Here is a 143381-nt window from a genome sequence, read left to right as displayed (position 1 = left end):
ATCGCGATTGAGAAGTTGCACCGGTTGCACTCACGTACGCCAGATGGCACCAAAAAGGTATTTCGGGGCGAAGTAGTCAGAGGAATGTGGAAGGGCGTAATGGTTCCGGGTCTCACATTTGCGAATGTAGTACTCTGCTTAAAATTAGACGCTCTAGCAGGTCTAGAAGTGAACCAGAAAACGGTAGACCGTTTGGCCTTAGGAGCACAATGAAAAACAAATAACGAAGCAGTGCAGGGAGATATGGGCTGGGTATCGTTTGAAGTGCCAGAAGTGCAGAGTAAAAAATGTTTTGAGAGGAGGCTGAGAGCAATGAATCAACGTAGGTGGACAGCTAAAGTTTTTAGGTACCTATACATGAAAAGCGTGGACACGCAGTGGCTAAGGAAGGCTAGAAGGATAACGATGAAATACGAAAAGAAGAGTGGAGAATCCAAGACAGTCAAGGTAAGCAAAAAAAAAAAAAAAGGCAAGGCAGATAGAAACGAATAAATGGAGAGAAAAAATGGAAGCTAAAACTTCGTTAGAGATGTACAGGGCTGAGAAATTAGACATCAGAAAGCAAATTTTCTACGATAATTCCAGAGGCAGTGCTTTGCTTTTTGAGGCTAGAGAAGGTTGCTTCCGAAGTAAGAGCCTTGAGTGGGAGTATACAGAAAATGATGGGGTATGCGTGGTCTGCGGGAGAGAAACAGAAACTATGCGGCATATAGTGTTAGCACGGCCGCTCGATGGAAACCAGGTCTAGTTTCCATCGAGCGGCCGTGGTGTTAGAATGCGAGGGTATCCATCCAAATCTAGAAGGAAGTATTCGGCTTCCAGAAGCCCAATGATTTAACGGTAGCACAGAGGCAGTTAACTTCAAGGCTGTCGAGGCGACGAAAAGGAGATTAGAATGCTGGTGGACGAAAAGCAGAGAGGAGAATATTGCCTAGGACAGCTGCCAGAAAAAATAAGTGTTTTGCGCCTGCTCAAAGAGCAGCGCTAGAATTAAACGAAGAGTGTAAAGTGTAAAACATAGGTATATTAGTTTATTTTTAGATTTTTTGGTAAGATGACGCGTCATCACCCCACTACAAGGGGATACCACTATCAATCATCATCATCAACAACAATGGCTGGCGCCTGGTAACTTTGCGCGGTATTTGGTATACATAACTTTGTAAATGTTATCACACGTTTATTTGAGTCATACAATTTGTTGCGTTAGTTGAAGTTGTCAACTTCTGTGCCATTAGTCAGCGGGGACGAGAGTATCACCGCTTTCGTCCGATCGCGCTTGGAAACGTCAATTTGCCTCAATCGCGCTTGGAGAACCAGGATTGAGGTCGAGCCGGATCGGGCTCGATCGCGATTGAAACTGCCGTGTAGCTGCGTCCGATCCGGATTGAGCTCGATCCGGATCGACCCAATCGCAATTGAAAGTGCCCGTGTGGGGGAACGTAGGGGAGATAGAACTACTTCGCCCACGCGAGTCATTTGAGCATTGTAATTTGTAATTATAGAAATAGCGATTATGTGCGTAACAAAGCAAGTTTCGTAAATTGAATAGGCTTTGCTCCGCTGAAGCCTACGATCGTACAACGCTATCCCAACCGATGGTGCGCAAGCAGTGTAAACGCTGGAAAACTGAATCATCTTTATCCAGAAAGGAACCGCCAATGGCCAAAATGAGGAAATTAGAGTGGGAGATAAGTTGGTGCCTAAAATAGAGCAAAGAACAGGCGCAAAGGGAAAATGGCGACGACGATAATGGTAGTGAGAGGACAGGTTCGCTGTTCGACACTAATGCCTTCACATTCACTACATGGTAAGGAAGGCTTAGGTGTGATCATCATTTTTTTTCTGGTCACGTGGGTACTAACATTCTAATACTCGCACAAATATTTTAAAAGCGAAGCTGTGTAGAAAATCGTAATTTTTCGTGTCTGCAGTTAATAATACCAAGGAATAGTCAAGCCCGCGCACGTGATCGCGGGCCTCGCCGTGACAGCTCGGCAGTTGAAAAAACCAAGAAAACGCCGAGTGCTCGTGTATGGATGCCTCGTGGCGACCGCCTTGCGTCCCCGGTGTACGTTTGCAGGCAAAGAATTCCCACTTAAAGAGATTGGCCAAGATAGGCAAAAAAAAAAAAAAAGATTCAGCGTTCGCTGTAATCGTGACAACACTTGCTCGGAACGAGAAAGACACGTCATACCGTACGCCCCTCCAAGGTGATGTCCAATGATGATCCCTTCAAACAAAATGGAGGAACCTCACACTGATAGCAATAATGATGGAGTAAATGTCGTTGCGGCAGCGACGAAGGAGCAAATCGGCTGCAATCGTGGGCTTAAACCCTCGTGATGGTCGTGAAGGTTGCGTGCAGCTTCGCTGCCTTCAATTCTTATGCGTTAGTGTGAGGTGCCTTCATTTTTATCCTCCATGTGGAGCTCTGTTATGAACACAATCCGAAAAAGAAATGCGTCCTTCAAATCTACCCCACCCAGTATTATAGTACCTGCCGCTTTTGCCCTCAGCCAGGCACCCTGTACCATCTCGTCTGGGAGTGCCAACAATCCCCATCCCTCACACCCAACCCCCATCCCACGTACGAGCAGTGGGTGGACCGGCTGTCCAGCTCGGACCTTTCGACCCAGCACATGCTGATAGCGAGGGCTCGAGCAGCCAGCAAGGACCAGGGAATCCCGGACTAGCGGACGCCCCCCACCGGTGCTCTCCCCATCTTGAACAATTAAGCTCCAAATTAAAGATGTTTATTCTCTCTCTCTCTCTCTCTCTCTCTCTCTCTCTCTCTCTCTCTCTCTCTCTCTCTCTCTCTCTCTCTCTCTCTCTCTCTCTCTCTCTCTCTCTCTCTCTCTCTCTCTCTCTCTCTCTCTCTCTCTCTCCTTCAAATACTTAATGCAAAGTAAGACTGCGAATACTGGAGATGCTATTAAATCAACTGGCCGCGATATGCTGATGTATTTACAGGGTCACCTCGTAATTTTTGGAGCAATTTACGAAAAGGAATACAAAAAAACTACATCGTTCTTGCGGTAGGGAAATGGGGTCGACCTCCCCTGGTTATCGTGTGCCGTACCCGTTCATTGCTTTCGCCATCCGGGCGGTCCCGACGCTGCACAATGGACATTCCAATGTCCAAGGCATCAGTGGTAATGACAGTCGGCTACTGAAGCTTTGCGAGGTAGCGCACGGCGGCAATTGAGCAATGTTCGGCAGACCATCTACGCTATAGCTACGTGCGCATGAGCTCACTGGTGTCGGAAATTTCACTGAGACCCGAGCTGAGGCACGGCCGATGGATGGAAGGGCTTCATGGCTTAGGTATTACATCAATAAGGTCACACCTCGGGCAGGGAAGACCGCGCTCTTTTCAGAGAAGCCCTGGCCTCAGTTCTCGCCTCAATTCCTGCCCTCAGAGTGTAGGGCAACCAAGGAAACGGCAGTGAGCAGTATCAGTAGCAGCACCGCCAGTGACGGCGTGCCAAGATAAACTCGTACGCGTAAAGTGCCCTTGATCATGGATTAGTGACTTCGTCGGCGGGTGAACAGCTTTCGCTAAGTAAAGGACAGTCAGACATCGTGGATGTGGTCCTTGTTCGGCAAGATGAGTGGCTTTCACTGAGAGAGGAGAGACTGAAGAGGACAACGTCCTCGAGCTCCGTTTTCTGCTTTTCCAGCACAGTACCTACCCGTTCTGTTCCTCACAACGGAGGGATCCGCCGCTGTCCCTTGCGAGGCCCCACTTCTCTAAACATTAGGAACCAGAGCGGGACACCATCAGCACTGAAATGATTGTGGCCCGCTCTAAGCACGAATGAGTGTACGAATCACTCAGCACCTGGACTGAACCCGCCATCAGCTTCCGCGAAGAATGGATGAGGGAAATGTAGCGAGCCTGCTCGGAGGGAGGGGGAACACGGCGCGTATTTCACCGCACGCCAGCGAGAGGGCAACGCACCTTTTCCTTCAGGAGCAGCAGTTGTCGCTCGGCCTGCCACACCTCGTTCTCCAGCTGTTGGACACCGGACAAGTGCCTCTTGTTGCGCCGGAAACAGGTCGGCGCAGACGTGGAGCAGCAGCCCGGGACGGGCTTCCGAGGAGGAGCGCCGCCTGCAACGGCGTTCACGGTTCGACGAAGTGCTAATGAAGAAACGCGCACTCATAGGATGCGCCGGTGTGAAGCATGTCGCGGCCGCTCATTTTTTCGAGTACGAGCTGTTGCCAGTAATCGATACTGACTCATATTTGAAGACCACACGGTGGGATAATCTCCTATCAGGTAAAAGGCCGGGCGGCCTCTCCCATTCACGTGATAGAAACAATAGGTCAGAATAGTGGCGACACAGGCTATTGGCCTTCGTCCCTTTATGCTCGTGTCGTGCATAAATGAGTGAGTGCGCTGGCAATCTAATAATATGTAATGTCATTGAAAGAGAACACGTGCCAGCTGCCATCCAGTGATGGGCGCTGCAACACTCAAATAGACAAAAAGCAAGTGCCGCAAAGCAAGGCATCTTGCTTTCCTTGGCAAAATTTTTGCGCGGTCTTGGCCAATTCTCGCCTACGTTGGTTTGTGTCCTTTTGAGCTTTGTGCCCTGATTTAAGGCCTACAAAGAGGAAGAAAAATTCGTCATGGCATGTTGAGTTCACTGAAACGGGAAACAGCAGCATTAGAAATACACGTTGCTCTATTTCCGAACAGATCGGTACTTGTACAGACCCATTCTCGCACATACATGATACATGGCGCGTGCACATAGGGGTTTTAATCGAAAATGGCAAGTCTGTATCTGAAATTCCATCTGCTCCGATTCTCATATAGGAACACAAGGAAGATTCTTTCATAGGCACACTTAAGTACATATGGTTAACCGACCACATTTACGGGAAATCCCCAAGGTGGATTAAGTTTCTGTGAAGGAAAATTTACTGTTCGCTTTCCTTTCTAGCCGTACGGCTACATTGCAGGTGGTTGTCAAATTTTCCTTCGCATATGGGCATACGCCTAGCCTGTGGATTCTCTTGTCCCCGCTTTAAAGCGCCAAATTTAAGATGCGCCGTGTGAAATATTGGAGGTCATACTCGCATAGTTGCCCGCCAGCAGCTGTCGTTGGATGTTGTATCACCTTAGTACGACCGCCTGCGCATTTTTTTTTTTGTGCCTTTAAATTTTCAACGTACCCGCTCTGTTCATGCACAAAGTAATGGCGCGCACGTACCTGGCACGCCCGACGGCTTGTCGAGCACCTTCAGTTTTCTGGAGTGTGCGGTTCTCCTCTCCTGCTTGTCTGGCAGCTCCGACTCGAAAGAGGAGATGCTCTCGCTGCAGCTGGCACCATCCACCAGCCTGTCATCCAGAGCCTCGAGCACGTCCACGCTTTCCTCCGGCTGAGCGCTGTTCGCTGCTGCCGGAACACAGCCGTCTGCGACTTCTCGTTGATCCTGGCCTTGCGTGTTACCATTAGTCGCGGCAGGCAATCGCGCTACGAAAGCTGCCTCCCGGGATGTGCTGATATCGCCCACGAAAACCTCACACCGGGCGTCAGGGATTTCCGATTTAGTTTCGTAGTGACCGGGTGCGGCGTGTGAGCCCGATGAAGTTGAGGCGGCTGATGGTGCTTTGGCGGCGCTCAATAGAACTGTGGCGGGCATGGCTCTGTGAATGCCTGTGTGCTCCGAAAAGAGTTCTTGGTCCACGTCGAAGCAAGTCATCGGCGGTGAATGCCTTTGAATGGTAGGCGACGGTTGTAACACTTTCAATGCGCCCCGTGCTCTATCTTCATCTTTGGAATAACTAGCCGTATGAGAGTGGTCAGTGACGACCTCTTCCGTATGGTCGCTCTGTTGTTCTGGAGACACTTCTGTATCCAGATGATCTGGCTCCACATGACAAGAGGATTTCGCAAGCTCCTCGTCCTCGTGTTTTCTTTCTACTAACGAAGAGAGTGATGAGTCGCTTGTAAGGGATTCACCAATATTGTGAGACGTTACCAATGGTGACAATGGGGACGCCGGTTGGTCCTTGATGACTACCTTCAGTATTGCTTCACCTTGTTTCTTTTCGGTGCGGGCTTCAAACCCGTCCTGCATGTTAAGCCTGCGGAAATTGGTCTTGATGTACTTTCTTAAGGCCCTGGGAGGCATGACGTAAGGCCTCTCGGGGCTATCTGTTCCATTGTCAGAGCTCGAGTGGCTACTGGCGAGTGAGCAGAGTGCTTTGGTGTCGTTACTGTCTGTTGCGTTGCCTAACTGGTCCAAGCGACAGCTTTCAACTGGCTTCCGAGTCGCGACACGTTGGCACTGGTCGCTCGAAGCCTGGTTGAGGTCACCCTGACTGAAGCACGTTTTCGGGGGTGTCTCACAGGGCACGCCATGGAGTGACGTGAGGGAAGTGATCTTGAAGAGGTGCCCCTGGCCGCAACCGCTGTTCTCTGCCGACGCCTCGCTGTCATCAGCTGATTTCAACCTAGGGAGGGTAGAACTTCGCGATTCTTCGCTTGGAGTTGATTCAGTGTTCAGTTTCGGGGAAGAATGCGACCGCATGAAGCGAGGCAAACTGAAGCTCCAGATGCGCCTCTGGCAACGACTCTTCGACTTTCCCTTATCCCTCCCAGTTTTCGCGGCGGGTGCAGCCTCGTTAGGTTCTTCATTCGGAGCGCGTGGACACCCGGCTTCTTTACCTCTCTCTTTCGTCGAAATGTTACCCTCTTGTGACAGAACCTGCTTCTCCTCTTCTCGCGTTGTTGCGCTCACTTTAGAAGTGGTGAAGCTGGCTGCCGGCTTTAACAGAACCTGAGTCGCTGCACCAGTGGCCGGCGGCCTCGCATTAAGTCGCTCATTGGCCGGAGTGCTGGAAGAACCGCTCGCTTGTGAGATGTCGCTGGTACTACGGCGGAGCCGACAGGGCTTTTCTGTCTTTTGCATCCGAGATGGTATACTCGAGGCAGGAGCAGCACCGAACCGTGGTATCCTTGTAAGGCCCTCCACTTGGGGCAAACCATTGACGTTATGATCTCCCCTGCCCACTTGCTCGACCATGGGGCGTTCGGGTGTGGACATCTTCAACGTCCGTGTTCCCGGGGACGAGCTCTGGCTGGCACTGCAGCCATTTCGACGTTCGGGGCTCCCCGAATCAGTCGCTGGCTCGTCGAGGCGCCTTTTTGCAAGCGCTGCAGTTACTGTCGGCGGCGGAAGCAAGGAGCGACTCGCGGAGGTATCCCTTTGCGCCGACGGCACAGACGAGACGCGCAGAGTGAGCGGTGGACGCTTGGCGGCCTGCTTAGACGGCCGTTGGCTATCCGCAGCAGCGGCGCCGATGTTGCTGTTCGAGGTACATTTGGGGAGCGTTCTGAGACCACTGGAACGGGGAGGAGAGGTTGTGTTCCCGAATCGTGGTTTCGAGTGCTTGAGATCGTTGGCTCGAACGTTACAGATTACTGGAAAAGGTTTGCCGCTGGCGTTCGTGGCCATCTTGATGTCAGGAGCCCGCAGTGCAGGCCGGCAGCCATTCCTGGGGATGCAAAAAAAACTAGCTGCTGTCACGTGCCTCCGAAAATACAAGAATTTTCAGGGTTTGTGATCCACTTGTCACAGCTAAAGAATACATGAACTTGGCGGTGGCCGGGCGGGGGGGGGGGGGGGGGGGGTAGGGGGGGAGGCACTATTGGTACTTATAAATTAAGAAGTTTCCGTAGGTCGTCTCCACCACAGCGCTCCAGAATGACAAATTGAAGCGACCAAGTGTGCTGATATTCGGCGGATGACGAAGCCCAGCATACGATCTGACTAAAAAGGGCTTGTGCGCGTAGACAACACGCAAGGGGTGACTGGCATTCTGCATTGCGAGTGTACCTGTGCAGGTGCCCTTTTAAATGCAGGGCATTTCTTTAACTCACGATGTCACCCGTTCTAGTTGTCCATCGTAGTCCACACCCCTCCCCCTACACTATATATAAAAAAAATAATACTTACCGGCACCTGGTTTCGATCCCACGCCCCTGCGGGCGGAACGCAAGGTACATGGTGCTCTACACACTGCGCCACAAAGCCGACACAGAATGTAGGGCTACGAACGCGCCTTATATCCTTGCCTCATTCAAACTACGTCAAGAAGCTGCTGATACAACGCATTCACTACCTGTGGGCGGAACGCGAGGTACATGGTGCTCTTCCCACTGCGCCACAATAATCATACCCACCTGCTAATAAATGATGTCATACCCACCTGCTAATAAAGGATGTCACGTGACCACGTAATTACGTCTCCTCATTTAATTACAATATAACAATCAACAGCAACAAGTGCAATAACATTAACGTAACGCAAACTACTTAACGTCGTGCGCCCCCGGAAATGCTCTGCATTTGATCGTGCCCCTCGCGAGGGGGATGTTTAATTTCCTGCCGCAGCAAGAACCAGGCGGCCTCCTGCGCAGTTTGTGGCGCATACCCACTTGGGGGATTGGCCAGGATTTTTTTTCACTGTAACAGAATGCTCGGCCTCGTCATTCGTCGAATTTGCACACTAGGCCACTTCTATTGGTCATTCTGGAGTGTAGTACTGAAGACGCCCTGCGGGGACTTAGAGCGTAGTTCGCATAGAGTGCTTCTAAACTTGTCTTTCCTTTTTTTGTTCAACCAAGTAGCTAAACAGGCGGTTGGCGCTTGTATACAGCTAGGATTGTCATCATTTCACTAATTATCTTTGACATACTTGCAGGCCACTCAATGCAAAAATAAACACCACAATAGGTATCCATATACTTAGGATTTGTAATTCCGACTACGTGGCTTTCGTACATTGGCTACTAATTGGGTTAAGCTCCTATGTGCCAATTTTCTGCGTGCAAGAAAAATATTCCCTTGTATATCACTAGTCGTAGTCCTACGCTTTGAAACCTTTCAAGCACTATTCGATAAGATCGCCCCTCCCTGTGCCGCACCATTCGTGCTAGCGGTAATAAAAAAAGCTGACGGAAAAGCTCCACCAGAATACCAGCTGGCCTTATATCACGTGATAACTTGTTTGGACATGTCAGTTCACATATCGCTTAGAATTTTGCTAGTTCGTTCATGTTCAATAATAACTTCAGTGTGACCTGTTTGTAAGTAGTCACAGAGTCACGTGTGCATACACTTTCGTAAACCTACAAACCTAATTTCCCTTCTAAATAAATAAATAAATAAATAAATAAATAAATACCCCGACATAAATTCGCCTCCACAGGAATGCCTATACTACAGGAAAGATCCATAAGACACTTGTGCGCCAACGTAACTCAAGTCTTCAAAGCTTCTTGACCTTAGCTGCTAGAAGTTACTCACAGGGAATACTTAGTGGGATAAAGTTGCGCTGGAGGTACTAGGAAACGTACACGCGGACAAGTGTTTCTCTGGAAACGGGAACACACACACATCGCGCCCTCTGATAAAAAGCCACCAGCACAAACAAGCAAGGGAAGATTCCTTACGTAATGCAGAAGTCCTCCTTGGTGGACACCAAGATGTCCGGACGAGAGTCCATAGTCGCGCGCAGGTCATCCTCGCCAGCAATCTTGAGCTTTTCGGCGCCCCTGCCATTGGCTCCAAACGAGTGCAGGAACTGCTTGACAGACTTCATCTCGCCCAACCTGCGAATGCAAGACGCAGAACAGGAACTAAGTAAACAGACAACGCAGAAATCGCTCAAAGCCTGTAAAAAGATGAGATGTGTGGCTGCGCTGGTTCAGGTGTAGGGAAGGCCATATACTCGTTCTCTTAAACTGATATATATATATATATATATATATATATATATATATATATATATATATATATATATATATATATATATATATATATATATAGAGAGAGAGAGAGAGAGAGAGAGAGAGAGAGAGAGAGATATAATTTTATTCTTTTAACAGCCTATAGTCCGGGCCGTCGTGCCACAATCTCTTCATTAGGAGACAGCTGGTCCGTAGAACTCCGAGAGGTCCGCACTAACAAGAAGGCAGTGGGCCGTCAAAAGTTCTTGCGTCGAAATACCACGCCTTTATGAGCGTTTTCTGTTCTTGTTTAGAGATATAACTAAGGCGGCCATCTACCTCTCCCGGTTCCCTCCAATTATTTCGTAACGTAATGAAGCAAGTAACAAAATATGGTGTTTTCTTCTCTACGAAGCCCCTCGGGCAAAGTAAGGAACTCCGACTCAGAGCCAGCACCGAACGAGCGAACAGAGCCTGTGATACGCTGCCGTCTGGGAAGACGTGTAGAGAATACCTCAACTTACCAGTGGAAACCGTCAATCCGTACAACACGGCGCCTCTCATATCGCAGGGTAACTTCGGCGCTCACTCTTCTAACAGCGCAGGATGATAAAAGGAGATGCCAGGTCCAATAAAGAACCGTACTAAGTGGTGCGCGTGGGAACAGCTCCGCGCCACGGAGCAAGATGTTTCGTGCAGTTCATCCCGGGATCAGATTAGGGGGAAAGAGGGGGGGGGGGGGAGGGGGGGTCAATACAATGTTTAGGCAGCACAGCCTACTCTATTCATGTTTTATGAGTAAACGAACGTCACGCAGTTCTGTGCAAGCGTTTCTTCCGTGCCGCACCGGCAAGGTGTCATGAAATGTGCGGCAGCGAGGCCATTTCTCAAGTGTAAGTGACAAAATCACAAAAAGAAGCCCGTGCACCAAGGAAGATCTTCCCAAGCATTACGTCAACGTTGCTTTTCTGGAACAAAATAGGCGACCACATTTCATCCGAAAGGAAAGAGGAGACGATTCCAGCCTCGTCCCGACGTCGAAACTGAGGCTGTTCTTCCATACTGATGCAAACCGGAAACCTGCGTCGGACGGTCCCCTACTACTCAGCCGTGCACACAATAGGCAATACTTCACCGAATGGCACACCCTCCGACCCACCAAGGTAGATAGACAAGAGCGCGAACTGCACTTCTCCAACGGCACGTACATTCAAACGCCCAGTGACTTACCGGTCGCGGCTATCCGTTCGACTCCCAACAGCTCACTCGCTATCAGCACACATGTGCGGCCGCGCACAGCCAACTTCGAGCGGCGCTCTAGTTTGAACGACAGACTTTGTTCGGCACCTCCTTTCTGTTATCTTTTTTTTTTTTTCTGGCCGTGTGTGTGTAGCCCAGCTTCGTGGGTCCGCGTATTTACAGCAGCAGCAGCTGCGAGAAGCGGGCTGCACCTGACATGTGGGTTAACGTCCAGCGCGCCGTCCTCCGGAGTGACTGCGTGCGAGCTGTCAGGCCACTCGGAAGAAGGGAGAGAATAGATGAAAACGGGGGGCCCACTGACTCGGGGAATGGTCAGCAGCAGCGCCTGGAGAAAGGTGAAACAAAGGAAGCGCCCAGAGGCGCCTGCCGTAGCCGCGTCGGCGTGAGCTCTCCTCTTCCCACACTCGAGGGCCTGCAGTGGATTTTGCTCGCCAAAAAAAGAAGAACAGGCTCAAAAGGTGCGCTGTCCGCGTGCGTGCGAGCCCCGCGAGAGAGCGAGAATGAGGTTCATCAAGGAGGTTTCCCACGCGGACTGCAGCATGACCGACACTCCTCCCCCGCCACTGCCGCTTTTGCGCCCTTTTCTTGGCCGCGGCGAAGCCCTGGGAACGCGCGTGTTCTTTCTCCCTCTCCGCCTCCTATCGCAGCCCCGTATCGGTGTCCCTCCAAACGACTTCTTATGCAGGTCAGACAGTCTTGGCCGTTGCTGTCCCACCCATGGCCAGTTTCCAGGTTTCGGCTCGGCCCGCCCTGAGTTCACACCTGCATACCGAAACTATAGCCACTCGGCTCTGAGGTGCATCGTTGTAACTTGGCGCACAGACGACCATGCCTAAGCCACCTGTAGTCTTAGCGTTGCTTAACCCACAGTGCATAGACGGCCTTTCTTTCCTGATCCCTTTACCGTACTGCAAAGGCGCACTGAACGCATTAATTAGCTTTGGCTGGATTAAGGCTATGGATTAATTTTAACCAGTTGAAGATCTTTGACGTGCGCCGCGGTGTCGACTAACGGGAGTTTTCATTTTTAGTCTTCTTCAGGTAAGCGACCGCCACGGGCGGGATCGAACCCACGTCCTCGTGCTCAGCAGCAATACCCCACTGCTAGAAGCGCCCAGTGTTAAAAAATTCCAATTCTGAGTGTTTTACGCACGGAAGCTACACCTGGGCTATGAGGCGTTTCGTAGTGGAGGGATCGGGATAGATTCTGACCGCCTGGGGATCTTTGACGTATGACGAAATCTCGACACACAGGCGTTTTGTTTTTCGTCTCCATCCGAGAAGTGTCTACCAATGTTCGGAGTGAAGCAAAGTTGTATGTCGTTTTCATGGCCCCTTAAAATAATTGTCGCAGCTTGCACTACTGGTGCAAGGCTGGAGAAACAGCGGAGCTGGGGATCGACCTAGCTTCTTCCGGTTTTGATAAGTTTTGCTAAATATTGCTAAGCTTTGCTAAGTTTCGTTTGGTTTTGCGATGTTTTTGCTAGCCTAGGCTAAGTGCTAAGGGGTGAGGCCAAGTTTAGCCGGATTTTACAAGGCCGTTCCGGTCGGTCCCCCTACTGACAGCGGATCCCAGGGGGAAACAAGCTACATCGCCCCCAGCTCCGCTGTTTCTCCAGCCTGGCACTACTAGCACAACCTGCGCCATTTTTTTTTCTTTCTAAGAAAGAGTATCACCTTTAAAATGGTGTAGTAATGGGTGCGCGTACGCATATGCCCCTTGTGCTCAAACTCGAGCAGGCGCGAAAGCTGGCTTCACTGCTTTAATACCCTATCTGCGGGGGTGCACCCCCTACAGGCGGCGCAGTTTTTTTTTCTTGGTACTCTTTTTCTGCTAACGCCACCAGACCAAGCTCGTTCTGAAACAGCTCCGCTGTTACAACTTAGAAGCTACAACCTGGGTTACTTTGTGGGCAGGGTATCAGAAGACTAAAGCCCCAAAAAGCTCTGGCTTTCTCGTAAAGAAGTGCAGTGGGAAAAGATCGTACGATATTAACTGGAATTAAACTTCGAAAGCGCGCAAACCTAAATTTATGCCCCCGGTGTGAACGGACGGAGAATGCATAGTGAGTTCAAAGCGTGTAGTGGCATCACCAGCGCATTCGGAACAAATCTGTGCAGCACCGCATGCAATAAGTTCAAGATACATCCTCCCATGTTTGGTCGGTTAGGCGTTGTTTTCAGCCGTGTATGACCTTTTTTCTGTTTTCTGTATGATTGCTCATATTGAGGCCAGTTCTTCCTTTTTTTCCTCCACTTTGCTGTCATCAAATCGCGCCAAAGTGGCCAAAAACGCCTTTTAAAGTGTAAACTGTAGCGCTAATTTTCCTTTGACTTGTATAATGCCATGAACTAGTAATGAAGAAGATTATACGCCTAAATACAACATGAAATATTTTCTGGGCTTCTTACAGTGAAGTAGCCTATTGTGAGAAAAAGGTCAACCGCTCAATGATATTTTCATATTTTGCTGGCCTTTAGTCCGGTAATGCCATGTGCACAGGTGTAGCCGGTCGTTAATTTTCTCAGGCAGTTTGCTTGTCGTAAAGACAAGCAAGAACAAAAGTTGCGAAACAGGCTGCACAAATGGCAGGAGGAAGTGAGTGGCTCGGAGGATATCGAACGCGTTGAGCCCGAAACCTCGAGCGAGGTGTCGGGTAAGGTCGTTGTCGCTGCGGGTCGTGAGAACTTGGTCGGGAAGAGGGAGCTCCGCCAGCGCCGACTCGGCGTGCATACCGGTAAGGTGCGCTATCGGAGCCAGCGAAACGGCGCACGGCCATTAGCAAGCCCAGTTGTCCGCAATGCTGCACGCATATGAATCGATCACGCGTGGCTAATGTGGAGCAAGCACCGGGAGAAATTTATTGCCACTCATACCCAGCGAATGTCTAGTGCCTCAATTATCGATTTCAAGCCTGATCTCGTGGAGTAGAAGTGCTCCCCCCCCCTCCCCCCCCCCCTCCCGCCCCCCGCTCCCCTCTTCGGAAACGGCGGAGTGAGAGAACGAACGGTGTGAACGCCCTGAAGAACGGCCACTGACTAGCGTTCATGGACCGACAGCCACTCCTCCGGCCACCCCGAGTGTCCCATTGGAAAGGGCATGGGTAAATCTGGATGTCGTGCAGAAAATACAGTTACCCTCGCTAGAACGAAATCACTTCATTGGAAATCTCGCCATATATCCACAGTGTTCTCTTGTCTCCACTGCAGCACGTAAAAAAAAATCGGACCCGCTTTTAACGAATCATCGCTTATAACGAATCCGGTTTTCTGTCCCGAGGACTTTGTCTTATAACAATAGTTTACTGCACATTTATCTCAGTAGCGCTCTTACGGATCGCGATGAGTTTAAAGAGGCCATGAAGACGAAATACAAGTTTGGTTCATTGGAAACACTGCTTTGTCCCGATAGCAATGACGCCAATTTTGCCGCAAACCTCGCACAAATAATGGAGATATTAAAGAAGCCACGTGAATCCGTGGCGACTCAGCCACTCCGCTGCCACTTTCCGGCAACTTTGTATGACGTCACAGAATTTTGTTTGTGTGATTGGCGGACGCCTGCCTAAACCACCGCTAAGACAGATGACTGGACGATTGCAGTGGGAACTGTAGTTCCGTTTGATGCTGACGCGCAGTTAACACAGAGAAAATTCCTTTTAGTGCTAGCCTCTATGACGTCACTCCTGCCAATAACACATCACTGCAGCGCGAAATTTGAAACTTCTTCAATACTTCTTGAGTTTTTTTTTGTTTTTTTTTTTTTGGTTCGTGGCTGGAATGGAGTTGAGTGAGGTACTCAAGCATAGTTCTTCCGAATGAAACAAACTTGCATTTTGTCTTCATGGCCCCTTTAAAGCGCGAAGGTTCATTGGAATTTCTTTTCGCACACGTTGTTCGCTTCGTAGTCACTCGCCTCTAGACCAGATGGTAGCACCAGGGAATAGAAATGTTGCCCTGGAGTCTTTAGTATATACAGAGGCCATAACGACGGTATATACTCTTGACAGCCGATAATTAAATAGGCAGTGGGAGATATTCGGGAAGACACGAACAATTAAGACCTTCTGCATGAAATTTGCTAACAAGGCAAAGCGATTTATTGTGGCATTCGCTTGATTAGCCTCGCTTTCATTGTAACGTTACACAACATTTTGTCGTTATTGAGTTACAGTGTCAACCGGAAGCACGGCCGATGTCTAGATGTCCACTACGCTATTGCTGCAAAGCCATATTGCATTCTTGCCTTGTTCCTAGAGAACGATTGTCCCGCTCTTAACTTTTGAGGTATTTTCATTTCTTTTGGGTTCTCGCTTCGCTTTGACGTTGCATTTGTGCGAACTATTGCGCAAAATGATGTTGAAAATTCTGTCAAGTAGGCCTACCTGGGAAACCACGACAGAGGAATATTGATTGATTGTGGCGTATAACGCGCGGACGCAACGCAGGCGATGAGGCGCGCCGTAGTGGAGGGCTCCGGATTAATTTTGATCACCTGGGGAAATTTATCATGCGCCGAAATCTCGTACACACGGGCGTTTTTGCTGGCCGCTGCGGCCGGGAATCGAACCCGCATCGAATAAACTTTCTTATATGAAAGGAGTCAAGTGGTCAGTTTCCTCAGTTCCGGACCCCGTTGGAGCGCCCAGCCATCTCAGCCCGGTGGATCGGCCAAACCTGACCTTCGGCTCTCGAGCTGGCCAGTTCTCGGACCCACTACTAAACCGAGGGGCTTAACGGCCGCGCTTAAGTTAGGCTCACGCTATTTAATGCATCATGCTATGGAATGGAATGGTATGGAATGGAACGTTTCCCAAAGAGCATGTTTCGCTGCTGAAGACGCCGACACCAAGAACAATCTTTGAAGTGGGAACCAGTGTTAGGAGGCTACACAAGGGAGAATACAGACACCGACGGCACTGTATTATCTCGGGGAGTACGAACACGTAGAAAGAAGCCCAAAGTACAAGAATAATAGTTGACTAAGGTATAAATCTGGGCCAGTTGGTTCATAGTCTTTGAAGTGGGAGCCATTCTCCCCCTGTGTAGCGTCCTAACATTAGTTCCCTCTTCAAAGACTATGAACAAACTGGCCCAGCTTTCTAACTTAGTCAACCAAGAACAACGTCGGCGCCGATGTCGACACCGACTTTTTTGCCCACTGGGCTAAATTATTTAACGCGTTCGCGTGAAAAAAAAAAAAAAAAGCTCACTCCGCGGGAGTGAAACCGCCAGTAAAGTGACTCATTACTTAAAGAAGAGGGAAGGAGGGCGATAGTGCCGGGTCCATCCGAATCGAAGCAGGAATCGAGAGAGGGGGAGCGAGGAAGTGTTACTATGGCAGGCACGCAAATAGCCCTTCTTTAAGTGCCCCGCCGCCTTCACGCACGGGCGAATGTGTCGAGCGGCGTGTGGCGGGGGCCAACGACCACTCCGATATGCAACCACCGCACATATCGGGACAACACAGCGCGCTCGTTAAGTGGCCGCGTTCTCGTTAGCACGGCCCATATACACACGGCGCGCCAAGACCTTGCACGACGCAAGAACGAGTCAGATGGGAAGTGATTTCCGCAGCGCGCCCTGCGGTGGCGCATCGTGACCGAACCGCTGGCGGAAGGAAGGAAGGCGCGCGTATAATAGCGACGGAAGTCACTTTTTATAGACGCCGCGTGCGGAATTCCGCCAGCTACAGCTCTGGTCGCTGCTTCATGGAAGAACGAAACAAACCGGGCATCGCGTCGTGGACGAGTGAACCGGGGTTTATCGAGATCTGCGCGGCGTAGTTCGAAAATTAAAGAAAAGTGGGAACATCCCGACGCCTTAGTTAAAAATCTATCGGTGTACGCTGTTGGAGAGGACAGCGTTGTGTGCCCGAAAGCGTTGACTGAGACGATAGTGCATTAGCGCGGCGGCTGCTCCACCGGTCGCGTTTGACTAGTTTGAAGCGGCAAATTTAAGGTATCGTTTGTAGGTTAACGAGCACATTTCAAAGACGCGGGGTGGTAACGAATAGTGCATTAAGTTCTCAAGAGCCAGCAATCCTGGTTTATCAGCAATCGCTTTCCTCACGGGTGTTCCTTTCATTTAAAAGCGAAGCTCTAGACAGCGACGGCTTTATGCGCCGTGGGATTCTTCCTTCGGCGTGCCTTTCCTTTCGTGCCTAAGTGGCTTCGGCTAAAAAAATAACGTCACCACATTCAGACTGGTAAACTTCACTCTGAGGACTAGTTTTACGGCTACTCTAAAATCGGGCGTTGCGTTTAAAGTAGACTTCTGTATACGGTTGGCTTATAACTGCGCGAGGAAGAGATGCGTAAAACTTTTTTCGGTATTTCAAATTTTGAACATCGAAGTAAAACAAAGTATAATGAGTACTGCTTCACGAATTATAAGTTTTTGTTTTTACTTCCGTAACAGCTTGCTCTCTAGTACGTTCGACATCTTGCCACTGTTGCTCACCAGATTACAAAAATACTGATAGACCGTTTCATTGTAGATGTTAGATGCAGCTCTAAAGGACGACTTTCTCAAAGACACTCACTCATGGTTATTCTGTATTTCTCAACGCTGCATCGCAATAACAATGTAACAAACCACAAAATTAAAGATCCATCAAAACAGTTTGAACACCTCAAAACTTTGTTTCTGTTGTTTTATCGTATACTTAGCATACCTTCGCTTGTTTAAAAGGCTTAGAACGACAAGATGCGCAAGCAAAAATTCAAGGAACTCGCACACGGAGACCGGAAGCAACGACTGAGACGAGAAACAAATGGGGGATAAACAAACTACGGTGCTTCGGATCGGTTTGGCCCACGAGCTATTTTAGTCAAGTTCTTCTATCAAGACTTTGTCCATATGCACATATGCACACTTAGGCCGCATACGCCTTTCAGTGAATGATCATCGAACTAAAATGCCGTTGCACTAAAATTCATTGGTCCGAAAAGAAACCGCCTGCTTGGCGTATCTGTCGAATGTACTGTTCAAACAGAAACGCTTATCGGGTTATTATAAAAAACTTCACAGAGGCCTTTTTGTGAAGGTGCAAGATCACTGAATGGGTTGAATTTGAGTATTAACACGCGCACTGTCTCTCTTAATCATGATTTCACTGGTTGCCAGTCAATGAATAGCACGACGCTGGTGTGGAGGCGAACTATCCCGGTGATCGAGAGAGACGTCGGGCTGATCTTAGATCTCGCTCATACGAATCCGTCATTCTGATAATCATTGCGCGTCTTAACGTTAGGGAGGAGGACAGTCACCTTGATGGATATAACGGTACGCCGTGATGTGTTTCCACGCTAAAAAAAAAATAGAGGGAGGGTTTGGCTGCGCTAGCTGTGGAGTTTCGTGCTTTTTCGCAGGTTCTCTTTCGCATTTCGAGCTCGCCACTACTTTTTCACAAAAGGTCAACGGCTTTTTTTTTTTTCATTTTGCTTGTTCGAAAGCCCGACATAGCTTAATATTTGTCGGCACCCCATTATACCTAACTAGTGACAAATTATGCGTACGTTTACGTGGTTTGTTCCTGGGACTGCTCGAGTAGTGCTAAGGTCACGCGTTTTTCCCTGAGGCCGTAAACCCAACGAATTGCATTGATTCAAGCCCAGAAATTGATAACGAAATCCATCCACAAATATTCCAGGAAGTGAGCCATTTTAATAAACTACGTAGAGCTGCAACTTATTACAGGTAATTCCGTCAGTTGTGATGGGCGGCGCGTTCGTCTGGTCAGAAAGCTTCGAAGTGGATCGGGCAAGGCCCGCAATTTCCGATGCAATGGTGCAGAACCGCGTACTTCTAAAACAGCTTTCACCCGTGGTGATATTCGAAAGCAAAACCGCCTGGCAGAGTAATGAGCACCGCTCTACTCTTGCAGAATACTGCATGCCGCGTGTGAACCGGGGTCATTAGTGCGAGCGCTGGTGCAGCCCAGCAAGGCTCGACGCAGGGTTGCCAGAGCTCGCTCAGTAGTTGCTCCCATGCCACACTCGCCGCGAGGATCTCGCCTTTCTTCTTCTTAGTTCTCCCCGCCCGGACGGAAGTCACTTTTTTCCCGAGCACTGCTGGTGCGACATCGGCATGCAGCGGGCGCGCTGCCTGTCGGGGTGCTGTTTGCGGCGACCGCAGAGAGAGCGGGGAAGAGGGCGATAAAGTGGGCCGTGGAAGCGAGAAACAGCAGGTGTTTGCATAGCAAATGCCGAAAAGGTGCGATCGAGTTAGACGGGATCGACGCATTCCCGGTGAAACGGACCGGTTTGGAGTTGGAGCTTACTTGTCAAGCGAGCCCATTAAAGTGAGCTATGCTCTCACTTTGATGGTGTTGTGCTGCGGAGTGTAAGAGGTCGCGCGTTCGTTTCCAGCTGATAGAGGCGAGATTTCAGCGCCCGTTGATTACCTAATCTGTGAACACACTGCGGCTCTCCTTATAGTACCAGAGCACCTTTGCATGGTTAAACCTCCGAGTTATACATGAACGCTTCGAGACAATTGGCTGGGAAGCGTTACAATGAGTTCGTACTGCGGCTGACATTGTATACAACTACAGATCAGAGAAGTGTGCAACCATCGAAAAAGTTACGCGGTATTCTGTTCTCAAATAGAATTTAAAATAATTAGTAGTGCGACAAAATTACTTCTCTCGGCTGTGAAGTCATACTTTGAGCAGTTTCTTATAAACACGTAACTAATTGATTTTCTATTGCTTCCCGGACAAAGATCAAAGCGAATAAAATCAACACATTTTTGTTTTTTCTAGTACTACCTTATTGATAGCATTGAAGTGATAAAAGTTGGTGGGGAAAACATGGGCTATCTTAGTGAAACCTCAAGAAACCGAACTACGGCTGGAAAGCGAAACTTAGTGTTCCAGTTTTAGAACTTGAGCTGAGTGTACGAGCAGTAGTGGCTGATATAAGAGAGAGGAGGAGAGGATGCCGCGCCGCCTCCCCCTACATACATTTATGGCGAATTAAGGTTCACTTGAAACTTGAGTTAAAGTTCACTTAAATTACGCTTCTATTGAGTCATTGTTCACTTGAATCGCAAGCAGAGATTCACTTCGTTCGAATCTCACTGCTTCTGAGGCAACTTGAAGGATGCGGATGTCTTTAAAACTACAAAGCAATAATCCTACCCGCAAAATCATTTGAAATTGCTTCTTTCAGCCACGTTGTAGAAGTCGAAGGCAGATAGGTAATGGTGTTGAAAGACAGGTTTTGCGGTTCTCAGTCAGACACAGCCTTAATATCGGCCATCCATCTGCGAAGAATGCAAATATGTGACTAAAACTGCGTCGTGCCCTTGTGAGTCAGGTAACGTGCACGCAGCTTCAAACGAGAGTAAGCGTTCGAAGTGTGTCGCATTGATATTGACTTACCTGGTATCAACTTAATTACGCCTACTGCAGATCTGCGCAAGATTTGGCTAAATTATCGACCGAAAGACAGCAGAAGGTGCTTAAAGATTAACACGTTCAAAGCTACTCGTCATATTCGGAAAGAAGCTTCAATTATCCCTTAATTTAGTAAACAAAAAATGCCGTCGCTCTAAAGAAATTTGAGCGTCATGACGTTGAGCCGACCTGTGGTCATCAGCAATTGATTCGATTATATTTTACGAAGTATTTCACCCTGTGGTTTATCCAATGTCTAAATTACCCTGTGTAATTTATTTTGAATTTATTCGAATGATAGATATTTTATGTTTACGTCAAATACTGTCATGGCTCAAAGGGTATTGCAAAGTCGAGCGGAAATGAAAGTAAACATATTGGCAGCCGGTTGTTTCTTTGCGAGAACTACTTCCACTGAGCTGTTCATCTCTTCACAGTGCATGATTGGCGACGCCTGCTGTCCTTACTGTTTTTTGCACTTACGGGGGCAAGCAAAGGGGTTTGGGAAACGACGAGGCGGCCAACCCCAAATCTCCACCAGGCATTGCTAGAGTACAGTTCATTGGGGGAATAGAGAATCACCTGCCCACACAAAATGAAGGCCGCCGGGCCGGCACACCTACGCAACAAGTTTCGATCCCTGATCCCCTGGCCCCTTTACTGTTTTTCCCGTACCTACACGTGAGAGGGAAGAGCGGTTTTTCCTTGTAGGCTTTGTTCCGCTAGCTTGCGGCGCCAGCAATTACCCCTTACGCAGAATTGGCTCCTCGATCATAAACACTGAGCACCTCACCACACAGCGCAAACAGTCTGTGGTGGCTGTTGCGAGAATAAAGATCCCCGGCTGTCTTCTCCTTCACCGGTGTACAAGCAAGCGTCGCGCTTCGAAGGCGGGCGAGAGCGACGCGATCGTTACGCGTCCAGACGTTCGCCTTCACTTGGCGGCAGATGCGGCTGTCAGCTCGTCGCGGCAGATGTGGCTCAACAGAACGGCAGATGGAGGAATGTTGGCCCCCTCCGTCTGGCATGGCGCGCACCTGGCTAGCGGTGGAATCTTCGCCAAGACACTGGCCGCCGCTGCTCTCTGCCAGGCCGTACAAATATGGTCATCTGTAGATTTTGAACAGAAGCCGTGCTAAAATTTTAGTTCGAGATCCATGCACTGGTGCTCTATACGTGCGAACATGAAATAAAATGCCCCATGGTACGAAGAATCATGCTAACCCGGTAGCTTTTATGACATCATGCCCTTGGTCAGAACTAGAGCCACTATATAAGCTACGCTGATCTAGTGGCTCTAGTAAGAAGCATACAACTGATGGTTTTAACACACGCTGATGGTAGCATAAAAGATTTTCGCCTATTTTCGTGGTTCTGGATCCTGTAGACTGCAAAAAAAATCGAATGTAGGGAATACCGTAATTTAGCGCGTATAACCCGCACCAAAAATGCGAAAATTTCAGTGGAAAAGTAGGGGTGCGGATAATACGCGGGGTTTTTCCTTCAGTGCAGCTTCACGGCAATGCGAATTGTGCAGTGAAGCTCCTATGCAGTAACCGTGAGTAAGCCTTCCATGGCAGCGATTGCGCAAGACATACAAGATGACAATGTGTACAACGGGACTGCGGCTCAAGTGATCGCTCTAGCGAGAGCAGTGCCTCTGAGTGAATTGCTACTTTTGACTTGCAATCAGTGTATTCCAATTGCTACATATACGGTTTTTCTGTCTGCATAGTATGTGATGTGTTGCTTGAGCAGTAGCTTTGGTGCAGCCTTTTCTGTATCAAATGTGCGGGCAAATAATACGCGAGGATTTTTTTTTCTTTTCCGGTGGGCTGAAAGTGGGGGTGCGGACTATATGCAGGGGCTGGTCATACGCGCGAAAATGCGGTACTCGGATTGCAGGTCCTTCGCTAGTGAACACTTACGTCGGTTGGTTCAAAGCTTCACCGAAAGCCATGCACTTCTTGATTTTGCCAATGTCGTAACTGTTCGTGATATTATTCAGCAATCCCAAACGCCTTACTACCTTTGGCTAGAAAATTAGTTTTTTTTTATTCTTGTCATGACTTCTAGTTAAACAGCGGCGATCTGATGCGCAAGTTATTGTACTGGCTGGAAAACTGTGTCAGACCACCGCGCTTCAATGGTCATTGAAACCGGTGACCATCGAACTGAATCGTGATCGGTTTGCCTCGAAGGGGCCACTTTAAACGACGATGTTGGGCTTCAATGGTCCTAGATCCCGAAGGCGGTCGCGAAACGCTGTTTAAATAGTCGTCAGCACCGTCAGCCTCTTTCTCAGGGCGCAACAAAGTAAAAAGTCAAGGAAGGCTGAAATGCGTCCGAAACCTTCTCAGAAGCCGCTAACGCTTTCTGAGATCGCTTAAAGGCTGCGCGTTCTATCTGTTCTCGCTGCACTCCTTGCAGTTGCATCGTGATTTTTTGCTGCCGTTGCGATTTTTCTTCTGTCCTTGTATATTGTTAATGCATTTTTTGTGTTGATTTGTGTATGTACTACCAGAGTAAGTCCACTGCGATCGTATTTATTGTGTACAGTTACGCCACAAGGAGTAATTATCATGTGCTTTCCATTGTATCCTCCTCAATTTAATACTCACTTGAACCTTTAGGCATCAGATAAAAATTGTCACTTTAAAATAATGTTAGAGTGTATCATTTTGCGTCCTCACGATGTAAAAACGGTGCTGAGAAACGTAGTCATGATGTTACTTGACGCCATAAGTGGAATGTCGCACTGTTTCTAAACAAACGTTTGCGTCGCTGTGCTGCACAGAAACAATATAAAATTAAAGAAAATGGACTGTTGACGTGGTTTTCGTTCAGCCGTAATAACTTTCCTTTATTAATTCTAACACCTTATCGACAACCTGGTGTAGTGAGCAGCAAACTGTTGAATGACCTTCGTACATGGCCTGGCCGAGACTGAACTCTGCATGTCCGTTGGATTCAACGACCCTCGAAACTTTGAATGGTCATCGATTTCCGCCGGGCACAGGTGTAACGCACTGGTGATAATTCACGTAATACGCTCCAGAACCCTGTTAGCCTGCAGGCAAGTGCGTTGCAAAGGCCGCATAGTATTCGTCGGAAAGTTGTCAATGAGTCCTGTCGCTTTCTTACGCTTTTTCTCTTCAGATTTTTGATTCGGTAATTTTTAACATTCAAAGGGATAACTCGATTTTTTGTCGGGGCAGCGGTAAGGGAAGAAGGCAGTGGCGTCAATATTTCCTTGCCTGTGTCCGTGATACTTCTTGCAAAAGTATCGAGGACACGAACGAGCTTGCAAGGGAGTCGAAACAATGTACAGTCGGGATCAATTTGAAGGTGATCGCGGGAGCACCAACCGACCGCGACGACAGCGCCTTAGCGTGACACTTGTTAGCATCAGCCACAACGAGATTATGCTAGGTTTGCTTCTCCCATGGCTGTTCCAGGCAGTGCGCGCACTACCGTCAAAGACGATAAAGGTCACGCTCGTTTCTTTTTTTCTTTATCCTTTCATCGATATACTTCACAACGATACGCAACCTTCTCAAGGTAACTATGCCGGCATGCCGGGGCATTGTTGCGCAAAAAAATTGTAATTTGCTTCCGCAATGCCGAGGTATCTTTGGTGTTATCAGGTTGCCGAGGAACGAAACGCGGATACGTCACCCAAAAAGGAATGAAGAAAAAAAACTGCGGCAGTCGGCCTTTGCAGAATGGGGTGAGCGAATTGTATGCAACAGCCAAGAGGTGAGTGAAGGCAGCACAATCTCATCTTCGCGAATGAAAAATAGTGCCACGGAACGGCGCTCTGGTCTTGTTTGCTCGGTGCTCCCGCGATAACCTTCAAATTGAGCCTGGCGGTATGACAGCTGAAAAAACGGTCACGTGCTAACTGTTAGCAGTAAAAAACATGTGGACGTTAGCAGGGCGCAATTAAAGCAGTGCACCGAATTTAAACTTGCAGTTCTAGTGTCATATGCACATGCGCTTACATAAAGCAACAAGCTTACCTCCGTTGTTGAAGACTCAGGTGAAGTTGCGTGTTTACATCGTGACCGCAGGCATCAGTGATGGGATGATGCTTCTTTCACGCCCACTGTCCGCACCAATAAAGCACAAGCGTCACTTCTGGAGATAAGATGAAATGTCTAGTAGACACAGCAGCCAGGTTTCTAATAAGTCACTTTCCTCATAAAAAAAAAAAATACGTACCTAACACTGCTTTAAATGGCACATAAAAACAATCTGAATTAAGGCAGCTTTTCTCCGAGGCTTTGGGAGTTTCTCACTTTCGAGCTGGGAATTTGCACAAACAACAAACGGAGATAAAAAACGCATATCATCCCTGGCTTCTTTCAACGACTGCGTTCACTTGCTTCACTGCGGGAATCAGGCCTCAAGATCAGATGCATCCCCATCACATTGTGCCTGGACATCTTCCGTCGTTGGTTACTTGACCACGAGTGTCATAAAATGATGAACATTGGGGATCATTTCCCAGCATCAATACTAAACTCGGCTACAAGACGCCGGCACCCGCAGAGTTCCAACGGAAGCGCTGGATGAGTCGGTCCATCCCTCCACGCGGCACCGGCAGTTTTTTCCACTCACTGAAGATTCCACTACTGCTGTCAAACGGGGTGCGAGAAGTTGCGTTGGAGAGGCGCCGTTTGCGGCGGAGTCACTCGTCTGTGGCCAGCGGCGTCCACGCTGCCCGAGCGACGACGAGGTCCAAGCGCTGCCCCTGCAGGCGGCCGCCGTCCGGCCGGCGTTCTCACGATTTGCGCGTGATTCCCTCGGCACTTCCTTTGAGGAGCAGGCAGCCAACGAGCCATCCTCTGCAGCACCTGAGGAGGAGGGCAGCGCGGCCGGCGTGCGCGGGGCGAGGAGGAGGACGCTCTCTCGCCGCTCGGCTGGATGCCTCCTGGACGCGCGTACACCATTGCGCCACCCGCACGCACCGCTGCTGGTGGTTCTTTTCTCGCCCTCCTCCTCATGCTTTCCCCAGCCTTTGTATGGCCCACCTGTCGGTGCGGTCTAACAATGCTTTGCTGTCTCTTTATTTTATTTTTGTCGCCCTTCATCAGTGCCCTCTCCCGCACCATCTCTGTGCCCGTGAGCTCTTCTCTCTTTGCCGCACTCCGCAGTGCGAGGCCCACCTCCTCTTTGCTTCTTTGCAGACTATATCGTGAATGTTAACGTCTGTTGTCTTTATGAGCGGTACCTGAGAGAGGGAAAAAAGGAGAGTGCGTAGATTAAATGAAAAAACTGCCGAGAGAACCATGAATGCAAGGGGTCTGTGGAAATGATTAATGTGACGCAGCCATTTTCATTGCAGGAACAAACGAGCGATTTAGCATGCTAAGACGTGTCACCAATGGCTGCATGTGCTGACGTTTCGGGGCCTGAAAAAAATGTGGCATACTTTACTTAAATTCCGTTTAGGGACAAATGGTTTGCCGGTCACTCACCATTTGTGCATGTTTGCGCTTGTTAGTTGAAAATGAAGCAAGACAAAACAATTGTTATGACTTTGGACACGCCCACGGCCGTCGAGTTCAAGCCCTTTACCTGCAGGACAAATTTTTCGCCAAAAGCGGAGCCCATATAGGAACTTAAGCTGACTGTTTTTATATACACACATTACTGTGCTATGGTGGATGCGCCGTTCTTTTTTTTTTTTTTTTTTCCTGGTGATAATCATCGCCTAGCTGCCTTTTTTTTTAATTTTGGCTGACAATTTTCTTCACGGCTCAAAGTTGCTGGCTCTGCTCCCGTGCCACTCGAAGGGTAGCCTCCTCTTCACGGTCAGCTAGTTGTGAGAGTTACTGCCCTAAATAGCGCTGGCATGGAGCCATGGGTTAGGACCTTTTTTTTTTTTTTTTCTAGCTGAAAATTTCCAGTTTTGCAAGATGTTTTTTTCTTCTGTCAATATGACTTCCTCTTCTGTCAATATGACTGCATCAATATGACTGCATTTTTTTTTCCGAACAGAGACGTCTTCCACCAACTCCTCACCGCCAGCGAGGTGCCATCCTGCAGATAGATTTATATAGCCATGTTCAGATTATGTCAACGCTACTGGTTCCCCAGTCAAGGTTCCGCTGCAGGACGGAAGATGAAGTCGGAGGAGAAGAAGGCCCCTTTTTCGTCGTCCTGGAGAAAGACCACACGAGCTATCCAATTCCGCTGGCGAAACTGAAAAGGCAGAACGGCTACGCTTTCGTGATTTTGTTTCAACCGATTATTTGAAGAGCAGCCGCCTGTAATGTGGGCATAGTCTGCGTTTAGTACACTCAGGGGCCATAACGGTTTTGGGCGCGCATCCGCTGGCGATTTCAATGGCCTTCCACTGCGGTCTCACTCACCTCCCAGGTTCAGCTCGACACCCCGCACCATGCTACACCTGTCGCAAGTTCCTCTTCATGCGTCTGACAACAGTTACGCCGCGATGAGGCCGGCCGGTGCATGTTTTGCTGCATTCTTGCACACAGAGAATGAGCGACAAAACCAGCGTCTTTTTATGGAGAGTAAACAAAGCAAAGTCGCCATAATACATTCAGGCGAAGTTGAGACATGCACAAGTGGACAGGTGCAAGGAACCGGCTAAACACCGACGGAAGGCGAAAGCCAGCAAAATGGACAAAAGCGTAGCCATGGAGCCGAGAGCCGCGCCTTGGGCAGCGTGCCGAGGAGAGGCGGTGGGGCACGGTGGCGGGGCCATAATTAGGGCACCTGTCGCGCAACCCTCCAGCTGCCCCCCTGCGGCGGGGAGCAGCCCCGCGATGCCCCGATCAGCAGGAACACAGGTGCGCCGGGTCAAGCTCCCCATCCTCTTCCTCCTCCCGAAAGGGCATCCTCGTAACAGCCTAATTGCCGAGGAGCACGAAGCGCACACGGAGAGAGACTGCGCCTCGGGGGCGTACGCGCGCGTGTGCTAGCCGAAAAAGAAATCGCGGAGATGGCGCGCCTGGTCGGTGGGCTGCAGCGACTGGGCGTGTACCGGAGCTGCACTTGCAGACGTCGGTTTCGGGGTGCCCCGGCCCCCGTGCGCCTGTGCGAGCGCGAACCTTGTGCGCCCGCGTAGAAGCGCCTGGATCTCAGCTTTCACGCCGTTAAATCCTTTCGTTTCAGGAAGCCGTGCTACCTGTTACACCACTTTCCCGCGCTGCTGGCCACACACAGCGCGCGGCGAACGAGGTGGGGCACGCGCTGACGCCAGCTCACACGTGCTTCCCGAACACCGTGCGTTACATATGTTCCTAGTTGAACCGGGGGTTTCGCAATAGTGCATACGTTAACTTGCACATTACTGGGGCTTTATTGCTCAGCTAGGGGCAGGCCGAAGCGTTAAAAGTGGCTCTGTAAGTATTGTATCCGGGTGCGCAATATCTCGCGAATTAAAGGAAAACTGGGTCTTTGGAACATTTCGCTAGTATAAAATTTCACGAGAGGGCGAAGAATGCGCAAGATATTGTATACATCTCTATCGTGTTGCCCCCATTCAGTAATATTTGCTTATTCGTTTCCGAGAAACGGCCCAAGGATCTCCCCGCTGCGCAGTGAGGAATCGTATACTTTATTAACAAAGCTGCACGCGAGCACGAGAGATGATATTTTAGAGGACGACAAGCAAAATAGGATGCGCGCCCATAGCCCTGCCTAGAGCCTGGTGACCTTTAAAACCGCAATACTCAGTAGGTAATTTTTTGGAGGCGTGCTACGTTATAGCAGAGTCCTAGGGACTCTGCTATAGAGAGTGATTTGAGAGTGATGAGTGGTTTGAGAGTGATGAGTTTCGGGGCAGAACCTCTCTAGGCAATCAGAACCTCCCTAGGCCGAAAGCGCACAAAGATGATGATTAGAGACAGGTGAAAATGGCTATTAGGGCATGCATATGAGCGAACAGGAAGCGTGCCTCGTTGTGTTTAAATTGTGTATACAGTCGAGTCCACTTATAACGATACCGTTTATAACAATATATCTGATATAACGATGAACAGCTATGGCTCCGGGAACTTTTGTATTCTTTCTATGGTAAAATAAACCGCTTATTGCAATGCACCAGTGCCACGATATCGGATATAACGATTGAATCCGGGGATATTTTGCACCAACAGCGCAACAGTGACGACTCTAACGACGCGGTTGCGCAGCCTACACAGGTAGCGTCTTCGTAGGAGGCCCAATGCGTGACACAGACCCTCTGGGACTTTGTTTCGCCAAGAAAGTTTACCTCAGATAGATGAAGCACCTGTAGATGCTCTTGGAAAAGATTTGCGCTAGCTTCACACGCGGCAAACAAAGGTGACCGACTGTGGCTTCTTTACCGCAAATTAATAGTAGTGCCACTTTGCTGGCATGCGAATAAAATGTTTTGAGCTCTGTTCCGTCTTTTTATTTCGCGACCCGCTTATAACAATTGTCGGTTATAACGATGGGATTTCCTTGGCACTTGGATATTGTTATAAGTGGATTAGACTGTACGAGCTTGTTCTAAATGTTTCATTTCCTTGATGTTGCCGCGGATGTGCCTTTCAGTCAAAAACATGTGAAGTTTTATATATGCCGTAAGTGTGTAAAATGAATCGATATTATCCCCTGAAGTGTTCAAAAAAAAAAAAAAAAACGCCAAAGCCCCTTTCTTGAGAGAAAGAGGGTTAAAACGCGAAGCTTCGTCCCACACAACCTGAGCCATGGCGCAATCAGACAATCGTCGGCTTCATGACGGGAGGGACTCAGGTTGGATTCCGACCACGGGAGGCGTTTCCTTCTTTAGGCGCTTGGTGCGCCTTCGCTTATCATCACCATCGCTTTGTGAAACCCCGATGTGTAAAGTTGGCTTTTCTGCAGTGCATTTTGGCGCCACATCGAACGCCTTCAGTGAGGCATAGAAAGCTTCGCTTTAAAACAGATTTGTTGTGCCAGTCCCGAGAAACGCGAAATACATACGCACGCGAAATACATATACATAAGTGACCGGGAAGGGCATAGCCGATATCTGTAACGACATGTGCGCTTAGGCCCACACCCATGTATTATATGCAACACTAGCCCCTTAATGCTGTGGTGCCCGTGGTTTGAGCAGATGCAGGACTGGGCACGGGTTTTTCCTGCATTACTTCGCTCTCGAAAGGTGCTCCCAAGAGTATACACCGTGAGACGGCTGTTGGGTCTGTAGATCCATTCATTGGCTGTTTTACCACTGCCTTAAAGTCGTCCAGCGAAATAGCCGCAGTCCTGCACGTGCACGCAATTTCAAAGGCATAAGCTTTTCTTTCTTTCTTTCTTTCTTTCTTTATTTATTTATTTTTTTTTTGAGATATCAGCGAGGAAACCCGTCTGCCCGTGTGTAACGGTTGTTGAGTCACACTTTCGACGCATTCCAGAGTTGGGCGCTCGGGCCTTCACATTATCACACGAAACCACTTATACCGCTTCGGTAAAAATGTCTTCCAAGCAATGTTTTCGTGATAGTAATGAAGCCGACTTCAAAGAAGCTAAGTGTACAACGTTCCGTAGGTCAGCATGGGGTCTTCGGAGATAGTTACTACAAGGCACTAGGGCCGCCATGACTGTACATATGGCTCTTTATAATTTTTCTAGAAAAATAGCTTCCCAGAAATTCACTTTTGTATACCAGTGAAGCCTATTTTTAGGGGGCTAGGTGCACAGAGCTCCGTAGGGCTACATGAGGACTTCGATAGGGCCTGACTTCTTATAATGCCTCCGAAAAGAATGTCTTCCCAGCAAACCATCTTTGTATAATATAGCCAACTTTAAAGGGGTTGCTATAAGCGGCACATGAGGACCTTTAAAGGTATTAATTAATTCCTCCCTCGGTTGTAGACCGTTTACATGGCGCGTAAGAAATGTGTTGCCAGCAGTGCACTTGTTCGTATCAGTGAAACGACCATTAAAGAGCTTGTTGTATAACAGAGCGTATTGCGCCGTTATTGGACAATTCCAACATCGGAACTTCGGCAATTTTAATTATTTATTGTGGGTGAGCTAATGGTCACTGCCCCGAGCATAAGATTACAGCAGGAGGGGAGAAGGTGTAGTGTTAGTTTGAGGCGGCACCTATGCTAAACCGGGGTAAAGTCTGTGTCTACCGGGATCCATTCACGGGGATATCTTAAGGCCTGTAAGAAGCGTTAGCTCGAGTTCTGCTATCTCAAGTGTCTTGCCGGGAGGGAAGAATATTCTGTTAGATTTGCAGCCCACCACGAGCGTGGAGGGGGCGACTTCGATTGAGTTTACGCCCCCAAGACAAAGATCCCTGGGTCCTTGATCCTACCGGAGGGCTGGTCGTTTGCTTCGAACTCTCCTTGGAAGTGAATCTTCACACGGCACTATTTGACACATATTTCGCCTGTAAGCCTAATTGACTTGCAAGCATACTGCGCCACGTGTAGCAAACACGTCAGAGACTTTAAGCGGCCATAGTTGACACCGTATAGACATGACAGAGGCTGGTGTGCGGCCTCTAAAGAGTAACCCACGTGGTGCCACTGACGGCGGAAGTGGCTGTGTTCGCTTCGCTGGCCGCCCACAATGAGCTTTCTACGCGCGTCCCGCTTTGGAGGACTCTTGCGCCGCTTGTTCCGTTCCGTTCTGCCTTCGTATCTTCATCTCCAAAAGAGGAGGCCCCGTGGTGTGGGCACAGCAGACAAGTCGCTTGCTTAGGTGGCCCTTTTGCTTGGCTGACCTACGAGCACCCGCGGCGGTGGAGCAGTGGCTGAGGCGTTGTGATGGAGGCGGAAAGCGAAAGCGCCCGTCTGTCGATATTTCGGCACACGTCAAAGATCCCCCGGTTGTAAAAATTATTCCTTAGTCCTCCACTACGGCGCGCCTCATACATAGCCCAGGTGTAGCTTCGGCGTGTTTCAACTTTCATCCCCATAATTTCTGTTTTTTTTTGTTTTGTTAAAGGGGTGGAGGTTACAGGCCGCTTTGAAAAATAGCCAGGAGCGTAAAAGGGATGGCGTGCACTGTAGTTTTTTAGCGCAAATTTCGAAGCACCCCGCCCCTCTTGTCTTCTTTTTTTGATACTGCACTCAGTTCGCAGGCAGGGCGACTGCCGCCAAAGCGATACTCTTTTGTTTTTCCTCGTTTCCCAAACTCCAGCTTAAACGACAGCGACTTGGACGGCGACCCAGAAGACTGGCCGTGAGAAAATGGAGCCACCCTCACTTTCTGCTCTGCTCGGACGCTGGGCTTGTCACAGCGTTTACGCCTCTGAACGCGGACTTGACGAACATTAAGCGCGGGGTTCCGTGGTTGTCCCACGTAGCATGGATGGGAACAGGCATCCGCCAAGAACAGCAAGTGATCGCATGCGCGGTCCGGCCCAGCCGCGCACCATCGCCGCCTAGAGACGCACCTTATCCGTGTCAGCCGCCTTGAAAATTCCGTGCACCACTGATGAAGATGAGGCTGGGGAACAGAGCGACCGACCAATATGGCACGTGGGGTCTCAGATACATTCAAACAGTGACATCGGTTCATTTGATGTCAATCTTTTCAGTGGGGTTGCAATCGGAGAAGCCGCAGTAACGTTTCTCTAAGTTTCATAACGTTTCCGGAGAAGCCCTAAGGACGCCGATGAAACCGGTAGCACGTTGAAGTTCCTTCGCTCTCCCCGTCGGCGCATGCTTGCGGCCCCCACCGCGTTGCGCAGAACTAATGAAGCCGACAGCCAAAGCCGCCAAACTGGGTGTGTCGTCGCGCCGGCCGTTCTCCATGGTCGCCAGCGCTTACGTCGGCGGTCCGTAACAAAGGAAATACTACTGCGTTTGTACTGCGGTGGCGTCGCTCCCTCACGGCGGCCAGAGAGGGGCGGGGGCAGAGTTTTTTGTTTACAGTCAAGGTTTCATGACTCCAACGGCCGGCGCACATCAGAAGGCGGGGGGAAGCCGGGCATGCGAGGAAGAAAGACCATTCGGGGGCGAATCGTTCTTTCGGACACCGTCGCGGCAACGACTTCGGCGTGCCTCCCGTGCCTCTTCAGCAGCAGCAGAATTGCTCGCTCCCTGTGGAATATGGCCGCCGGGAGGGCGGCAACCGAGTCGCATTGGCGCTTTGTGTTCGCATCTCGGTCTCTTCTCGGGCCTTCCTTATCCTTTTTCTCCACGTAAGGCCGGCCACCAGGCGGCAGATTCGAGATTGCCTTCCTTGGTCCCCCTCAGTGCGCTGTTCCGGCGGCCTATTGTACGCCGCGCCTAAATGGCAGGGTATGTACGTGATACAGGCGGCCCTCGCGACGGTCGTCTACTGCGTTTGGAAGCCCCCAATCGAGGGCGAAATGCGAGGCGAGTCAGGCGAGTGTCCGGCGGAGTGGGTCCGGTGCCGTCCGTGTATGCGCCCCCGCTGCACCGCTAGCAGTTCGCGTCGTTTCATGCGTGTCCATTTGTTCACGCCTCATCTGGAAGCCGCGCGCGCTTTGTTTTACGACCAATCGTTTTGTACGCCCCGTCCGGAATAACGACGGGAGGGGAACCTCACGGAGTGCGCATCCGTAAAAGTGGCCCCCGCTGAGCGAGTGTTTTTTTAGTGGACTGATGTACTGGACGCTGTTCACAATGCCACCCAGCCATGCAAAAAAAAAAAAAAAACGGCGTTTAGCGTGAAAGAGCTGGGCTCCCCACCTCGTAAACTTGCGTCTGTCGTATGTGAAGCCTGTCGATCATGGCCACAGAGCGAAATAATGCCGTGCAACCAAAAAAAGTGTCACTAGGCGACGTCGCTCTGTCCGAGTGCGAAGCCTCTCAACCAGGTTCACAGAGAGAAAAAATGCCGCGCGAAAGGTGACAAGCGTTGCCAGGCAATGCGCAGGAGCATCGGTGGATGGTACTGCAGGTGTGCGTGTTCCAAGCGCGTCGTCTACTAGAGTGCACTACTTCGCCGCTGCCCTATACCCAGCACTGCAGCGACTACTTCCCACAACGGCTGGATCAGTGACCGCGTGCAAGGAATAGTGGCTGCTTTATGTGACATCGGAGAGTGCGGTCAATGCACAGGGTGCACAGAGGATGACAGTGAGGAGAGGAGGTTAGCGTAGATCTGGGTTCCGGCTTCCGTGGCCTAATCTCCATGTGCTTGTGAGCGTATCGCCTCTATCCTCTTCAATGTGTGGCAATAGTTTCGAGGAATTGAGTGGCTAAACTAACTGAAAAAGAAAAAAAAACATTTTAACCAAGAATAACCCAGTGTCTCTCCCCTGGTTCGAGGGCTAGCGCTCTCATTCACCTATAGGCAGACAACTTTCCTTTTTTTAGGCATTTTTATGAGCAATCTTTAGATGCGAAAGCCCAGTTGGCACCAGTGCTGCGTGCTGTCTCGGATTTCTGCATCCTATCTGCGCACTGTTTACAGTAAGCAATAAAAGTCGCAAGAGTATGGCCGCGCTCGCCTAAAACTAAGCGCGCTGATTTGAAACTCTCTTGAGATACGAAATACGAACCAGTACAGCACCACAGGAGAAGTGAGAGCAGCGGAAGGCAGCTATTGCAAATGCAGACTTGAAGCTTCAGAGGAAACTGGTCGTCTGCAGGCTCGACAGGTGACAAGATCCAATGGAGTCTCGACGTGAGGGAGGACCCCGACTACCGCTCTGCAGAGTATATTTATGACTTTTTCTCAATGAAGTTATTGGTGATGATGTACCTCATACCTCATAGCAAGTAAAGTGATGGAACACTTTCTTTTCAAACATATCAGCTCATTCTTGGAACAAAATAACTTCTTCTCTCCTAATCAACACGGAGTTCGGCGTGGGTTTTCAACCGTAACGCAGTTAATTCATACTACAAACGATCTCTTTAAATCGCTTGATGAAGGCGGGCAAATTGACGCAGTTTTTATAGATTTTGAAAAAGCCTTCGACCATGTCTCCCATTGTCACTTGCTGTTTAAAATAAGAAAATTATTAGCTAACCACAAAATTCTCCGGTGGCTTGATTCGTACTTGTCAGGCAGATGTCAGTACGTCCAGATTGCTAATAATACGTCAAACCTAGCCCCCGTATATTCTGGTGTTCCCCAAGGTTCGGTCCTGGGTCCACTCTTATTTTTGATTTATTTGAACGATCTGTCTTCTTCATCTTCAGTGCGCTGTCGGCTTTTTGCCGACGACTGCGTTGTGTACCTTCCTGTTCGCACGAGAGAGGACCAGACTGCCCTCAGCACGTATCTAAATGCTATCACTTACCGGTGCAATTCCTGGAAAATGAGCCTACCATAACGCGTAAAAGAGACCCCCTCGAATTTCCTTACAAACTGAACAATACTGCACTGCAAACTGTAAACCAGTTTAAATACCTAGGTGTAACAATAACTTCAAATCTAAGCTGGAACACACATATTCGAATCATATCATCAATTGCTATTCAACGTTTGTGGTTGCTAAGGCACCGATTAAAACATTGCACAAGCAAAACAAAACAATTGGCATACACATCTTTAGTACGACCTATATTGGAGTATGCAGATGTTGTGTGGGATCCCCATACGAAAGCAGACTTACACTCTCTCGAGCGCATTCAAAACAAACCCTTACGGTTTATTTACAACGCGTATGGCAGGCGTGTTTCAGTTACAGAGCTACGTACCCGATCAGGACTTCCAACACTACAGGAACGCCGGAAACTACACCGCCTAAAATTTCTTTTCAACATTGTTAACAATAACTTAGGAATAGCCTTTAACACCTACATGCAGTTTAATACATCGCGTCAAACACGTAACAAACATGCCAAGGCAATCGAAATGCCCCGCACCAAAACTAATGCTCACCGCTTTTCTTTTTTTCCACGAACAATATCGGATTGGAATGCGCTGCCACAAGCTGTCACTGAAATGGCGACCCCGGAATCATTCGTATCATCCATCAGTTCGTACTTTTAACAAACAGGGCCCGCAAGACGCCAACGAGCGTTATCGCCTCGCTTTTGGCAAACATTGTGTACATTTCAACTTGTGTGTATTTTCTTGGAAGCCGGGATGTACATACCTACCCAACAGTCTGTTTTCTGGTGTGTTACGCGCTCTTCTTTTTTTTTATTTTTGCTTCTTTCTGCTCTAGAAACATTGTGATGGATGTCCTTAACCGAGAGTGCTTTTGTCGGCTATGTTACGCGCTATTTTTTTTTTTCGGATTGTTGGTATCTACTCAGAAAACTTTGTCTCCCTTGTTCGGTTACGTGTTTCGCTGTACCACGCGAGTTCTCCGCTGCACCACAGTGCTGAATGTATCAATACGTAACCACTCCTGCCTTGGCTGCCAACAGGTGGCTGGCAGTATATTACAAATAAATAAAAAAAATATCTGATCTCAACCCCACTCCACTTCAAGCTCGTCGGGTGAGGCCGAGGTCGGCCCCATGAAGTCGAAACCTCATGAGCTTGCCCACAATAGCACATTGGTCCCGGTATAGTCAAACCCCGCAGCACCCGCTACAATCTCGACGGCCAATTAAAATTACTAGCTCATACGCGAGTGTATGTAGTATACATAATACAGATGGCCACGGCGGCCCCAGGCCATGTGCATGACACGCAACAGACGCCCGAGGATCCTTCTCCCTGACGACTCGACGCGATTGTCCCCTTGTGTTTCTTCGCTCCCTTTGGGATGCAAAACACGAGCGCTGGTCCGAGCCGCCCCTTCTCGGTCGCAATTAAACCCGCCGCGTTGACGAGTGTTTCGCATCGCGAAGAGACGAGGATGCACGCCGAAGCTGCAGCTAGCTGATGGGGTCCCTCGCTTGACCGCCAACACAGCCTTGCCCAGGGATGCCCGCTTTACTTGCAAGCATGGGGGCGTCCCGAAACACTCCCCCTCTCGAGGTACGAGGCGGCTGTTTTAGAGGACACGTTCGCTCCAGCGAAGCGAGCACAGTTTTGTCTGAGCCGTCGGCAGTTCCCGATGGCCGGAGGGACACAATTAGTTTGTAAACAATAGCGTGACCGCGGTGCGAGAAGACAACGTACTACTTGTCCGGTTGCTGAGACTGGCACACGTGGTGCAGAGTGAGAACACGCGAAGGAGAGAAAATCAGAAGTGGTTCGTTCCTTCAAGTTTTACTCTAATGTGAAGCAACTATGGCTCAATCGCTTGAGGAATATTGGTTATTTGTCTTGTCTGAAGTGGTCATGAAGGCAGTCCACAACTTTGCTCCAACCGAAAGATAGCCATGCCTGGATCTCAAATGTCTTAAGTTCACCGCGAAAGGCACTTAAGTTAGATAATGAGAACAGACGCAGATAGGATGGCGGCCCTTCAAGGCATTTGCTGCGATCGCGGATTGATGCCAACTAGCGACGCTTCCAGTTCATCGGCGGCAAAACGTGGGGAGCGCCTATGAAGCCAATGTTCCAGCTGTACGACGTACTATTCTTGGGCTCCTTACGGTACAGCCTGCCTGTACTTTCAGGTACGGGCCGTACCAATATTCAGCAACTGCAAGGCATACAAGCGCAGGCCCTCCGAACTAGCCTTGGCGTATACCACGGTGCACGTCAACAGCTGCAACAATTGCTGTGGCTCGTGATTACCCCTTACCAACTTACGTGACAATTGAAACACTCAGGGCGCATATTAGGCACCTAACCAGGCTGCTTGATCATCACCTTGCTAGTCTGCCATCTAAACGCCCCCATGCGTCTTTCGCAAAGGTTGTAGATTCCAACATAACCAGCATGTCGTCCAACTATACGCCTGCGATGAGGCCGCCGCTCCCACTTTGGTGTACGACGCAGCCTCGAGCATGCCTCCCTATCCCAGGCGCAAACAAAGAAGCAAGATTTTTCAACGCTGGCACTACAGCAGCTAACTCTCATTTATTTATACGAGAGATACAGTTACCGCACCCATATTTACACCGATGGCTCTGTAACAACATCTGGTTCTGCCGGCGCCGTTGTTATACCACGAATGTCCACGTCTACATAATTAAAAATAGCCCATCTTACCACTTCCACGGCTGCAGAACTTACCGCCATTCATTGTGCCCTTCACACCGTTGAACAAACTTCATGCCGAAGATGGGCGATCTTCTGCGACTCAAAGCCTGCGCTTCAATCGCTCCAGTCAGCCCAGTGCCGTGGACCTCATGAACAGCTGCTGGCCGAGATAGACTACTGTACGACGGTGCCACCCAAGCGGGTCATGACATTGCCTTTCAGTGGCTTCCCAGTAATTGCGGCATTGTCGGAAACGAAAGTGCGGAAGCTGCCGCCCTCTTGGCACACCAAAAAAACGGAGACCATATCTATTCCGTTATCCAGGACGGACGCCGCTAGGACTCTCCGAAAACTTGCTCGGGAGACCACGCTATCCGAATGGACCACCCAAGAGTTCCCGAGGGTTCGTATTCATGCCCTGGACCCGTATCTTCAGCGCCCCCTTCAGATACGCGCCCCCTGGACCCGTATCTTCAGCGCCCCCCTTGCATCAGATCCCACGATCTGATGCAACCATTCTTTGTCGTCTCTGGCTTGGAGTCGCATTCACAAATGCGTACTCCTATTTGAATGGAATGACAGCCAGTGAGGCGTGTGAAGTCTGTGACACACCAGAGACCGTACGACATGTCCTATGCGAGTGTCCACGGTTTTCATCGGAACGAAGCCAACTCTCTTCGACTCTACGAAAGTTAGACCCTCGGCGCCCGTTCTCTGAGGAGACAATCCTGGGCCACTGGCCTTCTCCGTCATCTACGGACAAGGCGACAAAAGCGCTCCTGTGTTTTATAAAAATGACGGAATTGCACAAAAGGCTGTAGCGCAAAAGACTACCCGCTATGAACTCACTGAACTTGTTTGTCTTTAGTGTCCTACCGCTAGGCACACCACTCTACGCTATGTCTGTACCTTCCCCCTTCTTTTTCGCTTTTCCTCTTTTTCCTCATTGTTATCCCTTTCCCCCGTGCAGGATAGCATACTAGGCCGTAGCCTGATTAACATTCCTGCCTTTCCTTTACCTTTTCTCTCTTAGTGGCCACCTTGTACTGACTGGGGGCTGCTGTTAAAAAAAAAAAAAAAAAAATTGGCGCACTTTAGTGGTGCAAGGATGGAGAAACAGCAGAGCTGGCCGCCCCTCTCCCTTCGTCCGAGACCCGGCTGTTGCAACTCACGCGGATTTCCGAACCGGCCGGTGAAAGTTGTCCATTACTGACAGGCTTTGATTGTTTTAAGAAGTCCGCAGGCATCTTTCCGCACATCTTTCCCAAAGTGGACCGTGTTAGCACGCGCTAGAACCAGCGGCCACCGGTACGGCATACTCGGCGTATGTAGCGCGAACACGGTGTCTGTGCTCCCCACTTCAGGCGCGAACGCACGTGAACTGGCGAGCACAGCACGCCAGAGACCACGCCACGAATTCTGGGAAGAGTGTTCTTGAAGGTCGAGCTGGCTGACGCCGGGCGCTCGTCACGAGACGCATGCTCACGTGCGGTCGGTACTTTTCACTTCGTATTTCTTTTGCGACCTCCTCGCGTGGCTCAAGCCCGCGCACAATCCTCGACACCAGCCTCTATACTGGCCTTTATAGCATGTGTTGCGCAGTGACTTCACGGCTTGAAGAGCACCGGTGAAGCACCGCGGAGCCATGTCTAGGCTAGCGAAGCAAGCACGCAGCTATACACAGCTGCGCGAGCGGTTACTAGGCAACGGCAGGTGACGTCCTCGCTCCGCGAGTTTTTTTGGTGCACAGCATTTTTTTCTGAGTACCCACAAAGCAGGGACCGTGTAACGCCCTGAATTTCCATAAAAATGCAGATTTGACGAAAGTTCCACCTTAAATCGTTGTAATAGCGTAAATGGAGATGATTGGTCGACCAGAATTTTCAAAAACAAAAAAACAAGAGAATTAGAAAAATAAAATTTTATTAAAAATGATATGACAACATCAAAAATATACCTCTTATACATCTCTCCCCAAAACCGAAGAATAAAGGAAGAAAGTGCGCAAAAGAATGCTCAATATTTATCTATATATTTTATTTATAAATACTTCAATCCGTGGTAGGGATTTTAGCAGGTGGGTTACAGGGCATAAGAAGGATATATCGTTTACAACAATTGTACAGTACAACCCAGGTGAAACGGCTCCGTTTCTTCTCGGGTACAAAAAGTTACAAATAATATCACACACAAATAAAAACAACAACAGAGGATTTGCTATACAATGCTAATTAAGGTGGGACAAAAACAAACTTAAAGAAGGCTGTAGAACTTGTGCATTCGAAAGTTTATTCCAATCGGAAATGGTTCTAGAAAAGAAGGAATACTTATAACAGTTAGTACGTGTGCGATGGGGGATGGCTGTGAGTTGGGGACTTTGTCTGGTCGCGTACGCAGCTGAAAATGAAATCACATCTGAAAAATCTACTTGGTAGTGCCCCTTGATTATGTGGTAGAAAACCTTCAGTCAAGATAAAATATTTCCGTGTGCTAACGACGGTAACTCGGATCGTCTTAGAAGCTCGGTAACTGAACTGCGCCCAAATTTGTTAAATATGTAGCGCACAGCCTTCTTTTGTACGTTTTCGAGTCTGCTGACGTGTGTCTTGGTGTAAGGATCCCAAATAACAACGCAATATTCTAATGCTGGTCGAACTACTGATTTGGACGCAAGTAAACAAACATTAGGAGTGGAAAGTTTGAGCGCTCGTCTAAGCGCTCGTCAATACATATACGAAATAAAAAAATAGCGAAATCGCGAACCATTTAACGTTCTCAATTTCCACAAAAGTGCAGATTCGGGGGAAATTCCACCTGTAATAGTTATAATAGCGTAAAATAAAGATAATTGGTCGACCAGAATATTGAAAGACAAAAAGAAAAAAAAATATAAAAAAATTAACAAAAATGATCTGACAAAATCAAAAATATGCACGTTATACACCTCCCCCCAAAACCGAGGAATAAACGAAGAAAGTCTGCAAAAGAATGCTCAATACATATACGAAATAAAAAAATAGCGAACTCGCGAACCGCTTAACGCCCTGCATTTTCACAAAAATGCAGATTTGATGAACGTTCCACTTTTAATCGTTATAATAGCGTAAATGGGGCTAAGTGAGCGGACAGAATTTTTAAAAACCACAAAGCAAGAAACATAGGAAAAAAATAAACTTTTACCAAAAATGATCTGACAAAATCAAAAGTATGCATCTTATACATCTCCCCCCAAAACCGAAGAATAAACTAAAAATGTCTGCAAAAGGAGGTTCAAAATACAAAATAAAAAAAAGCGAAAGAGGCGAAAAACCATGTAACGCCCTTCGGCGCACGTTAAATATCCCTAGGTGTTCAAAACTAATCCGGAGCCTTCCACTACGGCACACCTCATCGCCTGTGAAGTGTCGGCGCGTTAAACCTCACAATCCACCAGTCAATCAATCAATCAATCAATCAATCAATCAATCAATCAATCAATCAATCAATCAATCAATCAATCAATCAATCAATCAACAAAACTTAGCGACACTAAATTCAGCGACATAACTCGGTGACATAGACTTTTCATATATCTTTGTATGCACGAAATATCAGCAAACTCCCGCCATAGAGTCTAATACATAATAACTATGGCTCCCGCCATTCCTCGACTTTGGTGACATTCATGCATATTTTTGCACTTCTCAACGTGTCTGATAACGTTGGCGTTGTGTTGCGTTCGTAGGTAAACTCCATCCAGCTGTCAAGAAGTAGTGGCTACGCTGAGAAATTACAGGGATGGAATTGAACTTCCCGAACATTCCAGGAGTGGGAATGGGCAAAAGTTTGGCATTCCGAGGACTTGAAAGTAATGGTATTGCGGAAAGTTTTAATTCCTCGGAATGAAATTGGAAAGAAATAGGGCTGCCCATTCCGCAACGCTGGTGTTTGTGCGTGCGTGTGTGTGTGTGTGTGTGTGTGTGTGTGTGTGTGTGTGTGTGTGTGTGTGTGTGTGTGTGTGTGTGTGTGTGTGTGTGTGTGTGTGTGTGTGTGTGTGTGTGTGGATGTGTGTGTTTGCGTGCCTGCGTGTGCGCGTGTGCGTGTGTGCATACGTGCATGTGTGCACGTGTGTGTTGCGACATTTGATGGCATACCGAAAATGATGGCGGAAGGGCAGACTGTGTGCTGTCCAGAAAAGTTGTCTGCCCGCCAAAGAGGCTGCCCAAGGATGCGTTATTTGGAGACGACGTGCGGCCCGTCACTGGTCGGTGATGAGAGGAGAGCACAAGACGGCACAGCGGTGGCTGCGTAGTGTTATTGTTTTTGTTTTCCTCAAGAAAGCAACTGCGGTCACTAAAACTGCGAGTTTATGAGCCGAGAATAGAATTAAGCCTATTTGTAATAATGAACTAAAATAAATTAATAAACATAAACTTGCAGCTATAAAGAGTAGTGATTTCAAACTCACACACGTAAGCAGCCTTAAGTGTCGCTGCGAGACTTTTATCGTTGGCCTCCCATGAAAAACATTTTGCACTGGTTTTTGGAGTGAATTTTTTAAACATTTTGCAAAACCATTCAAGCTGGCCAAGTCAACATGTACAAAAAGAAAAGCTACATTGTATATATATATATATATATATATATATATATATATATATATATATATATATATATATATATATATATATATATCCTGACAGAGAAACGACGAAACGAAAACGCCGCACTAAAAAAGTAAGAAGAAACAACCCTGCTTCTTTCTCCGAACCCCTTTCGAACCCGTCTGAAGCGGTTCGAACCGGTTCGAACCGGAACGGAATGGTGTTCGGGAACCGAACCCGGAACTGAACCGTAAAGGCTTGAACCCAAATCCGAACCAAATCCGAAAAAAATCCGGTTCGACACTCTGCTTGTAGCTCTGTGCCCGTAGGAATGTAACATTGCGTGAATTTTGGGGCTTGCACGAACTTTCAAAACCCGGGTGATAGCGTTGGCCAATGCAGTTAAGCAAGTGTGATGCTAGGGCCTTGCGGAGCTCAAAGTTAGGAATCCCTAAACTTGAGATGACCGAAATGCGAAGCAACGCCAAACTCACCGTCTGTCAAGTTGCGGTTATACCTGCCAGCGTCGTTACACCTCAAAGTGTAATGTTAGAGTGATGACAGAAGAATTTCGGGGGAAAGCATTTTCCAATACCGACTTTCCTGCGAAGTACAGGACTTGATCAGACTATAAATAAGGCTTCATTAGCGAGCGCATCATCGTCATCATAGTCATCATCATCACTTCATCAATTTCATTTCTGAGCAAGCAAGCGAGGCGCCTTTGCCAGGCTAACCACTTCACCACTACCATGCCAACCGCCATCATCATCATCTCACCAGTACCATTAAGACCATATTCTCTCTTCCTCGTAGCGTTATTTTACACTCCAAACGTTACGTTAGTTCAGGTTAGGGTTGACCCGTGAGTTTTCAACTGAAACCTTTCAGATTGCCCAATCACAAGCATCTGGTCAAACATTACGAACAGCGTCGTCGCTATGTTTGGACGGAGTATAGAGAGGTCTCAATTTTTCCTTCAGGGTGGCCTACGTCGAATATTTCTCCGGGGTCCCCCCAAAAAGGTCCCCTTCGATGCCGTAACGACCAGGCTTGTAGCCGTACGAGAGAGTGGGGCCATCAAGCACCGAACCGGGCCACACCCCCTTAGTTGCCCAGCACGGCCGCCCATGACTAATGAAGCCCGCCTTCCACATTCTCCGCTGGGTGGCATACAGCTTCCCTCCCCCTTAGAGTTCCTCCCTTTCTTTCTCGCGGAACGCCGGCCTACCGTCGTGACTTTGGCGAACCGACGGCAAAGCGTCGGGTGGTCGTTCGGCTTCGTCGTAAGCTTCAAGAATGACTTCTGCAAATGTTTTTTCCTAATTCCATCAGCATGGTCTACGCCTCTCCGTTCAGAGCAAAAGAGTGCGCAGAACAAGCGCACGACGCGCCGGTGTTTGAATGTTCTACGTCTCTGCCCTTGCTTTTCTCTAGGTTGTGGGCTCGAGATCAACGTTTTTTCTCGGGATGCCAAGGCCGTCTACGTCAACGAGTCAGCAGGCACTGTTTTGTCTGTCATGGTTCCCTTTCAGCTGGACGTTCATAAGAGCAGATTTAAGCCTACGGTTCTCGTTTGCGAAATAATGTCAAGCGTCGCTACTTCGGTCATCGTCGCAACAGTATCGGTCCTTAGACTTTTCCAGCTTGCAACGACGCCGTAGAATATTTTATTTGAAGTGAGCAAATTCATACAAAAATACGAGAGCCTCAGTTCTTTGAGCCTTCCCACTCCTTCCCAGCTGATGTACTGTGTTCTTTTCTCTTTTTTTTACATTGAAAGAACGGAGTAAAGGCCCTAAAAGGAAACATGGCGGAAGATAGAAGCGAAAAATAGGAAAGGAAATAAAAAGTTAACATGAAGCTTTGCGTGCGTGACACAGAAGTCCAGATTGTCTCATAGGTGAGGATATGTAGTTCTAGATCTGCGATGTCCATGTCGTGTGAAAGGACCTTTCACTAAATACCCATGAAGACCCCTTATTTCACTGCGTGCTACACATTAAACCCCTTGAATGTTGGATTCACAATTATACACAAACGCATTGCTGGGAATACGTCTTAGGGGCAATAAAATACAGTAAAAGCGTCATAAATTTGGATCTCTGGAGAGTGAAAACGAACTATCCGAATGTCGAATCATCTAATGAACGCCAAAAAACGCCGCATTTATAGTTCTTTTATGCGTACCTCTACCTTGCGAAGAAGTTGATGATGCTAGTCTGTCTTTTGGCGGATAGCCTGGCGGAGAAAACAAGTTTTTGGACATGCGACAATCCTTGCAGAGCAAGAGTATTGCATGAAGCATCACAGCTATTTTTTTCCAGGACAACGAGGGCATCCACAGCTTCTTTTGCAATAACACCCGCTGGCCCCCGGGAGTACGAGATCGCATGGCTCTTCATCGGACGCCTCACCCGCCCCACCGAGGTCGTCCTTGATGGTTTCAAACTTTCGACATCGCTTAATTGGACAGCTACAACAACGCTACCATGAATGGTAACGTAGTCAAGCAAGCTAAACTTCGAAGGCAGGCAGATCAACGAATGTCCACATCATCGTCATATTCTGGCGCTGTAGGCAGGGCTGGATTAACAGTGCTGAGGGCCCGGCTCAAAAAGCAAGGGGCCTCCCTCCCCTCTTCTCGCCTTGACATCTCGTCATTGTTGAGATTTGACGCTTTTTAGAATTCGCTACAAAGAACACATGCCGTGTTTACTTTGTAGTGTTTACTTCGGAACAATATCCGGAGTGTTTATGAACATCACCTGGGCGTCTGCTTTCTCGCAGAACACGTGGAAAGATTGGCATAGGAATTGAACTGTGCCAGAAAAAAAAGAGACATAGACAGCATTAAGATGCGTGCCCACAAAATTCTACAACGTGCGCTCCCGCGAGGTTAAGACAATGAGCAGCGCAAGGGATAAAATTTGTTTATGGATTTTTTTTTTTTTCACATCAGCCCGCATGCCGACGCACGCGCCTTCACATGGCGCGTTCCGAAATTGCTGGACCTTAGAAGTTCAAATTCCAGTCGGGCTGCTCCTTCTGTTCATCAACTGGATCAGCTCTGTCGCTCTACGCGATGCATGGATTTGAACTAGTGCAACGCTTTTACCTCAGACTGAAGAAATGTGAGCTTACTTCAGGATTATGCACATTATGCGACAAACAGCCTTTTCGGAGCACTCATTACGGAATTAAAGAATCTCTGTTTGAATCAGGGGAAATCAGCCGGAGGCTTAAATTCTCTCGAACCAAACCACCAAGTCTGCCATTTTTTCCAGCCTTCGAGGGGAGGGGGGAGAGGGGCGGAGGCCTAAGCTCGGAGGGCCCGGTTCATATGAACCCTTTGAACAATGGATAATCCACCCATGGCTGTGGGCGCACGCCGTTTACTGGCCACGGTGTACAGTATGCTCGCATCCTACCCACCGTAAGGGGGAGACAGCAAGTGAGCGATAGATTGCGGGTTGCGGCCCACGTTTTGAGGAGGCGTTGGTCCGAATTAGGCGGTGCGCGCGTAAATTTCCGCCTAAACAACGCAGGTCCGGGGCAATAGGGCCAACGTACATTTTTGAAGGGAAGGAGTAGGAATGCCGAATCATCTCAATTTCTCGATTAACGGTGGCCGAATTAACGAGGTTTTACTGCATGTCTCATATCAAAGTATGATGACCCGAGGACTTTTACATACCTTCATAAGAAGTCACTTGCATCCGTATTAAACGCTATACACTGAGCTTCTTTGAAGTCGACTTCACGGCTATACACATTTGTTTGCTGGGAAGACATTTAAAAAGAGAAGATGTCGAGCAAATCGAGCAAGTCGAGTATGGTGTCCGCAGTTAAAAATTCCCAGCGCTTGTGCACGTGTGCCTCACCCACTTGGGGAGATTGGCCATCATTGGCTAGAGAAAAACTCCAGCATTCACCGTATCGCGGAAACGCTCGCTCGGAACGAGAAAGACACGTCATAGTGTACGCCTCTCGTTCGTTCGTTCGTTCGTTCGTTCGTTCTCATGACGTCGTGCGCATCCGCTCTGCACCGTAGAAGACTTCAATGCCGAAGCTGCTGCTGGTGATCATTTGCTCCACATTGCCCGGCCACGGATAGTTCGCACGGCCGCGAACTATACGTGGAAGAGGCCGCGCTTCGAGAGGCTCGGCTTGCGAAGCATCCGCTAGCGACGATAAGTCGCGCCTGCAGAGTGGCGTACGGAAACATCGACCAAAACGACCAGCTCTCTCTGGCCCCTCTAAACATAAGGTCGTTGAAGTTCCATGCCACCGACGTCAACCACGACACCACAACGATACTAAGACTCAGCTTTGTGTCCGTCAATGATCACCTACAACAGCTTCGCCATTCAAGTCTTGGGCGTGAGTGAAATCTTCCCTGAATTGTATAGCTCTCAATCCAATGTAGGTATCTCAGACAATATCATGCTGACGACTCTATCATTACGCTGAACTTCATTTACTTCTCGTAATTTGTTAGTCCATAATAAAGTTGTAAACGTTACATAATTCCCGTCTGTTGTAAATAAACCGTCACCTACTGTGGGAGCATGGTTACGAAAAAGGGTTGTAACTCTTGTTTTATCATAACTATCCCGAAAACAAATTATATGACAATTAGCCTCGAAACTTGGAGGCTCACTAAAAGGGTTCAACGTAAATTGAGAATGACTCAGGAAGTAATAGACCGGAAGATGATAGGTGTAACGTTAAGGAACAAGAAGAAAGTGGAGTGGGTCAGGGAACAAACCCGTGTTAAGGACATATTAGTAGAAATTAAGAAGAAGTGGGTGTAGGCAAGGCATGTAATGTGATGGCAAGATAACCGTCGGTCATTAAGGGTAACAGAGTGGATCCCCAGAGAAGGCAAGTATGGAATGGGCGGCATAAAGTTAGGTGGGCAGATGAGATCAAGAAGTTTGCGGGGATAAATTGGTCGCAGTTAGCACAGGACCGGGGTAACTGGAGATCTATGGGAGATGCCTTTGCCCTGTAGTGGGCGTAGACAGGCTGATGGTGATGATTATGAAGGATGAGCCGTTAAATGTGGAAGAGCCCATGACAGCCAATGGGGATGCCTGCAAAGCAAATTACAAATTCCGCTGGTCTGCTACTGTTTATCCGCGTAATTTATTGCGGTTTCTTTCATAATAGGTTACTTTAATCTCCTGACCGAAGGTCTCTTGACATCTAGGATCCACGGTAACGCAACTTGCAGAAATAACACATGACTTCGCTGGCATAATTGATTCCAAACTTCAAGCTGACGCAATATTCATAGACTTTGCGAAAGCTTTCGATCGCGTGCATCATTCCAAATTAATCGCCAAGGTCGAATCCTTTGGAATTAATTCAGCAAAGTAATTGCATGGATCTCGGCTTACTTAACCAATCGCTCCAAGTATGTAACTCTAAACAATGTAGATTCTGACTGCCTCAGTGTTTTGGCCGGTGTACCCCAAGGGTCTGTCTTGGGGCCAACATTATTTCTTATTTACGTTAATGACATCTGTTCTTGTGGGGAACCAGGTGTAACATTGCGACTTTTCGCAGATGACTGCGTCATTTACACTACAATACGCAGTATTGATGACCAATTAAAGCTGAATTCTTCTTTACAAAACATTGCCCAATGGTGCGAGATGTGGTGAATGGAAATAAATGTTTCTAAAACCGCGTTTATCAGCCTAACCAAGAAAAAAACGACCTTTATCTTTTGTGTATAATCTTAACGGTTTTAATGTTAGTAAAGTTGACAAAGTAGAATATTGGGCGTCGCATTCTCACAAGACCTAAAATGGGAACAGCACATTACCAATACATGCACCAAGGCATTTAAACAACTAGGATTTCTGCGCAGAAAATTGAGCAATGCACCTCCAGCTGTTAAACTAACCGCCCACGAAACCCTGGTCAGACCCATTCTAGAATACGGAAGTATAGTGTGGGGCCCTCATCAAAACTACCTTCACGAGAAACTTGAAAGATTGCAGAACAGGGCCCTGAGGTTTATCTATTCAAAATACTATTGGCACGACAGTGCAACGGACATGCGCAATCAAGCGCACCTAGCAACTCTGTCTTGCCGGCGTCATGTTGCTTCCGGGAAGTTTTTTATCTCCTTTTTCACGGTCGCATTAAACTTTGTGAAGACGACTACATTCATCCGCCTGGCCGCCGTTCTAGTAAGACAAACCACGATAAATGCATACGCCCCTTCAGTGCGCGTAGCAATGTGTTGAAATATTCCTTTCTCCCTCGCGCTGTGAACGCTTGGAACGCGTAACCAAGCGAAGCTGTTAATAATACAAATATTGATCAGTTTTGTTCATTTGTGGAGCAGGTAACGGAGCCTGCAGTGTATAGTTATTTGCTGTTGTTGTTGTTGTTGTTGTTGTTGTTGTTGTTGTTTTTGTTGTGATAGCGTAAAAAATGTCTTGACAGTATTGAATTGTACTTTTTTTACATACTTTTTTTTCATGCTTAGCATATGGTTTCTAGTATTTTTTCTTCTCATGTATGCGAAGAGTACCATTGTACTATTGATGTGCTCGCTATTGAAAAAGTATTCCGTTGTTCCGCTTATCGTCCCTGAAAGTATTGTATTTCTTTGACTTTGTATCTAATTAGATACCTGGGATGTTGTATGCCCGCTCCTGTATGGGTCTGCAGTAGACCTACAGTATTGATAAATAAAAGTAAATAAATAAAAATATTTTAATATATATGCCCTGCACAGGTCAGGGGGCGTACCGCTGCGATGGATGTGTTAGTCGCCACTTTAACTGTGATGCTGGCAGCAACGTTCGTGTGTCAAATTGAACATTTATGCAATTTTCAGTACACAGAAGTACAGTATGCATTTACTACTACTACTACCCTTAAGTGTTATATTGCTTAGGGGTATGGGTAGTATTAATAGACACTTAACTGTTTCCTCTTTCCTACAACTCTTTCCCAACGCAAAGATTTTCTCTCTCACTCTCGGCGGACGGTACCTTTATGTCAAGCTGATGGTTGCAGCTTTTTCTCGGCCCGCTTTTTTCACCTGTAAAATAGCTTTAGTGAAAATCTGTAAATAGCCATGAACGGTCCTTTCTATGTCAACCTTCCCTCCTATCCCCCTATTCCTGTGTACTCTTTACTCCCCATCCCACCTCTTCTACACCAGCAGGCGTCCCGGTGTCCGCCCCTAGGCGAGACAATTTACGCCCGCTGGCGGACCTTCCTTTGTTCCTGATTCTCAATAAATACATACATACATAAACGGCCAATTTATGAAAAGGCCAGCGGCATTGTACGGCGTCTGTAGCAGGCTCCTGAATCCCCATTGGCTGTGGGCATTCCATAGCGCGTGCCTCGTCCTGCTGACCCTCATCTTGGTACTAGAGATGGTTTGGAATACCTAGGTATTCCAAACCCAAACCTAGGTATTCCTAACCATAGATGACAGCTGTCATTTATGGTTATGGTGGGAGACCGTTCTCGCCGTGTGAGGACTGTGCTATGTATGGACATTTGCAAGGCGTATGACAATGTTAGTCAAGCTGCCATCTTATAGGTACTAAGCTGTCTCCACCTCCCAGACAAAGTCTGTGTCTTTGTCCAGCACTTCCTACAACACCGCTCTTTCTCCGTACGCGTCGACGGTGAAAGTTTCGGCTCCTTTACACCAGTGCGCGGTGTTCCAAAGGGTCTGTTCTGTCTCCGCTACTTTTTAACATCGTCTTGTTGCCGCCAGCCTGGCACCTGGCCACTATTCAATACCTGTATTTCCTCATGTACACGGATGACATTACTGTATGGACAGTCCATCCATACGTGCCATCCATACGTGCCAAGACAAGCCGCCCAGCAAGCGTTAACAGACTGCCAGAAAGAGTGTGAGTATGTGGGCCTCAACCTTTCTGAAGAGAAGGCTGCGGCACTTCCAGTCGCCAATTGTTGGGGCCGTCGCTCCCTTGCAGTATCGTCGATTGTCCTGCAGCTGGGTGGTACCGTCATTCCCATTGCGGACACCTTCAGGTTCTGAGCTTAGAGATATTGGCTTCAGGGTCGGCAGCTCAGTGGCTACGATCTGCTCGACAGAAAGCCGGAAAACTGCTCCACCTTGTTCGCCGCATCTCTCAGAAGTCGGGCGGGGCCTGTTGGACCATTGCCCGTCTCCTCGTGCGTTCTGTACTACAGCCAAGGCTTGTGTACCAGACACAGTTCCATCACATGACGCAAGTGGACTGGGGTCGTCTTGAGGCTATTAATAGGGCCGCCATGCGCACAATCACTGGCCTCCCCCGCTTAACGCCAATTCCGCAGCTGCAAGCAGAAGCCTAGTTAAACACGCTCGATGTAATCATTCATCAGCGTCGTTCCGCCCACCTGCTGAAATGTGCATTAGTTGCACATTAGTTGCTCTCGCTGCGTACATGAGCCAGCCGCCCGAGACGATGTCAGCCTTTCCTGCCGCGAGGCCGCCCTGGTTCTATGATCAGGTGACGGACAACAAGCTTCTGACAAGGCTCCATGTCCGCACCTCTGGCATCAGTCCCCGGACACCGTCCTTCGTGTCACTGACAGGGCGCCTGCGACGCAACCGGCTGTCCAGGCTTTCGTGGACGCCGGGGCAAGCAGAACTTACTGCCATTCGGGATGGTCTGCAGGCGCTTGCATCGATAGTGACTAGTGGGATGAAGCTGGAACTTTTCACAGACTCAACGGCAGCGATTCGGGATTTGCGTCGCGTTGCGCGGTGTACAAGCCTGGCTGCATGTATTCACGCGATTATGGACACCTACCCATGCCCTGTCCGTGTGCTGTGGATTCGCCGGGACATGCTTTCTGCCCACACAGCGCCGATCGCGCCTGCCACCGAAGAGACCTCCCACGGCCACTACCACTTCTTCCAGTATCTACCGTAGAAGAACTGTTAATGGAAAAAGAGAACCTCTGCCGCGCCACACGTGCTTTACCTCCACCGCGTGCAACTGACCTCCCTAGTGGGCTCGCTCGCTGAAAGGAGGTCTTGCTGCGGAGGCTTCGAGTGGGGGTGGCGTTATCCCCACCAGTTACTCACGCTTGGCCTGCCCGATATCACGCCCTGTTTGCGGACACCTGCCCTTTCTGTGTGACTCCTGCGCCAGAAGCTGACGTTAAACACCTGTTGTGGACTTGCTCAGGTCTCAGAAACGCCCGAATTAAACACCTTCGAGGCACAGGGCTCCATCCTTCTTGGATTTTTGCGCGAAACTGGTGCAATGTTGTACCTTTAAACTTCATGTTATGCCGTAAGGCAAACTCTCTCCATTAAGAGAGAGAGAGAGAGAGAGAGAGAAAGGGGGGGAGCACGCGGGTATGCGCTGGCCCGAAGTTAGGCCTAGCGTTGCGCTTTTCGATGTAACGTCGTGAACCTGTGCCCGCAGCCTGACGTAGAACAAACGTGAAGGAATTCCGTTAGGCTTAACGTAATGGCTAGCGGTAAGCCCATATGTAGGCCCAACAAGTGTGGTTGGCTAATTCTATTAGTCATAACGATGAAAAGAAGGAAAGGCGCAAGTAAGGATGACGATGGTTACGAAAGGAGACGTTACTTCAGCCCGCGCCGCGCCGCGCCGAGCTTTGCGCTCGCTGCTGCTTAACCCAGAGGCGCAGCAGTCCCGAGTGAGCCATTGTGCCCCGCGCGGCGCACCTCCACATTCACAGCCGGTGCAAAGGGCGGTTCTGCTCTCCTCGGCGCCGAAGAACCTGGGGGCGTCCCTATTACTGTTGTATCCGCTCTGCAAGTAGCACTAATACTTTCACATGCACTATATCAAGAAGGGTATTGCACTTCCCTGCATCATTCACTACATACCCCTGCCTTTTTTTATTAAAAAAAGGCAGGGGTATGTATTATTTAAAAAAAAAATAATTCGGCTCAAATGACACGATGCCGTTTCCGGGGTGGCGACAAAGCAGCATACAAAACGGCGCGTTATTTTTTACAGTGAGGCTGCCTGTCGCTAGGATCCAGCCGATCGTCTCCTGCGACAGTCCGAGCATATGCCAAGAATTTTCATCGTATAGAAAAAAATTCATAAAAATAAAAAAAAAATTCGTTTTCGATATTTCGATACATCGATATTTCGATATGAGACGGTTTATTGCCCAGCAATGCATTTGCGTTTAGAGGTTGTTAGAGATGAGGGGCCCTTGGGTTGTCTGACTCGTTCAGGCCCGCAGGCCCCGGCTCGGCATGGTGTCGGACTAGAGACTCGAGATGACTGCTTAGGAGGAAACTGTACAGGAGGTTTATTCTACATGCTGACAGTCGAGACAGGAGAACAAGAATAACACGAATACAGTCGTTTAAATATGGGTTCGTATTCCCCAGATCCCTGGATAGGGAATTTAACTTCACACAGGTTGTCCAATCAGGTGGGCAGTGGACGACACTTGATGTACTGCCCACGAAATGAGGCGTGGCTGATGCACACGGACCACTCGGTCGATGGAAAGGGTGAATATCCACGTCATCGATCGTGTCTTGTGCCGGAGTTGCACCACTTCACGCAAGTCTTCATTTCGGAGGCCCCGTGAGAACGGAATTTCAACTCGGCTCCCAGCACGTGAAGACGAGTGACCTCCTGCTCTCGCCAACGGTTGGAAACCGAAGAGCTTGGGCACTTGAAACCGCTTCCTTTCGGTGGACCCTTCTTTCATACGTGTATGAAGGAAAGAAGTGGCCTGCAGCGTCCGGCGAACCGAGGATATAGAAGCGGCCACTTGAAACCGCCGCCGCCGCCGTTGGCACCAACGTATCTTGCCTCCTCGTGCCTCTGGGTGATTCATCCACGCACACCTTGCTCTAGAGCTTTCGAGGAATTTTTCCCAGACCTGTGTTGGCCGATCCTAACAACACTAAGCGTATTAGTATAAACAAGACGCTTTCACTTCAAATTTCACTTTATACGACCATCGATCGGTGAATCTGCGAGCGGCAGAGCGCCGTCACCGTCCTAGCACTTTCGTCGACGCTGTACATTTCGTATTTAGCGCTGCAAAGCTTTTTTTCCCTAATGCCAAGTTGATCGCCGGACGAGATCGGACGCGTCGGGTTTGGGCTGAAGGCCGTGAGCAAAACAATCGGGAGTATCGAGCTCATTTTGCTTCTGTCAGTACGCGATCCTATGGGACCCTCCCCAAGCTTTGCACTACCCGGAAGTACTGCCCAGAAGCCGGTTTCGCAGCGCCCCCTGGGCAGCGCAGGAGCCATATATGTTTCAAAACTAGAGTTCATCATTCCCCAAACCGCACTTAGATGAGGTAGGAGCCAATACTAACACGTATTAGGTCGATTGGAAAGTCTCCACAGATCACCACACTGCTGTATTACACTGCACAACACATCACCACACAAGTCACGTGACCGCGTATCCAGAAAGACAGGCGAGGCAGTCAAACTTCAGGTACAGACCTAGCCACGTAGTCCACAAGGTCTGTAACGATTTTAATTGCAGCGTTGTCATCAAGTAGAGATCTCAGGTGTGGTGGTTCAAGGGGGTGCCTTGTGAGCCTCTGCAATTTGTAAATGTAGGGTCTTGTTTTAACGCAGTCCAGTAAGTAATGAGCTACAGATTAGGCACTGTGTCCACAAAAGCACTGGCAATTGTTCTGTAATTTCATGCGGTAAAAGTGGTACGGGAAACGTTCATGGCCTGTTAACAATGTGGTCAGTTTCCTGGGGGGGCGGGATCGAAACACCTCGGTATATCCAAAACACTCAGCGTCCATCGATACAGTTCTGTACTACAGTGATTGCTACAGTGACTACAGTTGCTATGAAGTCAACAAGTTCATTTCCCAAGACTCCAGAGTGACTGGGGACGTGGTATATATGTACTGGTACGATGGATGCAAGAAAGCTGATGTAGTCCTTGAGGTTTTGGATGCTGCTTGAAATGGTGAAAGGGTTGTTCAGGGCCATGAGTAGGGAGAGGCAGTTTGTATATAAGTGCAACGGGGTAGTGGGTGTGTTACAGAAGAAATACTGGATTAGTTGGTGCAGAGCTATTGTTTCAGCATTGAAAGAACTGGTGGGGGAAACCAAGCGGAATCTTTGGACGGCTTGTATGGTTTAGAGGTCTGAAAAAACGACAAATGCAGTACCGGCAGACGTAGAAGTGTGGGAGCCGTCTGTATACGCATGCAGTACCGGTCGTGACATGATACGAGATACCTGCTGAATGCTCAAACGTCGGAAGGGAATGCTAGTTCGTCGTGCCGGATGAATTGAAGATAAGTCAATGGGAAAGTCAATTTCAGACGGGCTAACCGTAAGTGTGTGAAACGTAGTGGTTTGCTGCCCGTGAAACAGAAGGAATAATCGAGTTTGAATATCCAGGTGAATGCTCAGCGGAAGAACATTTGCAATCACCTCGAGGGCAGCAGTGCGGGTGGTGGTGTATGCTTCTGTAGCGGCAAATAAAGGACATCTCATTAGAGAATGCACGCGAGCCTTCAAGCTGTCGTGTTGGTGTGTGTACCAACACGACAGTCCGAGCATATGCAAAGAATTTTCATCGTATGGAAAAAAATCATAAAAATAAAAAAGGTCCCAGGGCCTCGATATTTTGATATAAGACGGTTTATTGCCCAGCAATGCATTTGTGTTTAGAGGTGAAGCCGACTTTTAAAAAATCGGTTTACGCTTGGTTTTTGTAAGCTGGCTTTCCTACATTGTTTTGCACAGTGAAGCATGGCTATCAACGGGGGGAGTGTGGTTACAGATCCGCTTTATACCCCTGTCCACCGCCGCCGCCGCGCACGCGTTCTTTTTTTTTTTTTTTTTTTTTGCCCACTGACATTGCGCAATGCCGTGCGCCCTGTGGCACACACGCACTCCGTGGCCCTGCGGGTGTTGATGAAATGGCGTCCTAGTCGTCCTGTATGCTCTGCCACTGGTACACCTGCTGTCACTGCAATGGAAGCTAGGAGCTGGAGATGGACCAGCGCCGGACTATATGTCTCTGCCTGGGCCTCCCGAGCACGTCCCCGGCTGCGGCTACCTAAACAGAGGCCGGCACCTGCACCATCCAGATGCGGGCCCTGGTGAAGGAGCTGCACCACATCCACTGGCTCCGCACACAGGACGGGGCAGCCCTTCTGCAGTGCTACCGCAGCCGCCCCTACTCGCAGATGGGCATGCTGGCGTCCATCTACGAGGGTCACATTGAGCTGCCGCAGCGTCCCCCCCTCGAGACACCACCACCTGGCACCGGGCGAGCTCGTCGCATAAGCACCACGCTCCAGGGGGTTCGCAGCAAGCGGTCAACACCAACCCAGACTATCCATCAGGAGGTTGCTGCCCTGCTGCAGGACGACCTTTTGCAGCTCTGCACAGACGGCTCCGTGCAACTTCCCATGGGCAGAGCTGAAGCCGCCTGCGCGGCAATGGAGCTTGGCACCAGTCGTGTGTGCTGCCTGCCCTTCCCCGCCTACTCCACCCATGCAAAGCTGGCCGGGCTGCACATTGTTGCAGACCTGCTCCTGGAGAAGGGCAACCAGATTCAGGGGGCCGTCATCTTCACCTACTCCCAGCCCGCTCTCTTGCGACTGCGAGCAGCGGACCAGCCATCAAGCTCCAACGGCTGCGTGGAGCGGTCGCTGGCGGCGAAGCTTCACCCGGTGGAGTCCCGCGGTTGTGACCTGCGGCTCCACTGGTTGCCATCTCATGTCGGAATCACCGGCAATGAGGTGGCTGACGCCCTGGCCAGAGGTGCTGCTCGCCAGGATGGGGTCCCTGCCTCCCGCGACATGAGGCCCTTCGACGCCACACAACCCATCCTGGCGCTGGAGGTGGAGACGATGCACACGGACCCCAGAGTCATCAGCGGCCAAGCTCCACAGGTCCTGCCTGGCCGCATCAGCAGAGACGCTCGCTCCATACTCCTCCGCATGCGGCTCGATTGCTGCAATGTGACAGCCCGCTTGCACCGACATGGCCGCCGGTCGTCGCCCACATGTGCTGACTACCCAGAGCCCGAAACCCTGGAGCACCTACTCTGCTCCTGCCGCCAGCTCGATGCCCCGCAAGCAGACATTCGGGCCGCACTCCAGCGTCTCGGGCTACCCAACCACACCCTGATGGACCTGCTTTTCCCGACGGGCCCCGACTCCATCCGGCGGGAAGCATTCCGACTTGTCCTGGCCTTCCCCGAGGAGACCAGCCTCATACAACGGCTGTAGACCAATGCCTGCAGGCCAGCCTTACGCACTCCTTATCTCTTTCTTTCTCTCCCTCTTTCTCTGTCCCCATTCGTCCTCACCCCTTCCCCAGCACTGGGTTGTATGCTGGTGAACTCCCAAATGAGTTCAAAATATCCCCAGTGCACTTCTTTACCACTTTTTATATATTTAATAAAGCACTCACCATCACTACAGCCACTAAATAAGCTACGCTTAGCACCCAGCAGTGCTGCGCACCAGAGCCTGCGCTGCGGTTGGCGTAGATGCGCTATAACAAAACGTCATTGTATCTACCCACCGTTCGTGTGTGTTCTTAGTCTGTGACGTAGAGATCACTAATTGATTTGATTGATTGTAGGGTTTAACGCGCCGACGCAACGCAGGCGATGAGCGCGCCGTAGTGGAGTGCTCCGGATTAATTTTGACCACTTGGGGATCTTTAACGTGCGCCGAAATGTCGTACACACGGGCGTTTTCGCTTTTCGCCTCCATCAGAAAAGCGGCCGCCGCGGCCGGGAATCGAACCCGCGACCTCGTGCTTAGCAGCGCAACGCCTTAGCCCCTGAGCCACCGCGGCGGGTGACGTAGAGATCGCGCCATTGTCCTCATAATTCAACATAACAGATTCCCAATATAGCAAAATCCCGACACTGCAAATCCCACCCGAGCGCCAGGTTCGCTGGACTTCCTCTTCACAGAGTGGATGGCTCTGACTTTCTTCTTATTTCTGCCTTAACGATTTAGGAGAGAGAGAGAGAAACATCTTTAATGAACAGGTGAGGTCAGCCAGGCGGGGCGCCCGACTTACACATGAATACTCAAACACACAGACGCACACAAAAAGCACACACACAATCAGGCGATATAGTCATTTGTCTGAGAGTTCATAGCTCACTGACAAGTCCAGTGCTCCGGAGGAACGTTAGGAGCACTGTTGTTGCGCGACTTGTCATGCCGGTTGTAAGCCAGGGCCCAAGGAGGTGACTCGAAGAGATCTGGGCGGACGCGGGCAGGCCCAGAGAAAGCTTTGCCGTGGTACGCTCAAGTTCGTAGCGAGGACATGCGCAGAGAACGTGTTTTAGGTCCTCGCGAACTGTACAGGTAGGGCACAGAGGTGAGGAAACTCGACGTAGTTTAAAAAGGAAATGCTTAGTGTACGCCACATTCAGTCGTATTCGATGCAGGACAGCTTCATCTCGCTTGCACAGACCGCTTGGCATCCGAAATCGACACTCTGGGTCTATTGTGTGCAACGTATCGTAGGTATTATTTGGGTCGGTCCAGCAATCGCTGAGAACTCTTGGCAAGCGATGACGCCAGAGTCGCTCCGTCTCGCCTTGTGAAAGGCACTGGCGTAATAATTGGGCTGGAATGCGCTGATGCAGCAGCTCTGTAGGCTTCGTCGTTGCCAGCCACACCGCAGTGAGATGGAAGCCACTGCAGAGCAACGACGTGGTGGTTGTTTATTGCCTGCGTGTGCAGGCCATTAATTTCTTGAGCAAGCTGCTCTTGTGGCAGCACCATGAGGTGCTGAAGGGCTGCTCGAGAGTCGGTGAAGATTGCCCATGCCTGAACTGGAGCAGTTAAAATGTGTTCCAATGCAGCACGTAGGGCCGTGAGTTCAGTAACCATCGACGAAGTTTTGTGACCTAGTTTTGCGGTAATTTTTGTGTGGGTTGATGGGATCCATATTCCGATGGCAGATGACGTATCCATCACTGATCCATCCGTGAAAATGTGAGTGTAATTTTGGTAGGTAGTAGCAATGTGCTCCAATGAAAAGAATTTAAGAGCAGGCAGAGGCAACTTAGCTTTGCTCTGGATGCCGGGAACGGTTAATGTTATTTTCCAGGAGGCAAATCTCCATGGTGGCTGGGTATGCTCTGGTGGGCTCTGATACACTGCTGGTAATAAGGCACGTACCTCGGCTTCCGAGTCACAAGCCAGCGGATGGCCGACAGTCCTGGTCACAATTGACCGCAAGCGTGCACGAAGGAGTTTTTGCTGGCAGAGAACCGTTGGAGAGATGCGCCTACTCTCCCTGAGAGTCCCAAGGGTTGAAGTATTTTTAGGTACCCCAAGGCACACACGAAGCACTTTCGCTTGTAAGCCTTCTAGTAGCCGTGAGTTCGTTTTTGTGAGAGGCTCGAGGGCAGGCAAGCTGTAGCGAAGCAATCCCTCACAGAGTGCATTGTAGAGCTTGATGAGAGACTCCACCGAGCAACCTCCCGCACTGCTGGAGATTATGCGAAAGATCGATGCGTACGCCTCAAGCTTGTGCCTCAGTTGTCGTATATGTGGAGGTAATCTACATTTGCACTGTTATAGCTATTACTTGTGTTAGATTGACCAATTACGTTCTTATTACCAGATATAAGGCGTCAGATTAAGGAATGACCCAATCCGTTAGGTTACGCGTCTTTTCTTCTTATCGATTCTGAAAGGTACCAATCATCTATATTTGCGCCATTATTTTCATAACGTGTGTGTGTTAACTTGACAAACTATGCATTTATTTTGCAGATATAAGTTGTCACGCTAAAAGCGTTTCGCTTTTTCGGTTGAGCACTCGCGGAGAGATGCTTGTGCATTAAAAACGCCCAACTAAACCTGTGACAAGAAGCGCTTGCCACGGTGCGCTGTGTTGCTGAGCCTAAGGACGTGGTTTCGATCCCGGCAGCGGCAACCAGTTTTCTGATGAAGGATGAAATTTAAAACACCCGTGTGTCGAGATTTAATTAATCCAAAGTTCTTTACTGCGGCTGAGCTACGTAGCTCAGCCACGTAAAACCACCACCAAAATATTAAGAGACGCTGAATGTTAGAGAAAGAGAGAGAAAGAACAAACTTTACTATCCACAGGACCTAGGTCCAGGCATGTCCGCTAGATGAAAGGCGTGCGCTCTCCTCCAGTGGCCGTGGTTCAGGTGCCAGGTCCACCAGGTCCCACATAAATCCCGCCCCACCGTGTCCCGTTCTTTCCGAAACCAGAACTAGTTCCGTACCCGTTAAAGTATAAAAACAAATTACCGTTATTTTATGCTAAAATTGCAAATACAATTGTTGATAACACGTTATTTATGTGCTATGATATCACAATATTATCCTAACCGCACTTTTGTTTTCCCCGTTGCTTCATCTGGTGCCGCGTGCGCACGCAAGACGGCGCTGTTGCCAAAATATGGCGCTGTCATATCGGATAAGAACATTTCTAATTCAAGTTTTACTTCTATGTAAGTATTCTTCTTGAATCGTTCGTTGTTCTCCTACCTTTTATTACATAAGAGAATCGGGAAACGGTGCGTTCAATCACCGCATGTCAAACCCACGTCTACAGAGGCGCGCCGCCTTCGTTCACGGCATGACTTGCGGCCGCCTGTGTTGCGGTGTAGCCGCTCCTTTCACGTTCAGTGTGACGCCTCGCCGATGAGCTGTCTACGGCGTCCAGTATGGTGCCGATTACGCATGAATCGCTGTTACGGGCTTTGAAGGCCCTCCCCTTACTTAAGATGTTGCCCGCTCCTCATTTCAGCCATCATCGATCAAGTCTTGCCAGAAAGGACAAGCCTGAAGATATACCAATCCATTCAAGCCGATTACTACTGTTTCCGAAGACTTAACGGAACTCACGAGTTTGGGTGCTCATGTACGTGCGCTTGATTTGATTGGCTTGCATCATAACTTTCATTTAAGTAGTGTTTAATTTGCTGGGGTTGCCGAGTATGCAATTTGTCATTCACACCTGCGGTGATAAGATAGTTTATCTGATCGAAGTGCCCTTACAATCCGACTTTGTTGTCCATTCCAGCTGAAAGAACTGGGAACGTTGGTGTAATTCATGTTGTTTCTAAACAAGAAGATGTGCAATTTATTCTTGATGATGACAGCGGCGTCAAGTACGTTGCTGCCCTGCGCTTGGATTTCTTTAACATGTGAGTAATGCTTGCGCCGTTTTTTTAATAGTCTACTCACTTTACATAAGTAACCTTTTGTTTTGACAAACTTAATGGGCGTTAACGTGCGTACTTGCTTCCACTCTTGCGTTTTTTTCTAGGGGTAACATGACGAAGCTTCAAGACTCTGGCCATGTCACTGGCATTATTGTGCTGCGAAGCAGCCTAAACCTTCCACAACAAGGATTTTCTCCGGACAAAACATGCCCAAACGACGGCTTTGGTATGTTGATATCAATAACAAGTCAATGCATCCAAGTGTGGTTCAAGAACCTCAAGTGTTCTATGAGAACTCAATAGGCAAATAGATCACAGTAGTGTGCAGTTCCAAAGCAGTCCCCAGCAACTGCTGTATAATACACAAAGGAAACTCGAAGGTGGACTAAACTCGAACATTACTTTGCTTTGGTAGCACGAGCTTCAAATTTAAAACATCCTGTGTTGGATTTCAGGTCTCTATGCTGGCCACAAGGAGTACTCGAGCTGTAAAAAGGTGTCTTGGAACGCAAAGAATCCTAGCACCGACATGTTCTTCACTCGCTGGAACTTCCCCATCTTCTTGGTTGACAATGAAACTAGCATCGACATTATTGTGAATCAGGTGAGCCTTCTAAAGAATGTCTTTCAGTGTGAATCTTGGTACTGGCCGGCTGTTTTTATTGAAAGCAACATTAAGACACTTCGTGGCTGCTTGGATGTATACTAGGTATAGACTGACACATTTCAGAGAGATACCTGTGGGAATAAGCTTCCTGTACTTGTGCTTACTGAACAGTATCATTCAGTTTCTCACATGTAAAGGTTTTACTTGAGAGTAGAAAAATTTACCTTTGCCTTTCTTATGCCACAGATGAGTCTAGTTTGTTGAGGTGTTTCTTGCAAAGTTAGCAGCAGACGAGTATTATTCATTCATGCCATATTTCTTGAATGAGAGACTGCCATGTTCTGCATGTGCAGTTCATACTTATAGGTATCAAAATATGTCCATGAAAATAAAATTCCTGTGGCAAACGTTTGGGCATAAAGAAAACAGGGTGCTATTTGTCTGATTTCGAACGTGGCAGTACAGAAAAATCGTGCTTTTCACTGTTGTTCTTTTTTCAAATTCAGGTAAAAAGTTCTGGAAGGTGCCAGTGAATCAATGAATGACTGAATGTAAAATGGCCTCTGAAGTCAAAAGCAGCTGCAAGAAGAGTAAACACATCCAGGCTTTCAGATTTAGAAATTTCAGTTCAGTCGTATGCCCCAAAAACAAACGGAGACGTAGCGTCCATGTTCTGAATTAGAAAGATTTCCCGTGAACCATGAAGCAATAGAAGCATTGTATTGTATGTACTTTGGGTGTCAGGGCCCTAGTCAGGCAGCTTGTTGCCTTTAGCCCTCTCATCCTGGACAATGTATGTTTGAATGAAATTGGAAATGGTTGTTGGTTGTTTTCTGTGGAAAAATTTGGTACAGGAAGAGTTTAACGTATCCAGTTACTCCAAATTGAAATAACCGGGCAGTTATTTCTTGCCCTGTTTGCGTCTCACTTAAATGACTTGCGTGGTTTGGAAAGGCAACTTCGTGTTGTAGAGGATTTCAAGCGCTCCCTGTCTCCCTCCCTCCACGTTGCCACAATTATAACAAGTGGTGAGCTACAGTAGTAGTCGCTATAGTGGTAAACTGTGGTGGCCTTAGCCACCCTTATTGTGAACGTTTAGTAGGTACCCCCAAATAGACTTGGACATGACTGGTAGCCTGATTAGTCAATTGCAAGCATTTAAAATAGCTCTGTAGTCGACAGCATTGCACCGGCAAGCGATGTCTACCAGCCAGCTAGGTGTCTGGACAGCCGGTTGAGCTCCTCTTAGCATGCACCTTCCAAAATGCCAGGCGCATGCGCTTCCACCCTGGCATACTAGTCGCAGTTTCATTTTCTAATTCTAGGGGTTTTGACACGCTGAAGCTATGCAGGCTATGAGGCACGCCATAGAGGATAGCCCCGAATTACTTTAGATCCCCTGGGGTTCTTGAATATGCACCACAATCTTGACACACTGGCATTTTCGTCTCTCGCTCACTTTGTTTTTCAAAATTGCGGAGTCTTGCTGATCGCTTGCAGCGTGCGTGTGCATGTTTCAGCTGCCACATTTTGCACCTTCTAGTCTGGCAATATGGAAATAATGGGTTTACAAGAGGTCTGGAGCTTCACAGCAGTTGTTTCTGCCTTCGGTATTTGGGGGTTATGCTGACGATTGGCTGGCCCATTTCAGTGCTTCAACAAGTACAACACGGTGAAGGACGGCAAGCACGTACACGGCTGGCCTCTGTGTGCCGCGCAGCTGAAGAGCCGGATGAGTGGGGCCAAGGACAGCGTGACGTGCATCCGGAGGAGCGAGAATGTGGTCACCATGAACCCAAGTGAGCAGTGGTTTTTTTTTTCTGCCGGGGCCACAGAGCCTGGAGGGGCAGCATAAAAGATGCGGCTCACTCCCCTCTCCGCATCAGCAATGATCACCCTGCCACGTGCCCCTTGATCATGCTTAGGGCGACAACGGGCCAATATCGGCTCATTCCTTCATCTTTACCCCTGAGGCATAGAGTCATGATAGTCCTTGTTGCGTGTAGAGATGTGAGCGGTGGGAAAAAACAAACAAAAGCATAAGGATTCGTTTCCTCTTTTTTTTTTTTTTTCCAACCATGATAACATTGAAAAAAATAAAAAAACAGAGTTTCTCCGGAGAAATTCGTTGTGATGTGACCAATCCGCAGTGAGGGAAACGTTTTCTGCAATCAATGCCTTGACGTAAAATCGTGCGCAGATTTTGAGAGCGGAAACTCTGCTGGGACTTTTGTAACGTAGCATGTAACAGTTATATTCTTTTCAGTGTAAACGAAAAATTTATCTGGCGCTTAACTCTTTCGTTACAGCGGAAAAACGGCCGATTTTGAGTGCTTCCACAAAACGTTTTTTTTTCTCTTGAGCTACTGGACACACGTAGCCTTGCTATGCATGAAATTGTAGCTTATAGATTGCTCTTCCAAACACAAAGCAGCAGTTTTGTTAAAGGTACAATTACTTACAGTTTATTCGTCGAATAATCAGAAAAAAGCCCCCAAGAAAAGTATACAAAAAACACAAATCAGAGCTTTTACCGAGTCTAAAAATTATTTCAGGTATTTTAAGATATACAAATTGTTCCTACGTTCCTTGGCTATGATTCAACATATAAATCAACAGTGTACACCAAGTTTTGGATTTTTGAGGGCCCGTCAACCTAGCGCAGTTGACGGCTGTGCCATGCCCCGAGGGCACTCAAGGGTGAGTGAGTCTCTGGAAAACGTGCATCCAAGTACCGTACTTACCTGATTCTAACGCGCACTTTTTTTCCGGAAAAATAGGTCGAAAAATCGCATGCGCGTTAGAATCGGATACGAAACCGAAACCGAAACAGTGAAAATTTCGTCCCAACCATCGCCATCACCATGTCAAGATGGCGCTAAAGCTTTTAGCAACGATTTTTCGGACGCAGAAAGCATAGGCGCCTAGGCTTTTCTATCGGCGTTCACACAAATCGTCAAATCGTTCCATTTGTGCGCTTGATAACAGCAATGGCAGCAGCGGCTCTCACGCGTTCAAAACGAGCGGTCGGCTGAAGCGTGCGCCTCTGGAGAAGCTCGCGGGATGGGCGTGTGAGGCGTGGGCCACGATCCCATCGACCATGGTTGAACGTTAGTTCAGAAGTGTAGCATCGCGAACGTGCTTGACGGCACCGAGGACGAGATATTGTGGTCAGCAGAGAGCGACGACGAGTGAGATGAGTGAGATTACTTGGGGAAATAAATCACCCATTTCTCTCGCATTCGTTTTTCTTGCTCACACAGTTCCGTGCGCGTAACAATCGGAGGTGCAAGTTTTTTAGTTGTTCTGCCAGGAAAATCGGGTGCGCGTTCGAATCGGGTAATTACGGTATACTCTTTTGTGTCCTCGCACAAAATTCTTATCAGTTCGGTGGTAAAAAACAAGAAAAAAAAAATCGAGCGCTCTCAACAAGCGTCGCACCTGAACCCTGCAGCGCTAATCTGACACAAGCGCCACGTTATCTTGAAGGTGATAGCACGATACGGCGCGGTGCATTTGGCAAAATATCCCTGCCGTACGTTCTCGAGAGCCTAAACACAAAATTAAAACCACAGTCGTCAGATAAAAAGCACGTTTTGTTTATAAATACAGCGCGGAGTCACAACGAAATTACCTGCCAGCGCTTGTTGAAGTGCCAGGCCCCTGAACCGGAACTTCGTCGTCCTAACTGAAATCTGAAGATTCCACATCATTGCTTGACCCCTCACTGCTGCCGGAATCACAAAAATCGACAGCAGGAGCTGCCGAAGTGCTTGCTACAGCAGTCCGACTTTGCGGAGCGCGGCGCGAACCCTACGCCATTTTTCCTCCTCCTCCACTCCCCCTTCAGTTCAAATTTCTCTTGCTACGCCGCCACCACACGAGACACATAAACAAACGAAACCGAAATTGAAAGAGAAGTTGCCAATGAACACACCAGATGGCGATAGTTGTCTGTAGAGCACCGGTTTCAGATTTTGCGGGAGATTTAAAATCATCGGACGCCGGCTTCCGATTGCCTATGGCGCCGTCGTGAAAGAGTTAAGCGGGGACACTGGTCTTAAAACAACTTTTTTTCATTTTGAAGTGAACTTAGCGATAATTAGAGATAATTAGAGATTTGAAGTGATAATTAGAGATAATTAGCCATTTTTGGTCAAACAATAGACAAAACAGTGTTGGTCGTAAAACTGTAATCTTTATATTTTCAAATACTATGAACCGTGGTGAATGCAATTATCGAAGCAGTTTTTTGATACATCCCTTAGAACTACTTTTGCAGCTCATTAAACTTTAATGTTTGAAATTGGCACTCAAAATGGTTCCTTGCCATTGGCACCGCCCAAGCTTAAATTAATAAGCTGTAAAATTCGTTCCAAGCGATGCATCAAAAAAACTACTTCGATTATTGCATTCACCAGGGTTCATAGTATTTGAAAATACAACGGTTACAGTTTAGTGATCAACACTGTTTGGCTATTGTTTGACTAATAATGGCTAATGATCTCTAATTATCCTGGGAACTAATTGACTAAATGAAAAAATAATGGCATATTTGAAATCAGCGGGGGAAAAAGCAGCCAGACTGACAAATTTCACAAAGTTTGTTTGAATACTCAAAGAAGTTGTTTTATGACCAGTGTCCCCCCTTAAGTATGATGAGTGATTTGAAAGTGACAGTCAGCGATAATCGAAGACTTATTCACTGCCGCATCATGTTTGCGGTGCCGTCACGTTCACCTGTCGTGGCATGCGTCCGGATAATCCTTGTTCCGTCCAGGCACGGTACAGGGTTATTAGTGTTGTAGTTACCACAATTGGCTGCAGCTCTTGGAGACCCAAGTTCAAATACGATTCAAACCCAAATAAGTTTCTATTTACATTTCATTTACTTGTTTTCTTTTTACAGTGGCCGTAATTTGGTTTTATTCGTGTAGTCTTCAACCACTACGGTCACTTTTCGCGCTTTACAAGGCATCTAAGGCAGTACGCCAATTTTTTATAGGTTTGTGCGGAGTCGTCATCTTTCAATTTTTCATATTTTCCAGGAAAAAAAAAACATGAAAGAAAACCTGTTTTTTTCACGCCCCTCAAAATTTTATGAAAACTTAAATCTCTAGTTGCGTGTGGCATCTCCTGGTGGAACATTTGTGTTAGCATGCTCTGAAATACGAGGTTGCTTAATTGCACGTATAAACAAGGTGAGAAAAGATAAATGCGTCGTATGCGTTTTGTGCTGGTGAATTTTCAGACTTGTTTCGAGCTTGATACTTGAAGCTTCATTTAGGAAACAAACTTCCCAAGAAGTAATGTTTTGGGTTGGTTACTGTAGAATTGCTCGGGTTGGGGCAAGTTGGTTCAGATTGATTGCAAATTTCAGCTTGAACGAAAAACTAAAGACGGTAGAAAGGAAACATGGACGCATTGGTTAGTAAATCTTGATGAATAATGCCCTTTCAAGGACCGCTCAAGAGATGGTGCGGCACGACCTGACGGCCCAACAGGCCCTGGTCGGGCGGGCCCGGGCCGCAGCCGACGCCATTGGGCTCCCGTAAGGGGGAGCCCACCCAGTCTTTGTAAGGGGCGGCCTCTTAAGGACCGCTCCACACCCTCCTTGTACAAACTTTTGTAAATAAATGTTTTTCAGTCAGTCAGTCAGTCCCCGCCACTCACAGAGCTAGTGGTACCACTCGCTTCCAATTCATGGTAATTTTCCCTACGTTGTTGCAGTGTAGCTATTTGTTGACTACTTTATTGCCACAGAATAGCACTATTATACAATTTCAAATGCAAGTCCACGAAGCTACTTGAATATTTGATTCCTTTGGTAGGCATTAGTGAGTCGCAAAAATTACTTATAAAGTTAAAGTTGAGGTGGGGAACTTGCTAAAGAGTTGCCACCCTTTCTTCCGTTTTCATTATGCAACTTGTCTGATTGAAGTATTGTGTAAAAATTGGTTTGAGTGTTGTTCCAATGAGGCGGTTTTTCGATTGGAGCCAAATTGTATGTTGTCTTCATGGTGGTCCCCCATTATCTGCCAAAAAAAAAAAATCCCGGAACAGGGAAACCGAAATCAAATTTCCTAGTCTTAACTGAAAAAATAAGCGCGTCAAATTTACTAAAGTTCGATTCCTACTTTGGGCAGTGTGGGTGGGAGCTATGTTGGGGTGGCCTGCCTAACGTGGCCCTTTTTTGCAGTGCACTACTGTGATCCCTTGACGGACAGGAATGTCATCTCCACTCTGTACGCCACATCAAATGAGAAGCCCGTGAGCAACCGGTCTGTGGTTGTTGTTGGAGCAAGGGTGAGGAAACGGCTTCTTCTCCATCTGGTTTTGATGCTTGCTCGTAGAGCTAGGCCCCGTGTCCTCACCCCTGGCCTGTGCCGTTGCAGCTGGACACCTTCTCCATGTTCGATGGTCTCTCACCCGGTGCTGACTCCGCGGTCTCTGGCTTCGTCACCCTGCTGATTGCGGCACAAATGCTCAACCAGCTCAAGGTCTCCCAGCAGCCACAATTCGTGCAGAACAACGTCCTCTTCGCGTTGTTCAACGGCGTAAGTGCTTTGGCACCAATCTGTACGTTTACTGTATTGACAAAACTGGTACAGCATGTGGGGTGTCAAGGCAGCTGTTGAATCAGTTGTTTAGGCTATTTGTGTGGTGACAGCTGAGTGTGCAGGGCGCACCTTAGTTTTTTCCGATAACCTTGGATTAAACACTGTCACGCAGATGGGGACACAAAGGTGTTGTCCTGTATTAGTAAGTCCTGTCAGGCCTTGTTGAGAGCAGTAGTCCTGATGCAAACAAGGCTACTGTGGTCAAACAGCAGCTTGCTATGCCGAGCTAGGAGTTCAGCAAGTACAGTAGAACCCCAATTATACGACTTTCTCGGGACCGGGAACAAGCGTCGTAAAATGTGGGCATCGTAAAATCCGAACAACAATTACACCTATTAATAGTTTCATGCAACGGATGTTTAAGTAACGTCAAAGTAAACTACATAGCAATGTTTTGCAGGGCTCGGAAACCCAAATAACTAAAAAATGTAAATGCAAAAGCCTCAATGCAGGGCAGGTGCCAATCACTCTGTATTAAAACAAACCTTGTACCACAGTCCACTGCCACAATTCCCGCCAGCCCTCCGTCACTTCCACAACTGCTCACGTAGCACCATGCTTTGAAGAGTTCCACCGCCTAGTTCTGCTTCCATCGGATTCGGGCAACCTGTTCGTTTCCGTCTCTGGCGTTCAGTGTTTGCCGAGAGCAGTCACGGGCGATAAGTATGCGCACACTTATACGCACTGTCCGACCTCTCTCTGGCAGTCCACGACGACTTGGTGCGCTGCAAAATAACAATGCATGTATCAGTGCTGCGATAACACGGTAGCGGCGCAAGTGGCTGAACATTCACCATGAAAAATATTAAGGCGGCACTTTCGCTTAAGTTGATTAAGGAAATGAGGGCAAAGATGAAGCCCCTTGATCATGTTCACTATGTGGCCGCCAACGAAAGCACTATGGGAGGGGCTTAGACATTGCTTGGGAAGCAAGGTGACAACGCAGCTCCATCCAATGCGGGTACCAACGTGCCGCAACAGCCCGCTCGCGAACAAAGCATGGCGGCACATCCGGTTCCATAGCTCGGAGAAAAGGAGAGAGGGAGGGCCTGTTGGCGGGAGGGGTTTATCCAGAGTTACGATTTTGGGGGGTGTGGGAGCCTGTTGGGGGGTTTTGTATAAAATCCCTGGGCGGGGCACTCGTGGTTGTGGAATCCTTTTTGGGGAGGTGTCAAAATCCTTCAGGAAGGTGTGTGGGTGTATGAGGGGGGTGGGGGTATAAAAAACTCTTGGTTGGCGGTACTTAACCTGGGTGGTGGACAAAAGCAGTATGGAGGGGCTTTACCACTGGCCAGTGTGAGTCATGGCACACATGATCACGACAGATATGTGGAAGCCTACACCCGTCAGCGTAACCTCATGGGCGATTCACTGCCAAGTGGGAGAAGTGAGCACCTGTGCACTGCCCCGGCGACTGCTGCACAAGATGAGATGTCAGCTAGGAGAGGGAGAAAGGTATTGTGCAGACTCGGAGGAGCGGGTGGCTGCTGAAGGGGAGAAACGGAAGATGAGGCGGAGGCGAAAGCTATGCCAGAGAGAACCGATTGAGTGTGCTCAGGGCCCACGGAACAGGCCCACGAAACATTCATTTTGTCCTCTGGTCCGTTACGTGCTTCACGTGGGTCGTCGGATTATGCTTGTGAGGCATCAAACCATGTCTGATAACCAAGGTTTTCAATGCGTTGTTTCTACAGGAACTTTGCCGGGAATCGACTTGTCTGTTGTAAAGCCCGGGTTGTCATTAAACCCGGGGACATATCACTGGGCTTCCACTGTATGTGCAAGGCTGTATGGCAGTTCTGAATGAAAGTTTCATCCTTGCTAGCTGCATGGGGGCACACATGCTGAGAAAAGGTTTTAAAGATCCATTCGTAGCACCACTTGGTCGAAGTACCTGTGGAAATTTTGTGGTGGCATTTTCAGACCTCGTGTAACGCAAGGAGTAAACCAGAGGGGTGCCTTGGCCATGGCGGCTCAGCAGCGGTGCGGTTGCGTTGCAGGAGGCCTTCGACTACATCGGCTCGAGCAGGATCGTGTACGACATGGAGAAGGGCCGGTTCCCGCTGGCCAACAAGCTGTCCCTGGCCAAGATGCAGCCGGCGTCGCTGGCCCTGCACCACATCTCGCACTTTGTGGAGCTGAGCCAGGTGGCCCCCCTGGGGGATGAGGACAGCACCGTCTACTTGCACACAGACCCGGTTTCAGCGGGCACCGCTGAAGTGAACCAGACGGTGAGCACCCCTGCTGCTTGCTGCTGGCTGTTCACGAGATACCTGATTGAGGCGTACTTCTGGGGCAACTTTCCATTGTAGACGTGTAAAGTGTAAAACTTAGACAAAGGATAAACGAAGGAGGAGTGCTTGTCCCTGTTGTCCTTCCTTGTCCTTGATCTGAATTTTGTGCTTTACATGTCTGCAATGAAAAAACCCCGTCAAAATGATGTAAAACTAAGTAAAGCCAGCAAGACATGTCGATAGCTCAGAGCTGCATGCAGTGTGTACCTCTTGACATGGTCTTTCTCCCTTCTCCCTTTCTCTCGCATCTTTTGCAGTGGCTGCTGTTAGTTTTTTATTGCGAGGGCACTTTTTTTTCCCAGAACGGTCAAGGGTGTGTCTGATGTGATGTTTCAATCTCTGTGGGGCTGTAGCTGTTTCTTCCGTTGCCAGCTGCTTGGCGTGTGTTCGTTGCCGACTGAAAATCTGGGAAACAAAATGCTTTCTTGCTAGTTTGTAAGTTCTTACTTTTGAATCCAGGGCCGTCTGTGAAGTGTTGTAATTGTTTGGCCTTGAGGCTTGCCAATCAGGAGGTATTGATGCCCTCCTGATGCCCAAAAAACACGCCTTTGTTTTAGACCCATGCACCCACTTCCTTTGGGCATGTTCATACGCCCGTGCTTGGGATGCGCTTTTCTTTTTTTGTTGTAAAGCAACAGCATTAGAATGTACTGTATGAAGTACAGTTAAACCCGACTATGTATATCGATTCCGTTTGAAACGAATTATCCTGTACATATATCAAACTATCTCTGGGCACGGTATACTGATGAATATAGGTTGAGCTGGAATAGATGTCGACTTCCTTACTTTGCAGCCGAAAAATGGGGAAAAAACATGAAGTACGCGGCATCATTTTATTGAGGCTATAAGCGCTTGTTTTGTGTAAGGTTACTCATTATAACTGTCTGAGACCTTGTTGGACGACCGCTTCTGTCTGGCTATCCCCCACACAGAAAGTCATCCTTGGTGCAGTCCGGAAAGACCGTGTTATCAGGAAGTGAGCACCAAGCATAAAACACTTGTGTGCAGACTGTCGCGAGAGCTGGTCTATGCAGGCGTCTTGCAGTTGTCACCGGCCATACATTTGCAGAGACGATGACGCTCGATGACAAAAGTTGCCACAATGTCCTGCAGTACCAGGTGCACAGCACGGTGCCCATGAAGTGAGGTCTTCCGAGTTTTACATACTGAGAGCTGCCCCTTCAGCTTACGCCATTAGCGTGCATTCTTTTCGGTGACACGAACTGGCGCTAGTCGGACATGTTGCCATTGGCTTGTGCATACTATTTGATGTTTCTTTTAAACGCTGTGATGAACTGGGGCCAAGAGCCTGAACTTACCTTGAGCAAGAAGAAAATAACATGCAAATGTTAGCTGACAGTCAGCAAGAGAAGCAACAAGAAATGAGGGAAGCGTGTAGTGCATACTATTTGACGTTTCTTTTAAATGCTGCGGTGAACTGGTGCCAAGAGCCTGAACTTGCCTTGTGCAAGAAGAAAATAGCATGCAAACGTTAGCTGACAATCACCAAGAGAAGCAACAAAAAATGAAGGAAGCTCACACTTATAGACGGTATTCGTTGAAAATTTTAGTGGTCAATTTCTTCGCTTGGCAACACTGGAAACTGCCACAGACATGGCCGATGCGCCACGGACACAGCGCAGCCTGGGCCACTGCGGCCGCACGCCGAAGAAAAAAAGACACCGGCGTGCGTCATCTGCTCCGTTCCAATCCGATTGTAAAGTGTGGCGCCAACAGAGATGTGATTAATCGCACTCACAGCGAACTCGACGCAATACTTTGTGTTCGGCGAAGAGTTCGTAACGTGAAACACAGTCATGTGTTTCACAGTCGTGCTTAGCTGGACAAGTGCCGCCATCCCGCGGAGCCCGACGTAACGGGTGACGGCGCACCGTGGCCCCTGCGATCGGCTGCGGCGGCGCGGAGGCCACGGGCGCACTCATACGGTTGCATGGAGAAGAGGGGTGCCTGATCTGCGGGCCGTGCGCACAACGTCGCCTAGCAGCAGACGCTTGGCCACAGATATGGCAGCGCACACTTGGTTGCCTGCATGCATTCCACGCAATTGAATACCGAGGATAGCAACTTATAGCAGCAAAGAAGCGAATCAGCTGCAATCGTGGACTGGAACCGTTGGGATGGTCGTGAAGGCTGCGTACAGCTTTGCTACCTTGAAGTCTTACGCGTTAGAGTGAGCTTCCTTCATTTTTTTATTAGGAGGAGGATTTTTCGCCCTCGTGTGTCGGGTTCTTAGTTTGCCGCAGTCATCGAATTTTGTGTTTTGGCCAATTCCCTCCAGAAGGACTTAAGACTGAATCTGCATTCTTCGTTTACAGGGGTCCTGTTTTCCCTTTTTCTTCGTCTGTACAAGTCATTTCTTAAATATAAGTGAGGCAGTCTGTGACACATCTGTCGCGCGTGGAAGTGGCACTGAGGAAGGAGAAGTTGAAGGGCAAGTTACTGCAGCGCAGCTAGCTTAGAAGGCGCTACACAGTTGTATTACCGTTTAGTTATTTACCTTGTCGACTCCACTTTTTTTTTTTTTTAATTCGTGTGGCTTGTTTGGGTGCGCTATGTCATCAAATGCCATTTTTCTGGTACGACAGTTGTGAGAAGTTTATTCTGCGGAACTCAAGCCATTACTAAATACACTTTTTTTGCCTCGCTTGGATGCATGCTTGTGTTGCGGAGCAGAGAACAAGTGTAAAAATTTGTAGGCAAGCACAGTTGGGTGGGCTCGCCAAATGCTCTCCAGCCCGTTTTAACTTTACGACAGATTTCTTTTTCGGGGTTGTGACCAGCACTGACTACTTATCCAGGGCAGTTTTATCCACCCACCTTTTCAACTATTCAATTACGTATGTTAATTTAAGCGTTTGTGCGTGTTTTCAGCACTACTTTTGCGTTCTTTATTTATTAATCTTTTCCCCATATTAGGAGCTTTCTGGGTGTAGCTCCTGAAGCATTTTTGCAGTTATTTCATTGATTTACGAAACACAATAATGTGGTCTGCAAATTTCTTGTGGCACGATTATTCTCCATTCACTCGCATCCCTTACTTTTCCCATTCAAGCTTTCTGAGTGCACCCTCGAGACAGGATGTAAGCGATTTTGGAGAAACGCCAAAACGCCAAAACTTTCTTCGTGATGTCTTACAAGGCAGAAACTTGGTGCCTGACTAAGCGCCTTGAAGGAAAACTTGAATCAGATGTGCGAGCAATTGGAAGAAGGGTGACACGAATGACGAAAGCAAAAATTTGGGCGACGTTCTCACTAAATCCAGCATCAGCCGACCACAGACTACTGGTTGCATGCCCTGTAACAAACCACGGTGTAAGGTATGCCCACAAATGACCACCACACAGCGCGCCGCCAGCACAGCTTCAAACTATTATGTTAATGTAAAAGGGAACTTTAACTGTGATTCCGCCAACGTCTTATACCTGCTGGAATGCACCCTCTGCGGCAAACAATACATTGGTCAGACTGAAACACCCTTTCGTTTGAGGTTTAACAATCACCGCTCCCATGCAAAAACCTGCCCTTCTTTGCCTCTATCAAAGCATGTTAACACTCCTGGTCATTCTTTTGAACAACTGAAGGCCACAATTCTTGAATCTAGTTTTAAAACGCATCACGATCGCGAGGTTCGTGAGTCTTATCTAATCTATAAGTTTAAATCAGCGTCGTTTGGCATAAATGAAATTTATGGGAAATTAACCTGTCTTTCCTCTGATTAAAATTTCGGCTGCATTTCTCAGGCTAGTGTTATGCCTGTTCATTTCTTTCCCTTAATAATATTCTCCCACTAGTTGGCGAGCTCCCGTGGTTGGGTATAGTTTCGTACTAGCACAACGTTTTTTAGCACAATGGCTTCACTGAACCAAATTTGATGAACAAGTCTGGACATTGTGTTCTGGGTAGAAGGCTGCAGTACCATTTTTAGCTTTATATTCTCACCTTGTAATTAATTTGTGAACGCGAGCATGTGTGATTGTTTTCGTGTCCTCTTTCTTTTTTGTATTGTTGTTTTCTAATATTCGTTGCTGACCGCCTCGGCATTCCCTGAACTGGCACCATGCGCCGGGCAGATGAATACCACTTGTTGCCGCGTCATACGCGTGCACCTGCATGTTCTCTCTTTTTTTTTTTTTTTTTTCCTATCAATGTACACTCATTTCGAGTCGAAACTACCTGCCCTACTACTTTTTGGCGTGACCCTTGCCTCCCCCCAACAGAAGCCACGTGTCTCACGTTTGAATGACCTTACCAGGATTCTTAGAACGGGTGTGTATGGGCATCCTTTGTGTGCATTTGCATATCTTCGTTTCCTTGTTCCGCGTGACTAATCTTTTTGCCCATGTCAAACACGTGCATGGGCATATCTTGCTTTGACCTCTCTTTCACCCCCGTTGCCACAAGGGAGAGGAAAATTACCTGGTTATTTTTTATTTTTTATTTATTTATTTCGTCGCTCTTTGTATACCAATGTACACTCTTTCCTGTCGAAACTGCCTGTCCTACTGCTTTTGGGCGCGACCCCCGCCTCCCACCAACCGAAGTCACGTGTCTCTTGTTTCAATGACCTTACTTGGATTCCTAGAACGGGTGTGAATGGGAAGATGTTCGCCCTTTGTGTGCATATCTTCTTTGGAACGTCTTCGTTCCGCGTGACTAATCTTTTTGCCCATGTCAAACACGGGCATGGACATATCTGGTTTTTACCCCTCTTTCACCCCCGTTGCCACGGGGGAGGAAATTACCTTGTTATTTATTATTATTTTTTTTCTCTGTGTTTGGTTCTCTCTCTCTCTTTTTTTTTTCCAAGTTCGTACTGCGTGACTGTGTGTTCTTATTATCCTTTTTATAATTTATTTTCCCGCTCTCTCTTCACCCACCAACCATGATCCATTTGTACAAACTCTCCCTCCTCTTACCTTGCCCTCGTGCTTGCTACATTTTCTGTATATATATAGCTCTGAAACGAACTTATTTTGTACTCTGAAGAAAGGGAGTCCTCTCCCTGAAACGTCAGTAAACTTATTTTTATTTTCTACGTCTTTCTCGTTTGTCTCTGTCTCTACTAACCTTATTTTTTTCGCGCTCTGTGTGAGTTTTTATCTTCAGTCTATATATATATATATATAATATATATATATATATATATATATACATATATATATATATATATATATATATATAATCTGACTCTGCATGCATGCATATTTTGATGCTTATTGACATGCAGCAGTGCCATTTTGCAATGGGCAAATGCCAATTCAAATTCTCAGATGGTGTCCAGGAAGAGGTTTGACATGAGGAACTCCTAATTGGCTTTGGACTTTACAACACATAGGAGCAACCTCACCAATGGAGTCACCATGACTAATTCTCGAGTGTCCGAGACTCAGTTGTGGGACTTATTGGTTTGTGTCCTCTCTCCTCGGCTAATTTCCAGGTTAAGGAGCTCGTGGATGAGATCAAGACGGCGGCCTCAACCGAGTCACTGCAACTCCCGGTGAAGACATCACCTGCTGACCAGCCACTGCCCCCGTCATCAGTGCAGCGGTTCCTCAAGAAAGACAAAGGGATCGCTGCCGTCGTCATCACCAACCATGACCAAAAGTTCCGCAACAGGTACCCCTTCCCCAGCGGAGGTCTAGAGTTCCCCTTTAGCCATCTGGAGTCGCATGTTGCTCTTCCCCCTGGCATCACAGAATAACTGTACTGTCAGGCATGTCAAACTCCTTTTCAGTGCCTTTGCACCTGTTAGACGCCGCCCCCCCCCCCCCCCCCGCCCCCCTTTTTTTGTCTTCCTTTTTTGAATTGTAATGTGGCCTTATTGGGGATACGTGCTCGTTAAACTGGTTCTTCCCTCGGGTGCCTGTGGAACACTTCAGCTGTTCGCTTGAGTAGTGCTTTGTGTTTTAGTGCTGAGGTATCTGGTCAGCTTCGAAGACTGCCAGAATGGAGGAGACCATGACGTTCCTCGGATGACCCATGGAAAGGGAAAGGGCGGGAGTTGTCGATACACCCTGCCCCAAGGTGCAATCACACTTGGAACACCCTTTCAATTGAAAGGGAGCGCATTCTCGTAGTTCTCGTGTTTGATATGATCGAGTCCCGTTCATGACATCACGAGTGCTGCAGTTTTGAGTGCGGAGCACTTTATGGGCTCGCCTTGTTGTCGGAACTTACTAACAGTCGATGTCAAGCGTCTGCCAGAACCAGGCAGCGCAGCGAGATAACGGACCCAAGTAAAGCCTGGCATACCGTCGTCAGGGAGTCGCGCTGAGGCTTCAAAAACCACACGGTTTAATTCGTCATAACCGTTCGAACCTTGGAACCGCTTGTGCTTGTCACCCCGTTGTTTAGCGTAAAGAAAATTGCAGCTACATTTCAGGCAAAATCTGTGTATATAACCAGCAGCCCCCGCATTCATTTAGTTAGGAACGCTCGTTGGATTGGTTTTTACGATTGTAAGCGAAGAAAGTGGCCGCGCAAGGAAAAAAAATGGCGCATTCGAAATGACGCGGAAAGGCTCCAGCCACGCAAGGAAAAAATTGCACGAAATGACTCAAAACAGCTGCACATGCGAAATTAAGAAGAACAGAACTCCCACTGGCGCAGTTTCAGGCAGGGGGTGCTGTGAAGGCGGGAAATTTGAATTGCATATTCATCAAGAGAGGAGTGAGACAGGGCAGCGAAGAGCGTGATGGGTGGTAGCAGTGAGCGAGTAACAGCGCCACTACCCATTATGGTGAATCACTGCTCTGCACTTCCAACAGCTTTCACATTAAGCGGAACGGCTTTAATTTTTTCTTTTGCTGTAGTGTTTGTCGTCAAAATGAAATGTAACCCGGGAGTATAGGCAAGCCAGCATGCATGACCCAGCGGGGGTTGCGTCGCGAAGTAGTCCAAGTGACTGCTGCTCCTTCTCCTCCACCCCCAGGTACTACAACAGCTTCCTGGACAACTGGGAGAACCTGAACGCGACGGGGGGCAGCCTGGAGCAAGTGGCCGAGCATCTGACCAAGCTGGCAGCCACCGTTGCCACGGCAGTCTTCAAGCTGGTCACAGGGAAGGACGCCAAGGGCCTGGCCCTGGACAAGTTCAGGGTAGGCGCAGGAGCACCTTTCTCCTTGGCCCTTCACACAGGTCCCTTTATGTAGAAACGCTGCCGGCAAACAATGCCCCGTCGACCATTAACCCTTTGAAGGTCGAATGTTTTTGCCAAATGCAACCCCCCAGGGTTGATTTTTGTTATTGCAGATTTAAATTCTTCGGATGAATCCATTTCGAGAAAAAATTATTGTAATTCTTTTAGGGTGACCATAAAGTGGCAAAAAAATGGTTTGTGTTGTTACATACGTGTGGTTTATTCATGAGTAACAGAAGAAAAATTCTAAATAAAAACCTTGTTCTACTACTTCTACAAAATGATGCATTGTGCATCGATGCATCGAAATCAGATAAACATCAGTTTCGCGGGTGCAAAAAGCGGGAAGCGGCCGGATGCGCGAGCAATAGACGGCGCACCGCTCCTATAAAATACAAAAAAAAAACGAGAAAAGAGCCTTATTAGTTTCGCAGGCGCTCTTGGTCTGTGGCAGGCACAAGAAGCGAGAGGCGCCCGGGGGGCGATACCCGGCGCTCCCCCTCGTTATTGGATGTGCAAGTGATAGCTGGTGCGCCACTGAAGTAAATCATAAAGAAATAAAAAGGAGAGCCATCGGTGGCAGCACATGCCAAGCAAGGGGAGTTGGCGAAAAAGGCGCGCTTTTTAAACATACAAGCAATGACGTACATATACGTTATTGACCATTTTCAAGGTGTTTGCAGAGGACGTATATGTACGTCTGTGACCCTGAAAGGGTTAAAGCAGACCGATTTGCTGGGCGCACTCTTTTTGTCCTTGTGCGAACTCAGGAGTACTTCTGAAAAACGTCACTGACCAGTCTTGCAAGTTCAGACTGAAGATACACTAATTAGCATTTTGGTGAGATTGAAATAAAATGTTATCAACGTCTCCGTAGTGCTGCCAGCATCCATAAAACACAAAGTATGTCCATCAAGAACGACGCACCTATCACGCATGCCATGCAGGTTGGGGCTGATTACTTGCACAAATGGGTGGAATTTCTGAGGGATTTTTGTTCATGTGCTACCCACAACTGAGCACCTGTAACATTCAGGGGTGAGACAGCTGCGCATATTGCGAAGTTTGGATACAAATTTGTTTTGCTGTGCCAGGCTGCTCCAAAAGCTTAAAAATTTCAAAAAATTGTGCAAAACTGCTCCAAAACAGTCTGAGAGGGCTCTTTTAATGCGTACGTCAGTTTCAATGGGGAAAAATGCTTACTGGCGGTATAATTTTCCAGCTCCCTCAAGGTGATGGTGTTTGTAAAGGTTCAATTGATGGATCAATCAATAGAAAACCCGCATAAAATTGTCCCCGAGATAATTTTTTTTTTTTTTTGAAAGTTACAATGTCGGGTTGCACATGTTATGTTCTGTGAGTTTTTAAAGTTTTTCCATCGAAAACCATTCCAAAGTCCTGTAGAAAAAATAATTATGTGTACTGAGGCGACAAACTACCTGAGCAAGTTGAGGAAAAAACGGCAATTTTCAGAGCGCCGTTTCTCCAGAATGACATTACTGGGCGCCGCCGTTTTGGTGTGGTGAAGATTGGAAAACATGGCCGCCGGGTGAAGCAGTTGCTCGTAATTCAGGCAGTGCTCTTTGCCGATTTCTACTGTGGTTTTGGTTATAAGGGTTGCTGGGCCTACATTTAGTCGTTTGATCTGTTGCGGGAAGTTGCGCGACTGGAAAGATGGGAGTTCATCAAGAACAATGTGGTGCCCGCGAATTCGCCGTGTTTTGGCCTTGAGTTTGAGGTGCAGTGCGTGCTTGAAGTGAAATTTTGGACTCAGTGCAGTGTTATGAAACGCTGAGTTATTCTTGCCTTTGACAGCGAGCTCGCGAGCGGCGGGAACGGAATGATCGACACTGCAGAAGGGGCGGCGCAGGCTACACCGCCGCAAAATGTTCAAGCAGTGTCCGATAGCAGGACAGGCCATTATTGCATGCTAGTAATAATAATTCATCTATCTGAAGCGCAATTTAATGCCAAAAGGGAGGTGGCTAAACATACCAACCTTACTCAAAGTATGAACATAGTGACCGTGCACCTTGGGAATGGAAATGGGGGAGGGCTGGTGGGGTGCAACGACTGTCACCTCGCTTTGCGCACCTTTTGACATGGTTCTACACTTGTGCGTAAAGCCGAGTCTGGGATTATAAAAATAATAATTTCCACATTCACATGATAATTAAAATGCCTTATGATTGCTTAGTTTTGCATTTTTTTTTATTGTTTTGCGATATTTTCAACGGAACTTTAAGCTCTCTATGCATTGAGCCAAAAAGTTTAAAAATGGTTTGTAAAAAGGTAGTGAAGTTTGTACATCGCGATACTCGGTTAGAAAAAACTTTATTGAAAGGCTGTTTCAGTGTTATGTACGTTCAAAACGGATTAGAAAGTGCACTTGCCCAATCCGAGTTGCCAAAAATTTGATTTTTAGGCTCCTAAGGTGACATAATAAATGTTGTTCTTCTGCTCCAAAATCAAGATTTCGCTGCTTCAAAAACTGCTCCCAAATCTGATTCAGCTGTCTCACCCCTGAGCATTATTGGTGCTGCTGAAATGCACAAACCTCAACTTCACAAAATTCATGGTCCAGCAAACCTTTTGGCTGCAAGTAGGATTTTGTCACGTATTTCAAGGTTTGACTGCCCAGGTTTGAGAGCTCGTGTGTGCCCCTTTTTGAATAACTTGCCCAACAAATTATTTTTTTAATGTTCAGTGATTAAAGGCCTGGAAAGGGTGTCCATCTAAGAGTGCCATTTAACAAATGGTTTTCAGAGTTGAAATTTTGGCTGTGTTTGGTGTTTTAGACATCTTCCAATAATGAAATTGAGCTTGTGACAGTACCTATGGCTTATGACAGTTCCGTGTGTTATGTTAACAGCATTATCATATTTTAGTCTGCCTTTCTAACTATTGAAGTTCTTTTGATGTTCTGATGGAAATAGCAATTTCTTTGTCATTGCCCATTGCCCTATGGTGGTGCTTCTAGTTTTATATGACAACCAACCGGCCTGTTTTCTACTTCCTGTGTGGATTTGTTTTGAGGCGTGCCACCTGTATGCAAAACCTGGATTGTCCTTGCTGAAAAAGATAAAGCCATCGCAAGCATGTGTTGAACTCCAGCATAAGATGAACTTTAAAAACTTCAAGCTCTAGAAAAGATGGTCAAGCTGAGCAGCAACAACTTGCAGATTGTCTCACCACTCGAGCTTGTAGTAGCACCACATGGTCACAGTGTAATATAGACAGAGCACGTAGAAGCAGGGGACAACACTGCAGAAGAGGTCAAGCTTTTATATGCAGCCCACACGTGTGCACGTGTAAGAGCACGGTCCAACCAGCTCAATTTTTCGTACTCCTGCAGTAAGGCGCTGTGCCCGCCCCCTTGTCTGTGTGCAGACAGCAGAACTGCTGGAGTGCTACATCCTGAACGCCACGTGCACCCTGTTTGGAGAAGTGACGAAGAGGGCCTTTATTTCCGCTGAGAGTAAGTTGCATTCTGTGATTTGCAGTGAGGCATTCTGTGCACGCCACTGGTGGGGTGTTTGTCGGGAGCAGAGGTTTCAACATTAACGGCTCTGGCAACGCTGGCCAGCATGGAAAACAGGGGCTGCTGTTTGCTCCCCAAATCATAGTAGTTTAGTCACCTTCCGCAGGAAACAATAGTGCTGCCCTCGCTTGGCACAGTGCGGTGAATGTCACAGCACACAGGGCAGTGTACTCGTGTGTATTCTATAATCATTTTTTGCAGTTAGTAGCATGAGTGTGCGCAGTTTGATCAGGCTTTGTTGATCAACTTTTCTTTGGCTGGGAGCAAGTAGTGCATTTTTTCTTAATGTTTGCCTATGAATTAGCAGCAAATGAGTGTTGCGGGCTGCGGAATATCTTGTGGAAACGGTTGTTTTTTGAACCATGTCGTCACTGAAGGGATGCATTGCTTTTACAATTTGCAGCTTTTCGAACAGTGTGTGCCAGTTATATTGTGTAAGAAGTATGCTTGGTTCTTTTACAAAGGGGCCAGGATGTCACAGCATGGTTGATTGCGGAACTTTGAGTAAACAGCCAAGCATGGTAATATCGAAAGTGCAGGGACTGCCAAATAGCTTGCTGAAATGTGATACACTATAAAGCTGTACTAAAAATAAAACAGCTCGCAAGGTAATGGATGCTCACTTGCATTGGTTGCACAAACTTTGTTCTTTTGGGTGGGAAGTAGTGTCTACCCTGACGTTATTTAGAACCGGAGCATTCCGCTAGCACCGGAAACAGGCTGTGCATTGCTCTGCCGGATGAGCCAAACGGGTGCCTACGTAAGCTGCTGAAACCAAACGGTGCTTCCGTGCCATGGGGCTGCGCATGATGAAAGTCGCAGGGGACACTGTAGTGTGCACTGTTTGGCATTGCAGACTTCTATCCACTTTATTCCTACTGGGTCTGATATGTGTAAGAAAGTCTAAAGTCCTTGTCACTTACTTGTTTGCCTGTTTCTCGGGATATGCTGCTTTTTAATAAATGAAGCATCTTGACACGTACCCTGGTTTAATTAAGCTTCTAGCCTGTGGAAGGCTGCTTGCCATAATTGTTCCACAAGGGTATTGAGTCGATGATGAAAAATAGACGCTGTGTTTGCGTTGGTGTTATGAAGGGGCACGCACCATGCAGCCTGCTTGCTAGCCTGGAAGGATAAGAATGTGCCCCGATTACTGCTTGGTAGTGAGGAAAACCTGCATCTGAAGGAAGGGCTGCTTGTAGCGATGACAAAAAGGGCTTTTCAGGAAACAGTATTCCAGCCAGGTAGCATTTCCAAAAACCAATTTTGCAGCTATCCCTACATGGGCACAGCATTCGAAATAAGCGTAATTTGGAAAACACGAGACCAGCGATTTGTGCCAGAGACCATATGTGGGAGGACCTAGAAGAGAGTGGGTGTCCTTGCAGAGACAAGGCCGTTCCCTCTGTACGTGAGTGTGGACCCCCACGGCCACAACATCAATCCATCCACTGTGCGGGCGCGCCTGATCATGGCCTACCTCACCGGGGAGCACCTGCACATCCCCAAGGACAACTGCACCCTCCTTGCTGATGTGGACAGGGTGAGGGAAGATGTTACTGAGAAGGCTGGTAATAAATTGAAATGTATAATTCTGGTAAGTTGCGAATGAAGCATGTATCAAAGGCTGCATGGCTGAGCCAACCAAGGAAACGCCACACATTTAGTTGCTCTCAAGTGAGGCTACTTTTTTCCACGCCTCCTCTTTTTATTCCTTCTAGGAGATGTCGAGTGAGGCAAGGTTGATGAAACAAGCAAGTGCATGATAGAAAATTACCGAAGGGACTTTGATTAACTGCTACTGGTGATACAGTGCCAGGAGCACAAGTGGAGCCAGTGTTGACTTTGTGTCATGAATTTGTTGCGCAGACAGGACATCTTTTCATTTTAATTATGCTATGCCTACTATAATTTGTGACTGTTTAGTCCCAATTATTTACCTTTTTGTTCTGGTCAACCGACTTTATGCTAACAGCGATTTTTAATTTGCAGCTTCACCAGTACAATTGGATGGATGGACCGGATGTCAACGAATCGGGCATTTGCGTGAAGTCTACCACAATGATGACTCTGGCCCGTTCTCCAGCATACGAGCTCAAAGGTTTGTGCCCTTTCAATTCATCACAGGATCTAACAACTACAACCTCAGTTTCCTGTTTTGTGTACGAGACAGATTGGACTGCAGTGAAGTTTCATAGCCTCCTTGGTTTGGGGTTAAGCGCAGGCACACTGTCTCCGGCTAAGGTGGTGTGCTGCTGAGCCCAAGGGCACGGGTTGATCTCAGCCATGGCGACTGTTTTTCAGGTGGAAGCAAAAAGTGAAAGCACTTGTGCGTTGAGATTCGGTGCCTGTTAAGGATCCCGAGGTGGTGGCAATTAATCCGGAGCCCTCCACTACAACACGCCTTACGGCCCAGGCGTAGCCTGAGCACGTTAAACTCCCAAAATCTGACTCGAAATCTGAATCGGGCACACTGTTACAACTGAGCAAGGCCTCGGTGCCGTTGGCACTCGGTGAGTTGTGGACATGTGGCTGGCACTTTGATCGGAAACCCTCAGCTGCCAGTGTGTCGCATAGTGTCGCCTGATGCCTTCTTGGCGTAAGGAAACAGTGGCGCTGAGCCAGGCAGAGCAGAGGGAATCGGAACTTGCAGGCTCGATACAGACATTCACCCAGTGTTGTCACTGACAAGAGTGACTTGTGGCGACAGAAAGCCCAGACGGGTGAGGCAAACACCACGGCTGAAAGGCTCGCCCTCACTTGCTGCTCAGAGGCATCGCAGGGGATAAGGTAACAGACAACACATCAGCATGACTGGTAAGATAAATGTGTGGGCAGTTGAACGGAGCAAAGGTTTTCTGCAAGTCTGTTGACTTTGTCTCTTCGAAAGTAGCAAATGTGTTGTTATCGAAAGGCTATGGGAAGAGCTATGCCACCTGCACAAAATGAGGTGGCAATTACAGGACGCTATCATAGTCATGAGCAGATAGGTGCAGTGCTACGGTCTATTCCCATTACAATGGGCCCTCTTAACCCGGAAAAAAAAAAAAAATGTCCGCTGTATCCGAAGTATGACCCGCCGCGGTGGCTCAGTGGCTAAGGCGTTGCGCTGCTGAGCACGAGGTCGCGGGTTCGATTCCCGGCCGCGGCGGCCGCTTTTCTGATGGAGGCGAAAAGCAAAAACGCCCGTGTGTACGAGATTTCGGCGCACGATAAAGATCCCCAGGTGGTCAAAATTAATCCGGAGCCCTCCACTACGGCGCGCCTCATCGCCTGCGTTGCGTCGGCGCGTTAAACCCCACAATCAATCATCAATCAAGTATCCGAAGTATGCAGTATCCGAACACAGGGGGAAGGGAGGGTATGAGCTTAAAGTGGGAACTTTGACCAGTATTGCATATAAATGCTGCAGATGATTTCTATACCTTCTACACGCCTGCAACGTCTTTGCACAGCGTTTAGGCGGGGTAAAAGAATCGCCTAACGCTGCTCTTGGAACTTAGCACCAGCACTTGGAAAAGGCGTATCACACTGCCGAGTGCGTAGAAATGCACGCTAAGCTGAGCAAATAAAGCGAAAAAATGACTAGGAGCAATTGCTAGTTATTTCATAACCAGGTATGAAAATCAGTCCAGGCGAGCAAATCAGCCAGGCTCTTTTCAAACCCTTAGTGACAAGGCTGGTTTACCTGAAACTGTTCGTCAAACAATTGCAATCACGGCCAGTGTTCCCCCAAGGCATATTCTTCAGTTTTAATCATCTTAGTCTGGCCAGTTAAAACAGGTGACACGAAATAATCTGATGAAGGACAGCTGTGAAATCGAAAGTTAGGCCAGTTGGACTGCACACGGCCAGCAGCAGATTGCACACGGATGGGAATTACCCCCCTGCTTGAGGCATTTCTTACCTTTTTTTATCAAACGGAACGGGAACAATCCATGCATGGGAATAATAGAATGCCTAACTTACTGAACCCGAGCTCTTTATTACAGAAAAAACTGTGCCTAGGGCAGACTCAACCTTTGCATATTCGATAGCCCAGTTCTTCAATCTCACCGGAGTCACGTTTTTCGGCAGTGGCCTTGTTTTTTTTTTTTTACAGTCAAGCGGACCGTCTGCTTAGACAGGCTCATACTTCTGGCGATGTAAACGTGTTTTTTGCCATGTTCGACAGCGTTAATTATGCTTAATTTATCCGAGAGGGAAATCAGCTACCCTGCCACTCGTGCTGCTTGTCGCAAAAAAAAAAGAATGGCCACTGGCATTGGCTTGGCTTGGCTGCACCTATGACCCATTTTACGCCAACAGTGTTGCCAGTCTTAGTAGTTTCCTTGCCAAAATAAACAAAGAAAAAGCATACTGGCTACTGGCACAGTGGAAGTCTACTATTATCATTTTGTCAAAACAATGTTCACCTAAAATTTAGTCTGTTATGGCAGATAGTCTGCTACAGCCAGGTCCGTTACGTGTGGAGTGGACTCCACTTAAAATGCATGGGGACCAACCAAACAAACAGAAATAATCTCTCTTAATCCGAAGCCTGTTGTTGCCGTATCCACTGTAACGAGTGTCGACTGTATGAAACACTAGCAAATCTTAATTCCATTAAAATTTTTGAATCTATATCTAGCATGCTTCTGTGGTAGGGACCACGATGAAACTTCCTAAGGTTGTTGTCTTAGCTTAGAGAACATGCATTCTGTGATATGCTTGCGGAAATTTGTATTGCAATGTTTTACAGCTATTTTTTAGCCCTATGCTCCTTCCAACTGTTGAAGGGCCATTGAGGTAGCAGGTATCGAGTATCGAATGTGTTGGTCTGTAGTTGACGCCAAATGCGAGCCCTCGCCTGTGTGCCGAGGGATGGGTAAGGAGAGGGTATTGAAGCCGTAGTTGATGATAATGATATAAGATTTCAGTGTATCGGGGAGGGACCGGGGGATAGGGGGAAAGGTCCTCTTCCGTCGACAAAAACACTTGGAATGTAAGAGCATGGGCAGTGGCATGAGCTGCCTCGTTTCCCTCGACGGTAGAATGGCCTGGTCTCCACACAATCTGGATGAGGTGGGGATACTTGATTGACGATAGAATCTTGAGCACTGAGGGAGAGATGCGGCCTGTACAATAGTTGTGGCAAGCCTGTTGCAAGTCTGTGAGGATTGCCATGTTGTTGGAGGAAGCCGTGGTTGCTGCCAGAGTGATAGCTGTCTCTTCAGCCGTCGTGGTGCTTGCATGGAGGAGGCTGAGGGAGGTAATAATAACCGATTTGGAGTCTACGGCAACCAGTGCGTGAGCAGGGCGGGATGTATACGGAGCGACATCCGTGTATCGGGTGTCCGGTTTGTTGTATTCGGCTCAGAGGCGGGTGACGCGGGCCTGTCTTCTGCCTTGATTGAAGGAAGGGTGCATGTGTTTGGGGATGGGAGACACGAAGATATGAGCGCGCAGTCGGTGGAGGATACGGTGGAGGATGTCTAAAGGCAGAGGAGTGGGGTAGCCTAGTTTATGCAGTACCGTGCGGCCCGTAGGGCTGAAGGCAAGGCGAGTGAGTTGCTGGGCCTACTGTGCTTCGAGGAGCTAAGAAATGGAATTGTGGATACCTAATTGCAGAAGGCGGGCAGGAGGCGTGAAGGCGGAGAGGCCGAGGGCGATTTTGTACGATTTCCTGATGAGGGCATCTAATTTGGCATGTTCCTTTGGTTTGAGGTTGACGTAGGGAGTACCATACATAATGCGGCTGATCAGTAGGGCTTGAACATTTGGGCGTAGTCGGGGAGGGATCAGACTGGAGGGGGCCAATATGGAGGGTTGCGGTGCGGTTCTTGAGAAAGGCCCGGACGAAGTTGTATGTGGCCGCCTCGCAATTGGTTGTTTGGAGTCCTTGGAGTATTGCCGCATGCGTGACATTATCAAATGCTCCTTGTACATCTAATGCAAGAATGGAACTGGGATGCGTTTTGCTTAAATTTTCAATAATTTGCTCTTTAAGCTGTAAAAGCACATCTTGGGTAGACAGGTGTGCTCAAAATACAAACACGGTGTGAGGATAGAGGTTATTGTCCTCCAGGAATGCTGTAAGTCGGGAGTGAACGAGGTGCTCGAAGAGTTTACCCAGGCACGATGTGAGGGAAATAAGGCGAAGATTGTCAATAAAGATTGGTTTGTGTGGCTTCGGGATGAGGGTGATGTTGCTGGGGCGCCACTGAGGAGGAAGGGTGCCGCTGCCCAGTGCTTGTTGAAGAGGGTGTAGTGGCGGCGACACCATCTGCATTTAACGCCACTATCATCATCATCCGCATCCTTTCACAATCACCATCAGCGGTGCCTGGTCAGGTCAGCAGTTCCACGCGACACAAATGGGATCGAGCACGACAATGGTGCTGGGCAGCTGCTTGTCTATGCTGCTCTCCAGTTTCGGCCGAAGCTTGCACACCAGCAATAAATGTAGGAGAGCCACAGCGCATCACCGAGTCCACGGCTCCCTTTCCTACAAGGGCAAGGAGGGAGTTGAGGGTGTCTTTGTCGAGATTTCACAAGGCCTTGTTGGTCATCCAATCTTTTCCAGGGGTGGTATTGCACGTGATGCGTGCGAGGGCCTGCTTCAATTCTTGAATCGAGAAGGGGGCATCAAGTGCTGAGTTCGGTGTACTCATGTAGTCAGAGATGAAGGAGGTGGTGGGGTTTGCCTGGGACCGAAAAATTTCCTTTGTAAGGTGTCTTAGAAGCTAGGCTCGAGGATGGGGGCAGTTATGAATCACACGTTGGATGTGGTGATACGTGGCAGTCTTGGAGGGCAGTCTTCAACGCTTAGCCACGCACGCTTGGTGCTAAGCGTACCCTGCAGCTTGTCGCAGAATGAACGCCAATTTTGCGTTTGTAGGGTTCGAGCGTATTCCGCGGCACGCTGGACGACTTGAGTGATGCGGCGCGTTAGCGAGCGATTGTGCTTGCGCGTCTTCCAGCTGTTTACTAAGCCTCGTTGGGCTTCCCACAAATGTGCGAGATGGGCGTCCACAGAGGGATTGGCTGTTGTGAGGGGGATAACGGTTGTGTACTTCTGAACCAAGGACAGGAGCTGCGATGTCCATTCTTCGGTGTCCGTGATGTCATCTGGCAGGGAGGTGGGATCCTTGTGGAACGAGGACCAATTGGTGAGAGTAGCGTGACCGATTTTACGCTTGAGAGGAAGACTGCGAATGGTGGGTGCCAGAATGTGATGGTCGCTCCCCAAAGTATCGGGTAGTCTCTGCCATTCGAGGTGAGGGGCATTTCGAGCGAAAGTCAGGTCCGGATTGGTGTCGCGTGAAACACTATTCCCTATAGACGGTATTCGTTCAAAAGTTTAGCGGTCAATTTCTTCGCTTAGCAACACTGGAAACGGCCACAGACATGGCCGATGCGCCACGGACACGGCGCAGCCTGGGCCACTGCAGCCGCACGTCGAAGAAAAAAAAAGACACCGGTGTGCATCATCTGCTCCGTTCCAATCTGATTCTAAACTGTGGTGCCAAAAGAGATGTTATTAATCGCACTCACAGTGAACTCGACGCAATACTTTGTGTTCGGCGAAGAGTTCGTAACGGGAAACACTGTCATGTGTTTCACAGTCGTGCTTAACACGGACAAGTGCCGCCATCCCGCGTAACCCGATGTAACGAGTGACGGCGCACTCACGTGGTTGCATGGAGGAGAAGAAGGGTGCCTGATCTGCGGGCCGTGCACACAACGTCGCCTAGCAACAGACGCTTGGCCACAGATATGGCGGCGCACACTTGGTTGCCTGCATGCATTCCACGCAATTGAATACCGAGGATACGGGTCAGGAGGGCAAAGTCGCTGCACAGCGAGACTGCGTGGTGCTGCGTTGCGTGAAGGAGGGCAGTTCCTTTCCTTGTGGCCTGGTTATATAACCCCAAGCAGAAGAGGAGGCTGGAAATTTTTTTATTGTCTGTTTGGCTATTTTTGGGCTATTGGGAGAGCTGATTGTGAAAGCCATTTTTAATGCATGTTCGAGTCTGCCAACTGGGAAGCGTTTTCAGTGACTCCTTGGAAAAATCTTCCTTTAGCAAGGACAAGACCATTATTCTTCAGCCCCGCTGTTCATTTGTGATCGCATTGGTGAAAAGCACCTTAAAAAGTGCCTTCCATCGGATCTGACCTCCATGTCAATTACTGGACAATACTGGTCAATTTTTAGTGTTGAGAGATGCTGTGGACACATCTTGCAGTTGATGTTTAGTTGCTCCAAGGTGCTCCAAAACTGGCATTTAAGTGCTCCAAATTGCTCCAAAATTAATAATTCGCTGATACGAAAATTGCTCCGAATCATCGTTCATCAGTGGCACCACTGACTGAATAGCTTGGGGCCGCAGAGGTACCTTCCAGCTTATTATTTTAAAAGCATTGTTCTTTGGAGTGGTATATTTGTTTCACTCGTAAATATGTTTGTTGTCCATCTAGACCAGTGGTGCATGGCTTGCTGGAGAGTTTCTGTGTAGCCTGCAGACTGGCTGAAAAAGGGAAAAAAAAATGTTCTGTGCTGTGACAGCCTGCTCTGAGAAGCAACAGCACTCATTGCGGTTTCCATGAACCACACAGACAGTGTCTATATGGCTTAGCGTGCATGTGCTTTCATGCTGTAGAAGAGTTGAGATGTCATGCTACCTTGGGTGCTAGTGTTCTCTATCTCTCAAATTTTAAATTTTGGGCGTTTAACGCACCGTAGCGTACGGCTCCGGATTAATTTTGACCGCCTCGAGATCTTCAATGTGCACCGTAATTGTGACACACGGGCGTTGTCGCTTTTCGCCTCCATCAGAAAAGCAGCCACCGCCGCAGTGGGGATTGAACCCGCATCCTTGGTATTAGCAGCACAACGCCCTGGCTACTGAGCCACTGCAAGGGGTTGTGTGCTGTACCTCTAACGCGGTCACAGGGCTTTAGGGTCGAAGGAAGGTTGCATAGACGGAAGTGCAGACGCAGACTGTGCCCCTTTCCCGCCTGCGCAGACTGGAGCTCGCGGGAGTACTCGACGTGGACGGAGAGCGTGTGGGAGGAGGCCTCGCTGCAGGTGTTCCTGATGCCCAGCTTCCGGCAGGAGGTGTCTGTCCTGGTGGGAGGCGTGGCCGTGTTCCTCGTCTCGCTGCTCACCGTGCACTGCCTGCACCGGCAGGCCTCCGTGCTGTTCACGCCGCGCGCCCTCGTCGGCATCTAGGGAAGCGACACAAATCACTTTGCTTTGGCCGACTACTGGAGCAGCAGTGCGGGGGCGGGAGGAGGAGCCACGCTGTCACCACCGCCCGCGCTCGTCTAGGGCGGGCCACACACTCACACACACGCGCGCAACCCCCAGGGACTTCGGGGGAGGGAAAAACGACTGCTTGCATGCATAATGCAATTTTAAGAAGGTGCCGCATTGTGAACACCTCTCCCGCTTACCCTTTTTGCCAGCCTATCTTGTGTCCTATCGCTTCAAAACGGTTGACTAGTGCAGTTTTCTTCTTTTTTTTTATCGGTCTCCTCTCCGTTTGCTTGTTCCTTCGCGTTCTGCTCAATATGGAATGGCTGTAGTTTGGCCGGTTATTTTTTTAAAATGTCACTCTTAATTAGTGGTGATGAGACCACACTGCAAAAACAAGCCATTCAGTGCAGACAGAAGCATTAGCCAGTCTGACTTTATTTGGATCATCCTGCACTAACAGTGGGGTTGTAGTAAGCAATAGCCCACTCTTCAGAAAGAAATTCTTTGAAAAGCACAAGACGGGCTTAGTGTGTTTTACTGCCCTGATTTGTGAACACCTCTTATGTCAGTGCTCATGTGGGTAACAAAATTTTGATGCACGTACTTTATTCTTTTCTTTTCTTGCGGCATTCTGTTTTATGAAAATGTACGGGTCGTGCTAACTTTTAGTACCACTGCATGTTACAGGCTTCAGCTCACTGTTCTTTTTGGCAGTGAATTGGAAGAAATGCTTAGGTTTTGACTTGAGAACTCTGCAGTGCTGCTGTTTTTTGGCTGCACACGAGTAGCGTCTATTGCTGCCTCAAGCTTTGCCCAGTGCAGCATTGTTTCCCCCTTTTACTCTTTCTCTTTCAATCAGCGTTCTAATGTACCTCCCGTTTTTAACCTCCCACGTTTAAAATGCGGTGCTTGTGCTGTGCTATTGCTGGCTGGGTCAGCCCAATAGTTGACCATCCTGCAGAAATGCACACCATTTTCTGATCACTGCAAGTCCCTTCTTGGGTCTCCAACCACCATTTGTGGTGTGTCGGGTGTCGGAGGGAGACTGTCCGACTACGGCTACACGGTACTATTATGGCCTTCCTGCATACACGGGAGCTTTGAGGTAGCTTGTGTGCCGGCTGCATAATTGCGAGCGCGCCGAATGCCCAGCCTTCGCTGGGTAATCTCGTCGAGCTGGCTTCCCTAGGGGGGATCTGGGCACTGTTGGCTGGACGAACAGTATTAAGCGATGTCTCCCTCGCTGATCCTCAGTTTGGCTACCTGGTACTGATATGTGTTCAAGGCCCGAGGCTCCGACGGTGTGCCGGGCAGTGCACTGGGGTTGCAAATGTGTGTGTGTGCCTGTGTGGGGGGCTCTACATTCCTGCCACGCTCGGGGCTCAACGCTATTGGCCCAGTTGGCTGTGCGCATTGGCCGGTGAACACGGTTGCAGCAGTGCCCCCCGTTCCTAGCAGTCGGGGGGTGGAGAGGATTGTTGTCTGTGAACGGGGATGGTGAGGGACTTAACACGATGCAGGCGAGGTCTGCTGTGAGCTGGTCACTGCTGCAACCTGGCCTCCCCGGCTGATACGGAGGAACTGGGCCACAGAAGTGCCTTTGTCTGCCAAAATACTGTGATTTGTGTAGAACTACGAACGCCAAGATGACTAAAAGCTACGATGCTCACTATGTCAAGTCCATTCCATAAGCACTACATTGCTTCTGCGCGTGTATGGTTCATCCCGAGAGGAATTTTTTTTTTCTTTTTTTTTTTTCTTCCACTCTGGAGAAACCACTCTGTAGTAACCTCATTTTTCACTTCACCCTAAGGTGTGTATTTTCTGGAAGTGCGTATGTTTCTTTTTTAAGCACGCCTGTGTGCTGAGTACAATGTAAAATATGTATCATACTAAACACTATTTTTTTTTCTTCTGCTGTTGTGCACTAGTGTTTTGCAAAAGTGTGATATTTATTGGGGAAAAAACATGCATGTTTTGAGTACTTAGGCTGCGTGGTGTAAACAATTGTTACACTGAAGCTTGCTGCACCATGCTTCCAAAGAGCACATTTGAGACAAGAGCAAAATTTCTAGCTTGTGAAATGTGTGATATATTGATGTCTGAGTTGAGTGTTCTTTCCAAATTTTTACTTTTCAATGCTGTAGCCAGTAATTTGCAATTAAGTGTGTGCTTTTTTTACAATTCATCCAATTGTCTAGTCCTTAAAGGGTAGGCCTTTTTTTTTTTTTTTTTTTTTTCCTAGGGTTCTTTTGAATTTACACTCGGAAGTGTCAGTGCTTGCTTTAGCACTGAAACTTAGCAAGCTACAACTTTGGCTTGTTACGTGCTAAGATGAATATTCTACCAACCAGTTCTTGTTTTCTTATCATGCTTATATGGTGTAGAGATAAATGTACAACAAATTTTATATTAGCAGCTTTTGTATTAATTGCTTTGCTGTGAAGCGTGTTATTGATTGAATGAAATTGTCCTGAAATTTTTCAGCTTTTCTTTGTCCTTTGCTCGAACTGCTGTTGACAGCCTGTGTGCACGTTGAAAATTTCAGCAGTGGTAACACACGGTGGCGAAGTTTGCCCCTGTCAGCACAGTTAACACTGCTGGCCCTTTGGGTACACAATCCCAGCGTACTGAGTCACCTAGTCCAGTGGTTGCATCGAAGCACCCAGTAAGACACGCTCGGTATTCGGCTGACGGTGTTAGTGTTCGAACTTTAATTTTATACTTGTGTTTCGAGCTTGGAGCGGTCTAGTACTAATGAAATTTAAATGCAGAAAGGGTGGAGTATGCCTCAGAACAGCTGTTGAAACTGTGCATCTTACGTTTGTTAGCTGTTGCGAGTGACTTGTTTACAATTGTCGGTTCATAAATGGACTGAACAGTTATTGGGCAGTGTGCACCTGGAAACTTGAATTGTATTTTGGGTCGCATGTTTAGTCACAGAAGAGAAGGGTTGTGTGTGTGTGGCAGCTTTGCTGCCTGATCATGCAGGGTTCGCACAAAGTTCTCCTCACCCTACTTCTGTGCCACATGATGTAGGAAAGTAGGAACTGCCTGGTAAAGCTGGATTAGAGATTGGCACCATCACAGTTTTCGCCTTAATTGAATAAAATGTGAGTTTTTAGATAGCATATGCACTGCTGCAGCATAGAAACATTAAACTGAGTTACGAACATTGTGTAATTACTTTTATTAGATGTGCAGTTTATGCTCCGAGTGCATTGTTCTGATTTGCATGCTTTTTATTTTCTCACAAGAAAATTGCATTTGAAAATGCTATTTCGCTCACACCACAATTCTCACCGATTTGTGATGACCACTGGCAATTTGCAGGGTGGCATTTAACGGATTGGGAGTACAGAAGCTGATAAAGGTCTTCAACTTTGCGTACTTACTACACCACAGTGGGTCTTGTGGTAAACAAGATTTGCACAGATTAATCAACCGAACGATGTAGGTTGCCACATTTCTCGAGACCTACATACCAATGAGGAAATGCGTGTGTTGGTTATCTGTGGCTAGTTTTTACATGTGCCTGGAGTGTGAGTAACTCCAAAGGAAAGACTTTCACGACATGGCAAGAAGTGGTCGTTTCGGCGTGTTCTGCTGAAACGTTCCTTGTGCATCACCACAGCCACCACCATCACGGCACCCGCTTCGCGGATGTGCAAGGGAAACCTTGCGAGCCAATATAGTTGTGTAGTCTGTAAAATCTAGGCAGCCATAGTTCTTGCAGCAGTGCTGAGCTTTTGTGTAGGGCTGTAATGGAAGGCTTGTAATGTATTATTTTTTTATTACCGAGTGAGCGAATGGGTGCTGTCCCTCAAGGTGGGCAACACTGCAAAGCACACCGTTGGGGCTGTTGGTTACAACGACCACACAGCTACACCAGTAAACCACGCTTCCCCAGCAGTGCGCTTTCAAGGTAAAGGCCGCATGTTACTGTACAGTCGTATGTGCATTTGAACAAATGTGGCTTGATTTGTATGTTGCTTCACGTTTAATGTCCATAAATCGCAGTGCTGTTCTGCTCATCCTGCTTTGTATTAAACTTGCATGAAAAGGCACTTGCTGCGTGTGGCCATTTTTGGACTGTCCGAAGATCCGCCCAGCCGAGGTAAAAGTTACCGCACGAGTGACATGCCCTGGCAGCTTCAAAAGAATGTTTAATTTCACTGGACAGGCCAAGAGACTACAGCCAGACAAATGGGATTTTCACTACTGCTCAGCATGAAATGTGACGAGCCATTGAGTGTGGTTTACAACGCCTTGCATAGATGATGCAGGCCAAGCTACCTTTGGAGTTTGTGCAGATATTTGGGTCGACAGATACTGTAAAGCTATGTATTTCCTGAACACTGAAAGTAATCGATTTGTAGGGCCCCGAGACCCCAATGAGGCTCATTGCGAAAGCCACAATTAGGGTGAGCAGACGTCACAATCTCTGCCCATGTGCGAGTTACGGCATTAACATGCTGGAACCTAAGCGTCCAAGAGCTGCCGCACGTACCCTTTATGGTGGTTTATGAATGTCTAGTTATGCGAATATTTACTGACATACAGGTTGGCTCCGGATTAACCGTGCAAGGGTATGGCTCTTTTCACCAATAACTCTGGCCACTGCAGCATGTTTTGTGGCACTGCTCTGCTGTCCTTGTGAAACGGTGATCACAAGGAGAGCATTTTAGTAAAGTGGTCACCTACCATTACGCACTTGACGACAGTGATTGATGCACACTAGACAGCTTTTATTCAGTCAAAATACACGTCACAATAACCCCACTCGGCATGCCCACCCAACACATGTGCTACAAATGATGCACCAGATTCTTTGCAGGTACCAGCAGATCTCTGGAATGTTTGTGAAACCAATGAGCTGCAAGCGCCGTGAAAGATGCGTCGCTTGCATGGCTAGCATGTAGTGCGGCACTGTTCCACATTCTTGCACAAGAAGGTTAGTATTTCTCCTCACCAGACACATTCCCACCAAGCACAAAGTACGCACCAAGACCACGCGTACTTGGTGCACTGGGGGCCCTATCAGAGTAGCTTGTTTTCTCGAAGAATTGCCTTAAAAGTTAACCCTTAATCTTAACAGCACAAGAAACACTGTGCTCTGTAGAATGGTTGTAACTAGCTTAGAAGGAGTTCTGAGCTAATCTCTCAGTTTTTAATTTCTAAACACATTCTGCGTAGTTTGGTACCTCTACATCGCATATCAATATTGAATTTTAATTGAAGGTACGCCTTTACTCTGCCGGGCCCTTAGGGTATTTTAAAACTGGCATACCTCATGCATATGGCTGCGCTATAAACCAAGTACAGTTATAGTTTAATAGTATTTAGGCTAATTTTTGCATCCTGCACAGAAAACACATGTGAGGGTGGCGTCGAGAAGTACAGGTGAACTAGCTAGTAAAACCTTTGTACAACATCATGGGGGACTATTACCGGGGTTTAAACGCTGTAATTGAGCAAGAGACTATCTTCTAAAAAAGAACTTCACTGAAATGCCATTCAATAAGTTGCACATAAGCTGCAAATTAGACGCACGTTTATGATGATCTTGCCTGGACTGTTCTTCAAAGCAAGGGACAAGAACAAAGCTACTGGGGGCAGGACCTTTCATACTCAACCTGTCTTTCCACATAGTTCAAGATTCTGACTGCGTAATGGCAAGCTTCTGCTGAAACAGGTGGAGGGCATGACTACGCAACACACTAACACGAGAGGTCGCACAAACTGTGGCGATAAGAAAAATACGCCCCTTTTCCCCGAGGGTCACCACACCTGGTACTGTACAGCAGGCGTGAAAAGCACACCATGCTTGATAGGAACTTCTCTCGACGGGTCGGCACCCGAGAGCCCGCTTGCTGGACCGTTCTCCAACCCCGAACCACGGCTTCCCTGAGGCCAGCCTGCGATCTGCAAATGCCAGGCTGGAATCTTGGGCACACACGTGATGCAGGAAGGAAATGAAAACATGGTGCCAGGTAAAACGTACGACGAAAGCTTCACGCTACAATGACATGCAACTGAGCCTGGTAGAGCTTTTGTGATAAATTAGGCAAGTTGGTATGCACACAAAGCACATGCTGTTACAGCAGCTATCAAAATTTTGCTCAATCAAGTGGTCACCGACATGATTTCAGCCAGCATGTGATATGGTGGCTGCTTGGCCAGCTACCAAAAAGTAACGTAACAGCATTGGACGACACTGCAAAAAAATGTTTCTGGGGTGTATTTTGCATTGCGTTGTGGTTATGCGTAGTACTAAAGTTGAGCTTCATTTGGCATTTGTGTTCCTCAATAAGGGCACTAAAAACTTATACCCATCTGCTCCTAGGAGACGCAAAGAAAATCCAACTTAAGCACCATTGTGCTCACCAGACGACACCTCGCAGGCGTGGAGGATAAAAAAGCCAACCATTATTTTCTGCCCCTAATACAAAATAAAACCGCAACAAATGACTAACATAAGCGCTTCTGAGCTAGTACATAATACCACCCTTGCAGAGGATGTGTACATTGCAAGCCACATTACTTGAAAGCACCATACATTGGCTTCTGTACGTGGGATGTCGAGTCACTTTTTTGCGAGTGCCAAATGAGTTTGCCCTACTATGCTGAATGCCATGCATGTGGGAAAATTTTAAAAATTTTAGCAGTGTCAGGAATTGTCACTGTGTAATTTCATACGCCACATAGGTCATTTGTGAAAACAAGAAATAGCGGCCCCCACTGCTACAAGTACAGTTTCGGGGGCGGTCAACAAAGAGTTCCTGGAAAGTGTGCTCCCAGGATTCCAGCGGCATTGGCACTCACCAGGCATGGGTGCTCGCAGCGCGAAAGTGACACCGACAAACGTGACGACAAGCATGCAAAAAGATGAGAAACCAAGGCTCCTTACAGGACAGACGGACAGACACGGAAGTGAGGCACGCTTCACTAAGGACAAGCATGCTGTGGAGAACGAAAGCTAACAAGAGCACCTATGGTCGAACAGGAAATAAATACGAGTTTGGCACTACAAACGATATTCCTACAGCGTCAAAAGGGACACATTTATCGGAACTTTCATGAGGTAGATCTGTATCTTTGGTCGGTATTCTTAACCTTGGTTGCCATAAATTTGGCACACATAGCAGACACGTAACAGCACAACTAGTTAACGGACACAAGTCACACGCGACTAGTAAACAGACACACTAAACAGGTGGCAAGATAGGACGTCTCTTTTTTTTTCGCATGAGGAGCACGGACATCGTCACGACTAGTGGAATGTAAGCACTCTTGTGCAATGCCCATCAAGGAAATGCGCGTTAGTCGGCAAAACAAAACGAGGCATGCATTGACGGTTTTTACAAATCGCCTGTTCACTTGTGGCCTGCCAAGGCTTGCCTACAAGGTGCCACGTACAATAGAGGACATGCCATCAAGGCATCAACTTCAAAGGGGCCCTGAAGGTTATCTTAACACGCAGCTTGGGGACCCCTTTTACGGTGCTCTGCAGAAAAAGGCACCTTCTTTCCCTCCATTATTGATTATCACTATCAGTTGCACCGAAGAATAAAAGCGTATTGTGAACAAGGCAGCGATGCATTCTGGCTCAATCGTAAGAACTACCCACTGAAGTTGCTTCCGGATCTGCATTCAGAATAATAATGCATCTGAAGAATAATGCATCTGCATCCATTTGCATTAGCGATTAAAAATTCACGGCTGTGGCAAAGGGTGCTAACAAACTTAATGGGCAGTAGTGCACAACGGAGGGCACCACAACAGTTGTGTCTTGTGTGGCACAGCGCTGTAAGTACAGTGCTAATGTGCCTTACGGTTGTAGTTCTTTATTCTTACCAAAGCTTGGCAACCTTTTTTTTACCATGGAAGAAAGAAAGCTCGAGAGAGGCCCCTAGTATCCCAAACATATCACAAAAAATGTGGTAGAATTGCTGTCATTTTAAAGAGGTCCATACGGTGTTGCACGATTCTTTATAGTAGCTATGGCAGCTAAACCTGCTGAACTGCCGTCGACAATTTTTACAGTGCTTTGACAGAGCTATGGGTGTGAACAAGATTAGCGACGGAGAAGGCGAGTGCAGCGTATTTCCAGTAGATTTTGCGACGCCTGCAGGTTTCTCAGGTGTTCGCGTGCCCCGTGTGCCCAATCATCTTCCCTTTGAACGGAAGTAGCGGTGGCGAAGGCAAGGCATAGCAGAAGAGAATGAGAAATGGTATTCGGGCTCTGTGACATTTTGAAATGGTGAGAGGGCCTCCACAAGAGGCAATTTCAGGGTCTCTCCTGAGTAGTCTTTCTCCGTGGTTTTTACAGTTTGTGGCATTGCAAACCTTAGCACACAAAATGACCTAACGTGCACCTTTTCTTCAACAACCTTTATGTGCATGGCAATTCAACACCTAGCTGTTCATGTGTGCAACATGATCACGTGTGTTCCTCTTGCTTTTCACAGCTCACAGGCAGAAGAAAAGTGACTCCCCAAGTGCTTCACACACAACAGACGATTTGTGGAAACCATCAAGGCTGAGCCCGTGCAGTTGTCTTAAGACTCTTGGAGCCTCTACAAAATACACTACCAATGGCAAAGCAGACAACCAACCTAGCTTTGGACATATCCCCACACAACTTTTCTCATTCTTAATTTTGCTCAATTTTCCTTAACTCCACCCCAGCCATCTGCAGTGGGCAGTTCTGCTTGATACAATCTTGCTGGCATTGAACAACTCATTGAGGGGCTGAACAAGTTCACAAGGGGACGTGCTTGTCTGCACACAATGTACCCTGAGTAACACATACATGTGCACCAAACTCCAGTATTTAGCACACAACTCTCAAAAGTACAGGCCGGCCTTACACAGGCGTACTGCCATGGATCAACATAGTTAAATTCTCAGTCTTTCCACTTTCCAGAGCTTGTGCTAAGAAAAGGCAAGAGCAGCATGAACATAATTATGCCTTTTAAAAACCAGCCTGATGTAGATTCAAAACTGTAGCTAATGATTACACATTCCCATTAGGAAAGCCAGTAGCAAACGAGATGATCCAGGTGTAAAATTGGCAAAACAAATTGCGGCTGCTTTTTAGCTTGTCCGAGAAAGCACGTCCATGCCTTAATATAGATCAGAATTACCTCATGTTCAGTTGGTAACATAGAAAATGTATTTTCCACAGAAAAAACAAAATGTCTCTCTGATAATGACAATGTCATTTGCGGAGAGCTTTTACAAAATTACATCTTCTTTCAATACATCGTCATCCTCTCAGTGTGGCAACTCACTTTCAGAACAATACTTAGTGCAAGAGGTAATAAACTACAAGGCATTATGAAAAATATCGGCCCCCTCACAACATTTATCATCTTCTTTGTTGTCTTCCTTCATTTTTAATTAGGAGAGCACCAGAGGTGCACAAGGGTTTGGACACGGGGCCTCTTTTTGGAGATATGAGCCTTTAACACCAACTCAATCTTTTAAAAAATGAGTCATGCCCCAAACATTGTATCTTCTGCAGCAACACCACATTTGGTTGGAAATAGCCGCTGCATAAACAGTGTGATGCAGTAACTTAAGATAAAGAATTATTGTCAGTCTTGTTTTCACTCCTTTGTCATCCCTTTGTACACCTAGGTACAGCCAGCATTGAGAAAAATATGTTACACATACAGCATCATGCACACTTTGTGTTTGGCTGGGCCATCCACACTTTATTCTTCGTGCTGTCAAAAGAAGCTGTTTTTATCACTACCCTCTTCCTACTTCTTTACAATTTTTGGTGTGATCTGGTACTACAGGAGACTCAGCTCGTGAAGAATTTTCATGGGGACGGAAGTCTACATGTTAATGTCACGCAGTCTGTTTTCTGCGTCTTAATACATTAGGTATAGGATACTATTTATTATGCACAATACGTAGATTTTTTACATGAGAAAGGTTTTACAGTTAAGCTTTGATTTTATAAAGCCTGGTTTTATGAGATTTAACAAACAAATTTGGATTCACCCAACAGTCTCCTACAGGTCTAATACTTTCTCAGTTTTACAAAGTTCCTGATTTAATGAAATAATTTGTGGGCTTTGACGACTTTGTCAAATCACATTCAGGTGTACTTGTAGGGATTCTCCTGGAACTAGAAGTCTGAAATTACAGAATAACTTCAATATAGCAGCATTTGTGTCTGGTTGCAGTTCCTTTTTTCATGGTTGTCTGGGAACACAAAGTAAACAAATGTTTAAAAAGTGGTATGAAATAATGTTGCAGTGTGCAGTGTTCGTGCAATACCCTGGCATATGAGCACCTTTGAAAACACTTGGCTACTCTGCAATGGCAAACAATTTGGGTGACGATCTAACTGGTCGCCATAGAATGTCAAGGACCACTGCAATGATAGTAAATTTACCTGCCTTGAACTTTAATTTAAAATTGATTTTCCAGCCACTTGAGCAGAGCATTCCACACTTACACTGTCGGCAAATGTGTAAGCATGCTGGGTAAGCGTATGCTGTCGGCACAGTTCACTGTTGGTGCTAATTTCAGCAATTAGAACAGACAAGAAAATAGCGCGACAGGGTAAAAAAGCGTGCACAGCTGCAGTAGGGGCAGAATGGACGAGCACTGACTCCATTAGTACCATACCCGCATTTTCATCCACACTACCAGAGTGGGCATGCAATTTGATAAGACCACGCGCACTGCTACCCACATCGTCACAAACGGGCGAAGAAGCCACCTGGCCCTTCCTTTCCCGTCAGCAGCGGCGGACGGCCTAGTCGGTGGCGAGTGGCTTGTCGCTGTTGCTGTGCAGCGCCATGTGGGCCTTGAGGGCGGCGAACTGGAGGAAGTGCTGGCCGCAGGCGGAGCACGAGTACGAGGGCTCGCCCATGTGCGCCTTGAGGTGGCTCTTGAGGGTGGAGAACTGGGCGAAGGCCTGGCCGCACACCTCGCACTTGAACGGCTCGGGCCCCAGGTGCAGCTTCATGTGGTTGCGCAGGTGCGTCTGGCGCGTGAAGGTCTTTGAGCAGATGCTGCACCGGAAGGGCAGCAGCAGGGCCGCCGGGGAGCCGTCGGGCGGGGTGGGCGGCCCCGCTGCGCCCCCGGCCAGGTGCACGCGCGCCGAGTGGGCCTCGAGGTCGGCCGCCTGCGCAAAGGCCTCGCCGCACAGGCGGCACGCGAACGAGGCCGCGGCCGTGCCCCCTCCCTGGTCGTGGATGCGCACGTGGGTGCGCAGCGTGGAGGCCTGCGCGAAGCCCAGGCCGCACGTGCCGCAGGCGAAGGGCCGCTCGCCCGTATGGATGCGCATGTGGGTCTTGAGCTCGTAGGGGCGCGAGAAGGACTTGGCGCACAGGGCGCAGCGGTGGGGGCGCTCGCCCGTGTGGATCTTCATGTGGCCGCGCAGCGTGGAGGCCAGGGTGAAGTCCTTGCCGCACACGTCGCACGAGAAGGGCCGCTCGCCCGTGTGGGTGCGCAGGTGGTTGCGCATGGCCGACGACTGGAAGAAGCCCTGGCCGCACACGTCGCACACGAAGGGCCGCTCCCCCGTGTGGATGCGCAGGTGCCGCTTGAGGTCGTAGGAGCGCAGGAACTGCTTCTGGCACACGTCGCACTTGTGCGGGCGGTCCGAGCTGTGCGTCTTCCGGTGCGCCCTCAGGCTGCTGCTGGTGGAGTACGTCTTGCCGCACAGCTCGCACTCGTGCGGCGGCTCGGCGGGCAGGCCGCCGGGGGGCAGGTCCTCCCCCGCGTACAGCCGCAGCTCTTCCTCGTGCTCCCGCAGGTGTCCCCGCAGGGAGCAGGCCAGCGAGAAGGGCCGGTCACAAACGCGGCACACCGAGCTGTTCTCCAGCCGGTGCACCAGCTGGTGCCTCTGCAGCGACGGCAGGTACAGGAAGTGCCGCGGGCAGAAGGTGCACCGGTGGGGGCGGCGCCGCTGGTGGAAGCGGGTGTACCTCCTAGAACCTGCGGGGGGGGGGGGGGGGGGGGGCAGCACATCACTTCAGCGGTATAGGGTAACCGCACTTTGCTTGCAGCCAAGGCAGCTCTAGCCCAGTAAAATTTTCAAAAGATTATGGGACGATCTCGTGCAGATATGCCCAAGGTGTGCAAGCGTCCCTCATTTGGTTCATTTATGTCATTAAAGGCCAACTTCACTCAAATTTTTGCCAATGTAGAAATAGTGCCATCTAACAGTAGATTAAAAAAAAGGAGTGCTAACTGCAAAACACTGTTTCAAGCAGGAACGCGGGCGCCACTGTCGTTTTAGCAACTGAAACTGGAAAAAAGGCCGCCATTACCAGCGGCCGGACGTGACGTATGTGATGGAATGGAAGCGGGCATGCCGGTGCCCACAGCAACTCGCAGCAGCCTCCAAATGCGCGTGGTAGTGTTGCGTTTTGCACTGTTATTTCCACAGAAGCACTTCTACTAACGTTTTGCGGGGGCTAATGGAGTTAGGCACAATTCTGACTTTGTGGTGCTACCAACTGACATGAAGAAGGCCGCCGGTAGTTATTTTTGCCCTAGAACACCTGCCAGAGTAGCAATCCTTGGCGTTGCGAGTAAAGAAGCAGGTCCACATTTACAAAGCTGTTTGCTTGTATGATATCAAAAATCAGCTTTGGTAAGCCGGCGCCTTAGCTATCAGTCCATTTCTTTTTTTCTTTTCAACGGGAACGAACTGCACACTGGCAGCGATCAATCACAACCTGTTTTCGCTGTGTATTTATGTGCAGACAGCTTTGTGACTATTTGCCCGGTGCCTGTCACCCCACTGCACATTAAGGATCGAATGGTAAAATCGATTTGGAACCGTATGTCAGCTCTCAAAGCTAGATGATGCACTGAAACACGAAAAGTTACCTATCCACCGCAACGTGCTACTTTAACCAGGGACATGACATTTTACCTTCAGGTCTACTAAATCTAACGATCTATGAATGTAAGTATTTTATTTCTCAATTGATAAAATAATGTAACTTATCATTTAGCAGAAGAGCAGTTTCGCTAGCTTTCGCTGTTCGCGAAGACAACAGCCAATCTTGACGACAGTCGAGCAAGGCTGATTTTATTTCCCTTAGCAAGGGAGGGAAAAGTAGCACAAATGCTTATATTGGCATGTAGAACAACTCACGTTAGGTTGCCCAACTTTTGTAGATGTCTAACAGGTGGAGGTGGCATTGGGCCAGCCCAGATACAGCAAATTTTGCCCATGAGAGTGCACCGGTCAAGGATTTATAAAAGATTTTTTTCTGTGATAGATGCAATAGGAATGATAAATGGACAGGGAAGTGCCCGTTTCATGCTGTTTTCATGAGTAAAAATATTATTCTCAAGTAAAAAAGTTTTGTTAACTTCTGAAGCATCGCCAGCGCGCTTATAGTTTGTTGGCTTCTAATCTCTTCTATTGCACTGAGAAATTGCGGGTATTGCTACCTATGTGGTTAGTCTTAAAACAAGTGATGCTGACAACGTGCAGCGCGGTGGTGTAGGAGAGAAACCCCCAGCGAACACATCCCTCCACACGGCACAAGCGCGAGCTCCACGGGACAAGTTCCTCTTCTCCGTCACAGGCCATTTGAACTTGTTTCGGGGACTCTCCGCCAGGTGCAAACGTCGGCTGCTAAGTTAATTTGAACACTTGCACTTATTGCGCTATGTGGGTATCGGGCTTAGAACTTCGCCATGGTGATCTTTGAGCAGAAACAACTTGTATGGATCAAATTTGGGTTAAAAAAATTTGAGTGCAGTTGACCTTTAGGAGGGCTTAAATGAATCTTACTTGTTCTCTTTAACGTGTGTGCATTAGACCCGGCATAAAGTGCTGCTTTTGGACCTCTTTTGGTGTTGTTTTGCACTCTATCACAGAGCGGCACCTCACGGCAGTTTTCCACTTGCTCTGCCTCTTGTGCACTGCACCTTCCGGCCTACTCCACTGCTTTCTTTTTGCGCCTATCGCCCGTTCCTCAATACCAGTGCAGAATCTCTGCTCTTGCGCCGTTGCTGATCACGGATACCATGCACATACATATGCACAAACACCCGCCGCAACAAGCTATGTGCCACCACTCCACAGCACTTCCCCACTACGCAGAGACAGCATGTGCTGACATCGCCCATATTCTTTCTTCTGCGCTGTGCTGTTACCCTCTCTCAATGCTCGCGTTGTTCTATTGTTCCTATGTCCATTCACGCTTGCTTCACAGCCTGTGCACAGGCTTGAGGCACGAGACAATTCAAAGGCTTCTGACACATTGATTTCTTGTGGTAGACTGTCCTAGTTCTTGCACACTAAAATTTCACTGAAAACCACCACACTGGGCTGCTGCAAATTGAACCAATGAAGTTATTGTGTATTAAAATTATTGATACATTGACTGAACTTGTTGACTGAGCTGATAACACATTTTATCAAGCATTCTCTAATTCAAGAAAACAGGTGCTTTCTTAATTATACGATTGATTTATCCGCTGCGGTGCGCTGCTGAGCCCAAGAATTTTCGGGCTTGGTCGTGGCAGCCTATTTTCTGACGGCAGTGAAAAACGAAAACGCCCACGTGTTGAAATCTCAGTGCATATTAGAGATCCACGGGTGGTCTAAATTAATCGGTTGCTTTGAAGACAGCGGGTAGGACCAACGGAGTCCTGGACTAAGGACCCAGCTCGCCTACTGGCTCTTCAGTCAAAAAAAGTTTTTCCTCTTCTCCCTCGACCACTAATGTTCACCTCAGAGCCCAAAAGTAGCTTCAATACATAAAACCTTCACAATTTTAATTCAGGTAACTGAGGCAATAAGTGAAGGCCATTCTCAAGAAAAATTACAGCGTGCAGTGTTTCAGGGTGACTCACCCAGAGCGGCTTGCTGGTGAGGGCCGCCATGCCGCAAGTGGAAGACGCTGTGAATGCTGATGCTCTCAAAGGTAGGGAAGAAGCGGCCGCAGACGTCACACTCGTGCTTCCGGGAGGGCAGGTGCGAGGTGCGGGCGTGCTGCAGAACGTCGGACGTCGAGAGGAAGCCCTTCCCGCAGTAGTAGCAGTAGTGCAGGGTCTCCAGAGAGGACACAACCTCGTGCTGGCACAGCTCCAGGCGGGAGCGGAAGTCGCTCCTGCAGCGGTCGCACTGGAGGGGGAGCTTGCGTGGGTGCTTCACCGTCAGGTGGCTCCGCAGGGTTTCGGGAATGGCAAAGCGTTCGCCGCACTCAAAGCAGCAGTACGGCCGGGTGCCCGTGTGTATGAAGAGATGCCTGAAGAGGATGGCGGCATTGGTGGTCGAGTACAAGCACAGCGGGCAGAGGTAGCTTTCGTCCTGGTCACCATTGAGCTGATCACTCGGGGACGGTGGGAGCACCAGGCTGCTCAGGTCCTCCATTGCACACTAGGGAGGGCTCGAGTGCCTCAGCTTTCTCCTGGGCAAACATTAGCAGCAGGGCGCAAGAGGATGAGGCCGTGTCCATGGTTGCATTCAGGCGCGAAGTTCCGCCTATGTCTGCGTACCCGCCCCCTCCCTCCCCCTTCTTTTTCCTTGCAGTCCCTTACGTTTTTATATTTCATTACCTACACAAGCTATTATGATTTTGAACATTACAATGCTGGTCTGGTTTGCATAGGTGAACACTTGTAGCATTACAGTACTTGAAAAACTTGCGCTCTGAAGCGTCTATTTCAAAAGGGATCCGTTAAGGCAGACCAATTCCTTTACTCAGTTATGAGAATATTTGGCCCATCATTTTCACATAGATGTCTCTTCGGGATGAATTGATGCTCGCCACGTCAGTTATGGGAGCTTGCAACTTTCGAGCTCGCGTACGAAAACGATTGAGCGCTGTGAGAATAAAAGCTGCAGCTTCGAAGAAAAAAAAAAGTCGTTACCGCGCACAGGCTTGCCTTCTCACAGAAAACAGGTAATAGTACATTTGTTTTACAGGAAATCATAGAATCGTTACTTTTGGCGCGCCATAAAACCGTCATTACAAACAAATTGGCCACTCTGGTGCCAGCAAGATCGCCAGCAATCATGGATTCAATCACAGCAGCTAGCGCGCAGCGAATCGATGTGCGCAACCGAGAAGGAACAAATGGACACGAAGACAGCACTTCTTACCTGACGTGTATGAGAAGAAAATCTTGCAAGTTCGGATCGAAATGTGGTTTCATCTTGTCGTTCACCTTAGCGCGACGCTGTAAATAGAAAGGGGACAAAAAAAAATGGGGAAAATTTAGGACGCTATCACTGATTTCAGGCGCGCTTTTCTTTTGTCCCAGCAACTGACCGGGATCAAAAAGCAATTTGCCAAGACATGATCGCCACACAGTTCGGTTGCACCTTCCGATTTTCACGTTATCTTTAAACTGAGCGATAAGGATCGAGACAAACCGCGGTTGAAAAGAGGAAGCAGACAGAGAAAGAAACGACGCGCTAGACGCCTGACCCTAGCCCCCGCAAGGAATAAAAAAAATAAAAGAGGAGAGACGCAGAAGGGAATAAAAATAGCAAAAGCTTAGCGCGAAAAGGGGAAAAAAGGAAGTGGGGAGGCTGACTCACATTTTTCTCTTGCTTTGTTTGCTCTGCGCCATGGTGGCGCTGTTAGGCCGCCCTCTCGCCATTGCAAATTTCGCACTTTATTAACATGTGGGTGCGAACAAAAAAGCTTATAATTTTCCTTTGATACAAACGACAAATACAAGATGATTTTTAATTCAATCGGCAGCGCGTCCAATCGCCATGACAACTGCGTACAGCGAGCCCTTGCGGAATGAATGTGTACTGGCTGGTAAAAGAAATTCTCTTCTCGAAACTGAAACTGAAGTAACTTGGCTGAATTCACTTTTCCAATGCCGAAGTTCCGCCTCATGGGGTAGAGCTGGAACAGAAAGAATGTGGCCAAGGTTTTTGTTCGTGATTTCATGAATAAAATAAAAAAAGGTAACTGTTGGTTTCGTTTCAGAAAGTTAAGGGCACAAACTCGGATAAAATTTACCATCCCTTCCGAAAGAAGTTGAGAGAAACGCGAAAGCTAAAAGTGCGTCCAACCTTCCCTGACAGTGCGTTAAATTTATGGTCAAACCTTCAAAGACCCAAATCACAAACGAAGAACGAATCCATGCGACTATTTGATCTAAACGCGTATACCTATACGTGTTTTATGAGATATATTGTGTTGCTTCTTCGTGATCGTTGTCTCATCTAGAACCATTCCCTTCTCGCGATTTCCAAGTAACCGCTTTTACTCAATAAAAGCCCGGTGTTTGCACGCACGCGTCTTGTGTCCAAAGATCTTATGAGAGCTTTACGGTCGACCAACCGGTCTATGGGGAAATGCACTAGTTTTTGGCAAAACGTTATCATTCCCACCAAGAAAGCTTTCGCTTCAGAATATTAGAACAGACAACACAGGACGGGCACTCAGTCTCGACCATGGCTTCTTTTATTAAAATGAAAGTCTGCGTGCTCTATGTTTCGAAGCCGTGTTGTGAGGTACAAAACCGGAGCGCACCGGGAAAGGGAAACAGCAGCGCCGGAGGAGGGTTCTGAGAAGGGCAATTGAGCGCAGTCGGAGAGTAAAGGACAACTAACGTTTACAGAACAATATTAACGTTGTGGACAACGGAGGCGCTAGGGAGTAGGGCGTAATGTGGCTACGCCAAATGTCCTTCGCCTTCGCATTCTCAGAACGTTCTAGCTGCATCCAAAGAATTTTTAAAGGCATCCGCTAGCTTGCATTGATGCTCTGCGTAAAATGTTCATAAACTTCACCTGCGTCGATAAATTTAGAAATTGATTCTTTTGCGGGTTGCGACTTAAACAAGAGAACCACAGAAGCCCCCCTAAGCCTCTCGAATTTCTACCAAATACCTGGTATAACAGACGCACAAAGAGTAGCACAGGATAAAGACAGGTTGACAGCTAGGTTTTTAACACGAAAGTGTTTTATTCCCGGATACACGAAGATTTTGCCGACGTCATATCCGTCACGGAAGTGACGCCAGTACAATGAAGCAAGCGGCCTGTAAAGGGTGCATCCCTGCATAGGGAGTCTTCTTGCGGGGAAGCAACCTTTAGTACTAAAGAGTACGTTATACTTAAGGTTGTTCGTTTTCAGGTTTTATATTTTAACACAGAAGTGCTTATGCCGCGATACACCAATATTTCACTGACGTCATATCCGTCACGGAAATGACGCCAGTACACCTTTGCCGAAGCGAACCGCCAGCAGGACGTCGCCCGGCAAGCACACCCACAAGACAGCCGCCGTCCCGCAAATCATGCTCAGCTAGAGATTTCGCTGCACATTTCACTTTCGTGTTTGAATGATTCCTATGTCAGAGGAATCAACCACAATTTTTAAGGCAAGCCCAAGCAGCCACGGACGTCCATGGAACGTCCGTGGAACGTCCGTGGAACATCCAATGCCAAGTTTAGACGGCCACTGTATACGTCCACTGCTTGTTAGGGTTGCCACCTGCCCGGTTTTTGACCAGTCCGACCGGTGTTTAGACAGCGGGCTGGTTGCCGGTCCATACCTAAAACCGGCCGCCAACGGCCGGTTTTTTTGGCCGTCGTGCTGGGATTACTTATTTTCTTGCGTTTTATAATCGTCAATTCAGTAACTACGATGATAAATGTGTGTTGACAAACTGCGCAAAGACATGCGAGCAGAGAAAATAGGCGGGCGAGCGAGCTGGAGGATCAAACGGAGGCACAACCAGGGGAGAACAGAGCTTTTAATGGACGAAGTATGCTCGGTTACTTTTCAGTGCAGCATATTCAGAGCAATAACATAAATTTCAAGTTGCTTTCGGTACGCAGGTTATGTTGACTTCTCTCTACGAAAACGCTACAATAATTATGTAAAAAACATGGCGTTATTTCGTCAACAAAAATTCAATTTTGTATATTTCGCCCCCCCCCCCCCCCGCTCCACCTTCTCAGGGGCTGTTTTTTTTTAGGGAAAGCGGCAACCCTACTGTACGTCCATGTTTGGAATGTATACATTTGCGAACGTACCGTGGACATCGAGCGACAGACGTACGAAGGATATATATTTTCATATGTCCCAAGGACACCCGTCTGTGGACGTACAATGTTTCCGCGAAGCATCAAATAATGGCGTAAATTGAATGCAAAAGTAACTACAGAATAGCTACTTTGTTTTTCAATTGAAAAAGATTTTGTACATCGACACCCTGACTTGTATATAACGCAAGTTTCATATGCGTATTACTAAAGCATATGTTCTTAGCTTTTTTGAAGCGCATCACTGACTCCAACGATGATCTTTTTGGGGAAGGGTATATAAGAATTGAGAACCACAAGCGAAACATTTGAAGCAAGTGTGCCGTGTTCGTCTATGCTTATTGTCTGCCCGGTAGTGCGTTGGTGTCATTCGGTGCAGTATTCGTTGTGAAGAACACAATCCCATTGTTAATAAACCATTTGCGATTCTCTGAATATTTACTTAACATCCGAAATGCATCCAATTTCGGACGTCCCAATGGGCGTATGAAACGTTCCGAAACGTTCGGGCGTCCGAACGGACGTTCATGGTATATGTCCATCGGCACTGCAACTGACATCCTGCGGATGTCCGCTAGAGCCGGAATGGACGTACACTGGACGGCCGACGGACGGCCGATGGTGGGAGCATTCGGGCTAGTTTGTATTGAGTGAACAGCGACATTTTTGGCCTGCACACATGCACAGAAAAGGGAAAAACCACGAATTAAATATAACAGGACGGACACTACACACCTAATAAGAAATTATTATTTATTCACATACAAATAAACAAAAACACAGATGTTACGTGCAAAATACGCTCCGTGGGGCAATACAATGAATCTTCATTTCTCTTCAGATATGCGTGCCTTGTATCTAGTAACAAGGCCAGAGATCGTAGCATATGCGATGTGCCTCAAGGTTTCCGTTGGCGTGTTGCGTCGCATGACTCCCAAGGGCACGGGCGGCCTGAAAGTCCGGCGTCCACGTACTAGCGCAGTCATCTGCCAAATCACCACCCGCCCCCAATGACATAGAGTGGTGTTCTCTTTCATTAACTCTACGAGGAACCGCTTTTGTGATTTTTGTTTGTACGGCGCTTGCTATGCGCAGAATTGTGCTTTTTTGCCTAAATGGCTATCTTTATGGCTCCTAATTAAACTTGCGCAGTTTATTTCGCGACTTTTAATGTTGCTTTTCAGGACATAGCAACCCTGATGCCTATACGGAGGAACGTACAGCACAAGAAACTGCAGAGTAAAACGCTTTGTGAACAAACCGCAATGGTTGCACCGTTGACACTCCAGAAGTCCATGAACACCTTTTGGCATGATTCAGAGCAAACACGCAAACGAGAATTGACAGGACAAGAAGGAATATAACAGATGATAGGGAAGATGACGCAGCGGCGACGGTGGCAGGAGTAGCGCGAAGGGGGACCGGCTTCTCTCCAACAAATGAGATTGCAATGCGGCGCGTCATTTGGGAACACAAATCCGTAGCCGCACGAGCAAAACTCGGTTTGTATATCTTTCTGCTCTGACTCCTCTAGCTCCTACTTCCATGATCGTTATTATCTGTGGGGCTCCGGAAAGAGAATGGAGGCCAGGGGTCTTGAGCTTCACTCCCGAGCAACCACCGTACGTCGATCGGCCGTCCAACGTGAGTCCGTTTCGGCTCTAGCGGACGTCCACAAGACGTCCTTATCAGAGACGATGGACATACCATGTACGTCCGTGGAACGTCCGGACGTATTTAAATATTTAGTAAAAATGTACAGAATCACAAAAGGTTATCACAAAAGGTTATCACAAAAGCTTTTGTGATAACCTAGGTTATCCAGGGTGCCGCCACAGTACGAATGTCATTACCTATAGCCTGAATTATTACTGTCTCACTCCAAACTGTGCAGAAAGGCAGTGGTGGAAGCTGTTCCGTTGTTAGCCAACCAATCCCCTTGCAGAGTATCTGTCAAGGGCTCGGGATGTGCGTTGAGTGGAGGAAGAAGCAAAAGACCGACGGATTGCGTTCATACGCAGCCAATTCCCCCCGTATATTTCCAAATGTTTCGCTGAAAAGCGCCCCCACGTGACACGTAGGTCATAGGCTGCGCCCCGAACCTAAAGCCACATAAAGAATACCAAATCCCCATTATTAAAGCAAAAACACGCAAAAGTGCTCTTAGAAAACGTTTTTGCAAAAACAAAAAAAATATATTGGCTCTCAATTCTGTGAAGATGGATGACCTGCGAAGCTGGAAGCAGTCGACGGAATGCACGAAACAAACCACGTTTCTTTGCAATTTGCCATTGAGAATACTTCCTAGCCATTTAGCTGAATGAAACTCGGAAGGACTCGAGCTTTATTCCAGCGAAGAAGCATGGGGCAGCCTGTTTACCTCCGGCGTTGTAGGCATCTTATTGTCTGTGTAACACGGTAAACCTCCCGCCAGCACGACGGATATGTCATCAGTGAGGGCATGTACCTACAGCTTTTGCGTGCACGCGCTCCCTTCACTCCCCACATGTGCAGAGAGAGAGAGATAAAACATCTTTATTGTCCGGCAAAATTTACGCTGCCTAATGTCGTGTCGGTCCCTCGGCATCGGCTACCTACACGCACCCAGCCCCCGAGGGGACAGTGCTTTCGGCCGCTGACGCTCGAGAGCCTCCAACACTTGCTGGACGGCCCTGTATTGCACGTCGTAGTCCTTACTTGCCACCGCCGCATCCGCTAGGTGCGGCAGTAACGTCTCTGTAGCACTGTCGTTCACTTTGCGGTTCCACACGATATGAGCCATCGTGGCCCTGTCCTTCCTACACACCGCGCACGTTTGTAGTTGTCGCAGCGTCACCGCTTCCCTCCTCGTAAGCTTGTGGTGGGGCGGCGGGAACACCTGCCTGTTGCCCCTGTACCACTCCAGATTGTCCTTATACGAGGTGAGCGGCGTCGCCTCGTCGTCTTCCGTTTCCATCGGCGGGGGGTCCGGGCTCGCGCCGCGACTGGTGAGCGCGCGCGCAGCTAGGTCTACCCCTTCGTTGCGATTCTCGCCCGTGCTGACAAGCATAAACCGGGAACCACTTACGTGCGCGTGCTAAAACGTTAGACACCGGCAAATAACTGGTGGGAAAGAGGGGTCGGCGGTGGCCATAAGAGGACGTCGGAGCGGCGCAGAATAAAACGGCTCCACTAGAATGAACACTGGGGAGGGGGGGGGGGGGGGGGGGGGTAGAACACAGACTTCTCCCCCGATGTCTCAGAGGCCGAAGGGGGCGCTGTGCGGCGAAGCATTTGAAAACACGCCACCTCAGTAGTATGCGCCATTACCGGTCAGACAACTCGCCTGTGACGAACAAGAAAAGCCTCGTTTATTGTTTGTCATCAAAATATACGCCGTCAGAACGGTCACGTGACTTCTCTAACCCAATGGAAAGGCAACACGCCGAACGGTCACGTGACTTCCCTCACCCAATGGAAAGGCCACACGCACCAGGCCCCCACACGTCACGATGACGTCACATTACCTTGAAGGAGAAGAACATGTCCAGTGGGCGGCCTTCCTCAATGCTCTAGACAGGCGAGTCGGCGGCTCCGGCGAAGTCCCACTGGTTCCGTCTTCCTCCAGGCTACCCAGCGTCTCATCTGGCCGAATTCTGCGTCGACATATCGAACTCTCGGGCCGACATTACACCATCTCTGCACTCCCGTACTCCACGAGTGGCGCCCTCCGCGCCCAACGTCTGGCTCCCAACGCGCCCAACGATTGGCGCCCAACGCGCCGACCGACTGGCGCCCAACGCGCCCAATGCGATATGGTCGGTGGCGCCGGGGACACCGGCGACCTGGATCGCCACTTCGAGCAGCTCCGACGCTGCGAAAGCATCAAGGAGTCGGAAGGGAGGCGGTGCTGCTTCAAGGCCCGGGAAATTCTTCGGAAAGAAGGCGACGTGCCGCGAGTGGCACGTACACGGACAGTTCTACGACTTGAAGGCGCTGCTCAGGGTGGGCGGAGATGTTACCAGCCCCAACTACACCTCCATGGGGGATTTCGTTGATCGGCGCTCCAACAGCGTGGAGACCTTCCTGCTGCTGCTGGCGCGGAAGGTGCTGGATCTGGACCGCATGACGCTGACCTGGGGAGGCCCCGAGAGTCGGAAGTTGGGCCCCAACGGCTTTCGCGACGAGAGCGTGCGCAAGTACGGCGCTGCCAACATGTGGCACTACTGCACGGAGGTGTTCGACTACCTCCCCCGGTCGGCCCTGGTCGACGGGATGGTTTGTTGCGTACATGGTGGTCTGTCTCCGCCCGTCCAGACCTTCGACCAAATACCGATCACCAACCGGAAGCAGAAGGTCCCACACGACGACCCGATGTGCGCCCAGCTCTGGTCGGACCAGGAAGATACGGTGGGCGGTGGGGGGGGGGGGGGGGGGGGGGGGGGGGGGGGGGAGGGGGGGGGGGGAGCACGCGCGGTGCCGGATTCTTCCGCGACGTGGTGGCCCAGTTCAACGCCACCAGTGAGCTTGACGTGATCTGCCGCGCCCACCAGCTGGTGATGGAGAGCTACGGTGGCATTTCAACGAAACCCTAGTCACGCTCATGTCGACTCCTTACAACTGCTACAAGGGTGCAACGTGGCCGCCCTAATATTCTAGAACTGGACGACCACTTTCTGCAATAATTCGCGATTTTGGAAGCTGCACAGTTCGGAGCGGGGCATTACGTTATACAGGTGTTTGAAGTGAATATTGATTGATTGTAGGTTTCAACGCGCCGACGCAACGTAGGTGATGAGGCGCACCGTAGTGGAGGGCTCTGGATTAATTTTTGAGCCCCTGGAGATCTTTAACGTGCGCCGAAATCTCGTACACACAAGCGTTTTTGTTTTTCGCCTCCATCAGAAAAGAGGCCGCCGGGGTGGGGAATCGACCCCGCGTTGTTTTGAAGTGAATAAAAATTTGTTGCAAAAAAGTAAATGGTGTTTGATTAAATATTATATGGGAAAAGCCAGTGCCGACCTCTGCGAAATCTATTGAGACGCAGAAAGGAAACGCACCCTGGTTTATAGGACCATAAGCTGCAAAAAGAGAAGGTAAAAGGTTGGTGGTGGTGGTGGTGGTGGTGGTGAAAACGTTTTATTGAGCTGGAACGGAGTTAGTTGAGCCGTTCCTCTCTTGTGGGGGGCGTCCTCAGTCCAGGAGGCCCTGGGCACGTGCGGCCAGTTGCGCCCGGGATATCAGCTGTTGCTGGTCACCCAGGTCGCCGCTAGCCAGCTGGCCCTCCCACTGCTCAGGGGTTGGGTTGGGAAGGGGGAGTAGAGTTGGGGTTAGGTGGCACTCCCACACCATGTGGTATAGGGTGCATGGGGATGGGGATAGTAAAGGGTGCCTATGAGAATGACAGAGGGCACGTTGGACGAGGTGGTCGAGCGAAGCGAGTGATTCTCGTGGGGGGCTATACACGTTAAGCAGGAATATACTAGGCGTGGTAGGCGAAGTAGGAAGAATTTCTATAAATGTATGGCCAATTCGGGAGTGAATGTCGATAATCTGCGCGGTGAGATGGCGTGCCACCAGGATTGCCGTGCGAGGGGAGGCTGGTGAGACGTGTGTTTCGTAATCCCGTAGGGTGACAGGGGCGGTATCAACTTCTTGGAGGGCAATGACATCTGGTTTTTTGTCCTGACTGAGATGTAAGAGGGAGATACGCTTGCTTTGAAATGAACGACAATTCCATTGCCATATGGTTAAGGGACGTTGTATGGCTTGCGGATTATTATTCATGTTGGAGTGCATCAAGAGTTGCTGCCATTTCCACGTCTCGTTGAGGGTAGGTCTTCTGTTTCTTTGGATATGGTGTATGTTCTCGACTTGAGAGGTCCGAGACTTGTTTCGTAAGGTTCACGAGCGCTGAGTTCATGGCCGTGATTTGTTGTTCGATTGCCTTTGTTCGTGTGGTGAGGGCGTCTTCTATTCGGAGGATGAGGTTGGTCGTTGTGGTTTGGGCCTCTGTGATTTTTCGATCGATGAGGACGGTTGTTTCCTCGGGCGATTGGAAGACTGGGAGTGTGTTGATCTTTTCTATTAGTAGCGCATTCTGAGTCTCTATCTGAATTAGGCGTTCCTGCGTTTGATGTTCAAGCTTGTCAACTCGTTCCATCAAGAGATTGAGTTGTCGTTGAAATTGAGCTTGTGCTTGGGAGAGTGTCAGTTCAGAGGGGGAAGAAGGTGGGGAAAGGGGTGTGTTGACAGGAGTAGGTAGAGGGGGGAAGTCGGCATGCTGAGCAGTGGGAAAAGGCGCAGCCACCTGCGACCAGCTTACCTGGGTGACGTGGTGGGAAGGCTTGGCTGGTAGAATGTTGAACTTCTGTGCGACGAGGTCGGCCGAAGTCATGGGTTTCGTTGTTGTTCGGGGAAGAAAACGCTTGGGGCAGTCTTTACTCGCTGTGATGTGTGGAAGGGAGCACAGCTTGCAGCTGGGCTGGCAGTTGTGGTCGGAGGAGGGGCTCGGGGTGCCGCAAGCGATACACTTCGGCTCGTCCGGCCGCGGGCAAATGTCCTGTCTGTGGCCTACGTCGCCGCAAATGCGGCAAAACTGCACTGCTCGTCGGCACGGGCGGCACCTGGTCAGCAGACAGCCCACCTTTACGTAAAAGGGCACGTGGGGTCCCTGGAACGTCAAAAGGGCTGATGATGTTCGTCCCAGTAGTCTGGCGTGAAGTAGACTGGGTCCATTGGCTGGCAGGAGGTCGTTTAGGTCTTCGTTGGAAATGCCTTCATCGAGGCCGTGTATGACGCCGCGAACTGTGCCAGGCGGGGGTTTCAGGTAGGGCGACAGTTCCAGAATGCCGGTCGTGAGAGCAAATTGATCGACAGTGCTCAGCAGAAGGGCGTGATCTTCATTTGCAGTTGAGGCCACCAGCAGATTTTGTGCGGGTTGTATTTGCAGTGTTATGGATGCGTAGAACTGTTCTGGAGGAAGCTTGCTAGCTGCAACGAGTGCGGTCACAATGTCTTTAGTTGAGCAGCGCGCGACCGTGCCTGCGGCGCGGGGACGGTAGACGATGACGTACTCAGAATCTGGTAGGCTTGGGGTGACGGGCTTGCGAACGCGGGGCTGGCGGAGTGTGGGCAGGATGCCGGCAGCTGACGCGGATCCGACAGGGGCGACTGTGGTGGCGGCAGGGGTTGTTGGAGAAGCGGCGTTCGGCGCGGCGGATGTTGTAGCGACAAGCGTAGGAGACGCAGCTTTCGGCTTTGATTTGTTATTCTTGCGAGCTTGGATAATTTTCGTCCAAGGGCCGTTGGGATGAATCGTGCGACCGCTTAGTTCGTCGAAGTCCATGCTCTGAGTGGCTGTGTCCAGGGTAGACAGGAGCGGGTCGGTGGCTGCAGGCAGAGCAGCGGCAGGCCCGGAGGCAGGCAGGTTCGGCGGCGCGGCGGTGGCCATTAGGGCTAGCGCCCCGCCGGCACGGTGGAGTGTTCAGACAGCCACTAATTAGTCGGATGGGCACTCACAGACAGAAACGAGGTATCCCCAGGTAGCGGAACTCTTAGCGGATGCAATATGCACACAAAAAAAAGCGTGCATGAAATTACAATTCCAGAAAAATAAGAATAGGGCAAAAGGTGTCGAGCAATATCATCATCAGCAGCAGCGATTGTCTACGCCCCCCCTCCCTCCGTCTCTCTTCCCCGTTTTCACCACACTACTTAAGCCTCTGTCTTCTCATCCACCACGGTGTCCTACGATATAAATAAATAAATAAGTAAATAAATAAATAAATAAATATGCTTCGCTGATTTCGCGTCAAACGTATCAGCTCGACCTGCTTGGGCAGGCGAAGCACCTTTCGAGCACCTGATTTGTGCTTAGCAATGAGGTGTCTTTACTACTTCTACTAATCCCCCCCCCCCCCCTCACACGCAAACTATTGGGAGCCGCACGTGGTGAGTGGAACCGACAAAGGTTTGAAAGTTACGATCACCGAACCAGTCACGTGCTCTGTGCGTTCTCCTCCCAAATGAGGACGGTAGCGGCCTTGTATACAAACACCTTCTCGACAATGAATTGGGAGCTGCCCTTATCTGTTGTAAAAATGCGCAACGCTGTCACATTTTGATTGATGAATCACTGAGTAATTTCGGCAATTTCTACCTGTGGAGGCCTGGAATATATTTACAGCGTGTCTCCATCTGTGAAAGATGTAATGGAGGAAGCCGATGTCGCCCTTTTTCTGAACCCGCCGTGGTGGGTCAGTCGACAGTTGCGTTGTGCTGCTGAGCCCAAGAACGCGGGTTCGATTCCCGTACGCGGCGGCTGCTTTTCTGATGCAGGCGAAAAGCAAAAACGCCCGTACGTTCGAAATTTTGGTGCACGTTAAAGATCCCCTACCGGTCAAAATTAATCCGGAGCGCTCTACTACGGCGCGCCTTATCGCCTGCGAAGCGTCGCCGCGATAGTTAAATAAAAATCGCAGCCCTTTATCTGACCGCCCTGCTAGAATCCCTCATTCCATTCACCTTGGGATTACGAATAACTCCTTACCACCCAATCCCATCCCTTCCAATTCCTTGGAGCAGTGGGAGGGCGAGCTGACCAGCTGCCTGCTAGAGACGCAGGTTAACCTCGTGTCTCGGACAAGATCGCCTCGCGGCTATCCGCACTAGGAAGGCCACCCACAACAGCCTTTCCCGCTACAATAAACGTTTCTCTTCCTCCTCCTCCTCCTCCTCCTCCTCCTCCTACTCCTCCTCCTCCTCCGCAGCCGCCGCTGCCTCTTCGGGTTCTTTTTCGAACACGTTCCGAGCGAGCGGCACGTTGAGCGTTTGTTTCGCCGAGCAAAACTCGGTTTATATATTTTTCCGCTCTGACCCCTATAGCTCCTACTTTCATGATCTCAATGCAGGGGCTCCGGAAAGAGAACGGGGGCCAGGGGGGCTTGAGCCCCCCCCCCCCTTAAGCAACCACCGTACGTCCATGAGCCGTCCAGCGTACGTCCATTCCGGCTCTAGCGGACGTCCGAAAAACGTCTGTCTCAGAGCTGATGGACATAGCATGTACGTCCGTGGGACGTCCGGATGTCCCTTCAGGCGTCCGGAATTGGATGTATTTTGGAAGTTCATTAAAAATACGCAGAATCACAAACGGTTTATCAACGAGAAGCATATACACCTGCAACGGTTACACCAACGCATAACACCAACGCACTTCAACTTGCTTCACACGTTGTGTTTGCGGTTCTCAATTCGTATATACCCCTCACCAAAGATATTATCATTGGAGTCAGTGAGAGGCTTCAGAAAAGTTAAATAATGAGGCTAAATTTTATAATATACAGATGAAACTTGCAATGTATGTCAGGGTGTTGATGCACGAAATCTCGACAAGCAGAGTAGCTTTTCTGTTTTTGCTTTATATTAAATTTACACCAATTGATGATTCGTGGCAACTTTGTTTATGCACGGGCGTATGTCCTTGGGAAATACAGAAATGTACATTCTTTGTACATCCTTCGCTGGATGTCCACTGTACGTCCACAAATGTTTATCTATACATGGACGTACAGTGGACGTAAAATAGTCGTCCAAACTTAGCATTGGATGTGCGGCTGTTTTTCAGACGTTTCACGGACGTCTGTGGTTGCTTGGGCTGTTGTCAAAAAGAAAGGTCTCTCAGAACCTACCCCCCACCCTTTCCTGATTTTGACACGGTCGACAAGTCATGGCTCCAAAACAAAAGAAACGAAGGAGGAAAAAGGGGAATAAACTTTATTTAGGCGGGCATTAAGTACTGATGTCTGGGCACCCTCCTGGGTTTTCTTTTTTTTCCTTTAGTCCGGGATACCCTGGCCTGCTTTGGCCACCCGGGCCCTCTACACCAGGCTAGGCTGGGAGGAGAGGTCAGAGCTGGTCAGCCGTGCCACCCACTGCTGGTATGAAGGTTGAGGATTAGGAGTGAGGGACAGGGTTTGTGACACCCCCAGAGCAGATGGTATAGAGTGCCGGGGTGGGGGCAGTATTTGCAAAAGGCGGGGTATACGGTGGGGCACGTTGCATGGAGTAGGGTATTGTGGGGGTAAGAGTTCGTTTGTAATCGTCTTAATATAATATCTTCCGTTCTGGATAGGTGTGGGTGGGGTGCTGGGTATTGTTGGTGCCTGTGCCGGTAGTGGGCGAGTATGTCGACGTACTTTCGCAGGGGCGTAGGCTTGAGGATGTCGTCAGCTTGTAGGTTATCACTTGGGAAACGGCCCGGTGTGTATGGGCACGGCCAGCGGCGTGTGCCGGCTCACTTCCTTTGAGGGATTCGTGACCAGACAATCTATAGTTCTGAAAGTCGTTTAATTTGTTTTAGTATAGCCGATGCTGGTAGGTATATTCGTCCGATCAGGAAATTGCGGCATGCAGCTTGGGAGTCTGTCCGTATAACTGTATAGTCTTCGAAGTGGTGGCGGCTAGGGCGAAGGCAACTTGTTCAGCTGTTTTTACAGGGTCATGACTGGGGTTGATTCTGTTCCGTTGGCGTCGGTCACACTGGCAGCGTGGGCAGATTTGGGGGGATAGGGAGCGGCGTCTGCATTGTGAAGGCGGGGGTTATCATGGTGCCCTTGCTGCTCGTCGGGCCTTTATAGGTCGGAAACATGTTACGTAGTATTGGCGCTACTCTGATGTATGGTCGAATGGGCTTGGCGAATGTTTGTCTTCTTGTCTTGCTGATGTACGGTCGAATACCCTAGCCAGTGGAGGGTCGCTCTTCCCGGGGTGGTTAGTTGGAGGCGTGTGAATTGAGAAATTTGATGCGCTTTTTGGATTACTTTTCACGTATTGTGGACGCCAAATTGTAGTAACTGTGTAGTTGCCGTTTTGGGGGCAGTCCTTGTGCGGTTTTATAGGCTTGCCGTATCGCGGCGTTCAGTTTGACTTGTTAGGAGCTAGGGTTTTAGGGCTATGTACGGAGCACTCTATGCAATCGGGCTCATAAAGATGCCTCAGATTATGCGCAGAGTACAAAAAAAAAAAAATAGCTGGAGCGGTGTAAAGCGCGATGCTTAACTGGACTGAGTTATTTTGCCAGAACACAAGTTCAGTCTGCCAAGGCTAACTGTTTAATTCGCCATTAGCCTCGTTATTTTTCTTTCTATAACCAGTTACTGACCTATTATTAGAGTTCTGCTCTGTAAAATCATTTGAGTTTTGGGGAGAATAACGTTCCTTGCCGTTACTTTATTCACGATGTCGAGTGTCACGTGTTTGAAGGCCCCGAATTAAGTTCCACGCAGAGAGTATACTGTCGCGACTGCCGAGGAGAGACGAGGCGGGACACGTCTGAACGCATTCGCCCGCGAACCCAAACTGGGGTCCCCGTTTATTTCTCCTCGTGGCGAGCACTGAACGGTGGTGGCTCAGCCCCAGCGCTATCGTCCTTGGGGATTGTACGTCGCCGGCAGCAGGCGATCGTACGCGTTAGGGCGCCGCCGTTGCCTAACGAAGAAAATAATAGCCCGAATTATAACTGTCACGCTACAAGCTGTGCATTTGTGGAACAGCAGGGGCGGAGGCTGTTCCGCTGCTAGCCAACCAAAACCCTCTCAGTGTATGTGTCAAGGGCTCGGGATGAGCGATGATCGGACGAAGAAGCAAAAGACCGAGGGATTGCGTTCGTACTGGGCCAATCCTCCGTGTATTTCGAAATGCTTCGCTGCACAGCGGCCTCACGTGAAACGTAGGTCATAGGCTGCGCCCCGAATCTAAAGCGACCTAAATGGTACCAAATCCCCATTATTAAGCCTAGAACACGCAGAAGTGATCTTAGAAAAACGTTTTGCAAAAACAAAATAACAAATCACTGCCGTGAAGCATAGAGTTTCTTAGTAAGTATACTAGAGAGGAAACTGCACCTGGTAATCCATGTCGTCTTGGGGGTTTATGGGAAGACACCCACGTTTGGTTTTGTCTTGGCATGGCGATTGGATTCTTAAGCGGTTTTTGGATCTCCGAGATACGAGGAAGCCGAAATCCTCCCTGTTATGTGGCAGCCGTGTTCGAATGAAACAGCAGGCAGTGCGACATCGTAACTGACCTAGGTGATGCCGCAGTCGAAGGAAGTTTGACTGAGCGGGTAATATGCTGCCCCGAAATTTGTATCTGACGAAAAAAAGAAACAAAATGTACTTCGACGAAAACAAGATGGGACAGATACGGGCACCTGTACCCATCCTCTCTTTTCATCGTCCACGACTGTTTAACGCCACGTTTTCTTTTTTCTTGTTAAATTGTAGCTGAATTTAATTGTCCTGTTAAATTGTAGCGTGGTGCACCGGTTCACCACGAAGGCGACGTTTTTATAGGCACGCTCAAAAAACTTCCCAAACTCTTCAAACAACTTATTATTTGAAATAATGGTAAAATTAATAAAATGAGAGTATCTAATGAGTTTTCCTCCCAAATATTAACATTGTTCGTAACTACAACCAGAGCCCTTCAATGCTTGAAGGACTCTGCTACTACCTTGGCCTGCAGCATAGTAGGCTCAACCGTTCCAGCAAAAATACGCTTTACTTTCTTTTTCCTTAGTTTTAAAACAGAATGTTTAATTTTCCACTTACATAATTGCACACTATTCTTCGCGCTTTTGTGGCGCTTTGTTTAAATTTGCGGTCACTAAAACGTTTCAATCCAAGCCAATAATGAAACTAAGGCGAGCGCATGATGTAATGGCGGTCCATGAGGACACAGACGGCCTTGATGTGAGCCGCATAGACGCTAGCGCCGGATTCCGCTCTAGTATATATATTGTAAGTAACTCTACGCCGTGACGATGGATGACCTGCGAAGCTGGACGGAGTAGACGGAGTGCACGAAACAAATCACGTTTCTTTGTAATTTGCCAGTGTGCATGCTTCCCAGCCATTTTGGTGAATGAAACTTGGAAGGACTCGAGCTTCATTCTAGCGAACAAACATGGGGCTGCCTGCTTCCCTCCCATGTCGTAGGCATCTTATTGTCTGTGTAACACGGTAAACCTCCCGCCAGCACAACGTACACGTCATCAGTGAGGGCATGAACCCTATATCTTTTGCGTGCATGCTCCCCCCTCCCCCCTCCACTCTCCACATGTGCAAGCTTAAACCGGCAAACGCTTACGTGCGCGTGCCAAAACGTGAAAGACACCGGCAAATAACTGATGTGAAAGAGGGATCGGCGGTGGCGTAAAAGAACGTCGGAGTGGCGCGAGTAAAGCGGCTTCACTGGAATGAAAACTGGGAAGGGGGAGGGGGGGTGGTTAGCACCGAGAATTCTCCCCCGAGGCCACAGAGGCCGAAGGGGGCGCTGTGCGGCGAAGCATTTAAAAACACGCCACCTCAGTAGTATGCGCCTTTACCTGTAAGGCAAGTCTCCTGTGGCGACGAAGAAAAGCCTCGTTTATTGTTTTTCATGAAAGTATACGCCGCTAGAACGGTCACGTGACTTCCCTAACCCAATGGAAAGTACTGAAATTCGAAACAGCGCAAAAAGACGGGACAAGGAAACGACGACACAAGGCGCTGACTAACAATTGGTTGGTTTATTGCGTGGGTTGCGAAATATACCCAGAAAAGAAGGCGAGAAGGAACACGATAAAAACGAAGGAAGCACGAAAAAAAGAAGTGCATCGAACATTGCACACAAAATACAAGATTGATACACGTGCATTGATTAAATGGTAGCAACGATGATATGAGACGTGGCAAGCCGTCCATTGAATTACTAAAAAAGGAAATCCGCTATCTGGACTCATAAAAAGCTTGACTGTTCAGGATGTCTTGCTTGCCTCGCGCCTCTGACCACGTCTCATATCAGCGTTGCTACCATTTAATCAATGCACGTGTATCAATCTTGTATTTTGTGTGCAATGTTCGATGCACTTCTTTTTTTCGTGCTTCCTCCTTTTTCATCGTCTTCCTTCCCGCCTTCTTTTCTGGGTATATTTCGCAAACCGCGCAATAAACCAACCAGTTGTTAGTCAGCGCCTTGTGTCGTCGTTTCCTTCTCCCGTCTTTTTGCGCTGTTTCGAATTTCAGTATGCACCACCAACTAGCCCAAACCACCGTTCTAACGCAGTCCAATGGAAAGGCAACACGCCGAACGGTCACGTGACTTCCCTAACCCAATGGAAAGGCCACATGCACCAGGTCCCCACACGCCACGATGACGTCACATTACCTTGAAGGAGAAGAAGAACATGTCCAGTGGCCGGCCTTCCTCAATGCTCTAGACAGGCGAGTCGGCGGCTCCGGCGAAGTCCCACTGGTTCCGTCTCCCTCCAAGGCTACCCAGCGTCTCATCCGGCCGAATTCTCCGTCGACTAATCGAACTCTAGCTCTGGCCGACATTCCACCGTCTCTGCACTCCCGTACTCCACGACTGGCGCCCTCCGTGCCCAACGTCTGACTCCCAACGCGCCCAACGACTGGCGCCCAACGCGCCCAACGACTGGCGCCCAACGCGCCGACCGACTGGCGTCCAACGCGCCCAATGCGATATGGAAGGTGGCGCCGGAGACACCGGCAACCTGGATCGCCACTTCGAGCAGCTCCGACGCTGCGAGAGCATCAAGGAGTCGGAAGTGAGGCGGCGCGGCTTCAAGGCCCGGGAAATTCTTCGGGGAGAAGGCGACGTGCCCCGAGTGGACTCACCGGTGACTGTGCGTGGCGACACACACGGAGAGTTCTGCGACTTGAAGGCGCTATTCGGGGTGGGCGGAGATGTTCTCAGCACCAACTACATCTCCATGGGGGATGTCGTTGATCGGCGCTCCAACAGCGTGGAGACCTTCCTGCTGCTGCTGTCGCGGAAGAGGCTAGGTCCGGACCGCATGACGCTGATCTGGGAGGCCCCGAGAGTTGGCAGTTGGGCCCCAACGGCTTGTGCGACGGGAGAGTGTGCAAGTACAGCTCCGCCAACGTGTGGCGATACTGCACGGAGGTGTTCGACTACCTCCCCCTGTCGGCCCATGGTCGACGGGCAGGTTTTCTGCGTACATGGTGGTCTGTCGCCGCCCGTCCAGACCATCGACCGAATACCGATCATCAACCGGAAGCAGAAAGTCCCACACGACGGGCCGATGTGCGCCCAGCTCTGGTCGGACCAGGAAGATACGGTGGGCTTGGGGGTGAGCACGCGCGGTGCCGGATTCTTCCGCGACGTGGTGGCCCAGTTCAACGCCACCAGTGACCTTGACCTGATCTGCCGCGCCCACCAGCTGGTGATGGAAGGCTACGGGTGGCATCTCAACGAGACCCTATTCACGCTCGTGTCGACTCCTTACGACTGCTACAAGGGTACAACGTGGCCGCCCTAATATTCTAGAACTGGACGACCACTTGCTGCAATAATTCGCGATTTTGGAAGCTGCACAGTTCGGAGCGGGGCATTACGTTATACAGGTGTTTGAAGTGAATGTTGATTGATTGTAGGTTTCAACGCACCGACGCAACGTAGGTGATGAGGCGCACCGTAGTGGAGGGCTCCGGAGTAATTTTTGACCCCCTGGAGATCTTTAACGTGCGCCGAAATCTCGTACACACAAGCGTTTTTGTTTTTCGCCTCCATCAGAAAAGCGGCCGCCGGGGTGGGGAATCGACCCCGCGTTGTTTTGAGGTAAATAAAAATTTGTGGCAAAAAAATAAATGGTGTTTGATTAAATATTATATTGGAAAAGCCAGTGCCGACTTCTGCGAAATCTATTGAGACGCAGAAAGGAAACGCACCCTGGTTTATAGAACCATAAGATGCAGAAAGAGAAGGTAAAAGGTTGGCGTGCATGAAATTTAAATTCCAGAAAAATGAGAATGGAGCAAAAGGTGTCGAGAAATATCATCAGCAGCAGCGATTGTCTACCACCCTCCCCTCCACCTCTCTTCCCCTCTTCACCACACTACTTAAAGGGAAGGGGAAGAGGTTTTAGAATTAAAACAAAGGTTGACCAGCAGCAAGTACACATTGAATAGTTCCCGTGTATGTAATATTTTCGCAATACATGCAATAGAAGCAGTGCATTACGCAAACAACAGTGGCCCGATTTCCCGCCCCCATCTCTGCGTGCGATGCCGGAAGACCGAAGAGCGGAGGAGAAAACCGGCCGGAAAACCTCATACCTGGACTTCCGGCCGGATCGGCCACCTCTGCCATGCTCTTTTCGCCGTGTTTCCTGTAGAGGCTCGCCACAGAAGGAATGATACTTGTTGTTGTTGTTGGTAGCGCTTATTTGTACAATTTTTGTGTTAAAAAAATATGCACGAACGCCAAACGAGGCATACGCTACCATGCCGTATTCCTAAGCAGGATAATACTACGCCGGGATGTTTTATAACATACGGAAGCGACAGCCGAGGTGGCTGTGCTTGATGACAGAGAATATTCCACACTACGTTAGATACTTTGTAAAACGCTCCAATGCGTTTTTCTTTTTTTATTATTCAATAGACATGAATGTTCACATTAGATGCTAGATTTAGGAACGATGGTGAATACTACTGTACTTTGGCGCAGGATGTTTCATTCAGTTCCAGAAACAGTCACATTTGTTCAGGAAATCCCTGTTTTGTTAAACGCGTCGGTTTTCTTTCCCTACGAGCTTAGAACAGTGTTTAAAAACCCAATTTCAAACAGTGTTCAAAACAGTGCAAGCCGATAATGCTGTGGAGGCACCAGTATGCTACAATGTTTTCAGAATATATTCAAATCAAGCCGTATATATATATATATATATATATATATATATATATATATATATATATATATATATATATATATATATATATATATATATATATATATATATATATATAAGACGCCACTCATGGAAGTGCAGCTAGCGATCGCGGAGGCGCCTTAGCGCCGCTGCCCAAATGGCGCGCGCGTGCGCGCGTGTGTGGGTGTGTGTATGGAGATAAGTAAGGGGGTGGGGTGGGCGACAACGAACAAAGGAAATTTGGAAGCAGAGTCCGCTTGTTGGTTTATGCGTGTACCGGCAACATATATCTCGCATATACGTTTACAGCGCATAAACGATATATTTTCGCGCAATGCGCGCACGTGCTTTTCGCTGGTACATTGTTTTAAACGCCGCTTAATCTTGGGCATAAATGGTTTCGTATATAGTAACAAACAGTTCAGGCAGTACCTAATATTAACATGAGGAATAGAAATCTCCGGTGCTGGTTGCCCAGTTCAGAAATATTCTGACGGAACCCTCTAGCCGGTCGTGCAAAGTAAATTCTCGGTCGTGTAAAGCAAATTCAAGCTCCAAGATACTTAATAAAATAAATATAAATAAATAAAAATAAATAAATAAATATGCTTCGCTGACTTCGCTTCAAACGTACCACCTCGACCTGCTTGGGCAGGCGAAGCACCTTTCGAGCCCCTGAATTGTGTTTTGCAATGAGGTGTCTCTACTACTGCTACTACTCCGGGCCCTCACACGCAACCCATTGGGAGCCGTACGCGGGGTGTGGAACCGACAAAGGTTGGAAAGTTACGATCACCGAACCAGTCACGTGCTCTGTGCGTTCACCTCCCAAATGAGGACGGTAGCGGCCTCGTATACAAACGCCTCCTCGACAATGAATTGGGTGCTGCCCTTATAACAGCGTTTGTACTTTAATATCGCATCAGTAATTGTAACAATGCGCAATGCAGTCACATTTTTATTGATGAATTACTGAGTAATTTCGGCATTTTCTGCCTGTGGAGGTCTAAAATACATTCGCAGCGTGTTGTCATCTGCGAAAGATGTAATGGCGAAAGCCGATGTCACCCTTAATCTGAACCCGCCTTGGGGGCTCAGTGGCTAAAGTCGTTGTGCTGCTGAGCCCAAAGACGCGGGCTCGATTCCCGGCCGCGGCGGCCGCTTTTCTGATGGAGGCGAGAAGGAGGAGGATAAACTTTAATAAGAGTATCTTACTCTGTTGTGAGGCCATAAAAACGCCGGTGTGTTCGAGATTTCGGCGCACGTTATTGATCTGCAGGTGGTCAAAATTAATCCGGAGCGCTCTACTACGGCGCGCCTCATCGCCTGTGAAGCGCCGGCGCGATAATGAAATCAAAATCACAGCCCTTTATGTGACCGCCCTGCTAGAATCCCTCATTGAATTCGCCTTGGGATTACGGATAACTCCTTACCACCCAAACCCCATCCCTTCCCCCTCATCGGAGCAGTGGGAGTGCGAGCTGACCAGCTGCCTGCTAGAGACGCAGGTTATATAACCTTGCGTCTCGGGCGAGATCAGCTGCCACGACTCGCGGCAGTCCGGATTAGGAGGAAGGCCACTCACAACAGCATTTCCCGCTCCAATAAACGTTTCTTTCCTTCTCATCGTCTTCCACCTCCTCTTCACGTTCTTTCAGTGCTTTTTCACAAACGATGATGCTTCGGTACGCGAACACGTTCTGAGCGAGCGGCACGTCGAGCAAGTTTCGCCGCCATGTTGCCTCTGCCTGGCAACGCCGCATGTTCGCTGGTGTCGTGGCAGCTATTCTAGCGTACTCCTTCCCTGCAAGCGAACGATGCATTGCACGGCTGCGCTGGCAGTCCGGTGGCGAAGTTCTATGCTTCACGGCCGTATGGGCCTTCCCCACGAAGCACGATGGGGAGAGTCTGCACCGCGCGTGGCTCCCTTTTGCAAACACGCCTCAACCCTCTCTCTGGGGACAAGCCCAGAAATTACAAACACTACAACCGCGACAGCCGTGTCTATAGAACGATACAAGTTCTTTCGCCATTAACATTCATCGCGCAGTGTAAAGACGCAACTATAGATGGCTTCAGCTTGTAGCGCACACAAGTGTATGGTTCTGACATGAGCCGCGTTTTGTGACATGTAAGACGTACCACAGACTGCCATTTTTTTTCTTTGTTGCCGACCGCCATTGCCAAACGAAAGAACGGATATGTAACGACCAAAACGGACGATGCATTGATCCGCGCTTTGGCTAAACTGGCAATATGTTTCTAGGAAAGCCAACTGAGCCATTTTGCATTGCGTTCGCTCCGCACCCTTGCCATATTGACGTCCACGAGCTCGGCGTGGAGTGTGCACCCCCCCCCCCCCCCCCACATGCTCATTCAGTCTGCACCACAGGCATTTGTTTATTCGCGCACTCCCGTTCCCCCAGGCTGCCGGAGTTTCTCGATATGCACTCGAAGAGGAGGGGATCCATACACATGTACAGGAACTCTAGCTGGAATCTTTGTGGCGCGCCGTTTGTCGACCGAAATGATGGAAGAACGAACGCGCGACGCAGACGGAGCGCTCACGGAGAACAGGCGATCGCTCTTGTCGCCTGCCCCTACCTACTCCGACAGTACATGCGCACTTACTGATTGGATTAGGTACCAGTGCAAAAATGCAGAAGGTTATGCAAAATAAAAGAAAGCAAGCAGATCTTTGCGCGATATTCCCGTCGTTCAGTGTCATTAGCTAACATGACGTCCTTGCTTTGGGCGGCTGCATTTGCAGTCGTTCGGGCGGTGCACCTCAATACCTCTTCTAAAATTACAAAAAAAAAGAAACGTGTCCTGTCTGTTGGTACTCGTTATGGTGACGCTGAGCACAGATATAAAACATAAAATACACCTTCAACCCATGCCTCGTGGATTCATTAGAGAGGGAATCACAACAACGCGGCCTATGAGAAAGTAGCAATGCGGTATTTCATGCCCAGGCTTTATTAACTTTCATGATGGCCGGGCCTCGTCATATTTTGCCAAATTTGTCGCAGCTGGAAGCAGTAACGACTAAAATGCACACCAATTCTGAATACATCTGGAGGGTCATACGTTGTCAAGATAGAAATAGAAAGAAAGATTTATTGATAGAAAAAAAAAACAGTTCCAGGCATATACGCACACGTGTTGTGTGCCCACGTGAGCATTGGCAAAGAGCGCATGGGTCAATCAATGAGTAGACAGATCTGAAAAAGATTGCGTCAGATGTGACATGACCCCGCAGGGGTCTGAAAGAGAATTGATAAACGCTGTCCGCAAAATGCCAGAAAGGCCGGCTTGTATGCTTGCAGGTTTGCTGAGTGAGAAGGCTCATTTTCGCACTTAATGACAACTACGAATTTGTGAAAAATGACGTGCTATTTAAAAAAATTTACCAGCTTTCTTGGTCGGTTCGTTTATATCACCCATCCTTTACGCTATTTCCACTACCAAATGCCCCCCTAATCTGTCACTTCTGCCCCTCTCTTAATACTACCTACCAGGTGTGGGCCTGTAAAAACAAAACACCTGTAAAAACACCACATCGCTCACTCCCAATCCTAACCTTTCCCCAGAGCAGTGGGAGGGCCTGCTGATTATCTCCCGTCACGCTGACCGGATCTTTCTGGTCACCCGTGCCAGGGCTGCTGCCAATTAGCCCCAAAGGTACCTGGACTGGGGCGAACCCACCCCACCGAGTGACGGCTCGACGACCCCCGTTTGCTCTATTAAACTTTTTTTTTCTCTATCTCTCTCTGGGTATCTCTTCGGGATATTCTGCAGCTTTCAACGATTAATTGAGAACCGCTGCTTGTTTGTCCTTCACAGTAAGATTCACAATAAAAACATCAAATCCACGGGCTTTTCAACTTCTCGCACAGCCAACACACATGCGCAGGACTCTTTCTTCACCAATAAGAATTCAATCACAGCTCTTGATTAATTTTTTTTACCGCCCGTCATGCGTGATGGTCATTATTGCGGAAACCTACGGCACCGCACTGAGCATGCAACAGCGAGTACATAAATGTAGTGAGCATCACTTTTTCAATCAGGGTACTTCTTGTTGCCATCTTCGTTCTAGAATGGAAGGCGAGGAGGAGGGGGAGATTTGGTCACAACGTATATTGGTGTCTTGATCCTCTTGTACACTCGCGATCATTAGAAAATCACCAGTACTAACGCAGAGAAGAGAGAGAGAAATGAAAGACATGAGTCTGGCGTTATTCATAGCTCCCCCGTATGCAGCTAGCCATGCGAATCGAGATCGACTGCATGTTAAACAACGGCGAATCTCCGCGCTTCGAGCGCAGAACGCCGTTTCTGCCTGTTCCATTTTGCATACGGTGTAGAACATCGCCCAAGCACAGCAATGGCCGTTTCGCTTCTCATCTTAACGGAGGCAGGCACAACAAGGATTTCTGGACATGCACCTTCCTACAGGGCGGACTTCATTATGATATCCTCGTAACATATGACCCAAAATTGGCGGACAGCGGGCAGCGTGGGGATTTAAAAATGCCTGTTCCTATAGACTACATCTCAGTGCGAGCACAACTGAGCAAGCAAGCTGAGCGTTTTTCCCGCCCTGTGAGGAATGAAGAGTGGGTGCTGTGGAGTTGGAAGGTAAGATATATCCTCCTGCGCACAAAAGCCTCACCAAAGAACAAGAGCGCCACCTTCGAGGCATTCAGACAAACACATTTTCCCACCCCACTAGAGCCCACATTCTGGCCCCCACCCTGTACTCCTCGCCATGCCGCTTCTGCGAGGCTCCGGTATTCAAGCTGTACGGTCACTTTCAGGCACGGCACCATACAAGGTGCAGAGATCGCGACCGGCCGCGTTTTGAGCTTCGTTACGTGGGATTACACCATTGTCCCGTATATGGAGAACGAGGGAAAGTTTAACGAAGGAACGCACTATCTCCCGTGTATGGAGATGGCGCGTCAGCAGTGCGAACGAGGGAAAGTTTAATTGAATTCCACAAACCCCTCGCGTTTGCCATGGCAGGACCAAGACAGGAGGCAAGCAGTGGGAGATGTCAGGTGGGGGAGGGAGGAGAGGCGGTTACGCGACTAGTGATTTACAAGGCTACCGTCTTCCGACATTTGCAGCGAAGCGGGCAGACACGCGGCCAGTGTTTTTCTTTCCCTCTCTCGGATAAAATTTTTGATACGCGTCTGTCAAATAAGCTGTTGCCACTTACTCAATCCAAAATCAGGGTTTTTCAGTCAGTCGTTTATGCTACGAGTGGGGATGCCAAGAAATCTTAATTTGAAGTTCGTCTTGCATGGTGCTGTTGTGTTCAGCAACACGTCGGCATTACAGTCAAACCTCGATATATCGAACACGGGTATATCGAATTATTGCCTACATCGAACACTTTCTATATTACGCGGAAAATCACATGCCTTTTAATTTTTTTATTTCGAACTGGGACGGACATGAAATGGGTATATCGAACTCCGCCACCCCAGACTGCCCAGACCGCTCGCGCTCTGTTGACAGGCGGTGAGCTACTATCCTGCAGTACCCTCGAGGATAGCGGTGGCGCGATGGGCGTTCCCGACTGCTGCGCATCGGTCGCACCGAAGCAGAATTGGACGGTGCAAAAGAAGAATGCGAGCTTGAAGAAACCTGGGGCCAGCTGGAGCACTTTGTTGGTGCTGAGCCACGAAGCATGGGCATTGATGACTTTGTTGGCGGTAACGACAGCACCGGAACGACGGCGGAGTTGGCGGATGTGGAGATCTTAGCGGAGGTTACTACTGAGCGCACAAACGAAGACGCTACCGAGGTTGTACCCGCAAGCGCTGATAGTGCCCCGCTCCCGACTTCGACCGAGGCTTCAGCGGTTTTGGCCCTACCGCACCACTACTGCAGTGCTATAGAAGGCACCGGCCTGTCGCTTGTGGAACGTTTGGACTACGTTGAGGAAGTCGTGTATAACACGCCAGGCTACCCTGCTGCATTACTTTAGGAGGCCGAAAGAATAAATACTTTGAAGCACCAAGTGAGTATTTACTGCACACTTCGTTCATTTATTGATTTGTGGCAGTTTATGACGCGTTTTTTACGTGATTTTATATTTCGAATTCTGGTTATATCGAACTATTTCGCGGGCACCGCGCTGTTCGATATATCGAGGTTTCACTGTAGTACGCGCTTTGCTTAATTAATGTGCCAGAAGGACAGCCACAAAACAGAATATAACCCCCATTTTCGCGCACTTTTAAACGAATTAGAAGTTCTTGCATATAACTCCAAGTTTCCTTATTGCGGAAAAGGCAATCCAGAAAATTGTCATGGGTTTTTATTATTTTTATGAAGACAGCGTATTAACGGAGTGACGGCGAGGCTCAGCTATTAAACGAACCGGTTTGGAATGGCTGTTCCTCCGCTTCAGCCCGGAGTCTGCTCCAAGATGGAGGAAACGTGTGTTTCATTTTTCAGCTCTGTTCCAGTCTTAAATCAACCCCAGGTGGAGACCGCTGTTGAAATCGCTTCAGCTCCATCAATTCACCTTGCGAGGCTTTCACTCAGCCGTGCGTGATACCCGTGCTTAAAGGCGAGAAGAAGGCGACAGCGAAGGCATTTGAGGAAACCGACAGCCACTGAACGGCCCTTCAGAGCGAACCGCGGTTGTAAATCCGAACCAGGCCTTCGCTGTGGTGTTTATGTACACATCGGCGATGTTGCGTACTGGGGAGAAAAAATTCCCATTTCTAAGTTCAAAACTTCCTTATTTTGATAAAAAATTAATCGGTGCAAAAACAGGGACGCAGAAGAAACACGTAACACACAACACACAATCGGCACCGTGTTGTGGGTTACGTGTTTCTTCTTCGTCCCTGTTTCTGCGCCGATTAATTTTTTAGCAGTATGTACCAACTCGCCCACATCAAGCTTTTGTTCCTTATTTTGATAATTTTTACCCCGCAGGTTTATCAAGAATTTCCTGCTAGTTTCCCTGCATCTTCTTTTTTGCAGTTAATTGATCTCATAATTCCTGTTCGGATTTGGGCGTTAGCCAGCCCCACCTATGCCTGCTTTACGTACCGTTCCGGACGCAAACGGCGTTCAGATAATCAGAGTTTCAGCGTGAACTAAGTTACACTCCACCTGCCGCCAAGTAGAATGTAACTACTAATTTCACGTTTTGTACCGAACAAAATGCTTACTTGGCTGCCAGAGCTCTAAGTTAAAACTGATCGCATAAAAAATAACGAGACATTGTTGGGTAATTGAGGTCAATTTTGAGCAGCGCCGGGACTGCTCGCGCCGTTTCTTAATGAAAGCACTCTGAGTAAGGCGCACCCGAAATGCTTTTTTTTTTTATATTGCGCAGGAATACAGGCGTACAGGCTTCAGCCCTTAAGCCGCCGCCGCTTCACGCTTTACTAGCTCTTTCTCACGGAGTATTCTTTCCTCTACGCCCCCTCCTGTTTTACGAACTGGAATGGAAGCGGTCTTGGATGCTTGGGGATTTCGGAAGCACGACTGCGGATATTTGAACATAAATCTGGCGAAGTATTAAAGGAACATTTTAAAGGAAATCAAAGTAATAAGGGATGCGAGGACCGGTTTAATGGCATTAGTTTTCCTTTTTAACAGCGAAGCTGTTGTAGCTGGCCGTAATGTGTGGCTCGTAACGCGTGACGCGTTAAAAATACCAAGAAACTGCCGAGCGCTCATGAGCGCGTGCCTCGCGGCTATCGCCGACAGTCCCCAGCACGCGCAGTGGCTTTAGCAAAAAAAAAAAAAAAAAAACTGGCGAAAACTTTGAGGGGCGTCTCGCGTTACCTTGCAATCAACAACGCCACTACTGGTGCAACAGCTGCACCACGGAACCTCGACGCGACTCCAGGAACACCGCGAATGCGTCGTGCACGTACGCGACGCCGCTGTGCCCCAGATGTCGTCAAGCGCTACCGCGCATGTAATGCTTGGCATAACGAGCACGACGTTATCGAAGCATATGACGATGACTTCTGCTAGCACAGTGCAAAGCAACGGCGGAACATGTAAATAAACAATTTCAAATTTGCATACAAATGCATAGTGATGTGTCCTTCAGCGCTCATATCATGCAGCTTCGCTATGGTTCAAGCCTTGCACGACTTAGTGCAAGTCTCGCCAGGCTTTGCTCCTCGACTCCTAAAATTCCCTGTATGTATTAAAGAGTCCCCTTTTCCCTTTTGTCCAAAATTATAGCTCAAAATTCCCAGAAAACGGGAAAATCCGTACGTTGCCGAAAGTTTCTGCGTGTATTAGCCCATCTTGAAAGCCATCGCCTGCTTACTGCATCGCAGGTGTTCCATTTGTACGTCTACTGTAGAACTTATTGCTATACACGTATCAAATACACGTATTGATAGCAATACACGTATTGGTACCCGCTCAGTACTGCTTCTCCCCATCGGCCGTATAGCGGTGCAGCGGCGGCGTGCAGCGGAGATACCTGGTGGGCACGTCACGTGAGGCGCCTGCTCCGGCTCCTCATCACGCTGGGCTGCCTGGTGGGCTGCGTGCTGCAGTTCTCCCAGGTCGCCCAGTCGTACTTCGACTACGCCTCTTCGGTGGTCACCTCGGACGTCGCTCGGCAGGGCATACTCTTCCCTTCGATCACCGCCTGCCTGGACGGATGGTACGCTCGTACGCTCTCTGTCACGAAAAGGGTAACGCCCCATATACGTAAAAGCGGTTCACCGTCTCAATTCCGGAATAAAAGCGGATCGTACACAGACACATTGTTCTTGACGATACCGCGAGTGGGAAATGTGCGCACCTGCCACGCCGCACACACCTACTGCTTGTCGAATCACGCTTTGAAGTTGCTGTTACGTATTTGAGGGCCCCAACTGAACATGAATTAAACGTTCTCAACTAATTATTTTTTCTCGAGTGAGAGTCGATGAAAGAACCTCCCAATGCGCATTAGTCATCGATAGAAGGTTTGAAATGGTGTGCCTTTTGCTTCTTTTTTGTAAGGACGAACAAGACAAGACTGTGCGAAGTCAGAGAAAAGTGCACCAGGAAATCTTTGGTAAGGGATTCAGCCTTTCATTTAATTTTATAACAGGGTCTTGAAAAAACTGAAGTTCCTTCAAGACCCCGTTACAGAGGTTTGACGGGTGGGCTATACATAAAGACAAGGAAGAGATGCTCCGTCGACCAGTGCTGCCAAGTTCCTTTTTTTTCTTTCAGAGGATTGTCGCGTCCAGTTTTATACAAACGTACGACCTCGAGCTGCGGGACCAGACGGCGTTCGATCCCCACGAGCTGTTGAGCTGCACGATGCGTTCGCGAGGAAGCTGTGCTTCCTTTGACTGCTCGCGCATGTACGTTGGCGGTGTGACTCAGCCGCTTATTCCACACCACAAACCGAACACCGCCTCCCGCACGAGACTAGATTCACACGCACGCACGCACGTAGAACACGTGGCACTCCATAAGTTTAGTATTTCTAGTCATTGGAGCCGGAGGAGGAGGAATAAACATCTATTACAGGGAAATGGAATGTGTATGGCGATGTGGCCAGCCTGCCATGCATGGGGAGAAGCCACGAGCCCTCTCCGGAAGTTGTCTCCTTGGAGGAAATAAGAGGAGTCAGAGTTCGAAGCTATGAGCACCGCCTCCGTGCAGGATGAAGCGGACGTTGTTTCGGAGACCCCTGCAGATGTGCTACACGTTGGACCTGAGCCAGCCTGCCGAGCTCAATGAAGAGGCGCTGAAGTGCAAGGAGCAGTGGAACTGGGGTATGGCGTCAGCGGCTCGCGCTCTATAGGGAATGAGGTGCACTGTACTTACTGAGCACTGGAGTCACTTGCATATATTGTGGCTCCACGTCTAGTCCGATTCAGGGTACCGTCTTAACATGTGACTTTATGGCACCTAAAGTCAAGCGGGCTGAAGCGATAAGTGCAGCGTTCTACGGAACTGTAGACTGTGCGTTGGGCTAAACGCCATAAAGCATTTTATGAGGAGAAAAACATCGCAGAAGAGGACGGGTCGGTGAAAGCAGGAACACCTCGAAGACTAAACTGGCAAAAAATAATATATTCCAATGAAACGTCTTAAATGAGTGCATTGCTTGTAGCGTAGCCTGTTTGTTTTAATGCCCAAGCACTTTGGTAGCATTCTTTCTGAAATTACCCAAATCCGAAACTTCGTGCGCCCATGAAAGTCTTCTTCCTGTATACGATTTCAACCAAACATTATCTTAAGGTTCCGTCTCTTCGGCGGATCGAAGCACGGGCAGTGGAGGCCGAAAATCGGCGCCGGAATGTTTCGAAGCAGTTCAAAGGCGAAGAATTGGGAGGCGCAGGAAGAAAGCTCCCTCTACATGTGGTTACCGCACTCGCGCTCCGCAGTTCCTCCATGCACAACCGCTGCTCTACTAGCATGTTTAAAAGTTCTTTGGGACGCAGGATCCCCGAAAGGCTTCTTGCGTCGATATTCCGATGTCGCCCCCTTTTCTTTTCAGTCATTATCGGCACCCGTGGCAAGAACATCTCGGCCGTAACAAACAACAAGAACACGAAGTAAACTCCCACCACTAATAGCACAGCTCGTACTTGGCAGCATGGTATATCTCAAAGCGGAACAAAAGTACACAAATGAACATTGCAGGGTTCTTTTGCTTTAAAATCACGTAGGATTGATTTGTAGGAAAACAAATGAAAAAAAAAAAGCGGTTAAAATGAGCTTTGAAGAGGTAGGAGACACAAACCTAACAAAACCAAAAGATGTCACCTCGATCCGAGAACAAAATAAAATAAATTGAAAATGGTTTTATTAAGGTGAATGCGAGTGATGGAGCGAGGAGGGGGTGGCGGCTTGATCGTATCTATTTTTTTTTAAATTAGTTTAGCCACCGCTTCGCAACCAACGAACGCACGCTAAACTTGACATCGTTCACACTCTTGTTCGGCTCTACGGGCACCACGACGAGCCCCGGTAACAGACGAAATACATGAACCCTCCATTTTCCCAAACTATATATTGCGAGATTATACCGGCAGTGGAGGTGATGGAGGCGATACGATGCACAAACACGAGGAGGTAAGGCCACGTAAGCCCGAACCTCCTCTCCACACTGCCGTCCTCTGTTGGCAGAACGGAGTACGCTATTTGAAGAAGTGGGGCAACAACGTTTGGTTGAGGGAAAAAAAGAACAGAAAAGAAAACTCCCTCGTGCGCCCGCAGCCCGCACAAGCCTCAATCGTGACGTGGCCCAGGCGACGTGGCTTCGTTTGACTTTATTCTACTTAATCATGCGTCCTCATTCACTTTGACCAAGGATGCTTCGCATGCGCTGACGCTCGTTCGAAAAAAAAAAAATGTACTAGTCATATCATACAGGCTCGTTTTGTCGAATGAGACTAACGACATCTCACGCCAGGTGTCTTTACGCGACTGATTTATTACCGTATTTTTGCGTATATGACTCGCCCCTGCATATAATCCGCACCCCCATTTTCAGCCCGCCGGAAAGAAAAGAAAATCCTCGCGTATTGCCCGCGCATTCTAAACCGGAAAGGCTGAATCAAAGCTACTGCTCAAGCAACACGTTACATAATATGTAGACAGAAGCTGTGCCGTGAAGCTGCACTAAAGGACAGAAGCTGTGCCCTGAAGCTGCACTAAAAGGAAAACCCCGCGTATAGTGCGCACTCCTACTTTTCCACTGAAATTTGCGCATTTTTGGTGCCGGTTATACGCGCGAAAATACGCTATATGCCTCACATCTCGAGAAAGATTGTCGAAGGGGTCTATTTTTTTGTTGTTGTTAATTCTCAACTGCTACACTTCTATGATTTACCATCATGAGGTCGGGGAGAAGCTACCCCACACAGGGTTGATGTCGTGCGTGAATGGTCCTTTAATGGGGGTCCACGGCCCTCAGTGTGTGCGGCAGGTCACTTCAAGGGTCAGGGAAGCCCTCCTCGGAGCTCTCTGACACCACCCCATTTTTTTCTTCTTTTTTCCAAACTTTGCGTGCAACGTAAAAATGTGATTTTGCTGCGTGACGTTTAACATCTCTGCGTAGCACCCGTATTAACGTCGGCTTTTTTTACAACATGCTGGTTGTGCGGAAAAGCCAAACAAACGTGGTGGTGGTGGTGGAGAAACATTTATTGAAGCGAAAGAGGTTCGCGCTTGAAAGCGGGAGAAGGCCTCAGTCCAGGGCCCCTGTGGCGGCTGCGGTTCTGCGTGCCCGGTCCACCAACTGTCGCTGGTCGTCAGGATCCGAACTGCACAGCGCAGCCTCCCACTGCTCGAGGGTGGGGGTGCGAATAAGGGGGGCTGCTGGTGTGTTTTGGCAAGCCCACGTGGTGTGGTACAATGTTGGATGTTCGCTACAGTGTGGGCATGTTGGTAGATATATTGTGGGGTGTATGATGTACAGGAAGCTAAGGTGGGGGTATGTGTTGGTCTGTAGTTGCCGCCAGGCTACAGCCTCCCCTCGGGTGAGCTGCTGGTGTGGGGGTGGGTAGGCACATCTGGCAAGGCGGTGGTGTTGCAGAAGTGCACGGTACTGCTGCTGGACAGGCTTTGGGTCACGGGGTGACTGGTGCGGTGCCCGGAGGGTGCATGCTCGGGCTGTAGCGTGTGCTCGCCAGGGTGTCGAACCGGAACCGGAACCGAACCGAAAACCGGAACCGAACCCGAATTTTTGCCCGGAACCGGAACTGAACCGGAACCATATTTTTTCCGCCATTTTGGAACTGAACCCGAACCGGAACAAATCGAAGGAACCGTTCCGAACCGGTTCCGGGGCCTCAAAAATGTGATTTCTAGTTTTCAATTTCGGTACCCTACCTTGCGTCTGAAGATATTTTGCCACTCGCCAGACATCACCATGAAATATTTTGCGTAGTCTGCAGTTCCCAAGGCCCACCATGTTCTCTTCTAATTATTGTCCTCAATTTAATGTAAAGTTGTCCGTATATACTATCAGTTTGCGTTAGGTACTGCCCATCTCTCCCAATTATCTTTTACATTTAGCATAACTTAGTTACAACACATATTACGAGGCAACATATCATGGAATATTCTTCATGGTTTCTATCTACATGGTGTTTAAAATCGTGTAAAGTTTTCAATGTGTAGTTACTTCGCATGCATCCGTGTCCGCTTGTGGAGGCCTTCAGGGACACCATCACCAATAAATCCATATCTTCCACTCATTCTAGTTTGAATGGGAAATTATATACAACAGCACTGAAACACTAACACTCGCAGTTCTCAAAATCAACGTCACTTTTTCTTGTATACAGTGCCGTTGTGTCCTTTGGTTACTGCTCTAAGAGAACATGAGATATAAAAAATGGGGAATCCTAATTTCCCCACTTTTAAAGTATATTTGATAGCATCTTCATGTTATCTTGAATCTGCTCAACCTTAAACTTAAGAGGCGGATGGATTGAAGTCGATTAGTGCGGGTTAGCGGGTAGACTGGAGTGAATTAGTTAGGTGAGTGAATGAGCTAATGTGAATTAGTGGGACTGGTGTGTTAATTTGGATTAAAGGAATTAGCGGGTCAGTTAAGGCGGATTCGATGGTCGGACCAAACATGATTTTGTCACATGGCCAAAGACGACGCAGTTGTCTTCAAGGAAAACAAGTTTATTGGAGCGAACTTGTGCTCCCCTAACAACTCAAAAGAATACAGAGGCGCCGAAGCAGAAGTCAACAAATTGACTTGCGAAGGCGAGGATCGTCGAAAGGAATGCCGCGATGTCTGCTCTGCAGGCTTCTATCTTTCGGTGCGAGTGTTTCTGGAACCGTCGATTTACATCCAGAACATTGTAGATCAGAGAAGATTATTCTGGGCTAGTGACGTTAAGATGAAACAGTCTGCTTATCTGAATGAGATAGCCCTTGCGGCAAAAAAAAATAAAGAATGGAAGACGCGCTTCGTTTGGAACGCAAATAACACATCCGGGTGTGGTCCGGCAGTAAAAACAAAGAATAAATAAACAAACCCATGCATGGTTCGCGGCAATATCTTTTGGGTCCTTGGAATTTGGAAATTTTGCAGCGTTCTCCTTCTTGACCAATCAGGAAATTTTGTCAGGCACAAAGTAGCCACAGTTATATGACGACCTTCTGAAAGCTATAAAAGGTCTTTCTTTATGCCCGTATTGCGCTGTTATGTTGTTTCTATATTAAAATTGACATCTCGCACTAAAGTTAATAACGAATTGCTTAATGCATATTTTATATTCATCAAAGGGTTTTCAAAACGTGTGTATATATGAGGGGGGACAGTTGGAAAGAAACTAAACTGTAAGAAAAAAAGGGAGGAACGATCAACTGGTTTGGTGCAAGAGACGCCCGATAGCATTCTTCAATACCTTCTCTTTCTTTGTGTTACCGTTCTGCAGCCTCCCACAGGTGTAGCATCTCAACCACCGAACACAGCCCCCTCTAAGCTGAGGAAGCGGCGATAGCACGTGCGCTTAGCCAAAGCGGCGCCAAAACTCTCATAACAGACTGTTAGCAGGCGTGGCCCAACTTTGCCAACGGCCGATTGCATGTTACAACACTTCCGATGATCAATCAGAGGCCACCAACGAGACCAGTCACGATTGTATGGGCACCAGCTCATACTGATATCCCCGGCAAACAAGATCACCAACCTCGTGGGTCGAGATTTGACTCGCTTAGCCAGGGCTGATGAAGCCCGTCCCGAGTGCATGCATCCTGCAGTCAGAGACCAGGAAGTTACTCAGCACTATGGCCTTCCATAGAACGTATTCCTCCACGCACAAATACCTACCGATTAACCAGGAAAGATTACTCCGCACCCTGTGGGCATACCACAACACCAGACTTCACCTCTTTGGCAGGACACAACTCTCTCCATTTCGTTGCTTCTATGGAGAGCCTCGGAACCTCATACGCATAGTAGGCGGCTGCGACAAGTGTGCCGTAGATCCATCCAACCTCCACGTTTCCATAGAGAATTGGGAGACAGCCATGGCCAGCTCCGGCCTGGAAGATCAGTTGCTCTTGGTGGAAACGGCTGTCGATTCGACCCCCTCGATTGAGGACGCCTCTGTGAAACTTTGCCTCAATTTAATTAAACTTCATTCTCTCTCTCTCTCTCTCTCTCTCTCTCTCTCTCTCTCTCTCTCTCTCTCTCTCTCTCTCTCTCTCTCTCTCTCTCTCTCTCTCTCTCTCTCTCTCTCTCTCTCTCTCTTTGTCCAAGTGATCATTACTGCTGCTTGTGACTTCACTTGGCTATCATTTTTCCTAGATCCCAATCGCTATCACCGGTCGCTGAAGGGCCATTAGCAAGTTCCTATCTCCGCTGGTTCCCTATCGAATGCCGTCATATCTATACATGCCGTCTAATGAGTCTTTATAGCCATTCTTTCTTTCTAACTGCTCTCTTAGCAGATAAAAGATGAGCAGAAGGAAATTTCTCTAAATGCCACCTGCCACGCTTGGCAGTCGGCGCCACATACTCGCCACACTACCATACAAAGCATTTTGCAGGTACAGTTAAAGGAGCTTCAACACTTTAGATAAACACGCAGCGGTGGCTCAGTGGCTGAGGCGTTGCGCTGCTGAGCCCACAGACGCGGGTTCGATTCCCAGCCGTGGCGGCCGCTTTTCTGATGGAAGTGAAAAGCGAAAACGTCCGTCTGTCCGAAATTTCGGCGCATGTAAAGATCCCCAGGGGGTCAAAATTAATCCGAAGCCCTTCACTATGACGCACCTCGTCGTAGGCGTTGCATCGGCGCGTTAAATAAATAAATAAATAAATAAATAAATAAATAAATAAATAAATAAATAAATAAATAAATAAATAAATAAATAAATAAATAAATAAATAAATAAATAAATAAATAAATAAACACTTTCGATAAACGCTTTCACTCTTCTTCGCATTTGGAAGCACTGCGAAAACTATAGCTATTGCCAGCACAGAGCAACAGTGCGTGATATGCTCGTCGCTGCGGATACACCTTCCGTTTCTGCTTCGCTTTTGTGGCTTTTTTTAAGTGGCTATCAAATGCGTTCTATTCTGCAACTTAAGGAAAGCCAGCTAACAGCCGCTACACCGCTGTAATGACGTTATTCAGCGGTCGAAGAACGGGAGGACCGGGAAGGAGAGAAAAATATTTTCAGCAAGTTTCTATGTTGTCTGACGAGAAGAGAGCAGTGATTTTTGGCTGAGGCACCTTGCGACCCCGTAATCTAATGTGTTGGTTGACTACTTTCTGCAAGCACTCAAGATTTAGAAAAAAGTTGAAAAAAGTGTTGCAGGGTCGCTTTAGTTCGCCGAAGACAAAATATTTGGACAAACAAACCTTCATTATTACTTTGTTTTTATGCCGACTTGATAAGGAAACGATGATGATGATGAATACATCTTTATTTGTCAAGCTGGTGCAGATGTTAGGGCACCCGCCCGGTGGGGGGCTTCCCTATTCCAGGATACCCTGATCTCGGCTGGCGGTCCAAAAACGAGCACAAAAAATTAACAGAAAAAAACACGCCTACTTTTTTTTCTTCGAACCCGTTTGAACCCGTTTGAACCGGTTCGAACCGGTTCGAACCGGAACGGAATGGTGCTCTGGAACCGAACCCGAACCGAACCCGAAAGGCTTGAACCCGAACCCGAACCGAACCCAAAAAAATTCCGGTTCGACACCCTGGTGCTCGCTCATTTCCGTCAAGCCCTGCGTGACCTGGCGTCCATATTTGTACAGTTGGGTTTAGGGTGTCCCTGTGCTTTTTTAGTAGTCGGAGAGCGCATATTGAGATCCGACCGTTGCCGTAGTTTCTGCATGCCTGCTGGCAGTCTGTAATTATATGAAGTGGGCTATTCGAAGTTGGAGACGTCATCGCCAGTGCGATGGCCGTTTCTTCGGCTTCAACGATGTTTTTGGTTTTTACGGTCGCAGTGCGAATGACATCGCCCGAGCCGTCAATGACACTAACTGCTGTGGCTGGATGGGACGCGTAGTGGGCCGCGTCCGTGAAGCGCACATGCGGGTGGTCAGAGTACTTCCCTTGCAGGAATCGTACCCGTGCTTGTCTGCGCTGTACGTGATGCTCAGGATGCATGTTTCGCGGGATCGGAGCAACCCTGATGAGCGTGCGGATGTCCTGAGGAACAGTTTCCGGATGAGGGTGGCTGGCGTCCGCTATCCGGCAGCCTAGCTGCCTCAGCACCGTGCGACCGGTCGAAGTTTGTCTGAGCCGCTCTAGTTGGCTGACAAGGTGGGCATCAATGATCTCCCGCACCTTGTTGTGCACCCCGAGCGCTTCCAACTTGCTAGTGGCGGTGTGAGTAGGAAGGCCAATAACGGGTCATAGTTTCGGGGACTTGTATGTGCAAGGGGGAATTGCCTAACATTACGACACATACCAGCATAACAGTCAAACACCAAAGGCGGACGGACATTAAATAGGTTGACGGGCGACATTAGCTGCGAGTGCGAAGTGCTTGACAATATGACACGGATCAACAGTATTGACCGTGGTGTATCCCATCAATTTTGCAAGTTCTACAGGGGTCCACGGTGCCACTTGTGGTGCAGAACTACTACGTTGCGTCATTACATTCATCACTGCTAAAGTTATACCAGAGATTGCCACTAGTTGCTACAAAGTTGGCCTTTCCGGGTTAACCCCACCTCTCCCGGCGCAGAGCTGCGGCTGGAGTCCAAGGAGAACTTGAGCAACAGCATGGTGTTGATGCGGACGGACCTCGTGCCGCTCGTAGTGAAGGCGCCCTCCACAGCGCCTCTGGGAGCGCTCACGCAGATAGCGGCTCAGGCTGGCCGGGAGATCATCGTCAGCATGCAGCAGGTGAGCAGGGACGGCTGCTGGGACCACCAGCGGCTCCCTCTACCCGTTTGTCACAACACGCTGTGACAAGCTCGCCTTACTGTAGGGGGCTGGCGTATATCAGCCATGGACTGGGCACGGTGTTTCGTGTTGGTGTAAAGCCTGTTGGCTACCGTAGCG

General features: G+C 48.6%; 3 protein-coding genes and 2 pseudogenes across 4 annotated transcripts; 3 read left to right on the top strand and 2 right to left on the bottom strand.

The window, feature by feature from the left end:
* Positions 1-3934: 3934 nt before the first annotated feature.
* On the bottom strand, positions 3935-25372 carry LOC144179399 (uncharacterized). The gene is made up of 4 exons (XM_077707741.1): positions 24438-25372; positions 9477-9635; positions 5226-7516; positions 3935-4116 (listed from the first exon to the last, which is right to left on the bottom strand). The coding sequence occupies exons 2-4, from the start codon at positions 9623-9625 to the stop codon at positions 3935-3937; spliced, it is 2622 nt and encodes an 873-aa protein (XP_077563867.1). The 5' UTR covers positions 9626-9635; positions 24438-25372.
* A 33988-nt stretch (positions 25373-59360) lies between these two features.
* On the top strand, positions 59361-93698 carry Nct (Nicastrin). The gene is made up of 15 exons (XM_077705960.1): positions 59361-59449; positions 59749-59862; positions 60025-60148; positions 60271-60392; positions 60622-60770; positions 62425-62572; positions 66973-67079; positions 67169-67330; positions 69394-69624; positions 75149-75327; positions 76643-76808; positions 80240-80327; positions 81779-81933; positions 82383-82491; positions 89399-93698. The coding sequence occupies exons 1-15, from the start codon at positions 59398-59400 to the stop codon at positions 89602-89604; spliced, it is 2112 nt and encodes a 703-aa protein (XP_077562086.1). The 5' UTR covers positions 59361-59397; the 3' UTR covers positions 89605-93698.
* A 660-nt stretch (positions 93699-94358) lies between these two features.
* Positions 94359-106358, bottom strand: LOC144178251 (uncharacterized). 2 transcript variants are annotated; one of them, XM_077705963.1, is made up of 4 exons: positions 106178-106358; positions 105737-105813; positions 104485-105041; positions 94359-101598 (listed from the first exon to the last, which is right to left on the bottom strand). In XM_077705963.1, the coding sequence occupies exons 3-4, from the start codon at positions 105002-105004 to the stop codon at positions 100412-100414; spliced, it is 1707 nt and encodes a 568-aa protein (XP_077562089.1). In that variant the 5' UTR covers positions 105005-105041; positions 105737-105813; positions 106178-106358; the 3' UTR covers positions 94359-100411. The 2 variants fall into 2 exon arrangements, with proteins under 2 accessions (XP_077562089.1, XP_077562087.1); XM_077705961.1 differs by lacking the exon at positions 106178-106358 and adding an exon at positions 105906-106143.
* Positions 106359-112333: 5975 nt separating this feature from the next.
* LOC144180271 (serine/threonine-protein phosphatase 4 catalytic subunit B-like) lies at positions 112334-113406 on the top strand (annotated as a pseudogene).
* A 9419-nt stretch (positions 113407-122825) lies between these two features.
* Positions 122826-124083, top strand: LOC144179387 (serine/threonine-protein phosphatase 4 catalytic subunit B pseudogene; annotated as a pseudogene).
* The last annotated feature ends 19298 nt before the right edge of the window (positions 124084-143381 follow it).

The sequence above is a fragment of the Haemaphysalis longicornis genome, unplaced genomic scaffold, assembly GCF_048455015.1.
Source record: "Haemaphysalis longicornis isolate Haplotype H1 unplaced genomic scaffold, Haemaphysalis longicornis Haplotype H1 scaffold_4, whole genome shotgun sequence".
Lineage (NCBI taxonomy): Eukaryota > Metazoa > Arthropoda > Arachnida > Ixodida > Ixodidae > Haemaphysalis > Haemaphysalis longicornis.
Note: the sequence above shows the minus strand (reverse complement) of the source record. Positions and strands in the feature narration are given on the sequence as shown.

What these genes read in the sequence shown, in the direction of transcription:
- LOC144179399 (XM_077707741.1), bottom strand. Translation starts at nt 9,625, where the DNA reads ATGAAGTCTGTCAAGCAGTTCCTGCACTCGTTTGGAGCCAATGGCAGG. An exon ending in AAGGAGGACTTCTGCATTAC is followed by an intron (nt 7,517 to 9,476) that starts GTAAGGAATCTT and finishes TTGCATCCCCAG; the next exon opens with GAATGGCTGCCGGCCTGCAC. An exon ending in CAAGCCGTCGGGCGTGCCAG is followed by an intron (nt 4,117 to 5,225) that starts GTACGTGCGCGC and finishes ACGCCGTTGCAG; the next exon opens with GCGGCGCTCCTCCTCGGAAG.
- Nct (XM_077705960.1), top strand. Translation starts at nt 59,398, where the DNA reads ATGGCGCTGTCATATCGGATAAGAACATTTCTAATTCAAGTTTTACTT. An exon ending in TGGTTGTTGTTGGAGCAAGG is followed by an intron (nt 67,080 to 67,168) that starts GTGAGGAAACGG and finishes GTGCCGTTGCAG; the next exon opens with CTGGACACCTTCTCCATGTT. An exon ending in TGGCCCTGGACAAGTTCAGG is followed by an intron (nt 76,809 to 80,239) that starts GTAGGCGCAGGA and finishes GTCTGTGTGCAG; the next exon opens with ACAGCAGAACTGCTGGAGTG.
- LOC144178251 (XM_077705963.1), bottom strand. Translation starts at nt 105,004, where the DNA reads ATGGAGGACCTGAGCAGCCTGGTGCTCCCACCGTCCCCGAGTGATCAG. An exon ending in TCACCAGCAAGCCGCTCTGG is followed by an intron (nt 101,599 to 104,484) that starts GTGAGTCACCCT and finishes CCCCCCCCGCAG; the next exon opens with GTTCTAGGAGGTACACCCGC.